This window comes from Mus caroli, unplaced genomic scaffold, assembly GCF_978045245.1.
Source record: "Mus caroli unplaced genomic scaffold, Mus_caroli_1 scaffold_6, whole genome shotgun sequence".
NCBI classification, from domain to species: Eukaryota; Metazoa; Chordata; class Mammalia; order Rodentia; family Muridae; genus Mus; species Mus caroli.
In genome coordinates this window covers 53,893,926-54,036,264 of record NW_028227261.1, presented here as the reverse complement: position 1 = coordinate 54,036,264, position 142,339 = coordinate 53,893,926, and the positions used below count along the sequence as shown (strand labels likewise).

The 142,339-nt window shown below is 40.6% G+C and overlaps 2 protein-coding genes across 2 annotated transcripts; one reads left to right on the top strand and one right to left on the bottom strand.

Moving 5' to 3' along the window:
• Nucleotides 1-23,260: 23,260 nt before the first annotated feature.
• Lepr (leptin receptor) lies at nucleotides 23,261-105,065 on the top strand. Its single transcript, XM_021159648.3, has 19 exons — nucleotides 23,261-23,762; nucleotides 33,839-33,898; nucleotides 38,162-38,491; nucleotides 40,447-40,570; nucleotides 50,207-50,412; nucleotides 54,895-55,037; nucleotides 56,730-56,874; nucleotides 63,390-63,680; nucleotides 63,830-63,947; nucleotides 66,485-66,684; nucleotides 68,703-68,851; nucleotides 70,230-70,389; nucleotides 70,504-70,586; nucleotides 76,243-76,459; nucleotides 78,913-79,095; nucleotides 85,568-85,663; nucleotides 87,120-87,225; nucleotides 88,318-88,393; nucleotides 104,208-105,065. Exons 2-19 carry the CDS (start codon nucleotides 33,859-33,861, stop codon nucleotides 105,027-105,029), a joined length of 3,489 nt encoding a protein of 1,162 aa, XP_021015307.1. The 5' UTR covers nucleotides 23,261-23,762; nucleotides 33,839-33,858; the 3' UTR covers nucleotides 105,030-105,065.
• Nucleotides 105,066-132,869: 27,804 nt separating this feature from the next.
• Nucleotides 132,870-135,603, bottom strand: LOC110293699 (PRAME family member 12-like). The gene is made up of 3 exons (XM_021161564.2): nucleotides 135,317-135,603; nucleotides 134,320-134,889; nucleotides 132,870-133,440 (listed from the first exon to the last, which is right to left on the bottom strand). Exons 1-3 carry the CDS (start codon nucleotides 135,601-135,603, stop codon nucleotides 132,870-132,872), a joined length of 1,428 nt encoding a protein of 475 aa, XP_021017223.2.
• Between the last annotated feature and the right edge of the window lie 6,736 nt (nucleotides 135,604-142,339).

Below are 142,339 nucleotides of genomic sequence, written 5' to 3'. Positions count from 1 at the left end.
GGAGGCAGGAACTGAAGCAGAGAGCATGGGGGAATGCTGTTTACAGACTTGCTTCTCAGGCTCATGTTCACCTATCTTGCTTATGCCTCCCAGGACCACCTGCCCAGAGATGGCATGACCCACGGGAGATTGGGCATCTTACATCAACCACTAATCAAGAAAATGCCCCATAGACTTGCCTACTTTCCAGATAACCCTAGAAAAACTAATCCACACATCATGCTAAACTCTTTCAAGTATATTGTAATTGAGCTGATCTCTAGAACGCTTACCATGTTGTATCCTTTCCTTATAGTTGTACATATCCACTTATTTACCGATTTTACAGTCCTGAGGACTGATGCTAGTGCCTTCTGTATTCTAGGCAGGCACGCTTCCACTGAGCTATAATGCCAAACTTGCCTTTTTCACTGTTTACTTTGAAACAGGATCTTACTAGGTTGTCCAGGCTAGCCTTGAGTATACAGTCCTCCTGCCTCAGCTTCCCAGGTCGCCAGAATTACAGGCCCACACACCAGGCTTGGCTGAAATTTTGTGTATCGTAAAAACATTCCCACTTATGTAATCGGAGAGAAACGTCAACAGAGTTAGAAGTTGGCGCAAGGGGTTGGTTGTGTCTGCTTTGGAGTTCTGCTTTTTGGCTTGACTGTTCATGGTGCTGTTGTTTTGTTCTGGGAGATGGGCAGTGCTGTCTTGTTTACTTTAAGATGGCAGCAAGCCAGGAACACACAATCAAACAAGGGAAGTTTCTGTGCTGGCATAGTGTTTTTCCAGTTAAATGGCAACACGTAAATTGTAACTTCCTTTCACTTGATGTAGCCACTCTGTGCTGGAGTTTAACATTTCTCATTGATTAAACCCAGTGCAGCAAATGTTTGCAGGATTCCAGTTGTAAAATAGGCCCATGCACACCACCAGCACCGTGCACTTTCACACACTAGCTTCACAGACTGTATTTTGCCTGTCACCCATCTTTCAGACTTAGAGGAAATCCATTATCTTCCTTCAACCTTCATATATCTATACCTATACCTATACCTATACCTATACCTATACCTATACCTATACCTATACCTATACCTATACCTATATCTATAGATATATCTATATCTACATATGTGTGTGTATATAAACATATATGTGTATATGTTTGCTTGTTTGTTTTTGTTGTTGTTTCTGTTTGTTTGCTTGTATTTGAGACAAAGTCTCTCTGTGTAGCCCTGGCTGTCCTGAAACCCACTTTGTAGATTGGGCTGGCCTCGAACTCAGAGCTCTGCCCAATCTGTCTCTGCCTTCCCAGTGCTGGGATTAAAGGATGCGCCACCACCACCTCTCTCAGCTTCCCACTTTTAGAGGTCTTCAGATGGCTTCTGTTTCTCATTTGAGTTTCTACTTTCTTGAAATTTTCTTTTTCTTCCACCTGCACGTTGCTTTCTGTGGGTTCCCACACCCCCTAAAGTATTATATTTGCCTTCTCAAAAGAAAACCAAACAAACAAACAAAAAACCTTTTAACCAATTGGTTTACACAAGTAGCATTTACCCAATAATATAACAGTGCCAAAAAGCTTTACCTGGTTATTAGGCACCCTGGGCGTCACTGTGCACCTGCCTCAGCTTTGGCAGTGACACCGAGCACCGACTTCTCTTTGTTCCATGACAGTGACACGGAGCACTGACTTCTCTCTGTTCTCAGGTCTTTACCACATCACCAGTTTCTTCCCATTTCCTTTATTGTGAATATCTAGGATCTTAACTTTCTTCCGTTTCATGATTCTTTGATTATGGATGCATAGTACTCTGTTTATCTTGTTCTAGCTTCTGTCTAGAGAGCAGCAGGATGGTTTTTTTTGTACATATACTGGCAACTTTTTGTCTTTTAAAATGAAAGGACAGGTATACACTTAAGAGGAGTTTAGTTCTCTTTAGTAATTATTTTAGCAGTTTTATATCTAAATAAAAGCAACAAAGATAGAGAATTCCTCAGTACCCTATTTGTGTTCCCCTTATTAACATCTTTTTAAAAATGTGTAGGTGTTTCTGTGGATGTATGTCATATGTGTATGGATGTTTGTGGAGGCCGGAGTTGTAGGCAGTGATGGGCTACCCAGCATAGGAGATGGTAGCCTAACTTGGATCCTCTGGAAGAGCAGCAAGTGGTCTTAACCACTGAGCCATCTTTCCAGTCCACTCATTAGTATCTTATATCCCAGTCTGATTCATTATAACTACTCATTCACGTACTGATAGAGGTTCATATCAATTATCATTATCAATGAGCCAATATCAGTAAGTGATGATTAAGTCCATATTTCTTTAAAAACCTCCCTCCCCAATTTTCCTTTACTCCTGAGGGTTCCCCACGATGTGCTACATTGCTTTGCTGTCACATTTCGAGGGAGCCCTTGGGGATGTGACAGTCTACAACTTCATTTTTGATGGCCTCACTAACTTTTAGGTTTGATGATCCAGTACTTGTGAACTTTTTCTTTTTGAAATCTGAATTTTTTCATGATTAAACTGGCTTTATATATTGTTTGGGGGAAGACCAGGAGGTCCTGTGCATTTTTCTTCATGTATCATGGAGGGTCTCCCATCACATATCCTTATGGCTGTGTTGACATTCTCCCCTTGGCTTATGAGGTGTTTATTAGGTTTCTTTGATTGCAAAGTTACACCCACAATCTTGCTACCCACAATTCATTATACTTCTTGGAATGAAGCCCACACTTCAAGATGTGGCAAAGGAGGGGCCACACAAATGTTTTGAGTTTCTCAGCATGGCAGATCTGTTCCTTCAGTGGTGGTTGTTGTTATGGATGTTCAACCATTCGTTTACGTCAGTGTACAACTCACCCATATTTATATTTACATTGGGGTTATAATCCAACACTACTCAATTTAATTTGTTTCTAAAGTTGGCCCACCTTTGAATTCTGTATGTCGGCTCCTTGTTCCTTCTGATATGCCGCTGTCAGGATGACTTTTCATTTGTGTTTCTCTTTCGTTAGCTTCTGGCACTGTGGGATGCTTTGTAGCTAATTGGTAATTCTTTTCTATAGTCATAGATCCAGCCCTTTCTCTAAGAATTTCTGGTTTGTTGTTTTATTGGAGAATGTTTTAGAATCCAGGATCTAAATATCTGAGATGTGCTGCTTCTGAGTGGTCATGGCTTCTGGACTCCTGCACCTGACAGAGAAAGGAATGTGTGTTTTTATGCCAGTCTCTGTACAGTCACACGTCTATAGGTGCTTCTGTTTCTATCCACCTATTTTCACATCCAGCTAGGCACAAGTTCACTTGCACTCATCTATGTATGTATTAAGCTCAATATGAATTTAAGCTGCAGCCAGATGAGTCACCCCAGCCTTTCCCTCTCCTTGTCTGTAGCTTCCTCCTCAGACAGTGAGATATGGAGTTCCCATCTGCCACACACTGGTTAGTGGTTCAGGGTCAGCCTTGTGGATTGTGTTTCAGAATAATTTTCCTATTCTCAGCAGGATACAACTCTATCAACCAGAGAACTGAGACTGTGAGACAAATTAGAAGTTTCTGCCAAGTACAGAAACATTAGCAGTAGTCCAAATCTTCAATTTGACCCATTGACTTCAGTTACAGTTGTTCAAAACAACAGCTCTAGCTTGCAACCAAAAATTATAAGACAGGAAAAATGGCAAGAAGAAAAAGCTAAGTGGGGTATCTTTTGACCCTGTCCTGCCTGAGTTGGTAAATGTGCAAGTACAGAAGCATGGCCTGGATAGAAAACAATGGTAGGGGTCTCAGCCATCTGAGGAATCAGTTAGAGTTATCTGCCATTAGCCCACCTGGACTACCAGAGACAGGAGTCAAGGGCAAGGAGAAGCAGGACTAGGAAGTAAAGGAGGAGGCTAAGAGTCAGCGGTTAGGCTGAAGGCTCACTCACTATAGTGCGCGATGCTGCAGTTTGCTCCATCAACCTTGATCTCATGGCCTTTGCCAAGACAAAAGACAAGCTAGCTTCCTGGATTAGCTCCTTCCAGATGAAGTCAATTTAGCATCTACAGCAAATGAATCCAAGATAATCCCTATCTCTCACAAGGTCGAGATAGGAATAGATGCTGTGCCTGCTACTCTGATGGCACCTGGAGAATTAACACTCCAGGTTTCCCTGGATGTGGGCAGTAGGCTGACACCTCACAGATGAGTCCAACTGTGGAACTTGCTCTTAGAGGAAGAGACATGATTTGCCCAGATGATGCTTAAAGTTCAGGAGACAGTCCTATGAGCCGCCATTTTGGAGGGCAGAAAGGCAGCGTCTGTTTCCTGCAATCTGAGTGCCTCATGTAACAGGCTTAGACATCTGTAGCACCTATTTTGCCTTTTTCCCCACGAGCTGTCCACTCCCTTACAGCGATGTTTCATAGATCATTCTCCAACTAACCACCTGCACTCAAAGCTCTAGCTCAGATTCTTTTTTTCTGGGTGAAATCAATATTTGATACACAATGAGGGGACCTGAGATCATACAAAGCATATCAGCTTATTTCAATCTTTTCTCTAATGTATGAGCTTAAATATTAAGAGGAATGATGTTACAAAGTAATGATAGCTAAGAAAACAATGAAAGGGTTTGAACCTTGTGTTGAGTTTTTAGGAGACAGAGGAAATTGATTCATAAAGGGTTATCAGAGTTCCTGTGTGTGTACGTGCATATGTGCATGCAAGACTGAGTGTGTGTGTGTGTGTGTGTGTGTGTGTGTGTGTGTACGTGTCTGTGTCTGTGTTTGGTTGAGCACCTGTGCATGTATAAAAGGGAGATGAACATGAGGTGTCTCCCTCTAATTTTCTCTATTTTGTTTCTTTGTTGTTGTTGTTGTTGTTGTGAGCTTTGTTTTTGTTTTGTTTTGTTGAGACAAAGTTTCTCTGTGTATAACCATGACTGTCTTGGAACTTAATCTGTAGACCAGGCTGGCCTTGAACTCACTGAAATCTGCCCTGCTTCTACCTTCTGAGTGCTGGGATTAAAGGCATGTACCATTGGCCACCAAGACCTTGTTTTTTGTTGCTGTTGTTTTTTGTTTCCTTTTCCCTGTCTGGGGTGCCTTGTCAGCAAGCTCCAGTAATCACGTGTCTTCTTCACCACCCCCAGGGCTGGTACAACCATGCTCAGCTTTCTCTGTGGGTGCTGAGAGTCTGAACTCAGGTCCCCATGCTTAAAGATCTAGCTCTCTTGCCATCTCTCTCACTGTAATTCATTCCAATCATTGGAAAGGTAGATAAAATGTGATAGAGCTCACCTCGGATGTTGTTTGTAGGGGTGGAGGGTAAGCAGGGAGGGAGGGAGGCAGAGAGGGAAGCTGTCTGAGCCAGATTATTGAAGAAAGAAATCTGTGAGTTTATACAAGTTCAACTTGTGAGGTCTTGGATCCTGTTAGCTTTCTCTGGGGTCCCATGTGTCTTCTGTAGTATGAGAGAGGACCATAGCCTCACTACCTGTTCTGTTCTTTCTTCCAAAGTGAGAGGCAGAGGGATTGATCTGTGGGGAAGTGAGTAGATGGAATTTCAGAGTTTCTATTCTGTTTATAGAAGTTGTGATGATTTCATTCTTGCCACTATTCCTTGAAGCGGGGTGAAAAGTTGGCTTGTCAAAGGGCCAGGGTCATACTGTGCATCCAAATGGAGCCAGAGCTGCTTGGAAAGTCCAGCAACACTAGTCTGTGGTGTTTACTGTGCCTCTACACATTGAGTGATGGATGGTCTCAGGCTCACTATTCCAGTTGTATTTTTCTTTTCTTTTCTTTCTTTTTCTTTTTCCTTTTCACAATGTATTTTTTGAATCCTAGCCTGCTTGAAACCTCAGTGTGCTACTAATAGACGAAATGCATCCTATAGGTGTGAACTTGGTCTTTGGAGAGCAGGAACCATCTCTGTTTAGCTCATTGTTAAATGTTCATCCTGCTTCAGATATTAGCTAAGAGTAGGCAGGTCCTCAGAATTTTTTCTGGATGGTGGAGTAAATTTTCAACTAGTCACTTTATACAAGTAAGATCTTTTTTTTTTTTTTTTTTTTTTTTTTTTTTTTTTTTTTTTTTGGCATTTACTGAAGTGGAGTAGAAAGGCTTGTCTACTTTTAAAAGATATTTATGTGAAAGCATTTCAAGATATAAAAGAAATATCTTCATGGAAATTTCTGTTATAAAACTACTGAATCTACTCCTCTGACTTGAAAGGAACCATTTTCTTGCATGCCCTGTAGAAACACTTTCTGCTATAATGCTGGCAGGCAGTTATACATGGGGCTTAAATGCTAACATTTATTGGCAACCCAGTACATCCAAAGGAACCCTGCTATTGGATGATTTGTGTTCATTGTGACCTGAGAGGCCGTTCTAGAGCAGACAACATCCAACAACTTAAGATCTTGTTAGGAATGCAGAACCTCTGACCCTAATCAGGACCCCAAACAAAATTCATGTTTAATAGGACATTCACATTACAATGTGAAAAGTATTGCTTCAGAGAAATTTTTAAAATGCACATTGATTGAAAAGCTTATCCTTGATAATATTTGGCCAGTTGTCTCAAATTTGACTCTTGTAGCTTTAAGCCTAAGTTACTCTTTATTGCGTGTAACAGCTATTCAAATACTTACATTTAGGATCCAAATGTTTCCTTGACTGGGTTCCTCTGAGATTCGAGACCCGAGCTTGCCAGTGGTACCTTTGCTTGTAGGGTGATTTTAACATGAATGCCGGGGATGTGTCTCCCTTTGCCCTCAGGATGAGCAGAATAGGAGTGAGCAAGAACATACTGCACTAAGAGTGTGCATCCAAGCCCCAAAGCAAACAAACAGGATGAGGCTGCTTGTTTCAGCTTTCTACAGATGGCGGCTTTCCCCTAATTTTCCATCCTCCCAGGCACAGCTTTTCAAACTCAGTCTTTTAGTTTCTAAATGAAAATACCCTGTTTATTCAGCTCCTCTCTCATATGACAGGACTAGAATGTAGACTTTTGGAGAGACTTTTATTTATTTGCATTTCAACCTTAGTAGCACATAATATTCTCTTTATAAACAGTGCCTACACCAGTGAGTTGATGAATGAGGTGATGCGATTATAAAACTTTTTGCTGTCATGTTTTAAAAACATAGCAGTGTACTTCTGTCCCTCACCCAGTGTGGCATGATGAGGTAGGCAGGACATGTCACAGCTGCTCAACCACTGTGGAGTTATTATCAATTCTAATTCAGACATTCGATTTGATGAGCTCAGCCTACTTATAACAGGTAAGAATATGGTCCTCACTGTTATAGCTGTATTCAGAAGGCAAGAATAACCAGTACTAAGTCAATTTAGATAACCAACACAGTGGCAGTTGCTTCAAATGACATTTTTAGAGTTTTTCCATTGGGGTATGGAGGCTTACCAAGGTGAGGAAGCCCTTCCCGACTCAATACATTTTGACTTCCTTCCTTCCCATCATTCTACTAATGCAGTAGAAACCATGTCCATTGTGGCAACTGCCCTTTCTCTATAACCATGACCAAGGCTGCAGAGGGGAGATGAAATCAGAGTACATGGATAACGCAGTGATCCCGGACGGCGGTGGGAAACATGGCCTTTTCTGGTATTGGATATAATAATAGGTAAAGGCAGAGGAAGGAGAAAACAGACTGGTCCTTTTGCCATGGCAACAATAAGAGCATTTATTACATAAACAGAAGAAGGAAATGCATTTATTTGGTCCCTGTGCTTTTCTTTCCTAATACCCAGGCCCTCTCTCCCCATTTTAGTTTAGTTTAGACTCTTCAAAGGGCAGCCAGCTACCTCACAATGACATCAATGGCTTCTCTAAATGCCCATGCTATGCAGGTATATGCTGACTTCATGTTTTATTATCTAAAAGTATAAATACATAAAATTTTCTTTAAAAGCTTAAGAAGAATGCCCTGGATCTTCTTTTATCAGGCACAAAGAGTTGTTCCCTTTCAAAGTCTGTCTTCATCTGGAAGCAATCTGCTCACAAGCAAGAATCAAGGCTCAGATTTTTTTCTAGTTGTGTCATTAGCAAACTGTCTGGTTCATTCATGTCTGTCTCAAGAGTAATTGGTCACGGGAGCATCTCTGACGAAGGTGCCCTGTGTGGTCCTAGTTGAAAAAGAAAACCAGTGCTCCCTTAAGCAGCAGCCTTCATCTCCAGGTACCTCAGAGGGCACTTGTCTTTTCTGTGTTGCTGTGTTCCTGATGTCCACTGGTCTACTGTAAAGGGGAGAGGCTAATAAACATTTATGACTCAAGCATTGCACCTTCAGAGCTAAGGAAGATGAGGGACTAAGATTGCAAGCTTGCCAGAGCATAGCTGTGTTTTCATAAACTTTTGGGGAGTTAAGAAGCCGAAGAAAAAAATCTCTTAAGCCCCATTCAGTGAGTTTTTCAAATAGCCTACACCTGCAGCAGAAGCTGGGAAATGGTTTGGCAGAAGCTGATAAGGTTCCTAACCATATGAACCTAAAATAGACCCGATCAATGGGGACAAATATCAGCTGTCTCCTTCATTGTGGTGCTAGGGATGGACTCCAGGGCCCTGTGCATGTAAAACAGGAGCTCTGACCTGGAAGTCCACACTACCCACTTACTGCTAAGAAAGATACTTAACATCTCTGGAGACTAAGTTTCCACAACAGCCATTTACAATCAGAATCAATTCTACCACGAGGAAGGATTGTTACGGTTAGCACCAAACATAGAGGAAGCTTGGCATACTGGGAGGTGGGTTTCCAAGATAGTAACCCCAGCGTGTTTCCATTCCCACTGTGGTTTGGATCTGAAGACTCTGTTGGTTGAATATTCTACTGTCTTCATCTTCTTTGGCTATAATCCACCAATCTTTGCTTCTCTCTTAGTATTTCTGTGCATTTCATATACAACCTCCCTAGTGTATGTTCCTTGAATTGTATCTCAATTTTCAAGAGACAGGTTTAAAATCCTTATTGCATAACATTTAAGGACAAAGTCTGATATCCAGTATCTTGTCCATCTGTGCCCCACATTCTATTGGTTCAGAGACTGAGAACCACTATGTCTCTTCCCCCTCCCCCCTTTTTTTGTTTTTTTGTTTTTGTTTTATTTTTTTTGTTGCTGTTTTATTTTTTTTGTTGCTGTTGTTTGTTTTTTGAGACAGGGTTTCTCTGAATAGCCCTGGCTGTCCTGGAACTCATTTTGTAGACCAGGCTGGCCTTGAACTCAGAAATCTGCCTGCCTCTGCCTCCCGAGTGCTGGGATTAAAGGCGTGTGCCACCACACCCAGCATCTCTTCCCTTTCCATTAGAAAACAAGAAGTAACTGCTCCCTGGAGGAGTAGTTATTGTATGCAGTGCTGCACCTCTCTGAAATGTGTATGTGGAGGCCCCATGCATAATTACCTCCGAACATGAGTGTATTCGGAGGTAGGACCATCAGGGCGGACCTTGGTTCTATCTGTCCAATAGCCTTAGAAGAGTGAATTCAGAAACACAGGGAGCTACCAGAGAGAGAGGCTTGCAAAAAAGAGCCCTGCCAAGACAGCAATAGCATGCATCCTCACACCAAAGACAGGCTGTGGGAGAGACATAACCTACAAGTACCCTGATCTTGACTTTCAGCCTTCAAAACTTGAAGAAAATAAAAGTTTTATCATTTGAGATACCCAGCCCTCATAGATGAATAGAGTGATTTTTAGTGATTTAACTAGCTGGCCATTAGCATGGTTCCTAGACTGTGCTGTGCTTAGGATAAAGCCTCACTAGGGAACTGATGTTCTAGTGGCTGGAGAAAGGCAGTAGCTATAAATCAGTAAAATATGTCACACAGGACCAAGATCTACAAACAGAAAATGAAGGAATTTGTCACACAAGGGTTGCAATTTTGTACTCATAAAGGGTTCATTGTGGATGTGGCATTTCAGCAAACATCTGAATTAGATGAAGGAGATGGCTAGGAACATGTGGAGCAAGAGAGGATCTTATTATGTGCAGGGGCTGACAGTGGGAAACTCCCATCTGGGGACTGTGTCGTGTGACTGTCGAAGAACACCAGTGAGAGGCCAGTGGAGCTGACTTGTGAAGGGCAGGAAAGGGCAACACTGCAGAAAAGGATTAACATGCAGAGGAAGTAAGCCAGCCTCCAGAGTGGATACAGAGAAGAATGGAGGACTGGTAGATGAGGGCCGTGGAGGGAGAGAAAGAGAGAGTGGAAAGGAGGGAAGGAGGGACAGAGACAGATAGACATATATACACAGACAAAGGAGCGATATAGTCAGACAGAGAGACAAAGATACACACACACACACACACACACACACACACACACACACAGATACAGAGAGACTGAAAGATAGAAGCTAGTTTTGAAAGGGTCATAAGCCATATGAGCTTATCTGTAGGTCATTTCAGAAGTGCATAACTACAAAAACAACAAATCTCAGTTGCTACTTACTTGGACCAAGGGAAGGAGAAAGACAGACAAGGTGAAGAAAAGACAGTATTTTATGTAAGTGGCTTTTTTTGCCTGGTATAATGGTTGATCCACTCAACACTATGCATAGATTTTTCCAAGTCATAGAATTTTATTTTACAGTACACAGTGGCCCTTAATATATAAAATTAACAAAAAACAGTCAGGAGGATCCTAGAGTAGAATATGGAACAAGACAAAAGCAATTTGTTCATAGTTTCTACTCTTCAGAGGGAATGGGGAGAGAAGTTGCTGGCCTAAGTACCTTTAGAAATGAATATAGGGATTAGCCATAAGCCCCATAGTTTAGTTGATAGACTCATAATAGTTACATAGGTTAACATATGAATCTCTTTTTGTGAGGGAGGCAATGAATAACTTTAAGCTGTTCTTTCTTGGAATCAAACACCTAGGTGAATGGACAGTTAGGTGAACAGTTTCTAGCCATTGATAAAACAGTTTCTGGCCACTTATAAGCTAGTGAGGTGAAATGGCAGAGCTGACCGTCATGGTCATGGGTGAGAGTAGAAACCAGCATGAATTTATGCTTACATAATAGTTACATAGGTTAACATATGAAAACACACACACACACAAACTGACATGCCAGATGGAAGGATGTAGAAACAAGGATCTATTCAGTCTTATCCATATCTTTCTTTCTAATACCATTCCAATAAAAGGAACCAGACATCTTTAGAGAAATGACTCATTCAATAGCAAGAGATATACAATATGAGTGCAGAGCAGGTTACTGTAGCACAAAGCAAAGAAATACTTTAAAAATATACCTACAATGATGGGCTTTGTTAAAGGGAAACAAAAGCCATAGTTTGGGGCCTTTAATGATCTAGTTGACCATCATTGTAAAGAATCACTGACTTATAACCTAGAACAGAAAGTAATATTTATGTCCAATAATTCAACACACCAGTAAGCGGGTGAAAACAGATCTCCGGTGCAGGCGAGCTTCAAGGACACAGAGCTGACTCTGCAGTCCCTAAGTGTGGGCAGCACAAGTGATTTCTTCCCAGAGAATAGAGTGTGGAGAGGAGGAAGGGTCCCTTTAAGAGGTAAAACCTGAGGCTGCTACCTCAGCCTCGTGACTAAGGCCAATACTGGCAGGAAGGGGTTATGTTGATCGCAGGTGCTCTTGGTGTGACGCAATGAGAAGGAGTGGGGAGCACATTACTGGCCACAGGCTAATCATGAGAAGAGCACATGCAGGGGCTGAAGTTGATCTCATAAGATCAAGACTCCTCCGGGCTGTCAATGCTATCTAGACCCAGAGAAGCCTGCAGGGGTGGGGTCCTGTGGCAGGAAAGGATGCGTGGGGAAAAAAGAGAAAATGTGAATAACCTGTGGAGTTAGTATTTGTTTATTGATTTGACCAGTGCACCAGATGAATGTAGGTTGTAGGTCAGAAGGGAGACTTAGTTTAAGGGCATGGCAATTGGACTATTTTTTAATGATCAAGTTTTCTGTAAATTAAAAGCTTCTAAAATAATAATAATATGATAATAATGATATTTAAAAAAAAAACAATGTTCTTGAAAAAAAATCCCTTCCTAAGTTTTACCCCATGCCAACCAATCCAATATGTATGGTGATGGGAGCCAGGCACCAGAGTTTTTTAAATTCCTGGCAGTTTGGAACGCTCTGGTAAAAGTGGCACTCTGTAACCCATGGCAGATGCTCTGAATCGAGTGAAGTGTTTGTTTCTATTTTATACCTTTTTGCGGCCGTATTTTTAATCAGAGAGATAAATATAAAGCCCTGGAACAAGTTGCCCGTTTCAGCACCACTTGATGCCATGCCATTAGGTGCTGAGCCATTAACTGAGGAAGTATGAAGTGTAATTACAGGCATCATTACATCTTAAAATTTCTCCTATTACTTTCTTTCCTCTACGAAAATGAAAAAGGGGAGGATGGAGAGATGGCTCAGTGGGTAAAATGTTTGCTGCACACACATGAAGGTACCGTTCCAAGCCCAAGAATCCATGTAGGAACTGACCATCATGGCACATATCTGTAAGTGCAGTACTGGCAGGTGTGTGTGTGTGTGTGTGTGTGTGTGTGTGTGTAGGTGGATTCCAGTGGCTCTTTGGCCAGCCAGTCTAGCTTACACAGCAAGTTGTAGGTTCGTGGGAAATCCTGTCTCTAAAGAAAATGGGAAGTACAATAAAGTAAGTTACCCAGCATCCACCTCTAGCCTCTCCATACACATGCACCAGCTATACCTGTGGTTCTCAACCTGTGGGTCTCGACCCTCTTATGGGTCACACATCAGACAAATTGCATTTACATCACAATTCCTAACAGTAGCAAAATGACCATTATGAAGTAGCAGAAACAATATTATGATTGGGGGTTACCACAACATGAGGAACTGTGTTAAAGAATTGCAACATTAGGAAGGTTGAGAACATCGCTTTACACAAACAAATTTTTTAAAAATAGTCATTTATATGTATACATACCCTGTGCTCTATCTAATTCTCATTCTGCCCTCCATTGCCAGAGCCCATCAGTACACTATAGTGCATGGCTGCCTAAATCGCTTCTATGTCTGACTCCTTTGTGTCTGATACTTGTGTTATCCTGTTAGTGTGCGGCAGGATTAAAACTCCAGCTTTACAGATGATAAGACATAAGGAAGTTTATCTTAACATAATTCTTGGGTGTATGTGCCATTTTACCTCTTCTCCACGATGAAAACGAAGTTGATCGCTAAGGAGATGGAGAGTGTAACTTAGGCTAGTGCTGCTTGGAAAACCTTGCATTTATTTAACATATTATTTATGCTAAATATATTCATTTAAAACAATTATTAAGGTTGAATTGATTTTTAGTTGTTATGCATTTTCCCCCACAATCTCCTAATTCTTTTCTAAAACACCACATGGAGTCTCGATCCACAGTGTATGAAGCTGGGAGGTGCTGAGCCCTCTCTGTGCTTCCTGCTTTTCACCTTATCTAGCCTGTTCTCTGCTCCAGAGGCTGACAGGTCAACTGCAGCCTTCGGGCCTTATTGCTTTGACTTTTGGCTGATTCAGGCAGGATGGTGGCTAGTCAGCATCGCTTTGCTCCACTCTTCTTTCTCTCTGTTAATCAACTCCAGCTCTCATTTTGCCCTGGAACACAATTCCCTTCTCTCTTCAGCCTGTGTAGGACTAACAGCTTCCAGCTGTTGCCAGAACAGCTAGGTAACTCTCTCTCCATATGTGTGAGTATTTTAGTATCTTCTATAAGATATATATTTATATTTTTCCTATCCGTTTATAAGCTCTTTTTAATAAAATATTTTGAATCTGACCCTTTGAAAGTATTACTTAGTTTCTGTCTGAATATTGATAGGTATGATTAGCATATATTCTTGTGATTCATGAGTTCCCTCTCGCCTTTTAAGCTAAGACAGTGTCCTATGTTGGACTTAAAAAGAGACCTTGGTTTTGTTTCTCTGTTTTGTTTTTTGTTTTTGTATGAAATGGTGCTGTGGTTGGTAGAGAACATTATTCTCTCTGAATGCTTATTTGGCAAAGGCAAGAACAGGCATAAGTGCAGGGTGGACCTCCACACACTTTTGAAATTTCACTTTTGAAGTATGGAGCCTGGGAACCATTCATCTAAATGAGAACCAACTTGGAATACAAAGGGAATTCAGCCACAATTCATTTTTAACTACAAGACTCTTACACAACTGTTGACAGTGGCCAATGATGGTCACTGTGGACACTCAAGTTCCTGGGGTCCCACTGTTTGCATAACTTATTGTTTGCTTCTGGTAAAGGAGAAATAGTATTAGGGGAGTGAAAAAAAAAAGTCAAGTGGTTCTTTATGTTAGGACAGGTAGTGTTTGAGCTTTGAAAACAGTATTGTGTTTCATTGGAAACTTAAAATGGGGGGGTTTAAGGAGGGTGCTGGGGAGTTTTAACAAGCAGTTCATAGATGGCTCAGTGAGTACGGATATTTGGTGACAGTGGTTAGAAATTCTAGGTTTGTGGGTTCATGGGGAATAGACACAGTTGATGGTGGAGGGATATGAGTAAAAAGAAAGACATTTTAAATTCATATGTCAGAAATGTTATGTCTTCACCATAACCAAGCTTTGGATTATAAACAATTACTGCAGTTTACTTAATAATGAATCCATCACTAAGCAGCACACACACAATGGACATTTGTATTTCTTAGTGTTTTAAATGAATGTGTTGCATAATGTCAAGTACATCTAACCTATAATTAAAACTAGAATGTTGAAGAAACCTACGATTGGGTCATGTATAAGAACTGAAGGTGTGTATTTACGTCAGGCTTCTCAAATTTAATTCATTCCAAGTTGAGAATGTAATGTCCTGTTTGTTGTATTAAATCATCATTAACTTCTATTCTGTAGAACGATTAACAGTTTAATTTTTAATTTAGAAACAATTCTGTGGGTTTTTATTCTCATTACTTTTCTTCTCTGTGATCCAAAAAACACAAGGCGATCTTTTAAAATTCATTTTTCTTCATTCATATCTGAAATGGAACTATAAAAGCTTCGTCATAGGGACTGGAGAGTCGACTCAGTGGTTAAGAACACTTATTGCTCCAGAGTTCAGTTCTCAGCACCCACGGACATGTCCTAACTTGTACTCTAGTATTCACAACCATGTATCTGTAATTCCAGTTCCAGAGAACATGACACCCTCTGGGTCCCTGAGGGTCCTGCATGCATGTGGCATGCTTAGACCATGCAGACAAAACACTCATACACATAAAAATTTAAATTATAAATCTTAACTATAGAGAATTTTTCCTATAGTTATAACCCAAATGCCAACTGTTATTTGTTTGACATGAGAGAATAAATAAACTCAAGAATTTCCTTCTTTTTACCATTTTTACTATGGAAACCAAACGATAGGAGCTTTTGCTTTGTTTGTTTGTTTGTTTGTGTGTGTGTTTGTTTTACCTTCTCCTTTTACTTTTTGTTGGGAAGTAGTTTGTGTAAAACCCAAGTGTGACTTTGGTAGGTTTTCTACAATGTGGAGGGAGTTGGTCATAGAGTGTATGATACTCATATCAAGAAGGTGGGAAAAGCTTGTCAAGGCAGTTCACACCAGTCATTGCACCCTTTGTTGTGGGGCAGAGGCAGGAAGACCATGCGTTCTAGGCTGAATAACAATAACAATAACAACAACAACAAGTCTGAAATTTTTAAAAATGCTAAGATAATGGAGGTTCCCAGTGATTTGGGGGCTTTTGGGGAGCACCCACATCTCTGATTTTCCTGCTACTTGCGTATTGAAACACCCCTGTTTTAAGGAGATAATAACAACCCACTGTCTTTCAGCCTGCCTGTTATGTTGGGTGGGGTTCTACAGGGTGGGAGTGGTAGAGATGTAGCTGGATTATTGTACGTGGGGAAAAAAAAGGAGGCAGAGAGTGAGAAAACGTAAGAAGATAAACAAAATAACCATCCACTGAGGGTGGGTATAATGCCCAGAACAGAACCATGTTAAGAAAATGTGGGTCTGCTCCTTGGTTCTGTGTGTCATCCCAAGTGCTTGGCTTTGCCTTTGAGAACCCACCCAACCAACCAACTCCTTCTTTGCTTCTTGAGTTATTCCCTGGCGTTCTTTTTAATGTATCCCCATAACCCATTGTATTTTTGGTGCACTACCAAAAAAGGCGATGTCATAGCACATTGTGTTTTGAGGCTTGAAAAAAAAATGAGCACTGAAAACCAGGAGATGCAACATTTACGTTGCAAGGATTATAAAGAGTCCTGAACCCTTGGGAGAATTCTACCAAGAGTGACACACAGTAGGCATTTGTGCTTAGTGGTATTTAAAATCAAATGTGCTCTAGAAGGTCAAGAACAGGCAGTGTAAAGCCAGAACACAGAGTCTCAAGGTCCCAGTGAACTCAGAGTGAGCCTGCTGGGAAGAATCTGTAGATGCTTACAGTGAGTGTGAAGAGAAATGTGCCAAAAGCCTCTGCAGCAGAAAGAGCTACCATCCCTTTTCATTCAACCCAGCAAAGCTTAGAAGAAGAAAAAGAATTCCCGAGCAAGAATAGCCATCCTGACTGACTTGGACACCTCAGTATGGTGCCTGTAACCCAGGGTGTGTTGGGCACATTGCGTCTGAGCACTTCGGGGAGGCATCGAGCAAACGAGGCCAGTCATCGGTCTCAAGTAACCTTTGGCATGGATCCATGTAGATCAACAGCTGACAACAGATACAAGAGGCAGAGGCCAAATTCAACAGATGTCCAGGGGTCAGAGTCTTTGCTCATACTGAGCCCGCGTTCTTCTCCCTCCCATGGTCCCCTGCTTGGAAGTTAGATGTGAAAACAAATTAAACAAAACAAAATAAAACAGAAATTAAGAACAGGAATGCTTTAACAGTTTCTATCGTTTGGTAAACTGATATCACTGAAAAAAAAATGGAGCCACAATATATGACTTGTATTTATATGGCTTGAAATTCTAATTCTTTGTCTCATTGCTGCTCACACGGCAGAGGGCTTGGCCGCCCTTTAGCTATAGCTCACAACCATACCTGCAGCTGGCCCTTGGGTCAACCATAGATTGGCTTCAGGACCTCCACATACGCCAAGATCTGTGGCTATTCAAGTTTCTTACAGAAAATAGCCAAACGTTTGCATTGTAACCTAGGTACTTTCTCCCATATATTATAAGTCCTTGTCGATAAGTGATAATTCCTAGTATAATATAAAGAGTTGTGTCATGAAGGGATAATGACAAGAAAATACCAACACATATTCAGTATACACACAATTGAAACACATTGTTAATCCGTTGCTGGTAGGACCTGGGGATGGGTGTAGGCAAACAGCACTCAGCAGCCGACAGGGAAACTCTTCCTGCCTTGGCTGGCACACCTTGGTATCTCATCCCAGACCCTGTTTGAGAAACCTCAGAGAACAATCTGGACTGGCCTGTCTCCAATCACTTTCCCATGCTCTGTTCCAGCTAGACTCAGAGGCAGAGGTTCCTATGACAAGTCCAGCTTGGGCCACATGCTCTGTGTGGCCTTTCTTTGCAGCCAAGACACTGTACCTGACAGCCTGACGAGACTCAAGTGCTTGGAGTCAAGGGAAAACAGGGGGTGCTTTCTTTGAGCAGAGGAGAGAGAAGGGAGCTGGCCGAGAAAGTTCCTCAGAGCCACAACAAGGGCCAAGGCAAGCGATAACTTAACTCTTGTGATCCATTAATCCCAAACCAGGGCTCCAGGGAAATAACTCTTAGGCTTTTCACCATGAATTTGTAACCTCTGCAGTAGGTACCTAGGAGACCTGGATTCTCGCTCAGTGAACAGGCCTGGTGGGCTTTTCGAATCCCATTATATTCCTGCAGAGAACAAGGCATTTGGTGCTATATGAAAATTGGTTTGCAGTGTGTGTGTACAGATAAATCATCAGGAAAACCATGAGTATTGGCCATTTTGAGTTCTGTAGGGACATAAATTGAAATGCATTTCTGTGAAAACTGCATTTGATTGCAAAATTCTGATTTCAGTCCAATCATGTGTTTGTAACCCCCTTTCAGGAGTGAGTTCCAAATATTTGTTATCATAACTTTATTTCTCATTATATTTTAGGGGCAAGGAAATAACAGATTTGGCTCCCGTGTAAAATTTGGTGAATTTGTGAAATTTTCTTACACCCTGGTGTGCAGTTCTGATAAATTGGCAGAGGGACAGCATTTGCTGAACCAGTGTTAGTGAAAAGTCCCGGGGGGGTGGGGGGGTGAAATCATGTTTTTGTACTGATATTTAATCTTTGATAAAATAATTTTCATTGTTAATACAAAATTACCAACAATGCTACCTGCGTGTGTGCATGTGGTATGTGTATGGTGTATGAGCATGCCTGTGTATGCATAGAGGTCAGCGGACGGTTTCAGGTGTCCTTTCTGTCCCTCACTACCTGAATCCTTTGAGGCAGGTGTCTCTCCCTGAACCTGTACCTTTACTGAGACTGGAACCCAGGGCCTCCTCATGTTAACTCCACTGTTGAGCAAAACCTCCAACCCCACGAACCCAATATTTTCAGCTGGGCAGATGGCCAGCAAACTTTAGCAGTTCCCCTGCCTCTAGCCCCATCAGTGCTGGGGTGACAGAAGTGTGTTAGACTGTGCCTGGTTTGTCACATGGGTGGTGGTCTCTGAGATCTGTTTTTCCTGTTTGTGCAGCAAATATTCTTAACCATTGAGCCATCTGTCCAGCCTGTTGCTCCTTGGTTTTTGTTTTTTTGTTTTTTATCACAGTGTAAGAAGGGGCTATGAACTTCCCTGGCAGTCAAGGTAATATGATTCTTCTGTATCCTTGCCAACAGCATTCCCTAGGGGGAGTAATTTAGATTAAATGTGTTATGGATTGTGGCACTAGGTGAGAAAACAGACTGAACCATGACTGGGCTGCCTCAGTCTCTCAGGACCATATGAATGGTTCTACTTCTTAGGGATCATTTAATAAGGGCACATACTCCCATATAGCTCTTTTCAAATCCCTCTTGCCTGACTGTAAAATTCACACAGAAACACTGCTGGTAAGCAGGAACTCATAGAGTTGCCTCTGCCTTTGCCTCCTGTCCCCTGCCCCCTGCCTCCAGCCTCCTGACCCCTGCCTCCAGCCCTCTGCCCCCTGACCCCTGCCTCCAGCCCCCTGTCTCCAGGCTCCTGGCTCCAGGTCCCTGCTTCCTGTCCCCTGCCCCCTGCTTCCTACCTCCAGCTTCCTGCCTCCTGCCTCCTGTCCCCTGTCCCCTGCCCCCTGCCTCTTGTCCCCTGTCCCCTGTCCTCTGCCTCCTGCCTCCAGCCTCCAGCCTCCAGCCCCCTGCATCCAGCCTCCAGCCTCCAGCCTCCTCCCTCCAGCCTCCTGCCTCCTCCCTCCAGCCTCCAGCCTCCAGCCTCCAGCCTCCAGCCTCCAGCTTCCAGCTTCCAGCCTCCGGCCTCCTGCCTCTTCCTGTTGCCTCTTCCCTCCTGTCTCTTGACTCTTGCCTTTTGCCTCTTCCTGTTGCCTCTTGCTTCTTGTTTCTTCCTGTTGCCTCTTGCCTCTTGTTCTCACCTCTGCAAAATGGCTGGGATTAAGGTCATATGCCACCACATCCGGCTAGTATTTGCATTGTAAAAAGATTTATTTTATTTTATTTTATTTTTATTTTATTTTAGTGTGCTTATTAGTATTTGAATGTGCCTGTGAGTGCCTGAGGACGAGTATCAAGAGTCCCTGAGGCTGGAGTTAAAGGCATTTGTGAGCTACCATGTAAGTTCTGGGAACTAAAGTCCAGTTCTCTATAAGAACAACAAATGCTCTTAAGCACTGATTCATCTCTTTAGTCTCTTGTATTTGTGTTTGACAGCTTAGGGCTTGGCCATAAGATAGTCATTTGTCCTGAATATATTTGTTCCCTGGTGTTTCTTTTCATGACATGTATTTACTCAAAAAATATTCGTAGAGTAACAACACAAGTATTATATAGTATATATCACATATAGTGTACGACATATACTATAATATATAATGATCAGTAGAGGAACTGGTTAATTCTGAGCCCTGAGATAGCACTTATTAGAAGAGCCTTTGAATACCATTGATTTAAAGAAAGAATTGCTAGCTTGTGAATCAGCTCAGCTTACTTTGGTCATAGAATCCTGTTTACCAAATGGTAGAGCTCAGATTTGCTTATTCTTCCTAACATTTTATTTTCTTTTGATTGATTATTAACTATTTTTGTTTAATTTGCTTACCCTGCTAAAGTCTTTGAAAAGTGAGTGCATTTTAGGGACACTATTGTGTTACTATGGGAAATTGAAGCTAGGCTTTCGTTGTTAAATCATCTTGTCATTATCTGCTTTGAACTTTTCCCTTCTATGATTATTTCTGGTACAGACAGAGGGGCTAGCTACTACTCATTTAAGTAAATGGGTCTGCCAATCATCAGCTAATGGCATGTCATGTGACCCCAACTTAAAACACCATTGTGCAAAGCTTTTCTTTGCTACCATTTTCTTGGGCCTCAAAATCCATTATTTAAGTAGTTAATTTTTTTTTTTTATTTACCCAGCGAATGCAGCCTAGTACAATTAACTATACAAAGGTCCAAGACTTTGCTTGAATATTTGTTATTGATTGTTGTACTGGCTGGTTTTGTGTGTCAACTTGACACAGCTGGAGTTATCACAGAGAAAGGAGCTTCAGTTGGGGAAATGTCTCCATGAGATCCAACTGTAAGGCATTTTCTCAATTAGTGATTAACTGGGGAGGGCCCGTAGTGGGTGGTGCCATCCCTGGGCTGGTAGTCTTGGGTCCTATAACAGAGCAAGCTGAGCAAACCAGGGGAAGCAAACCAGTAAGAAACATCCCTCCATGGCCTCTGCATCAGCTCCCGCTTCCTGACCTGCTTGAGTTCCAGTCCTGACTTCCTTTGGTGATGAACAGCAATGTGGAAGTGTAAGCTGAATAAACCCTTTTCTCTCCCCAACTTGCTTCTTGGTCATGATGTTTGTGCAGGAATAGAAACTAAGACAATTGTATTAGTGAATTTCTTAAAAAACAAACAAACAAACAAACTTATAACATCTTTCTACTTTTCAAGTATAGCCGTTTTTTATTGTTAGATGTAGGCGTTCATGCACCTATTTCACAAAGTCCAGTCATGTGTGTATCTGTGTATGTGTGTAGATACACAACAGGCAACTCATTCCTGGAATGTGGTCACAGTCCAATTCACCAACCACAAGGCTGGTTCCTGGATGAGTCTGTGATGCCCGTAAGTCACCCAGTGTGATTCAGTGTGGTGGTTACATCCCTGTTAGTTGAGTGTTTACAGGTAGGAGTGGAAGAGTAAAAGCTGAAGAGGCAAGAGGCAATCCTGGAGAGAGCCAATCATGGAGGTCACTGGCAGGCATTCAAGAAGGGCAGCATCCAGATCACCAACATAGCGATCAGGAAATGCTTATGTTCTGAACCTGACAACCAAAATACTTGGATCAAATATTTCCCCCAGTTCATGTGGTGGTAAGCTCAGCCGTGATTGATTGTGCTCAGTGGGGTTTGCATCTGTGTAAATGGGCAGTCTATTGATTTATTTTCAAAAGAGAAAATAGGTGAACACATTAATTTATTTTTTACACTACATTTCCTTTTAGGGATTTTTTTCCCCCTTTCCCTCCAAAAATATGGAGTGAGTCAAGGTGTTAATCTGTTTTGCTCTGGTAAATTCTGTCTCATTATAGAGTTGGTTTTCAGTGTGGTGACAGTTCTTAACAGATTGGTTGTGCTTTCTTCTTAACCATTTACTCCTTCGTAATCCTTTACCACGGCTGAGCTAAGTATCGAAGCACAACGCCAGCAGGATTGAGCCTCAAAGGTGTCTGGTTAATTGGCATGCACACGCTATGTAGAGCGACTGACTCAGACCCTGGGGCGAAGTGGACACTCTGTGCTGTGTCATGGTGCAGAAATGTGTCTAGGTGGGATATGTAGGTGGGGTACACTTTGGCAAAAGTGATGGCTTGCAGTGTGCTGTGGTTAGCCTCCAAGCAATGCTTGGGACTCAAACAGAAATGGAGAATTTGAGGTCTGCACTTTTCCTTGAGGCAGTCATTTTCTATAATGCACAGGTTTTCTTTTCTTTTTTGCTCTTTTCCTTTCTTTTCTTTCCTTTTCTTTTTCTTAGTAAGTATATAAAGTCATGATTCCCTCGTGGCACTTGCATACACATGTCCTCTTGCTTTGTTTCCCTTTACTCCCTTCACCAAAGCTTAGCATTTCTAGGTTAATGTTTCCTACCCCAGATGCCCATGAAATCTTCTAATCGGTAGTAGTGGCATTTCTGAATGAAGTGGCTTTAACATATGATCTGCAGGGCCACCACTTGTCAGAACAGTGTCACTGAAAGACCATGTCTGCGGGGTGGGGTCCTATGACAGATTCCACGGGTGGGTGGCAGTTTCTGTAATGGCTCATCTCATGGAACAGGAGCTATGCTCTCAGTCCTGTGGTGGCTGGGTTAATTCAGGCAATTCACTTGCGGAGCCCGTTTTTGATGGCCTTCCTAGGAGAACGCTGGTCAAATTAACCTTGAGAGACCTTTGCTTGTAACTGAGGATTTACCCAGTCTAAATATCTCTACTCACTTTCATCTTTAGTGTTTCTCTTTCAGATCTACTGTACAGCTAGGAATTTTATAAATACTTATGTCCTCAAGTTCAAAGATAATAATGTAATACATCAAGTCCTCAATAAACATTCATAGGAAGTAAACAGATGAGTGAATCACATTTTGAGCAGAGAGCAACAAATGTACTTTGAGTTTAGATTCTGACTCTCTAAGGACAGATTTTTTCCATCTATCTATCTATCTATCTATCTATCTATCTATCTATCTATCTATCTATCTCTATCTATTTTGTAACCTGCTACGTCAAATGTCATTGAGTTCCAGGATGGAAAACGAAATGGTCATTAATCAACTAGATGCAGGAATGCCCTCTTTCCCTTTGGGACAAGTAAGGCTGAGGTGATGGCTGATGCACATCAGGGGATAGGGAGCTCACGATTTTCCTATTGGGATGGGAGTTCTTTCCTGGTTCTCTTTCCCACTTGGCACTTTCCTTGCGATTATTACTGCAGCATACCCCACACCTGCTGCTCTAAAGGCCAGAGAGGACAGAATCAGCCCTCATAGCTTTGCCCAAGCTCCCGCCTCGGCCACGCGCGCAGCGTCCCCGCCGCGCAGTCACCTGAGTGGCCAGTGCCCCGCAGCGTCGCGCCCGCGCACGAGTGGTCGGCACCTTCTGAGCCAGCGGCACAGAGCCCAGGCATCCCTGCCTTACACCACTCCGGGACACAGGTGGGACACTCTTCTAGTCCTCAATCCCTGGCGCGAGGCCACCCAAGCAACGCAGGACGCAGGACGTTTGGGGACCAGGCAGCAGACTGGGGCGGTACCTGCGGAGAGCCACGCAACTTCTCCAGGCCTCTGACTACTTTGGAAACTGCCCGCGGCTGCGACATCAACCCCTTAAGTCCCGGAGGCGGAAAGAGGGTGGGTTAGTTTGAAAGACACAAGGAAGAAAAATGTGTTGTGGGGCGGGTTAAGTTTCCCACCCTCTTCCCCCTTCCCGAGCAAATTAGAAACAAAACAAATAGAAAAGCCAGCCCTCCGGCCAACCAAAGCCCCAAGCGGAGCCCCAGGCTCCGGGGCACTCCTTTAAAAGGATTTGCTGCGGTGAGGAAAAAACCAGACCCGACCGAGGAATCGTTCTGCAAATCCAGGTATGTTGAGGCCATCTAAGGCACTGGGTGTCGGGGCGCGACGCTACTCGTGGACTCCTGCCTGCAGAGGAGTTCTTCCGAGGGGCCTGAAGGGTCTGTGTGTATCCAGACAGTGACGCAAGCGCAGCGACAGCGCTCCGGACCCAGAGATGTAGCACCTGGGTTCAGCTGTGGTTTCCGATTTATCTTCAGGGGTGTGTGCTTAGCCTAACCTCCATGGGTTTCTTGTCTATCACATTTAGAGGGTTGGATTCATTTCTGAGGGCGTTTTAAAAATACCTCAGGTGTGCCTCATATTAAAAATGTAGACTTCTGTAATTGCTAATCTTGCTAATTTCATGAAACTAAAAGACTCGATTGGTCTTGGGTTGGGGTTTTTATGTGCATTAACAATCAATGTTTTCAGGATTTTTCAGTTAATAGTGGTAGAGAAAACATGGCATTTGTAAAGAATTTGGAAACATATAATTAATACAAGAATAGATCACCTGGCACTAAAAGAGTCCTGTTACCTTTAAGCCAATGTCTGCAACACTGAAAAACTGAAAAGAAATAGGAAGAAAGAAGTACTGCAACTGCATAAATAACTTGTGGCTTTCACACAGTACTTTTTTTTTTGTGTTGTATATTTGGAAGAAAAAAAATTGTAGAAAGCCAAAATTTGTAGCTTTCTCATCAATGACACTGTGTGGCACTCATGGCTTCTTAGCATAAAGTTGTGCGCAGAATGTTTAAGAAGTGGTTTTCCAGACCACTTCAGAGTGTCTCTGAAATGAATCTCAATAACAGAGGCAGCAATTTCAGTGATATGTCTAATAATCTTGGAATGAATCCCAGAAAATAGTAAAGGTTAACTAAACAGATCAATCAGAAATTAGTACTACACACACACACACACACACACACATACACACACACAGAGTAGTACTATAACGTGGCAGTGTACTTTTTGCTTAATTTTTGAAAAACAGAACACCTTGACATATGTGGGTACAGAACGAGACAGTAGCTTTTTTTTTTCACCACATAAAATATTTTACTGTTGGTATTTTAAAAATTATTTGGGATTTAGACACTGCCAGTTAGGCTAGGCATAGAAGCATTTTTAGCTAATTTTGTTGACTATGGTCTAAAATGAAATAATGTCTTACCACCCACAAATGCTTTGTGTGCAATCTAAGAAGCAAAAGGACTTTGAAGTACTCCTTTATGAACACAGTTTAACTTATTTTCAGTTCTTTCACAGTTTAACTTATTTTCAGTTCTTTCTCTGTCTTTTGGCTGGGAAGGTCGTCAACCAGTTCCTTTGTGGTCCTCATAGTACCTCCTGAAGCAGAGGCTCAGTTCCTTTGAAACTGAGCAGAGTGAAGTGGATTCTGTGCTAATTAGCTAGGGAGTCTTAGAGCTCAGATACCCTGCTGGTGCTTGCTTGAAAAACAAGGGGAACACTGCAGACATCTGCCTCTTAGATCCAGGCCAGCTCATTCACAGCTCGGGGAGCTGTGGAGCTTGGCAGAGACCCTTTTCTCTTTTGCAATGTGGGGCTCTACTCTCCTATGACTTTATCGAGGAAAAACAGTCATTGCTTCGCACTTAGATCACTAATATAGGGCCAAATGGTTTGTGTTTGTGAAGTGGGAGGTCTTGGAAATAAGGGGGGAAAAAGCCAAAATAAATGAATTCTTTTGGCAGATACTGTATTGCATTTTTTTTTTTATCCTTAGAGGCAAACACTCATACTAAAAAAATATGTCCTGTGGAGTTAAAAATGAAGAAAAGGCTTATGCTCGTTTCAAATTCTTAAGATTTTATGTGACTTACAAATTCCAATTTTAATTAAATTAGAAAAGTGGGAATGTTCACCTACTGGCCAGACTTTGCACATACATGCTTTTGAGGGTTTCTATTTGGATTTGATCTTTTACAATTCAGACTATTCCTTCTGAAGCACACACCCACCACCATCAAGCAAACAGTGTGTATGTAGCTCAGGCTGACCTCAGACTCACTTCGTTGTGGAGGATGACCTTGGGTTTCTGGAGCCTCTGCTGCCTGGGTGCTGGGATTGCAGGTCTGGCCCACCTGGTGTATGTGGTGCTGGGAATCAAACCCAGGGCTTCCTAGGCAAGCACTCTGCCGAGTGAGTGGCACCTGCAGCTCTTTTAAGTAATATCTGCAAAAGATCTGTTGTCTTTTCACACCCACGATCTTAGTCTTTAGCTGTTTTTAACATTTGAACCCTGACAACTATAGGGAGAAATGCATAAGATGATTGTATTGGCTGGTAAGCCAAATAGCAAATCATTGCAATGGGCAATTATAAGCCCAAAGCTTTTCTACTCATTATTTAAGAAAGATGACATGATGATATCCAGTCTCAGTGCTTGCTTCTACCTGCCACCAGCCTGGTTTTGCCTATTTTAAAAGAAAAAAAAAATCATGAATGTTGAATGTATCTTTTTGTAGATTATTTAGGCTATATATTGTGTCTGTAATATTATTTTCTTCTCTTCCATTCAAAGCAAAATATTATTAATGAGCTGTTTATATTCTCTGTGTTTTTATTCCCCCCCCCCCAATTCATTCCTATCCAGTTTTGAATGCTCTGCCCAAGTTCTTCAAGGCCTAGGGAACTGTCAGGTAGGTCTCTGATGACATCAGCTTTGCCATTTGGTCTCAGTGTTCATTCCATTCCACCCACTGGCAGCCTTGTCCCAGCCGGGCTGTCACATCTTCTCCCTGATATCCAGGGTGGCATGGTTTGTGCTTCCCAAATGTCTTTTTCCCAGGCTCCACCCTTCTGTCTGCTTTGGTGGTCCCCTCTTCGGAGTCTTTGCTCTGCATTCTCTACTCTGGAAAATCCCATGTGATCTCTGTGTACTGAGTACTTAGACCATGGCAGTTCATGTCTTGGCTTCCTGCTCTGAGCCTTGGACCTCTTTCCCCAGCTTCCTGCTTAGCATTTCCTCTTGGCTGTCTAGTAGGCATTTCTATACATTCTATTTCAATATGTTCCAGATAGAATCTTCATGGTACGCTGTCTGTCATCCCTCTCATCTTATTTAGGCCCTAAACCAGGGAGTCATCATTGATCCTTTACATTCTATCATAGCTCACATATATCTTCATATACGTGTAAATAAATAATCTTTGCATTATTTTAGAAATAAACCCAAAATACAATCATTTCTTTTACTGCAGTGGCCATTACAGACTGCCCTTATCTTTGTATTATTCCAAGGGCCCGTTTATTAGTCTGTTTGTATCCTTTTTTCTCTTTAATCTATTCTTTAAAAAGTTTTCCTTTTAAAATACATGGTAGGGGCAGGGCAGATGGCTCAGCAGCTAAGATTGCTTGTTGCTCTTCCAGAAGACTGTGGTTCCGTTCCTGTCACCCATATTGGGCAGCTCACAATCCACTAACTCTTAATTCTAGGGGACTCTAATATCCACTTTTGGTCTCTGTGGGTATGCACATGCATGTGCACACACATATACAAAATAAAAATAAAGTTTTATGTATATGGGTACTTTGTCTATATGTATGTAAGTGTCTCTGGTGCCCATGGAGGCCTGAAGAGGGTGTCAGATTGATGACAACTGCAGTTATAGATGGTTGTGAGCTATTATGTGGGTGCTGGGAATCAAATCAAACATGGGGTGGGGGGGTCTGTGGAAGAGTTAACCACTGTTCTCTACAACCCCGAAAATAAAAATCCTAGTAAAACATACACATAGATCCTGACTCTTTTCTGCTCCAGAGACTCTGGTGGCTTTCCAGTTCTCATGTTGTCAAAGCCCAAATCTTTGTAATAATTACAAGACCCCTATGGAGTCTTGTATTTATCTCCTCTTCCTCCTCTTGGGCTTCTGGCTTTCCCTGAGTATATCAGCAACCATCTTTGTACTTTAGCTTCCTCTGCTTGGAGCTCTCACCTCTGGGATGTCTACGTGGTTTGCTCTGTTACACACATTTCCCTGACGTCTTTGTTCAAATGTCTCCAGGCAATAGTTGAACTTGCCCGGCTTCTTATTTTGCAATGTATATATTTCCTGTTTCCTTTGCTTTTCTCTCCACAGCGTTTAATTATGTTGTGAAATGCTGTGTGCGTGCTTCTCAGTTTCATTACCATTAGAATAAGAACATCATGAGGACAGAAGTTTTCATTTTGTGTGTGTGTTCCATTCAGTCTCAACTCTAGGACTTAGAAGTAGTGTGTCTGAATTGTTCAGGATTTTTGTTTGTTTGTTTATTTGCTTGTTTGTTTGCTTAATTTTGTTTTTTTCCTATGGATTGACTGTTCTGACTAGCTATTTTCATTGACAGAAATTCAGTGGTTCTTAACTTTCCTAACCCTGCAACTCTTTAATACAGTAATTCCTGTTGTGGTGACACTCCCCCCACACCGTAAAGTTATGTTGTTGCTACTTCATAAGTGTAATGTTGCTACTGTTATGAATCATAAGCTAAATATCTGATGCACAGGATATCTAATATGTCACACCCCTCAGGGTCATGACCCACAGGCTGAGAACTACTTCTATAGATGAAGTTATTAGTTACTTTTGAGATTACATCATCAAATAAATATGTAACAGCTATAACTTAAGGTAGGGAAATCCTAATTTAGGTCAAGATTTCAGAGGATTCCGGCCTTAGTTGCTTGTTTCAGTGCACTGCAGCAGACTGGCATGGAGGTAGGAGGGTGTGGAGGAAGACAACTGTTCACATCATAACAGACTGGAAGCAGCTAAAATAATACACCCTGTAGGAACCCACCTCCTTGAGTTAGATGACCCCACTCCCCAAACCTTCAGAATTTCCTGTTCTGTGGAGGTGTGGAGCAAGGGTTCAACTCAGTCTCTTGAGAGTCAAACTGTAAGAAGGAATAGAATACATTTACAAAGTTGAAATTCAATATGGATTCTTAGGGATTTTTTTTTTTTTTTCTTTTCACCCCACCTCCCACCCCTACTTGTTCCCTTCCATACTGTTGCTATAACAGAATGCCACAGACTGAGGAATTTATAACAAAGAGAATGCAAATTTAGTTCAGGATTATGGAGGTGGAAAATCCAACAACAAATGGCCACATGTACGGGGCATTTCTTGATGTATTACAACCTGGCAGAGTTGCAAGCAAGCATGAGACAAAGGCCAAGAAGGCCAAACCCAACCCAACCCAAAACACTCCAGCAATAGCCTTAACTTGTATGTGACCTTAGCAATTCTTGTTAAATCTTAACCTGCCAATAATGCTACAGTGTAGGCTGAGCTTCCAACATGTATGCTTTGCGAAACATTTTTTGAACAATGGAAGCTGATAATTCAGAATGCAACATGAATTTGGGTACATGGCACAAAATAAATTTTATAGGATAAAAGTAACCTTTACTCGCAGCACTTGTAGGAGGAGCTCCGTGACCGCAGCCAGTCTGGTCTACACTGGGAGTTCCAGGCCAGCCAGAGCTGCATAGTGAGACCCTCTTAAGTATAGTAATTATTTATACTAAATAACAGCCAAAGGTTACAACCAAGCAGAGATTCTCAGGAGCTTCTATAATGACGTTCTAATCGGCTTTTAAAAATGTGAAGTCATGTTTAAGAACAGCTGTTACCAAATGTCTGCCTCTTGAAGGCTAGGACAACTTAGTTTTTCCCAGAATTATATTTCCTCATTTTGCTTCGACTGACAGCTGTGATTTTGGGTGCCTAAACTATGAAAATTAAGAAACTATAAACAGGAGATAATCAAACAATTGTATGCTGTATCCACCAACAGAATTTCTAAGCCAAGTTGGTTGGTGTCTAGGAGATGAAAAAAGATAAATCGCGCACATACATCACATACATAGTTATGGGGTGTGTGTGTGTGTGTGCACAGAGCACATGCTTGTGCATGTAAAAGAAAGATGGCGAGAAAGAGACAGAACAAGAGAGAATGTGACCACTGACTCATTTTAAACAGAGAGAAAACCCACTGGCACATACATAAATATTCATTAATTGTAATTGTTATTATGTTTATAAGGTACAGCCTTTAAAACCATACATATTAATTATATTAGACCTTTGTGGGATAAGAACTTGGGTTTTAGAACAATGTCCATTGGTCACCCATGTGACTAAGGGAAGGAATTTCACCCAGAACTGATAGAAGGTTCAGACTAGTCCTTATCAAGCAGCGCTTAGGGCTCATGGCTTCCTAGTCTTTTGCTAACACATTCCTAACTTATGAATCAGTTCTTCCCTAGGATTTCCTATTGTCTTTTACTGCTTCCTTCACATGGCCGATCGATTGCCGCCATCTCCCTGTACTGACTGACAATGGGCTTTACCTTCCTCCCTGTTCTTCAGGGAAAGGGAAAGCACATCTTCAATTCACTTTTGGGGAACCAATGAACTTAAGTAAATAAAATAGGATTCACTTTCTAAATAGTTGAGTTCTTTAAATATTAGACTTTTAAGATATATGACCATAATTCAGTTAGACCTATTTTTTTATTTTAAATTATTTTATTTCTTTATTTGTTACTTTATTGATTTATGTGAACACATGAATATGAGTATGTCACAGCACGTGTGAGGAGGTGAGAGGACATCCAGTAGGAGTCAGTTCTCTCCTTCCACCCGTGGATCTGTCCTGGGGACTGAACGCATGCTGTCAGGCTTGGCAGCGGGTGATTTTGCTAACAGAGCCACTGTGCCAACCCCTGGTTTAAACATTCAAATTTTATTCTTATAAGAAAAGTACAAAAAAAATAAATATTTTAGTTAAGGAATTCTCTTTTAAGAGATTTTAAAAAAAAGATTTATTTTGTTTTATAGTTATGTGTGCAGGTCCCACCGAGGTCAGAAGAGGGCGTCAGATCCCTGGAATTGGAGTTCTGTGTGAGTCACCTGATGTGGTTGCTAGGAACCAAACTTGGGCCCTCAGCCAGAGCAGTACCCGTCCTTACCTGCTGAGCCATCTCCCCAGAACCCCTGTTTTCTTTTCCTTGCATTTTATCGGTGTCTCATGTGTGATACGATTTTTCTTACCCAAATATGGGCCATATTAGATCAGATTAAAAGTTGATAAAGGCAGGTTAATTAAGAGTCAGCTCTCCGGTAGGTTCACTGATGTCTCAGGAGCAGGTCAATGAAGTAACACATCCAGGCTAAAGCAAGGGGGTTTTATGAATCTTGGACAAGGGGTGATGATGCTAGGAGCTAGGATTGTGTTCATCCGTGGTCAAAAACTGAGCCCCCGGGAAGCGCTCTCAAATGAGTTACTGGAAACATGGAGACAAGGACATGTTAGCCCGCAGTTTTCTCTGAGGGGTGGGGGAGTTTTTCTGTGTGGGAGGGATTGGGGAAAGGAGGGCAGACCATCCTACCAAGATGATGGGAAATTTTTGTTTTGTTTTATTTTGTTTTGTTCTGAGATATGATGTAACCCTGGCTGGCCTAAAACTCACTATACCATCCAGGCTGGCTTCCATTTTTATGGCCATCTTACGTCTCTGCCCTTCTAAATGCTACCATTATAGAAATGTATCATCCAACTTGGGAAGAAGTCCTTTTTACTTTACAACAGATTTGAGAGGCCAGAGAGGTGGCTCAATGGTTAGGAGCACTGGCTGTCTTTACAGAGGTCCTGGGTATGGTTCCCAGCACCCACATCGTGACTCACTGCTGCCTGGAGCTTCAGGGGCACCAACATTCTCTTTTGGCTTCTTTAGGCATCAAGCATATTGATGAGAATGTGGGGCAAATTCCTATTCTTAGTGAGTGAATAAAAGTAGGCATATATAAAATTACAAGGGCACTAGAGATAGATGAAGCTGTAAATATATTTTGTTAAAATTTTGGCTCTTGAAGAAGCAGTGGTTCATGAAATCCAAATGAAATGCTTAAATGTCTTTTATTTAAGTATGGAATACAGGCTTCTTTAGCAGACAACGCAGAAACATTAGTAGCAGATGGAGCCACTTGCGATATTTGTCAAAGCAAGTAGAAGGCCAGAATTGGTTTTCTAATTTACAAATGTTTCCATAGGCTCGGAGATTGGAGATCACTGGAGCCAGTTGTAAATGACTTTTGCTCCGTCTAATCCCTCATTCAGACACTAACTGAGACTGTTTTGTTTTATATTTGTGGATTTGGTAGATCAAAATGACAACGTAATCATTAGTTATAAAAATGAACCGTCTGATCTTCCTCTGAAAACCCATAACGTGATCACTCAGTAGAACAGAGAGTCTGATTTTCTTTTGTTTCGAGTTTATAGTAACAACAGATGAGCAATCGATGTATTTACTAGGCCCTCAGTGTCGGGTGCACTCTGCAGGGTGGGTGACTGACTGAATAGCTAAAAGTCCTCATGCATTCCTTTCAGATCAGGTTATGAGTGAGCTTCCGGATTCTCTTTAAAGATTTCTTCAAATTTTGTACATTTTAACCAGTCATTTTTCTCTGCCTAAATTCCTAAATAGCTTTAAAGAGCATTGTTTGTAAGCTACAGGGCTGTATATCACCTAGGTTAATGTATTCAACAAATATTTACAAGTACCTACTATGTTTCTAAGAAAACATAAATACATCTTATTTTTTAAAACTCAAATATAGGTATGGGGGAGATGGATCCGCTGGCAAAATGCCTGCCACATAAGCAGAGAGACCTGAGTATTCACTCCTAGAACCAGTGAAAAGCTGGAGACAGTGTCATCCTCTTGTAGGTCCAGTGCTGGAGGGCTAGACACTGGAGGGTCCTTGGTGTCCATTGGCCAACCAGCCTGGCTGAATTCATGAGTTTCAGGTTTATTGAGAGACCTGTACCAAAAAAGATACAAGTGGAGAGTAGTTGAGGAAAGACACCAACCAAGTCAAGGTCATGCCACCACATGCAAGCACACCCAAATGGATGCCTCTCATGTGCCCATGTGTACACATCCACTAGCAGGTACGCATAGCACACCCTCATACATACACATGTGCATGTACTACACACACTACACACATGCACGTAACATAATGCACATATGTAAACACAAATGCACATATGTAGAGTACATTACATATATATCACATACCCTTTGTGTTGGCTAGTTTTTTGTCAATGTGACATAAGCTGGAGTCATTTTGGAAGAAGAACTCTCAATGCAGAAAATGCCCTTAACAGATTGGCCTGTGGAAAAGCCTGCTATGCAACGTTTTTGATTGATGATTGATGTGAGAGGGCCAGCTCACTGTGGGCATTGTCACCCTGGGTTGGTAGTTCTGGGTGCTGTAAGAGAGCTGGTGGATGAAGCTGGTAAGGTTCCTGCCTCCAGGTTCCTGCCTCCAGGTTCCTGCAGTTTGTACCTTAACTTCCTTGATGATGATGGATCAATCGTGTGGAAATACAAACGAGATAAACCCTTTGGTCCCAAGATGCCCACAGTAATGGAGCCCCTCCACTATACAAATACTCTGCTTAATATTCTACACTACACTACACACACACACACACATTCTTGTACACACATACATATAGACCACACATATACACCACATACTGCATACATGTATACACACTATATACACATATAAACATATTACAAAATACACACAACCACACATATACATCATACATACATACACATATATACATATCACATATACACACATATAATAGGCCACACATATGCAACACACATGTACACCCCAAACACATATACATAGCATACACCCCATAAACACACCATATACATATACAACACATACATCATATCCTATCTACACCACACACACATATGAACCATACATTCACATATCACACACATACACACACACACCCCACATAATATTCAACATATACACCATAATACTACCTCACACTACAAACACATACACATATGACACACATACACACAAACCAATATATTTAATATGAAATGGTTCTCTGAGGTTGACCCAATATATTTGAACATGCAAGTTTGAAGACTTATTTGTAATCTTTTTTCTTTTGTTTTTTTTTTTTCCTCCTATGGACTGCCAGTACATATGAATTTTTCTATGTGTACTGATTTGTGTTTGATTTATTGTTTTCCAGGTGTACACCTCTGAAGAAAGATGATGTGTCAGAAATTCTATGTGGTTTTGTTACACTGGGGTAAGTGGCACACACCTTTGTGGTTTGGGGATGATATTACTATAGATTGGTTTCTAAAGAGGAACTTTATGTTGACTGATACCTGGTACTTTGTGGTCCCAACCCATGCCTATGAATAGCTGTTCTGTAGTTCCAGGAGAACATTTTGTTTCATTTTATCTATTTGATTTTTTGTGAGATTGGGCAGTTAATTGACTATATTTCTAATGAGATTTTTAGTTCATACATTTCAGTTACCTTGTTGGATTTTATTGGTCTTAGACAACTTTTAGAATTTCAAAAAAAAAGTAATAGACTTTTAGCTGCACATTAAAGCTCCATAGAGAAACAGAACTGATGCTGGTAATAATGTGTGTGTACATGTGTGTACACATATGCGTGCACACACACATTAAGATGTTTATAAGCAGCTGGATCATGTAATTACGAAGACTGAGTTGCTCTGAGATTTGCAGTTGGAAAACTGCAGACCCAGGAGACCCAGGAGACCCAGGAGATCCGATGGTGTCTAAATGCAAAGGTTTGAAACACACACACAGACGCACATGCATATAACTGTATTCACATGTGTAAAGACAGGTTTACTTCTGCAGTAATGACAGTATGTGCTCTGAGGGATATTATCAAAGAATGGTGCACACCTTGGCTAATGCTTGTCAATTTTGTCTTTTTGAGAACTTCCTTTCTAACAGGAGTAGGGTGATGTAGCATTGTGATTTTTGTCTTGGTTTATCTGGTGATTAGTGAAGCTGAACGTTTTCATACACACACACACACACACACACACACACACTACCACTTATTTGTGTATATGTATATATATATATTTGTTTTATTGTCTTGGTGCTTTGCCAGCATGTATGTCTATGTATCACATAGTGTCCATGGAGGCCAGAAGAGGGTGCATGAATCTCTGGAACGAGAGTTACAGAACTTTGTAAAGCTCCACGGGTGTGCTGGGTTCTCTGGGAGAGCAGCAATTGCTGCTAACTGCTAAACCATCTCTCCAGTTCCTTGTGCATCTTCTCTTGGCAGATGTTTGCTTGTGTCTTTTGAATATCTTAAAGTACAGTTATTTTTTGAGTGCTTTTCTTTTTTTCTTTTTTCTTTTGTTTCTATAACAGCTTTATTTTCAAACTGGAAATAACCTAAATGACCTTAGACAGATAAAAGAATAACCAAATCATGGTAAATCTGTAGAAGGAAATATTAGTATACAAAAGTAAATATGTACAATATGGATGAGTGTCAAATATTTTAAGTTAAAGAAGACAGGAAAATTGCACATTGTATAATTCTTTAAAATTCTATGTACTAGAGCTTTAAGGGATGCAGTTTAGCCAGGCCTGTAGTCTAAGCCCTCAGAAGTCTGAGACAGGAAGAGCAAGAATTCAATGCAAGTCTGATCCACATAATGAGTCCCTACCCCTAAAAAGATGCAACCTAACTTATAGTGCCAGATAAAGCACGCCCAGATTTAGTAGGGGAGGGGCTTTCATGTGGAAGATGGAGGGGAGGGGACAAGGACTGTTTCTGAACACAGTGTGTTCCCATCTTGGTGAATGGAAAGACAAACAAGCTCAGCTGAGAGATGCAAGAGTGGAGACAGTTGTCCTGTAAGAATGGAAGCAGCTGCCCTGCATGCAGCATGCAAGGAGAGAGAGCAGGATTTTATTGGGGGAGGGGGGATGCCCATACATACCCACTGTTGAGCATGCTCAGTTGCAAGGTTAAGGAATACATTTTAGAATACTTTTAATACTCTAAATTCATACATGTATAAAATGTATCTTTGTCATATTCAAGTCTCCATATTCCCAGGAACTATATCTCCCTCCCAACTTCATGTCCTTTTTTCCCAATTAGTGCCACAGATATGTGGTCCTTTGTTTATTTTGGATGTGAGCCCCATATTAGACATACAGTTTATAGACATTTCACCCCATTCTGAGGTTTGACATATGAACAGTCGCTCTGTTGCATATGTCCTTTGCAGTGACGAATCTAGAGTTTGACATAGTCTTTGTCTATTTTTGCTGTAATGGCCAGTGACGTAGGAGTCTGTCCCAAAATATCATGTAGCTCCGTGTTGGTGTTTCCTGGATTTACTGTAGCTTTGTCATAGTTGTAGGTCTGCTGTTTAGGCTACTGACCCATCTTAAATTAATTTTGTGAATGATGAAAGATGAGGATATTTCCTCCCTCCCTCCCTCCCTCCCTCCCTCCCTCCCTCCCTCCCTCCCTCCCTTCCTTCCTTCCTTCCTTTCTTTCTTTCTTGGCTTATGAATATCCATTTTGCCCAGTGCCATTTACTAAACAGACCATTAATTCTGCAGTGCATTTCTGGCAGGCCGTTTTGTTGAAGCATAGTTGGTTCTGGAAACACAGTTATTCCTGAGTGCGAGGTTGTGAACCATTGACTCAGACGCCTATTATGTCAGCGCTGAGCTGCTTAAGCTATATGACTTGGTCCTGTGTTTGGAATCAGACTTCTTCTGTTTCCTTCCGTCAAAACAGGGTTTCTCTGTGTCACACTGGCCGTCCTAGAACTTGCTCTGAGGACCTCTGGCATCAAACTCAGAGATCTGCCTGCTTCTGCCTCCTGAATGCTAACTACAATTAACACGCATGCTCTGCCATGCGGTTTTGGTAGTCCTTTATGGTTCCATATGAATTTTTGTATCGTTCATTTCTATTAAGTATGTTTTTGGCATTTTGATATGAATTGCATTGAATTTCTGCACTGATCTGGGTAGTAGTTTTTTTTAATAGATATTCTTTCAGGTTTATGAAAATAGAATATTTTCCTATTTGTGTTGTCTTTTTTATATCCATGTTTTATAGGTAGTGTAGAAATCTTTCGCTTCCTTGATGCTTTTAAAAATGTAGTTATTATAAATGGGACCTCCCCTCCTTTTTAATTCCAGTCCCTTTTCTTTTGAGATAGGGCTCTCATGATGTTGTCCAGGCTGGTCTTGAAACTGATGGCCCGAGTGAACCTTCTGCCTCAGCCTCCTGCGTAGCTGGAACTACAAATGTTCTATAAATATCTCCTGTGTTTTGATGATCATTGTCATCTAAAGTCTACAGCTCATACCAGGATTCATTTTGTTCATCCTGTCCCTTAGACAAATGCAAGATGATCTTTCCCCACTGCTATAGAAATCAGCGTCCCTGCCTGCTTATTCAGCCTTCTGCTCCACTGAAGTCCTGGCAAGCAGTGGCCTTGGTGGCATCATGCAGATGTGCCATTGTGATGGCTTCCTGGAGATATACTTGTAAATGTCCTATGTCCCCCATGGCTTGGTTTTATACTTCTCTTTTGAACTGAATATTATGCCTTTGTCTGAATTATGCGGCTTATTTATCTATTTAGACATCAAAGAACATTTATTTATCTATTTAGACATCAAAGGACATCTTTCTTTATACTTTCTTCAAAACTCTCATTATATACAAATCCATATACAATTCTCAGAACTCTCTGTGTTGGTGAATATACACAGTGAGAAAGTCATCAGATTATTTGGGTTCATATGTAAAATGAAGATGTATAGCCAGTCAATTGTTTATTTTCAAAAAGCCCTTGTTTAAAGGTAAGTGTAAAACGTGAGGTTTTTTGGGTACAGTTCCATGAGTGTTCTTAGTTTTATGTTTAAAAGGTCATGGATCATCCACAGTATGAATTTCCTGGAGGGAATGTTGTTTTGGGTCATTTCCTGGTCAGTGCATGGGGCGTTTCCTGTGACATCATACATCTGGAGGCTCCTGGGAAGCTTTAGGAGACCTTCAACTGTCTCTAAGTCAAAGACAAACTCTCTCCGAAAGCGTTCAGTGACAATTGTTAACACACTGTTGTGAGTCTTTTAATGAATTTTGAGAGTGCTTTAGTGCTTATTGATAAATTAAGCACTCTGATATTCCTTATTTATTCTGAAAAGTTAGATAATTTTCATATAAAAGGGAAGAAAATTGATGTAAATTTTTTCATACTAAAATGTAAACTTGTTAGATTAATGAGGAAAATTGATGCAAGAATTTCCAGAGGAGAGGTGGAATTAGTTCAGTAAATGTATCACATTCTCAAGTCTACTTCTCTGGAAGGTAGAAGAAGCTCAGGGTTGTTTATTAGACTCTGATCCAGCACTCTGAAGGTTAAATATTTCTACTTGAAAATGCTCTACCATTTAATCTCAAGTACTTCCCAGTTAATCTTCATGACAATGATGGCTTGCTTTCTCTGTCTTTTTGCTGTCCTAGCAGAATTTCTTTATGTGATAGCTGCACTTAATCTGGCATATCCAATCTCTCCCTGGAAATTTAAGTTGTTTTGTGGACTACCGAACACAACCGATAACTCCTTTCTCTCACCTGCTGGAGCCCCAAACAATGCCTCGGCTTTGAAGGGGGCTTCTGAAGCAGTTGTTGAAGCTAAAATTAATTCAAGTGGTATCTACGTTTCTGAGTTATCCAAAACAGTCTTCCACTGTTGCTTTGGGAATGAGCAAGGTCAAAACTGCTCTGCACTCACAGACAACACTGAAGGGAAGACACTGGCTTCAGTAGTGAAGGCTTCAGTTTTTCGCCAGCTAGGTAAGTACTTTTATGCCCCAAATATATATAGTGTTGTGTTCTGCCTGCATTCAGTAATATGTTTCAATTCTGTGAAACTGCTATGGATTAGATGTCTTTTTATGTAATTAACATATATTATAATTTTTATGTCAGTATTAAAATTAGGGCTCATTGTGTAACTAGTAAATATGCTCTGATAGTTTTATATTCTATAAAACTGTCATTAAGGGAACTCTTTTTACCTGTAAATATACTGTTTGGGGTCTAAACTTTCTTGGAAGTAGAAAATGCACACTTTAAATTGATAAAATATCAAATTATTAACAACACTGTTGAAGTAACTAAATTTAAAAATATTTCTGAATTATAATGAATTATGCAGGCTAAGAATCTCTCTGAAATAATACATGTTATGCTGAGTGAGTTTAATTGTTGTCATAAGGATTTTACACCCCGATAACTTAGTTAATTTTGTATATGAAAATTAGAACAACAAAATTATTTCTAAGTTTTTTGAAAGGACAGAGAAGACTTAATTGAGTCAATTAGATGAAATGACTCAAAATATGGGAAAATAGATGTACGTAAGTAAGGAGTCTTGTATAGTGTTAGTTGGGATTTCACAGTTGATGCTAATGACCCCTCAGTCCAGATAATCCTTCAGATTGACCTCTGTAATGGAGAATGCTTAATGATATCCCTGGTCTCTACCCAGTAATAAAGGAAATATCTCCAGCCACCATAGTGGCATGTGAGAGACAAAGACATGCAGGAGGATTGTCAGCTCCAGTCCAGCCTGGACTACAGAGTGAGACCCTGTCTCAGCAAACAAAACAAGCTAAAGAAATCTTCAGATGTTGCCAGATGTTCCCCCATCTACCCAGTTGCTCATTTTTGATTATGTGGAAAAAAAGCACCCCATGTTTAAGCCAGTTTAAGAGTAAGAAAGGTTTAGAGAGATGGCTCAGTGGGTAAGAGCACTTGCTGCTCCTGAAGAAGGCACAGGTTCAGGTTCTGCCATTCAAGTCAGCAGCCTCCGGACCACCTCTGACTCCAGTACTAGATGATCTGATGCCTAAGTTAGTAAGAATAATTTCAATTCAGTTCATAAATAGAAGGAATGCCTTAGTCAATCTATTGATTTTTAAATATGATAAGAATGAGCAGAGCCTTAGTAATGAGTCTTGAAGGATAAAAACGTTATCACATTCTTTACTTCTGGAGGGGAAATTTCATAATTTTGTATGAAAGTGGCTAATAAGCAGGTCATTTCTAAGGGAACTGTTTTTGTGACTAAAATGAGTAGGGTAAATAATAGCTATCATTCATAGATTCACAGTAAGATTTCAATTTGTTACTCTGCCACATAGGTCTCTCCTTCATACAAGGTGCTCAGCAACTGGGAATACGTCTCATTTGGAGAAATATGTTAATGTTGTCTCAAGTTAGTTTTGTCTTGTTAGTCATAGATTTTTTTTTTAAAGATTTACTTTCATTTTTTGTTTACATCCATGTATGTTTTTCTGTATAAACAATGGCACATGTGTTCAGTTGCCCGTGGAGGCCAGAAAATGTTCTCCCATCTCTAGGAGCTGGCCTTACAAGGGGCGACAGGTAGTTGTCTTATTTGATGTAGTGATTTCCCTTGAAAAGGAAACATGAACTGAGGGGAATAAAAGGGCGTCCCATCCTGTTTAGGTGGCTTGAGATTAAAATGAAGTTGAGGAATAATAATTGAATTTCATTCTCTGATTTACAACAGGCTGGGGTGGGATGGGGGCCTAAGGGACTAAAATGAGGGTCGAAGACACTGAGTGGCTCACCTAAGTACATCCCTACCCAGGCCTGCTTTCCCCTCTCAGAATGGGTAGCAGAAGTTGTATCAGAACACTGCTAAATTCAATTTAGTGCTTCTCTTTCACTGGGTTGTTGAGAGTGTTTTTCAGGTTTAATGCAGTTTATTTTTAATGCAGGTGTAAACTGGGACATAGAGTGCTGGATGAAAGGGGACTTGACATTATTCATCTGTCATATGGAACCATTAGCTAAGAACCCCTTCAAGAATTATGACTCTAAGGTCCATCTTTTATATGATCTGTGAGTACCGATGAAATTAATTTGGCTGGCTGTATGACCTGATTTGTTTAAAGCACAGAAGTGGATTATGACCCTCTCCCATCCCTGCACCTCTTTTTGCAGCCGTGTACATTGTAAAGAGTGGTTTGGATGTCTTTTATACAACATCTTCACCATTAGATTTCCCCTCTCTTTTCCTGTTTGTTTAGGCACAGAGATACTGCAGATATGGATGGACAAAAAGAAATGTGGATGTTGTCAGATATGCCTCTGTGTGAATTGCCAAATGTGTTTATTATATAAATTACCCCATGTTCTTTCTGATGCATCCCCATCCACTTGCTAGATGTGAGAGGTTTTTCACTGTGTACAAACCACATGAAAAACATTGCCAACCAGAATGGCTTTAAAAACTTGATATTGGTGAAAAGAAGTTAAATGGATGGGAGTTGGAGGTGTGTTAAAAGGACTGTAGTCTTGTTGAGGGACTGATGTGATGGAGAGAATGAAGAGCTTTCTAATGAGCTGGTGAATTCACGAAGCCAGTAGAACTCAGAGCCGCCATGGCAGGAGGACTTGGGTTTCTAGGCAGTCCCCCTTACAGGGGCAGCCTTTTGGGGAGGGCAGCTAGATTAGAGATGTGTCCAGGAGAACACCCACATTGAAAGAGCTGATAATGCTTCGTTAATGACATGGAATGAGGAGGAAAGTGAAGACCCTAGTTTCCACTGTGTGCTAGTTAATTGAACTGTCATAAGAAAAAACAATAGAGTTTTCATAGAGCTCTCTATTTTAAAGATTCTGGGAGAGGGCAATGTGCTTAAAATGAAACAAACCTTTCACTTCTATCTTTAAAAACACCTACATAGTAAGACGTAAAAGATAGAGAGAAGGGCTTTAAAAAGTCATCTTCTGGACAGGGCACGGATATTGAAATCACAAACTCACAGTGGTTGTGGTTGCTTACACTGAACCTGTTCAAGGCTGGCTCTGTCAATAGTCAGTCATGGGTGTGTGAGGGTTTCATGGGGGGCGCTCTACTCTATGTATTAGTTAATTTTTGTAATAAAACATCATGACCAGACCAATTTATAAAAGAAAGAGTTAAATTGAGCTTATGGTATCAGAGGATTAGGGTCCATGATGGCAGAGCAAAGGTATGGCAGCAGGGATAACTCACATCTCAAAATGCAAAGTAGGAGGCAGAGAGTGCCTTGGGAATGGTACTAGTCTTTTAAAACCCCCTTTGAAAGCAAACCCGTAGTGACACACTTCCTCCTGCTAGGCCATATCTCCTAATCCTTCCAATAGTTCCACCAATTGGGAACCAAGTATTCAAATATATGAGTCTGTGGGGGCCATTCTTATTCAAATAGCCATACCCTCCATGCTGAACTAATAGCTACAGATAAATTCTGGGAGAGGAGGAGTCATTGTTTTTACTTGTGAACCCCCTGTTAAGTCCACCAGGCTCTAGGATCACTCTGGTGGCCCTGGTTAATGTCAGTGGGTCACAACAAAAAAGACATGAATTATTTATGTTTAGTCCAGGTATTTTGAAAGACATGTGCTCATGGGTAAGCACACATGTCCCTTCTATCTTTGGTCTGAAAAGCAGGTAGTGAAAGTGCACCTCCTCTTATAGCACAGCTGAAGCTCTAAAGCTGTATCTAAACACAGTGACACTGTACTCACATATATAAAATAAACAAAAATAAAAGAATCCAAATTCCAACAGGAAGTGCTGGTGATAAAAGGACGAATGAATGTTTGTGAGGCCTTTAGCCTGTGCCATAGTTACTTGTTGGCTTTTTAAACAATGTGTATTTTGTCAAGTGGAATTCAGGTTGTGCTACCCAGATGGCCATGTGAGCTATTACGTACATTGAGCCCCTCTGTGGTCTCAGTTGGTGGCTAAAGTGATTTTAAGGTAATTCCTTTGATGTGTGCCATTCTATTTGTATGAAAGAAGGAAAATTATTTTTTAAAGTGATTGAATAAAGAGACCCAGGGCTTGAGAAATTTACAGCTAAAATTTAAGTAAAGTTTAGTTGATTTCTCTGAGTCACTCTGGTCAAAGGGGACCACTGATTAGATAATCAACTCTAAATCCGAATAAGGACACTTAGTCTATTGCATTTCTCCTTAGCACTTCCTTTCCCACCTTATACCAGGAAAGCTTTATACTGACTTCTTATACATCAAACCCTTGGTGATTCATTGTAAGCCATAGGCAATGGGCCTTGATTCCTATTACTTCAGTATGCATAAATCATTATATAATCCATCATATACTTAAGGAGAGATCTCACATGATCACCTCAATTGATACAGGAAAGATCTTTGACAGAGTTCAACATCCCTTTGTGGATGAAAGCTTTGAAGAAATCAGGAATAGAAGGAAACCTCAACATAAAGACCACATATGACAGACCTATAGCAGTGTGTGCATCTCCGTGTGTATCTATATTATTTATATGTGTGTTTGTAGATCTGAGTCTATAGAGGGGATCATGAGATGAGAGGAAAATATCTTAAGGAAAGTGGGAAGTACAATAATGAAATACACATAATTGGAAAGCAAAAGTGGAGAACTAACCCAGGTTAGTTCCCTAACCCAGGTTAGGGAAGCAGCTGCAGAGGAGAAGAGGCCATATAGGAGCACTGGAGAAGGAAATGGCTGAGACCAAAGTGGACAGGCACATAGCTATGAAGAAGTTGCAGTTAAACCTAGTACTTCGTATTATTACCTAAGCTATAATTAAAAATAAAAGAAAGCCTCAAAAAGGTATAAAAAATGAAAAAAAAAAGAAAAACCAGCCAAGAGGAAGTGTCAAAGTGTCAAATATGAAGAGTTACTGTCTTCATCTCTGTGGTAGACTATTGGTTCATGAGACCTTGGACCCCACACCCATCTGTAAAAGGAGAAAGATGCTGAGTTACAGATGTCCCCCAACAGCTGTGCTCCCAGTGATGCTGCTTTCCCTCTGTGCTCAATGACCGTGCCTGTAAATAAGAAAGGAGAGTCAGGGCAGTGCGGGTGGTGCTTGGTCCTGTACAGCTAAGTTAGCCATATTAATTTATCTTTAAGATATACATAAGAGAGCTGAAAATATAAAAGTAACTACACTTGTAGAAATACTATATCTGTACCTCCATGGCTGCCTTTGTTTGTGACTAGTAATTGCTGAGACAGGACTGAAAGGTCAAGTTTGACAGTCCTTGCACCTGGGATACATTGGCTTACCAGCCAGATACATGGGGGGAAAATCATAATTAGATTCTAGTTAATTTCCTTTTTTGGCCAGGTTAGAGAGGGAACCAGCTAACCAAATTATGATCTAGCAGATTTCACAACCAACTGGTTGCACTGGTTAAATTTTGTCAATTTGACTCAAGTCTAGACATACTTGGGACGTACTCTCAGTGAGGGGCTGCCTCCACCTCACTGGCCTATGTATGTGTCTGTGCAGCGTTTTCCTGACTGCTGGTTGATGTGGAGGGCCCAGCTCTCCTGGACAGTGCCATTCTGGGCAGGTGGGCCTGAGTTAGATAGAAATCAAGTGAAAAAGCAGCAGTCCTCTGTGCTTTCTGCTTCAAGTTCCTGCTTTGAGGATTTTGTGGACACATTCCCCCATAATGGGCTTGACCTGTCCACCAAATAACCTCTTCCTCTCTCAAGCTGTCTTTGGTCCTTTTTTTTATTATTATTTAATAGAAAAGAAAGCTAAAACAATCTAATTTTTAAATGAGAACAGTCATGATCATCAGTGGAATATACTTCCATAGGGTGGATGGATAAATCCCTGACCTGTATCTAGTTGTTAGGGCATTCAGTCTCCCACTTGCGGCTCAGTCCACACAGGCAGTTACTCTTTGTGGCATAATCTGCCAGGAGTTCCAGACCTAGTCATAGTCCTTGTATGCTATATATCCAGGGTCATCCTTTGCCTGGGGTCGGATGTGGGGAGTTGTAAAATAGCCTGCTCAGAATAGAAGCTTAGTGAGTTATCTTATCCATGTTTAGATTTTAAAAATCAGTTCTGGTGTCCAGTCATCAGTGCTGGCTCCATTTCTGGGTGGGAAGCTCTTTGCTTTTTTTTTTTTTTTTCATCAGTGAGGAATCTCTGCTTCTAGGGTGCTTATGCCCAGAAAGGCAATTTCTTCTGAAAGGCTGAGGGCTTGGAAGCCAGAGAGAACATACGTTGTCCTCTGTCCAGATCCTGATTCCAGGCTGTTGCTTACTGTTGAGTGTCATGCTGGGATCTTTAGCTTCTAGATCTAACCCCATTTTGAAAACCACGTTAACATCTCTGAATGCTTTTATACTGCTAATGATCTTATGCATAGTGCGTTGTATGGCAAAGTTTTATAATTAAGCTTACTTACTTAAAAATGTTGAGATTTACTTTAAAATAGTAATTAAAGGCATTTTATTTTATTTTAAGGAAATCGCCCCCTTGTTCCATTAAAATTCACAAAAGACATCTTTCAAAGTGTGAGAAAAAAAGTATATTTTTCCAGGAGCTAAAATCTGATATTTAAAAAGGATTTAAAAAAAACCTATAAATATGTCCTCAAAGGAAAAGCATTGTTTGAGCTCAGATATTAATGTTTGTCTGAGCACTTGAAGAAGGGAAGCTCTGAGAAATGTGATATTCTGGGACTGCTTTAGACGTTTATTTTAGACCAGGAAGTTCTTTCTTTCCTTTTGTAAGGTCCCTACTGTGTCCAACCAAATTCTGAGCTGAGTGTGGGTAATAGTGTTTACCACACACTTTTTTTCCTAGAGAGATGACATACACAACTATTCACTCCAGAGAGGGCACCCATGGCAGACCAAAGTGAGGACACCATCAAGGGCCAATTTGGTCAACCACTGAGTTTTTTGGGGATTAAGTATAGGAATATGGGTGAAGGGTTACTTATATGAGAAGAGATGACTCAAATACAGCTGCATCACTAAAGCCCACCCCAGCATAGATGGCTGCTCACCAAAGCTGGGGACCTGGGACCCACTGCACACATGGAGGCAGCTCAACAGGTTGAGTTTACAAGTGACTCAGTTGGTCTAAACCTCTTCCAGTTGGGCTGGCTGATTTCTGCTTCTTATTGTTTCCTTAGTGGTGGGGTGAGGAGTGGGGGTGGGAGGCGCTGGTGAATCTGGTCAGTTTCAAGGACTCCCTGAAGCTATTTGAGTCATTTACCGTCTGACTTAAAGAACTTTCCTAGATGATGGAATGTTTCAGCCTGTTAGGAAATATCTACACAATATGCTTCGTTGTGGAGCTGAAGTATGTTTTAAAAATATAAAATGCTAAAGCCAAGTTTGAAAGTGTGGCTATGTAATAAAGAGAAGGACAGGACACATGAACTAAGGAGTGCCCAGCAGAAATTAAGAGTAGGCAGGAGAGAGTACAGAACATTTGTAAGTATACAAGACACAGACAAACAGTTGGACGAGGATCTGGGAAGTCATAGAACACAGGGGACCATGGACCAGGTCAGATGAGAAAGCGCTGCCTGTCATGTCACATGGATGTTTGGACCTTCCTGGCTTACGAAAGGCTGGTTCCCTTTTTTTTGTTCCCCAGCTTTTGTTTTGTTTTGGTTTGGTTTTTGGTTTTTGTTTTCTTTAAATCAGCACATGGTGGTTACAAAACCCAGCTTCGGGGCCTTGGTTTCACTGTTCTCATTGACCCTACCTAATTTACGCATTGTCAAGCACATTCTTTGACGTCACTGGTAAATCTGCTTTTCCTAGAAACTCGGTGAGTAGAATTCCACACTCTGACTAGCTTTCCTCTCAACCATGCTATTCCCACTCTTCCTCCCCGCCCCCATAACTTCAGGAATGGTTTCCCATGAGTCTTAGCTTCTCTCTTGGGGTCTCATTTCATGACCTCCTGTTTTTCACCCTTTCTTAATGGGAGACACCCAACTCCTTTCCTGAGTGTCCCTCTGGCAAGCAGCTTCACTGGACAGAGTCAGCTCTTGCTGTGCTTGTGTCTGTCCAGTATTAATGGACACAATGTTAAGACAGTCTTGTTTATCTCCCTCTCTACCAGGAAATGCCTGACCCCGGATTACCCATGGAGATGACGTGAAGGTTCTGCATGTTGCCTAACCAGGGAGAAGCAGAAAAGTTTTTTTTGAGTGACCCAGGGTCACTAGGCTTTCTTTTCCTACCTCACTGACTTACCGCAGTTTTAGGATTCATTCTAGAAGCTTAGTTTCTCCTGTGGATAAGCCCTTCTCTCTTCTGTCTTGCCCAGAGCCATTTCTTGATTTAACTTACTTCTGGAGGGGCTAGATACCACATTATTCCCATGTCCTTGTGTGAGAGCTAGACATATTTTGCTCAGCTGGTAGGCCAATGAGGATGGAACTTTCCCTCCTGACCATGGACCCTGTCTTCTGTTCCTTTGATAACATTAAAAAGGAAAGTTCCTTCTTAGAATTTAAATTGCTTTATGAAAAAGTAGTTGGATCCAGGCCCTGTGGAGGTCCACTAAGGCAAAGCTTCTTCCCCGTGTTCTAAGTTCTACTTCTGGCCCTGGGGAGACTTGACCTTCCTTCTAAACAACCTCTGTTTATGAGTTAACTAGCTGCCCTGTCAACAACTGGGCCAGAAGTAGGTTGATATTCATACCTCTCACCTCAATCTATCAGACTGCTCATGAGATCTCTTTCTGCTTATGCCTTTCTTCTTCTTTCTTCCCCTTGTCCTCTTTGATTCTCCATTTGTTTGGCGAGAGAACTTAGAATAGTACAGTTCACCTCCTCTGTAAGACTTATCTAGGTCAGAGCCTCCCACCTTGGCTGATCCAGTGGGTCTCATGTAGAGGTAGAATGTTTGTGTTTTTTTAAAAGACACAGAATCTGTGAATTTTTCAAATGAGGTCTAAGAATCATTATTCTTTGTATTATTTGATATTAGTAGGGTAAAGTTTTGTGGAACTATTTTTACAGCTCACTGGTATGAAACATCAAATAGGCAATTTGTAAGGCTAAGATTAGGTAAAGTTCTTCAAGAACTGAGGACTGGGGTTCACTGTCAACTTTCCTAAGTCAGGACCTTAGATAGTACACATTTACACTAGTTTAGCTTAGGCCTGTTTTTTTTTTTTTTTTTTTTTTTTTCTCAGAATGCTAATGATTTTATAGAGAAATTTTTTTCTGGGAAGAAAAAAAATGTACCAAAAGTCAGAGGACCAAATGTACCTTCTACAAACCCTGTGTGGCTGTTAACGGTGAATTTTAAGTTCTAAATATTTATGTCACTAACTAGAAAATTTTGCCCAAGGTAAAGTTCATAAAGAAGCCAAATTTAAAATCAAATTGACAAAAGTTCTTGCATCGTTATGTACTTTCAAGTACATTTTGTTCACATATAAGAATTAAATACTAGCAATGTGTGTGTGTGGGGGGGGCGGTGTCAGAGTACAACCTTGAGTGTCAGTCATCAGATCCCATTTTATTTTGAAGCAGGGTGTCTGTCTTGTTTGTTACTAACATATCAGGCTAGCTGGCCTGAGAGCTGCTCGGGAGTCTCCTGTTTCTACTTCCATTTTATAGTGAAAGTACTGGGATCATAGACGCTTGCAATTACATCCAGCTTTTATGTGGCTTCATTGAATTCAAAGTAAGGTCCTCATGATTGTATAGCAAGCACTTTACCCACTGAGCCATCTCCCTCAGCCTCTACGATTCCTTCTCTTCTTCTTCGCATGTGTCTTAGGGTTCCATCACTATGAAGAGACACCATGACCACAGCAACTCCTATAAAGGAAAACATTTAATTGAGGCTGTCTTATAGTTTTAGAGGTTTAGTCTATTATCGTCATGGCAGGAAGCATAGCAACATGCAGGCAGATATGGTGCTGGAGGATCCAAGAGTTCTATTCTATATCTTGATGCACAGACAAGAAGGAGACGGTGGGCCATACTGGGTGTAGCTTGAGCATATATGACCTCAAAGCCCACACTTCCTTCAATAAGGCTATGCCTCCTAATAGTGCCATTCCCTACGGCCAAGCATTCAAACCCATGAATCTGCGGGGGCCATACCTTTTCAAACCACCACAAACACTATATCTCATTCTCATATCTATGAACAAGCTTATTCACTTTTGAAGGTAAGTAATAATTAAATAGATAGTAGCAAGTTCCATATTTGGGTCTACTTTCCCCTTGGCCTGTCAGAAAGTCTGCTGCTCTTGGCAAACACTGTTCTTCTAGGGGAGGGATGGCTTGTTTTGTACAGTTTGGCAATGCTAAAATGATGGCTTGCTGCAAGGTGAACTTACTATGGCTAGGATGTGGAGAACTAATCTCACTACATGGGTCAAGTTGTTTAACAGTGTTGTTCGGCTCTTAATTCTGATTCCTTTTGTCTACTTATTATATTAATTATTAGAGAAGAGTTGAACTTTTCATGAGTAGTTATGAAATAGCCTATTTCTTCCTGCTATTAGGTACACACATATGGTATGTACTTTTGGTGACCCTCCTCCACAGTTCTTTTTTATATGAATGACTTCTTTAGCTTGGAAAATAATTATTGTATTCCATTCAACTTTATTGACATTAAGGTAGCTCTTCAACTCTATTTTGATTTATCTTGAAATAGCATATCTTTTTCTAACCACCTTCTTTAGTGAATTTGAGTTTTAGTGTTAAAATTGATTTCTTATGAGAGGCTTATAATTAGGTCTTATTTTTTTGCCCAATTCGCTACTGAGTGCCTTCTAAGCAAGACATTTAGGCTATTCGCATTTAATGCCACCAACTCTAGTCTCAAGCCTTCTATTTTTTCTTCTTTTCTCCATTTTTTGTTTGTTTGTTGTTTGTTTTGGGGTTTTGGATTTTGGAGTTTGGAGTCAGAGTTTCTCTGTGAAGCTCTAGTTGACCTGGGGCTTGCTTTGTAGACTAGTCTGACTTCAAACTTGAGATCTGCCTGCCTCTGCCTCCCAAGTGCTGGGATTAAAGGCATGCGCTACCACAACCTGTTAGTTTTAGCATATTTCTACTGTTCCATTTAATCTGCTTTGTTCCTTATTAGCTTTATCTACATGACTTATATTTTAGTAGCTTTTGAATTATGACACGTCTTCGAATCTAAGCAACTCTATACCACTTTGTATGTCATGTGTCATTTCAGGTGTACAGCACCAGCTCCCTCAAGCTTGGTTTTAATACTGCATACTTTAGTTTGGTCTATGCAATACCCTATAAATACATGGCTGCCAATCTTGACTTAATCAGACAATAAATAATTATCCTTGTAGTCAAACTTTATTCCTTTGAGTGACCTCAGATTTCAAGCTTTTATTTTCCTGTGCTCAGAGCCTTCCTACAGCATTTTTATAATGCAGATCCGAAGATGATTCTTAAGTTCAGGCATGTCTGAAAAAGCTTTTATTTCATATTTGTTTTTAAGGCTATTTCTACTGTGGGTGGTATGTTAGGGCAGTGGCTTCTCTTTCTTGTTAGTTCCTTTGCCCTCTTGCTTATGCTACCTTGACCGTCAGTCTGCTCTACCTCTCTATTTTTTTTCTGATATAGCCCACCTTTAAGCTGGATCTGATATCCTGCTTTCCAAATCTGCTCAGTTTCCATACCCATCTTACATTTTGTTCTTATATTTGAATATAGGCCTGAAGTCATAGATGATTCGCCTCTGCCCCCACTGAAAGACAGCTTTCAGACTGTCCAGTGCAACTGCAGTCTTCGGGGATGTGAATGTCATGTGCTGGTACCCAGAGCCAAACTCAACTATGCTCTTCTGATGTATTTGGAAATCACATCTGCCGGTGTGAGTTTTCAGTCACCTCTGATGTCACTGCAGCCCATGCTTGTTGGTAAGTTGCACTTCAGAGTGACAGTGACGCTAAAAAAAAAAAAAAAAAAAAAAGAAAAGAAAAAGAAAATCAATCATGCAAAGCTGTTGAAAGGTTACTTGTGGGTTAAAGATTTCCACCGGCTTACATCACTGTGATGACTACTGAAAAACACGGCTAGTCCTAGGGTGTTATTGGCAGCTTCTCCACGTGTTCACAGTAGTAAACATCTCTACCATTAGCACTGAAATGGTCTCTTGAAGCAGCTTGGGCTCCTTTAAGTCTTGGATTTAGTGAATGGATGTGTATTGTTTGATTACCATCTGTTTATATCATAGGTAACTATTTTTGAGAATTATTAAAAACCTATTTCTCCAATAAATATAACTTAGAATTCATATATGCAGGGTTTAGCATAGAGGCTGGAGACCCTGTGAGGAATGGGGCAGGGTTCCTACTCACACAGCAGAGCTGTAGCACTGAGCAGAGTCAAGTCAGAGCAGTAAACAGTCAAGCCATCCACTACACAGTCCAAGTACAAGACAACCTCACATGGGTGGGACACCTCTCTTTATTTTTATTGCAAAGATCCTCAAGCCTCCTTTAATAAACTTACATATTTAGTTCACAGATGTCAATCACATAGGCAGGTATTAGTGTACTTCCTTAGTTTTATATATACAGGGAGGGGCATTATGTGCTACTTAGCAGTGTTCCTATCTTTTGCTTCCCTTTTCTGAAATGATAACATGCAACTCTTCATATGTGTGCAGGTGCATGAGGAGGCCAAAGGTCAATGTTACATTTCCTCCTTTATTGCTCTTCCCTTTTTATTTTATTTTATTTTATTTTATTTTACTTTATTGGGAGATGATTTCTCACTGAGGCTGGAGCCCACCAGTTTGGCAAGACTAGCTAGGTCCTGGGCTGCAGGGACCCTCGTATCTTTGGCCCCTTGGCACTAGGAGTGTAGGCACACACCACCGTGCATACGTTCCTGTGTTTTATGGGGATGCTAGGGATCCAAACTCACGTGATAGGCACTTTACCAGGTGCGCAGTCTCATCCCCCCCAAACAACTCTCCACATTTGCCTTTGATTCGTGGGTCTTGATGCCACTGAACACACTTGTCCATTTCTCTCTCACAATTTTATGCACAGCTCCAAACATTGCTTCTTTTTACATGACCTAAGATGGTTCTTTTGGACCCTTGTTTAACAATCTTTAGCAATCGAATTTGTTCTCAAGAGACATAAGCATGGTTCTCTTGTAACATAATGATAATAATACCTAAGCAATTCAATTGTGGAATTACGTCACAGGAAAAAGTGATAAAATATTTATTTAGTGTCATATTCTTATCTTTTCAAAACTAGGTAATTCAAAAAGCACTTAGATCAGCACTGCATCTAACTTGATTTCCAAGAAGAGTAGTGAAGGTAGCATGTGACCACTGAATTTATATGTATTCAGAAATTCCTCTTAATTCTGCCCTAATACTGGGATGTTAGAAAAAAATCAATTTCTTATATTTGAACTTAAAATTTGTAAGTGCTGTGAAAGAACGAAGATGTATTATGTAGTAATGTTTATTTGGGGATTGTCATTTCCGCTGTGATGGTCAATGATCTATTTAGTATTAACTAAACGAAGAAGAGGTATACATGTAAAACTCCAGAGTAAGAAATGCTTCAAGTCAGAACACATTCCCTGTGTCAAGGGAAAAAAAAAAAAGTCCCTGTGATGAGTGAGGAGCACTCAGAAGTCCCCATGTGTGGAGTTAGTGGAGTGTGCCTCATAGGAGATTGGATCAGAGTTATAAGGGACAGAGAACACCAGAGGCCAGGGTTAGAGAGTTTGGATTTGATACCATTCATATGGAAACTTTTGATTAGGGGTTGATAGGATCAGACGTGTGATATGATCACATGTATCTGTATGTTCAGATTCTATTCTACCTTGTGAAGAATGTAATTATTAAAGGGAAAAGATCAGGTGTGTGGGTAGGAGAAGCCTAGATGGGAGGCTGTAGAGATTGGCCAGTCGGTTTAGGGCTGTTGCAATAAAGGTGTATGCAGCTGATAAGATTCCTTTGTAGGAGCTGGAGGACAGAGAGGAATTAAGGTTTATCCTTCAGTTGGTCCCTAAAAATCTCCATCAATGAAAACACCAGTTCTTTAGAGAGGAATGCTGGGGGTTGGGTGCATATGCATAAATCAAGGTCACTTTGTGTTTGAGATGAGTCTTAGAGTCCTACAAGATATTGACTAAGCAGTTGGATATAAGACTCCAAAGTTCAGGGGGACTATCTATCTATCTATCTATCTACCATTGAGAGTTGTTAGCATATGGATTCTGTCAGATCATCCAGTTAGAATTTAGGAAGGAAAATGCTAACTGACTTTAGTAAGACTTAAGGAGACTGTGTTGTCTTAGAAACTGTGGATAAAAAAACATTTCACTGAAGGTGTTTGCAGGTATGTGGCACAGTGTGCCAAGAAACAGAATAAACTTAGATGAAGAGTGACACCAGACTTGGTAAAGGGTAGTTATCTCGATCACAGCTGAGTTTGTGATTGGTGAGAAGGAGCTGACCCAGGTAGGCTGCTTAGGTGGAAGGTAAGTCTCCCCAACTCTTGATGAGTGGGTGAGCGGCAGCAGTGCTGGGCTGGGTATAGGAGAGCCAGGGAAGCATCTTTAATTAATACATAAAGATACGTATATATCTTTACCTATGTTTTCATATGACTGCAAAGATAGGAAATGTGAAATAGCCTGCAATTGCATGTAATTTCACTATTCTTTACTGTATCTATTTTTTATTTTTATTTTTTTATGGTTTAAGAGCTTTATTATAGAAAGGCAGGGGGAAAGAGAGAAGGTAGAAAGAGAGAGGAAGAAAGAGAGGGGGAAAGGCTAGAGAGAAAGAGAGAGTAAAGGAGAGGAGAGAGGAGAGGAGAAGACAAAGAGAAAGGAGAGAGGAGAGAAGACAAAGGGAGAGGAGGAGGGGAGAGAGTGAGGGGTAAGAGGGAGACAAGTATTTATTTTTTTAAGTTTCCGTGTTGTTTTTGCTCCTGGGAATATGGTAAAATTGGCATGTTAGTGTTTAGCTCCCCCTTTTTATAATAACTTAAACTTGCAACAAGTCACAAAAAATAAGTGTCTTCAGATTTGAATAAAGGAAAAGACAAAACAACATCTCTAAATTCCTGAACAGATAGGATGTGTGAGAACTATACCAGTTTGGGTTGAAAATATCATTGAAACCACTAAATGTGTGTTATTGTGATGGCAATGGTCACGAACTCATCAATTTCTATTCATTATATACACCTTGCAAATTTAGAGACATGCTGAGGTGAAAATGGATGTACAGTTTGCCATTCACACACACTTCTTCTTTATTGAAAAGAAACACTCTATTTGTTAATTTCACAAGTATGGAGCCTGGAGACATGGCTCACCATTTGAAGCACTTGCTGAAGACCCAGGTTCGGTTCCTTGCACCCACATGGCAGCTCACAACTGCTTGTAGCTGTTGGAGGCTCGGACGTTGCTTTCTGGTTTCCTAGGGCAACTGATGAACATACCATGCACAGGCGCATACACACATACATAGAAATCCAAACAATACGCTTTACAAAACCAAGTATGAATTTGCAGTAAGTCCCTTGAACTTCAGAAGTTAAAGATTTTCAATATTCCACTGCAGTGTGAGTTTTAATGGCTGCTTGAGTTCATACCTTTATGGTATGAACCATAATTTATTAAAGTAATCTTTGCTTGTAAGATGGTTTCTTCACATATTTAAAATGTTTTCTTATTGGTTGAAATAATCAAGTACTTATATATGCATATACATATACAAGTGTTAATATGTACATTTGAATTCAGAAATCATTTAGTTAGTTAAAAATCCCCATTACGTTCAAACATCCCACTTCTATGTCTATATAGAGAGTCACGTCCTTCTAATGGTGCATTCTTTGCACAGTCATGTTTGTTCTGAGTTAAGTAGGTGTGCTTTGGATTGCTAGTTTACATGGATAGACATGCTGACTTTGCCCAGGTCTGTCTGTGCATTTTCTGAATACTGTTCTGCACACTGTGCTTGTCCTCATGACCAGGAAAAGCAGGCACAGTGACCGGGACTAGGCAGCGACTCCAAGTAAGACTGAAAATTACTAGCAACATGAAGTTAGGTAGACTTTTTATAGACGGCAATCACATTTATCAAAACCGTCTCATTTGCTGATTTCCAGCCTTTCCCACGCAGGTGAAAGAATGAAGACAGAGTTTGCTGGGATGAACGCTGGGATGGAGCAAGGAAAAGGCCCATTCTGCCCCTCTGCTTTAGCTCTGTAGTTAACCCTCAAATGTTAACATTTAACATTTTAAGTAGTTGAAAGATAAGCTATTCATCTCAACTTCATTTTATTCATAGACGATTGCCCTGAAAATTGACCAGCTTAAAAGTCTTTTTATCTTTTTTTTTTCTTAAGTGAAACCCGATCCACCCCTAGGTTTGCATATGGAAGTCACAGATGATGGTAATTTAAAGATTTCTTGGGACAGCCAAACAATGGCACCATTTCCACTTCAATATCAGGTGAAATATTTAGAGAATTCTACAATTGTAAGAGAGGTAAGTATATTTGGGTAAAGGAAGTAAAATTTTAAGAAACAATTAAAGATTGCTAAGTCTCTTAGAAATCACCTTGCTGCTAAATATGCCTGGGCTCTCTAGAGTAGAATGGACTATTTTTACTATTACATATTGAGATAGTTTATGCTTGATAGAAAGCCAGGTATAATTTTTTTTTTTTTTTTTGACACAGGGGTTCTCTACATAGTTCTGGCTGTCCTGGAACTTGCTCTGTAGACCAGACTGGCCTCAGATTCAGAGATCTGCCTGTCTCTGCCTCCCGAGTACTGGGATTCATGGTGTTTGTCACCTCCATCCGGCCAGTTATACCATTTTAACTTATAACTCTTTTTATCTGTAGAGTTCTGACTTACATTGCATCTTTACTTTTTCATTGCTTAGTGTGTTGACAAACCATGTATGCATTTCTGCCATGAAGTCGGTCAGCATCCTCTTTCCCTTATACACCGAAGTGTTTTTTGAATGGCTGTTTGTTGAGTTGATCTAGATGCAGCAAGATACCTAGAGGTCATAGAGCTGGATAAGAGGATGATGAAAGACTGTCATAGCGAGTGGAGGTTGGGGCAGGCCTCATTGGGAGGATGACATTTGAGCAAAGATTTGAAGGAGATGGCTGTGTAGGTGTCTGGGGAACTGGACACCAAGCAGATGAACCAGGACTGCAGAGGCCCGTGTGAACTGAGGCTGAGTGGAGAAAACTGTGCCGTGGATGACATCAGAGGTGGGGTGGGTGGGGAAGAGAAGGTCACAAATGGCCCATGGGGTCATGTGAAGACTTTCATGGCACATAGTGAACCTAAGCATTACATCATTCCAAGGTTAAACAACAACAACCACAACAATAACAACAATAACAACAACAACAACAAATGATCTTTTTAGAACATTGTTACTTTTCTAAGGCCTTATGTTTGCAGAGAGCAGTTTGGGAACCCTCCGTGTTGGGTGTATAAACAAATGCAGAGTGAAAGCTATGATAATGAGTAAGATACTTTCTCATTAGGAAGTTGGAGATCACAGGATTGTAATGAAGGTCCTAATACTGTTCCATGCATACCTTACACTTTTCATAATTTTTAACCTATGACCCCTTTCTTCCTCTCACAGTCTTGAAGAGACCAGGGAGTTTGATTGGAACACATTTTTAGAAAACTGAATGAGCTGCTAGCTAGAGATCCTAGCTAGAGTTTGGTTTCTGCAGGGTTTTGGCCTTAGGTGTTTCCTCCTTTACTTTGTCAGCGATGCATTGACTCATGCCCTGCAGAGGTCAGGATCTTAATATCATTGGTATTGCTCTTCTGTGCAGCTTTCCTTCAGGACCCTTACAGATCTCTCTACACCTCTCCACGTTGTTTTTTTTACCAGTGTGACAGATAGCAAAATGGCTACAAGATTCTCAATAACTTTGGGATCATGGACGTTATAGTGTTCAGTTACTATTTGTCAATAGTCACATTTGTTGCTCAATCTGCAGGCTCTTGAACGTTTCATTGACAGGTGCATAGTATTTCTTTTTCACTTGGCCATTGGTTCCTGTTTTAATTCTGTTTTCAGACAGTTCATCTGTAAAATGATAGCTCTTTGAAATTTGCCTAGGCTTATGTATAATCAGTTTTGGCAAACATTCCACACCAACTTGAAGTTCTGAAATTTCAACATTACATTTAACAGGCTGCTGAAATTGTCTCAGCTACATCTCTGCTGGTAGACAGTGTGCTTCCTGGATCTTCATATGAGGTCCAGGTGAGGAGCAAGAGACTGGATGGTTCAGGAGTCTGGAGTGACTGGAGTTTACCTCAAGTCTTTACCACACAAGGTAGGCCTTGTAAAGTTGCTCTGTGAATATTCTTCCAGACCTTGCCTTTCTTGCCATTGGAAATAGTATTAAATTGTATTTAAAATTCTTTTTAGAGACAAGGTCTGGGTATATAGATTAGGCTGACTTTGGGCTGACATTCTTCCTGTCTCAGAGTCTCTTGAGTACAGGGTTTGTAGATGGGAGTGCCTGTGTACAGTTCCAGGGTGAGTGCCTGTGTACAGTGACAGGGTGAGTGCCTGTGAACAGTTATAGGGTGAGTGCCTGTGTACAGTTACAGGGTGAGTGCCTGTGTATAGTTACAGGGTGAGTGCCTGTGTACAGCTACAGTTTTCTTAACTCTCAAGCAGGCTAATCATTGATGAAAATTGAATCTGAGTTCTTATGTATGTGTTTCTAAGACACTTTCTGACTGAGTTATTTTTTTTTATTATGAAAAGAGAAATATTTAAGCTGAGCATGATAACGCATGCCGGTGCATTCAGTATTCTAGAGCATGAGGCAGGAGGATGAGGTTTGAGACCAACCTTGGCTATGTAGTGAAAAAACTTTCAAAAATGATCCAAAGTTATTTTGAAATTTCCACTTTAAGAACCCAGAGCATACCTTTTACATTGTTAGTTTTTAAATTTACATTTAGAATCTGAGTGTATTCATTTGACATAAACATAAGATGTTAAAAATGCTTACTTAACTTTAGAGGCAGGTGTGTGTGTGTGTGTGTGTGTGTGTGTGTGTGTGTTGAATTTGGTTGTCTTCTGCTGTAATTCTTTACCTTATTTTTTGAATAGGGTCTCTTCCTGGTCCTGGAACTTGCTGATTTAGTTGGACTAGCTGGCTGGCCAGCCCCTGGGATCCTTCCAGGGTCAAGGTCACAGGGTCAAGGTCACAAGGTCCAATCACTGGGCTTTTATGTGGTGCTGGGCTCCTGAGCTCAGATTTTCACTTACTGGTCATCTCACCAGCTGCTTTTGGAGTTTTCAGAATAAAGTCTTCACACTTTCAGAGTTCTTGTTTCTTTTAACTGTTCTGTGTATTTATTTTTATTAGCTATATTTAATACAGAAAGATGGGACAAAGAGCTCACAGGCTATATAATTTCCCATGATGTGTTTTGGGGAGAAGAAAGACTCCTCTTCATTAGCAATATCCTAGGGTCTTGGTGCATGCATTCCGGGGGAGGGTGGAACTCTAATTTCTGGTAGAGGGTGTTCATTCATGAAGCAAGACATGCACATCAGTGCTCCTAGAGCAGGGCACAGGCCAGTGGGTAGGCCCAAGAGTGGTCTCAAGCCAGGAGGAGGAGCTCCATTTCCTGGAGTTGAGGCTACAGGTGGGGATGGAGAGCCCTGCCCTGGTAGGTACTGGGGTCCCAGCAATACTGGCAGTGGCAGCAACAACAGTAGCTGCTATGCTGGGGGTTCCTTTCTTATGCCGTCATTGCCTGCTGGGATGAACTCAGGACCTGGGGCCAGGTCATCCGAGAAGGATCTGGGGATTATGGTTACCAGTTGCTTTCCTAACCGCAGGATCTTTTGTAGTGCCACCAGCTAGCGCCAGAACAACGCTAGTTTCTTCAGAGGGTGTCTCCTCCACAATGGTGGATACCATGTTTTCCCAATGCAGTGACAGCAGACCCTAAAACTGTTTTCTCTTTTCTTTTCCTTTCTTACCATTCTCTGGCTATTTTTCTTTCTTTGGTTTGATCTCTAGATTCATAATAACTACAGAGGATCAAAGTTGTATTCATGCCAACAGGCCTTGAGGGTATCAGTGGTGATTCAGCCATCTCTCAGGCTGCGTCTCATTCTGGAGTCAGTGTGCTGCCATATCATGTGATGGTTTCCTGCAGGCATGTCTTCTGTTCCACAGTTTTTGATGTCAGCAGTAAAATGTTGATTTTATCTCTACAGCAGGGTTTCCTACCAATAAGGCAAGCTTGGCAGAAGCATAGAAGCTTTCCCCTCGGTGGGTGGGTCCTGTTCTTTTCTTGGGATCAACTATACTGCTGTTTATAACTGCTTTAATAACCTGTTGGTGGTATCCACTAAGAACTGGCCCAGCTCTGCCTGGAAATCCATCCCAGAGCTTATTACTGCCGAGAACACTGTAGATACAGCAGACACACTTGGATGCTCACTAAGGCTATCCTATATCTGACCTAGACTTCCACCTCTGGCACATGTGATTCAGCAGCCTTTCAGGTGTGAGCGATCTCCTGGGCTCTTGGTCTCACTGCAGTGACTCATAGACCTGTGTATCTGGCCTCCAACCACCTCTCTTCTCTGCCCACTTTCCAAGTTATTTTTAACATCAGAGAAACTGCAATGTATTTACAGTTTTCTCAGAGAGGTGAGATGCGGTGTTTCTCAGAGTCCTGAGAATCTTGTGTGGTTTCCACAGTTGAGTTGTGAATTCAGGAAGACACTTAATTGTGTCTTTGTTAGTCTGCTCGTTCATTTTTCACTCAGGTTCATTGTGGTCACACAGAAATCGCGTGTAAAATACTGAGCACAATCCATCCATTTCGTTCAACACATTTCCTTATTGATTACCTACTATTTAAGAAGTGTTAATTAGTCTAAAAGCAAGTTGCATCAGTGTCTTAGAAGCATTGATTTTGGAGTCTACAAGTTTATGCAAGGACCAACATGGTGATTTCTTTGGAGAGGTTCTTAACCTTTCTGTGCCTCAGTTTTCCTGTCTGTAAAATCAGACTGTTTTTCCACGAGTAGCATGAAAATCATACAACCAAGTGCTTATTACAGCACTAGACTCTTAACAAACATTTAGTGAATATCTGATACAATTTTAGTTTACAGAATTCACAGCCTTGGTATTCAGAATCTCAAAACCTAGAGAGGGGAAGGGAGACACTAATTGCTTGGTGCAAAGTGAGATTGTGAGAGGGAGCAAAACTGAGTGTTGAACAATGGCTCAGGGTAGGAGACTCCGGGGCCCACGATGTGAGGAGACTCAGGTGATGGTTTTGTATCTTTATTCCTCAAATAAGTTTCTACTGTCACTATGTGTGTAATAGGATGCTGATAATTTGGGTTTTGAGCTTTTTGATTGTTTCCTAAGGAAAGCTGAATCTTCTATGATCTGGTCTTCCTGACCAGCTCTGCCCTATGAGTCACATGGAAGGAGGGTGAAAATGACAGTATCTCAGGTGGAGGCTTCTGTGTGGAGTATGAGGCCAGGTAGGGAGGCAAGGGGGAAGCTATACAAAGGAAATAGAATGCTACCACGCCCCCTACTCTGATAGTTTGTCTCTATTAACCACTTGGCAATGTGGAAATGTAGAAAGCTTGTTGTGTTTGTTATTGTTTTTTTTCATAATTAAAATGTAAAACTTTTTCATAAAAAGAGGCAGGGTTAAGAGAATCAGTGTTGTTTTGCAAAGTTTGCTAGGATTCAAAGTTGAGTATGAATGCTTTTCTAGAAACTTCATTTAATATACTGGTTGGTTTGCTGCATTTTTGATCAATATTTGATCTCATTTAGTTTAGGCCTTTAGGTGGATATGTTTCTAGTTCTGTTCTTCTTTACAATGTATGTCAATATCTGCAAGTTTAAATTTGCTTGTTTTTTTTTTTCAAATGCCAGCTCATATTTTACATTCTCATATAATATAGTCAGATTATCTTACAAAGCATACACATGCATACCACTTTGTTGGTCTGTTCGCTTGTGCTATAGCCAGACATGTGACTTTGAACAGCTAGAGTTCTATTTGTCATTCTGGTGTATCTCTAACCTTCAAACATGCCAACAGAAACATTATGCGAACAACAACAACAACAACAACAAGAGCAAAACCAAAAACCAAAACATGAATAAATAGCCACTGTCTAGTCAAAATTACCACCCCCCCAAATCAATGTTAAAAGATGAAAATGTTCTTTTAGCTCACATTTTAGGTTTAAATCGTGACCTTGTTGCTTTGAGCCTATGACAACATAGCCCATCAGTAGTGGGAGACTGAAGGAGAGAAAATCTGTTCAAAGCAAAGAGAGATGAAGGCACCTAGGTCCCAGTCCCTGTCATGGGCACACTCCCAGTGACCTGACTCCTTGCAGGACACTGTCCCTCATCGATGCCAACAGCCACATAGCCTGGTGCCCCAGCCTTCAGCTTAGGAGCCTCTGGAGACATTTAAGGTCTCAACCATGATTCCGCCTGCTAATCTCAGATGGCTCAGCTGCCAGTAGGTGAGGATTAAGAGAAACGAATTCACCACATAAGAAACAAACTAAGACACTAGTGCTTGCAGTGGGAACAGCAACTTGTCTACTCACATAGCTCCCCCGAATATTTCTCTTGATGCCATCATTCACTGTGTGGATGTAATGGTTGGTGATGTGCACTGAGTCACAGTCTATGTAAGCAGGCTCTGTGTTTTCTCTTTAAAGGGAAATCAGCATGTCTGCCCCTAGAATTAAAAAGTCTGTTTTCAGCCGGGCGTGGTGGCACACGCCTTTAATCCCAGCACTTGGGAGGCAGAGGCAAGCAGATTTCTGAGTTCGAGGCCAGCCTGGTCTACAGAGTGAGTTCCAGGACAGCCAGAGCTATACAGAGAAACCCTGTCTTGAAAACAAAACAAAACAAAACAAAAAAGTCTGTTTTCTGGAGCCGTGATAAACACAAGCTAAAAAGAGTTTTACCGGAAAATGCTGTGAATTATGATCTGTAATTTTGAGTAATTGATAACAGTAATACTGATCAGTAGAATATCCTGTTATTCATTAATGTAGTTATTGTGAAGTTATCAGAGGGTTTTTTGTTTTTGTTTTTTTGCTATATAAAGAAAGTTATAGCTGTCCCATTCCTCAAACTAAATGTTGCATAATATTTACTAGGATAACTTAATTTACCAATGAAGTATTTAGCACTTTTTTCAAATGTTTCATCAAGTTTACAATTAATTTACAGATCGTCACTCTTCTGAAGTCTGTCTGTCTGTCTGTATATGACTGCTGTATTTGCATGTATGCCTGCATGACAGAAGAGGGCATCAAATCCCGTTTTCAATAGTTGTGATGGCTCTTAACCATTGAGCCATCACACCCCAGTCCCCAGATTGTCACTTTCTATTTTTGTCTTAAAGTTTAGATTTAAGTGTTTAATCAGTCGCAGATGGTATGGTATATATTTTAACTTTATTCCTCAATTAAGTCTCACCAGATGCATTTGATGTTGACCTAAAACACCTTGAGATGTTAAGAATAATCTGCAAATGAAGAGCCTAAATTTGTGAAAGTTAATCTGTACCTTTCTAGAAAGTAAGCCTAATTCTGAGGCTTTGAGACCGTTCAGAGCTGAGACTGTGGATCCTGAGTGGGGTTAGCCATCTCTCAGGTGTTTGGCAGACAGGAGTCAGCAGTGAGTTCCATTCCCTTGAAAGCTGCATGTCCTTAAGACTGGAGTATACTCAGTCATGCCCATAATCCAGTGGCCCAGCTTCTGCCCAGCAATATAGTGTTCAGGGCTGTCCTGTTTCTGTTTACCATAGATACACTCAGCACATGTGTGCAGTGTGCACAGTATGTAGAAAACCATTGCTGTAAAATTAGCATATTACGGAGCAAACCATTTACCTATTTTACTGCTTATTAGAAGCCTTCATAACTATAAAGAAAACAATAGCAACACACTGCTTCTCTTCAGGATTTTGTGTCATAGTGGTCTGTGCTAAGAACACATGCTACATGTGGGCTGGAGAGGTGGCTCAGTGGTTAAGAGCACTGACCACTCTTCCAGAGGTTCCTGAGTTCAATTCCCATCAACCACATGGTGGCTCTTAGTCATCTATAATGAGATCTGACGCCCTCTTCTGGTGTGTCTGAAGACAGCGACAGTGTACTCATATATATAAAATAAATAAATCCTAAAAAAAAAAACAACCCACATGCTATGCTTTACTGATTCTCTTGAAATTTTAAAATTATATTTGCTTTGCATGCATACGTGTACCATGGTCGGCATGTTGAGGTCATACAGCAACTCTCAGGGATCAGTTATCTACTTGTATTATGTCAGTTCTATGGATAGAATTCAGCTCGTCGGGCTTGGTGGCAAATACCTTCTAAGCCATCTCACTGGTCCTCCTTTTCTCCCTATCATTTATTTACTTGCTTATTTTTCTCTGTGTGCCTGCACATGCACAGTCAGCTTAATAGTCTGGTGGAAGATGGATTACTGTGCTGGCATATGAAACTTCATTTAGTTAATTTTGCGTGTCGCTTGGAAGATGACAGTTGCTAAGACATAGTTGCAAAGAATGAGCTTCATGGCTGGAAGCCTGTCGTACTCTTCACGGAGGCTCTGTTCATTTGGGAGCAGGGGTTTCTGCCATTCTAAAGGGCTGTCCACAGCAGCAGCAAGGTTCTCAGTGCACACATTTGATTTTGGCAGGGTAACCAGGACGTGGCAATCTCTTTCTTGTGGTTAAGACTGCTCAGATGACAGTTTCTCTTTCCTTCTAAACTCTCACCTTCCTTTCTCTGTTACAGATGTTGTGTATTTTCCACCCAAAATTCTGACTAGTGTTGGATCGAATGCTTCCTTTCATTGCATCTACAAAAACGAAAACCAGATTATCTCCTCAAAACAGATAGTTTGGTGGAGGAATCTAGCTGAGAAAATCCCTGAGATGCAGTACAGCATTGTGAGTGACCGAGTTAGCAAAGTTACCTTCTCCAACCTGAAAGCCACCAGACCTCGAGGGAAGTTTACCTATGATGCAGTGTACTGCTGCAATGAGCAGGCGTGCCATCACCGCTACGCTGAATTATACGTGATCGGTAAGAATCCCAAGGCCGCGTCCACTCCGTCCTAGATCACGTCATGGACTGCATTAGAGTCCTACTAAAGATGCCAGGAAAATCGTTGTATTTTTTCATGATTTTTGGTGTTTTTACTTTATATTAATATTTTAATGTGTTTTAAATAGATGTCAATATCAATATATCATGTGAAACTGACGGGTACTTAACTAAAATGACTTGCAGATGGTCACCCAGCACAATCCAATCACTAGTGGGAAGCACTGTGCAGCTGAGGTATCACAGGTGTGTATGGTACTTTCTTCTTTGTGTTTCCCTGGGGATGGCACAGTTAAAGGTTCTGTTAATTTATTACTATAGCAGAAATCTGGTACGTTTTTCTCACTGAGCAGAAGTTTGAATATAATTCATTAGAAAAATGGTGAGCAATTACATAAATTGTAATCTTTGAAAAATTTACACCCAAGGCTAAAAAAAATTGTATTTTGTTTTAACTTCATATTATCATGTTTACTAACCAAATTCCCAGAATTGCGTTTTTGGCTTTTGAGTGGCATGCAAGAGAGTTATTTCTATGCAATGCATTTTGACTCAGGGAATGGGCCAAAGTCGGCTGTGCACTGTTTTAAAAACCTTACCATCATTCAGCTAAAGGCCAGTATTAGAAGAGAAGAGACAGAGGGACAAGAGGCTACAGGATGTGATGGTCTGTTTGGTCTTTTTTTTTTTTTTTTTTTTTTTCAGAATGAAGTGAATTAAGTAAGAAAGCAATCAGTTAATAGGGGTAATGGGGTCTATTAAAGAGAAATTTGTGCTCATTTACTTTTTACCTTTCATTGTTTAAAAATAATTTAAGACATCTCTGAATAGTATCTCCCCCCTTAACAAAGTGTGCGTCCTATGCGATGCCTCCCTGGTGGAAAGAAGCTGCATCCATCCATGTCTGTCAAGCCTCTCATGGTAGTTGTCCAGCACTTATACTCTGTGCTCTGATATTTAAATTTGCATTGGAGAATTTCAGTTTGTATAAGGCACCCACTTATTCTTGAAATCTAAAATTTCAACCTGGAAAATATATCCCTTTTCTTCAATCCTGTGACCCTCAGCTCACTCTGTGCCTCAAGCTCTCAGTTGATTCCTCTGTGGTACTGGAAGAAAAATGTCAATTTTTGCATTTCTTAGATGGGAAAAATTGGTGCCTTTATCCTAAATGCTATGAATTGTTTAACACCAATTGGAAGTTCGTGATAGGCCATTGTAATTATATGTTTTTCCATGCATTATCACATGCAAACATGTGTCTGCAGAAAACCACTTATAAGCTCCATAGTTCATTTACCATCCTAACATTCACAGGATCACAGGATCACCACGTAACCAATCCTCAATGAGCTCTTGAACCTCCCAAGTGCTAATTTCCATGTCTGTAAAATAGGGAGAATGATGGGATTTACTTACTTTGGGGGGAAATTAATGACATTTCACTTTGTTGTGATGAAGTAATATGACTCCGCCTAGAAAACGTTCCATTTGAGCAGTCAATAAATGATTACTACTGTCATGATGGTGAAGCTAACCAGTCCAAGCTAGACCTTCGCCATTGTGTTTCCACGCCACTATTCTGCTACGCACTGATGATTGCACATCTGTCTGTCATTGCATTCTCCACCCATCATTAATTATCGGAACACACATGTCCATGTACATGTACACATACACACACACACACACACACACACACACACACACACCGATAACCTTGAGGAGAAAATATTACAAAGATGGTAAATGAGAAATGATTTTAGTGTTTTACCTTCCCTGTTTTCCTTCTCCTTCTCTCCTTCTCCTTTTCCTTCTCTCCCTGTAGAGTTCTCAGAGATTTAGTCCTCTGAATACCATTTTCAGAGCAAATAGTAACAGGAGGGCTGTTTCTAAGAGAAGAAAGGCTTTGCGTGCTGTGAGGAAGTAGGTCGGGTTTGGTTATGACTCCTTATGTTTAAAGAATTTTCATTTCTGAGAAAATGAGTTTAAAAATGAAAAAGAAAATAAGTAAAAAAAAGAAAAAAGAAAATGAGTGATTTTTTTTTTTTTTGAGATAGAGATTTGTAAAAGGGGTTGTGACCCACAGGGTGAGGACCAACACACCAGAAGTTTGTATCAGTGACACAATTGTTGAAGTAAAGATTAAAAGTAGGACCAGGGGTCACGGGGGACGACAACTCCTGACATGGAAGGAAAGCAGGTTTTTGTTTGTTTGTTTCTTTTGTTTTTGCTTTAAACCGTGTCTTAAATTCCAACAGAAATGGAGAATGTAACAGGCAGTAATATTTGGCTTGACTGGCAGAGCTTGAATACTTTCTAGTCCAACTGATGTAATGAAAACAATACCAAATCCGATCCTTACATGAATGCAGTTATGAAGTAGAACTGAAAGTCATCTTATGGGGGTGGGGGTGGGGGTCTTAGCACAGCATGAGAAACTGTGTTAGGGTCGCAGCAATAGGAAGGCTGAGAACCTTGCTCTAGGGTAACCACCACAGTCCTGCTGCTCTGTGCCTAACTTACCTTCTTGCCAGCTCCTCACACCCATCCTTCACCAGTCACCCTCCACACAGTGTTTTTATAGTCACTGTTTGTGGAAAGACTAAAATCCAGCTAGAGCTCGGAGCTCAAGAAGGCCTTTCTAAAACAGCATCAGTTTTTAGACGGAGAAAACGATCTCTATCAAACAACAAATCTGAATTCTAGATGTCTTTTTTTTTTTTTAAATCAATACTACATATTAACTGGTTACTTTCTTTTAAAAAAAAATACCTTTTAAGGCGCAACCTGTATTGTCCTGATAGTCCAACTATTCATCCTACGTCTGAGCCCAAAAACTGCGCCTTACAGAGAGACGGCTTTTATGAATGTGTTTTCCAGCCAATCTTTCTATTATCTGGCTATACAATGTGGATCAGGATCAACCATTCTTTAGGTTCACTTGACTCTCCACCAACGTGTGTCCTTCCTGACTCTGTAGGTACGTCAGACTCTATTATGTATTTTCCTTAGAGTGGGCTGTCATTTTCTAATTGCACTATATTTTGAAGGAAAAAAATTGTTTCTGTTTATAGGGTAATTGAGAAGATGATTGGCTGTAGAAGCTTTCTATTTTATTACCATTTTGAATTAGTTTTGATATGATTGGTAGCATGTTTGTTTATAAATATAGGTAATAGATTCATAGCAGCTGGGTATTTCCGTGGAGCACTTGATTGCATGTGTTACTGTGAGGGTATTCTAGTGTGGTTCTGAAAGAATTTGCTATTTTAATCTGAAAGTTTTATTTGATATTTGAAAGGCATCAAGACTTAATTTGAGAAGCTGGGTAAGAAACATTCAAAATAGCTAAAGGAAGTGAAGAAAATTGATGCAGATGGTGAGATCTGTAATCTTACGAGTTTCCACAGGTATCTTGAGATCAAAGGATTCAAAGAGTCGTTGAGACGTTTGGGACATTCTTCCAAAATTATTACAGAATATTTGAGAAATGACCAACCTATGATAATTTCTTTTGTTGCTGTATATTATTTTGTTAGGGAATTATGCCAAAAGTCAGTATTTTTTTCATAATCTTTTAAATCGATCAGCACACATTTGAAATAGAACCTATATTTTGTTAACTATAGAATGAATTTATTTTAACTATTAAATCTGTTTTTTTTTTGATAAAGCTGCCTACTTAATTGATTATCTTTTCCTTTGCATGATTCCAGGTTAAGTGTTTTTACTACACTTGGTACATTCCTGTTACTCAATGTTCCAGGTTAATGAAGGGCCACGGCCATTCACATACAACATGAAATCAAGAACATTCTATCTGAATAACACTGGGTGCTTTGCTTTCCAAAAGAGTTTAAATCAGGCTCATCTTGCCTTAGGAGGAGAGCAATGGGGAAATAAAACTTTGGATGTAAACCCCCGTGCCACCTCTTCCTAGACTTTAAAACTTGGATCAGGCAGGAAAACATTCTGTATCACCCATCCTACTCCCTGGATGTGTGCATCGCTCTGGTCAGTGTAGATACTAGAGCTTGGTAGTCACTGGATCTCTTCATGTGATCCAGTGAAGCACAATCAAAGAATTAACTCTTCCATTGTCTCAAATGGTTGACATGTCGTTTCTTGGAAAGAAATGGCCTTTTCTAGGGATAAACATTTTATCATCTGCCTGGCTTGGACATGAATGTTTTCATGAGCTGTGAGGACTTTAATGATCATAAGAAACTACCTACTAATGACAAGTTTGAGGTGTTTTGTCCTGAATGATCTAAAGTACTGGTGTTGGTTTCTTAAGTGATCAAAAACTACTGCTCAAACAAGAGAATGCACTTTTTGCACAATTGTTTTTTCCAGAAGTGAGACTTGGAGGGAAAGAATGATGGCCAACACTCGTGTGCAATCTAGGTCTTCTTTGTTCCCTGTGAATCAATGCTGTCCTGACTTACAGAGTTTGAGGGAGCCAATGCGTTGAGGGGGTAGATCAGGAATGTCCACAGAGGCCTTTCCTAACTGGATCATTTCTACACATGGCCCTGATTGGGGTTTTTCAATTTATGGGTTCCTTTTCCTTTTAACTGCTAGAGTTGTATACTTCATATTTGAGTCATTGGCTATCTCTCTTTGGATGCTTTAGTGGCAGAGGTGACCATCAAAATAAAGAAGAGGACTGTCCTGGCCATCATTGTAGAGATCTCAGGTTCTACCTCATGTCAACCTGTTAGATTCTGACTCTTGGTAGCTGTGGAGGGGAACTGAAGAGATCTGAGATAGGAGGGCATGCCCTCTGGAGAAAAGTTCCTTACCAGCTAGTGTGAAAGTATAGTAGTTAAGCAATTTAACATGTTGCTATGGCAGCAGAAGCCATTGCTTCATCCATGGCATTCACCCCACAGTAAAATCAAGACTTTAAAAAGGATATTGTTTATAAGGTATAATGATGGTTAATATTGCTATTTAAGTTACTATTACATAATATTATTTTTTAAAATTTTTTAGTAAAACCACTACCTCCATCTAACGTAAAAGCAGAGATTACTGTAAACACTGGATTATTGAAAGTATCTTGGGAAAAGCCAGTCTTTCCAGAGAATAACCTTCAATTCCAGATTCGATATGGCTTAAGTGGAAAAGAAATACAATGGAAGGTACCTTTTATTTCAAATCGATTTCTCTCTCTGTGTGTAAATGGGAGTCTCTATAGTCCAGGCTAACCTCAAAGTTATTCTGTAGCTCAGGCTGGCCTAGAATTTATGAACCCCTGCTGCTTAGCCTTTTCAAGTCCCGGGACTACTTTCATTACGTAAGTTGTCAAAGTTTAAGTGTTTTATGAACATATATTAATCATACTTAATAATGGGTTTTATTATATTTCTGTCCATGTACTGTATGTTGATCATACTTACCCCCTCTTACCACCTCTTCTCCCCCTACCCCTAGTCCCCTTCCTCTTGCTAGCTAGTTGTCATTCTACATTTTTGGTAAGGAGTTTTTTTCCCACAGGAGCATGGGTAGCTTGCTGTATCACCAAAGAAAATGTCTCTTCCCCCAGCAAAAGGGAAATCCTCTGAGAGAAGTGGGGGCCTTGTGAGCTCCTACCCTTCCATGACCAACCTCATGTATATCTCATGCAGCTGCAGAGAGTTAAGCATGCAACAGCATCTAAGCATTATTCCTGACATACAAAGAGTCTGCTCTCCTCTACTGTGTAGTTACTTTCATTACATAGATTGTCAAAGTTTAATCCCTGGAAGGAACACAATGTCATGATCCAGCATTGCCCAAGGGGTTCTTGACAGAACATTTTCCCAATGAAATGTTCTATGAAAAAGAGGCTGCATGGTTAAACAGGCTGAGGAAAGCCTGCCTCCCCTGTACCTCTCTAGTGAGAGATGGACTTTATGACATCAAATGTTTGGAGAAGGCTGTTTTAAAGAAACGTTTGCCATACTGCATCCTTTTTACCTACACTCTTTTTTTTTTTTCCCTTCAGGAACCAACTTTTTAAAAAAGGCCTTCTGATAGTTTTCATTATAGATATGCATGGACATTTTTGGTAGAGGCTACTTTTATTGAAAAATCAGTGCTGAGTGTGCACATGGGAAACTCTGTTAGTTTTGTAGCAGCTTGCTAAATCTGGAAATACAAGAAACCCTCATTACATCATTAGAACACTGACCTGGTTTTGATCTATGTGAGTCCTGCCTGCTTGATTCTCTAGAGAGTCTTGTCTGACTACCATGTTAGAATTCTTGCCTTTGTGGTGGAGAGGGGACCAGAGGACAAGGATTAGTAGCAGGGGTGAGAGAGTGTTTGGAACTGACCTTGCAAGGGCAGTGAGTTCACAAGGGAATGAGCCAAGGTGGGAGGCAGCATTCCGATGATTAGCTAAACTTTGTGATTTCTTAAGTGGGAAAAGACAACATCTCTCAGTCTTAAGTTTGGAATGGTGTTATGGTTTAAAATGAAAGCACACTTCAGGACTCACAGGAGGAAAGTATGTTAACAATGTGACTTCCTTTACAGACACATGAGGTATTCGATGCAAAATCAAAGTCTGCCAGCCTGCTGGTGTCAGACCTCTGTGCAGTCTATGTGGTCCAGGTTCGCTGCCGGCGGTTGGATGGACTAGGGTATTGGAGTAATTGGAGCAGTCCAGCCTACACACTTGTCATGGATGTAAAAGGTCTCTGAGCATTTTTAAACTTTCTTGAGCATGCAGAAGCGAGTGCTTCAAGCGTGACTGAGGACATTTCTCTTGAGAACATGTGTCTGACTCAGGCTTCTTATTGTTTTGCAGTTCCTCTGAGAGGGCCTGAATTTTGGAGAAAAATGGATGGGGACGTTACTAAAAAGGAGAGAAATGTCACCTTGCTTTGGAAGGTATTTCTAATTTCTACCTTTTATTTTATGCTGAACTTATGTTTGTTTCTACTTTGTTCATAGCCCTGTCATTACCTCACAAATGACCCTCAGATCTTACGTTTTAATGTGTTTTGGGGATGTGGTTGTCAGAGCTGACTATCTGGAGTATTGACATTGTCAGGAGCCTTTATTATTTTCTCAGTTCAATTATAATTTGCAGTTTTGGCAAAGTCTTGAACTCTTTGGGCTTCACAATTTGTCATCTGTATCAGGGTTAAGATTACTAAGTGATAATTAGTGTTGCTTTAAGTCCACAACTGGATTTCAGTTGAATGCTGAACAATGTAAACATGGCTCTTTCCTCACACTTCAAGTATGCAGATGTAAGAGAGTATTTGACCTGTGTGGTGACATAGGCTGAGTGGTTTCCATAATGATGGGCGATCAACTTGGAAATGCCGAGGGAGTCATTCTCCTAGAGACCTGATTTCTAGCCCAAGTAGATAATTTCATCAGTAGACATAAAGCTGAAGACTGATTTAGGAATGATATACATGAGGTAGGCAGTGTTGTGTTTATTATATAAATGTGAAATGAATTTCTCTCCCCAAGAGGAAGTTAGTACATGTTTTAAAATGATTTCCTGATCTAAGACCAATCCCCATTTAAAAATTGGGCTATATAAGAGCTTGTGTATACTTAGTTTGTAATTCCAGTTACTATATGATTTTGTTCACATGGTAATACAATTTCTAAATGGTCTTCATTTTGACCTTTTTACTTGAAAGTGATATTAGGAATTGGCAGTGGTATTTGTTAGATATTGAGTGTTCCTGTACAGAAAGATAGACAGTGACATTGCTCAACTACTGCTTGGGTCAGCCATGAACAGAATCTAATTAACTTTTCTTTATCTGTCTTTGTCCTCATAGCTATAACAACTTCCCCATGCCCCAGGCTACAGTCAACCTCCTTCCTCATACTCCCATCATGCCCTTGAACAGAACAATGACTTTTCTTTCCAGGTAGCTCCCATTCTTTCTTATGCCTGGCTCCCATGTTTCCTCAGTGATATTGCCTGATGGAACTTTCTATAACAGCAAGAACAGTTTGTATGTGCTTTTTTCAAAAGCCATTTGTGGCTTTATGGCTTGAGTTGTGTCCAGTGTGATGCAAAAATGAATTTAATTAGCTGAAATTTAAATGGCCACAAGTAGCGGGGGACTATCATATTGGGGAGTAGAATGATATAGGTTCCTCGGGTTGATCTGAAGACAGGGATAGCACCTTAACTAACCTGCTGACTCTCAACACTTGAATGCCTTTCCTTGGATGGACCATCTATCCTTCAGTCATTCACTTTCTGTTTTGTGTTCCTTTGGTTTCCTTACCTGAGTAGTGTTTTGGTGATTATGGTCCCTGTGTTAGTCATGTGTTGCATCATTAACCAAGTACCGGTGATAAACAGCTTGTAAGGAAAAAAGGTTTACCTGGCTTAGGGTTTCAAAGCTCCCTGTTATGTTTTACCATACTTTGGGACCATTATGATGGGAGCAGATGAAAGTCCCATCCAATGGCAGCAGGGACTTGAAAGAGAAAAAGAAAACAGAGAAGGGCCCTAACTCCCTTCAAGGGATTCCTCTAATGTCCTTATTCCTTTCCACTATGGCCTAATGACAAGGCCTTCTATCCTAAAGTTCATATCTCCTACCAACAGTGATAAACATGTTAAACATATGGCTGTGGGGGAGATATTTGAGACCCAAACCATGCGGGTTCCTTAATCTAGGTTCTAAAACTGGAGTAAGATTTTTCTAAGGGTATGTAGTCTATGGACTCAACATCTCACACAGCTATAGGGTAAGTGTATGTGATACACACACACACACACACACAAAGTTCTGAGCTTCTCTCAAGATGGATCAGGCGGTAAAGACACTTACCACCACACATGATGACCTGAATTTGATCTCCAGGACCTAAGTGGTGATAAGGAAGAACTGACTCCCACAAGTGGTCCTCTGACCTCCATATGAGTGCCATGTCAAGCGCACTCAATACGCACACACATACACGCTTACACCATAAATAAATAAGTAAATAAATAATTTAAAAATAAATAAAAACAATTTCTCTGATGTTTTTACATATAAAACTTTTAGGATAGTTTTAGACTTATAGGAAAATAGCCAAGAATATAAAGAATTTTGTCAAATCTCTATATTCTGTTTTTCTCTATGAATAATACCTTACATTAATATGCCATATTTGTTAGTTAATTAAAAAATCCTGATGTCATTATAATTAAAGTTCATAACTGACTTCAGGCAAGCTGGAATTTTGTATAATTTCTCCCAAATATTGTGATGTTAGCTCATGATTAGATTCCCATCTAACCATGAGGCTTTGGGTACAAAGTACAAACTGTTAAAGCAAGATTTCGTCATGGTAGAATAAAGCTATACACCATCTCAGGACAGCTGAGCGGATGTGACTGTAGCTGAGGTGGCTTTGGGAATGGTGTTGCCTCTCCCTGTCCAGTGACTCTCTCCCTGTCCTTCTATGTTGTGTTCCTCCCCCTGTCCAGTGGCTCTCTCCCTTTCTGTGCTGTACTCTTTGGAATGAAGTCACTGGGATCTATAAAAATAATTTAGAATTCTTTTTCAAGACTGACTCTATGGTGCATCATATTTATTTACCCAGTCATTTATGTCAGTGAAGATATTTAGTTATGCATTTGGTTCTAATGTAGACGGAGGTGGTTTTTTTTGTTTTTGTTTTTTCCAGAAATACTTCAGATTTTTGATTTTGGAATACTTGTGCATTCTTTACCAGTAAAACATTTTTTTTAAAGTTAAGCATTAGAATTTTGTAGTTCAAAATGCTCTGAGATCTGAAACTTCTTGGGAGTCATGTTAACACTTTAAATTTGGGGTTGCAGCACACAGTCTAGGATAGCAGATCTAGAGATACTCAGCCTGAACTATTTTGTTACATTTTCACAGTTTTCCTACTCCAGTCATTAGAAACTCTTTGAATTGAGCCTTTGTCTCTGACACATCCCCATCATGGGAGGTATTATTAAATTATTAAATTATTAAAACAAAACAAAACAAAACAGGCCAGGTGTGGTGGCGCACGCCCTTAATCTCAACACTTGGGAGGCAGAGGCAGGCAGACCAGCCTGGTCTACAGAGTGAGTTCCAGGACAGCCAGGGCTATACAGAGAAACCCTGTCTCGAAAAACCAAACCAAACCAAACCAAAAAAACTGGACAACAATTTTTACATCCATTTATTTGTTATCAATTTATTGTGTTCTATGTGGATACTCAAGTACCTCTGACACATGTGTGGGGTCAGAGAGAGGACAATTTACAAAAACTGGTTCTCTCTCTCTCTCTCTCTCTCTCTTCATCATGTGGCTTCTGGCGGGCGATCAAACTCAAGTTATCAAGTTTATTGGCAAAATGATTTATTCTATCAATCTCTCCAACACTATGGTCACTCTTTTAATGTTAGCAAGTTGAAGTTTATTAAACAAATTCTGACCTTGGAAAGATGGTCAAGAGAATAAAAAGTTCATTTCAAGAAGGATGCTTCAGCTTCAACAATAAGGAAACAAATAGCCCAGCAAAAATGTGAGCCAAATATCTAAATAGGATCCTAACCAAAGCAGACCCACAGGTGAGAAATAAGAAGACAAGAAGGTTCCTAACACTGCTTGTCATTGTTGGGGGTTTATAAGGTAAAACAGCCATGGGGTACAATTCTATGTCTATGAGGATGACTAATTATTTTTAAAGATATTTCCAATTGCTGATTGAGAATACAGAACAGCAAGAAACTTGGTTTGTGACTAGTAGAAATGCAAACTTGTAAAGTCACCTTGCAAGTTTAATGTAGTCTTGCTACATGCTCATAGATACTTCCCTGGGTGAGTTGAAAACTCTCTACTTGAAAATTTGCATGTGAGTTATTCAGACCACTACACCAGTAATTATTATTTCAAAGTGAAACTCTTCTATGGAAAACTGAAATGGTAGGCACACAACACTACACATTTGCCTAAACTAAAAATTTCATAGATCAAAGATTAAACCTTAAAATATGTAAATTAAAAAAATTCATAGATTGGATTATTTAAGAGTGTGTAATACAGATTGTGAATAGGTTATCACTATCACAAGTATGTGAAATTACCTCATTGAGAGTGGCAACAGAAAAGGCTTAATTAACTTTGGAAATGAGTCTGAAGAGTCTGAAGTGTGTAAGATGGAAGAGACTATACAGATACTTCAGAGCTGTACATTTCTTCCAGGGATGTAGGCTAGCAGTTATTTCATTAGTATATGTCTATTTTAGAATGGAAGAATTAGGAAGATGAATGGAGGTGAGCCTGTGTCTTTCACTACTCTCCCAGGAGGTTCCAGAATAGCAAAAGTGTCAGCCAGAATTCTTGAAATCATAGACTGGAGTTAGAGATGAACATAAACTCATGTTAAGCCTGGGTGACTTCTTGCAGAAATATTTAGAGGTATGTGTTTGTAGAGAGGCCAGTATACATGCATATCATCCTTAATTTTGAAAGCTAAGAGGGCCTAACCATCAAGAAAGTCCTGGAGGAAAGAATGTTTCTAACGCCATTATTTAGTCAAAGAAATTAAGACGAGAGAAATGCTCATTTCTTCTCTCATGATGGCTCCTTGCTTCTACCCTCCGATCCACGAGGTCCTACCCACGCAAGAGACATGCATCTATATGAGAGTGTCTGCTCCTTCTAACTCGGAGACACTTGTTCTAATCTGTGTTATAAAATCCAGCTTGTGGAAGCTTTCTGAGGGGTTGGCAGCATTCAATGTTACCTGCAATAGGTAGAGGTAATCGTCTGGGATGTGAAGAGTGTTATTAGACATTTCAGAAAGAACAAACAGGATTGGGACTGCTATGTCTTCTACACAGGAATCTTCCATAACACAGAATAATTTATGTAGAGACAAGATGGAAATGCCCAGGGACCCAAAATAGCCGCTGTTATTTGTTAACCTTCAAGGCTTTCTGTTTGTTTATCTGTTTTGTAAAAACCCTTCTTGCTCAGGATCATCTTCCAACCACATCCTGGGGGAACAGTGGCAGAGACACTTGAGTTCATGAAACGGTGGTGACATCTGAGCTTCCTTGGTTCTTCACAGAACATAAGCAGTTCCTTTACTTGCTTGTTAGATGAGGAAACTTCCTGTCAGTCTGTCTCTATGACTAGAATGGAAAGCCTTAGTACTTCCTATGTATTCTTAATATTTCAATGTCCTATGTACTTCCTATGTATTCTTAATATTTCAATGTCCTATGTACTTCCTATGTATTCTTAATATTTCAAATGTCCTAATCATGTTTTGCTTCCCTGTCTTTAAGGGATTTAGTCTCTGGATTTGAAGAAAAAAAAATAAAAAAAGGAAAACTAATTTTCCTGTGCCAGATGACTGCTAGCTGAGCTCAGGCCTACTGCATTCTACATTTCGACTCTCTCCCTCTTCCCCAGTGCCTTAGCACTGGACTGGGCAGTTCCTGGCCTGGTCTAACTCCTGTTTCCTGGTGGAAATGTATAATAAGAACTCCATGAGTTCTGGTATAAACACTGTGGTCTGTGTGCTAATGAAATCTTGTGTTTCCTACAGCCCCTGACGAAAAATGACTCACTGTGTAGTGTGAGGAGGTACGTGGTGAAACATCGTACTGCCCACAATGGGACATGGTCAGAAGATGTGGGAAATCAGACCAATCTCACTTTCCTGTGGACAGAACCAGCACACACTGTTACAGTTCTGGCCGTCAATTCCATCGGCACTTCCCTTGTGAATTTTAACCTTACCTTCTCATGGCCCATGAGTAAAGGTAAGAGATGCCAAGGAGAAGTTGACCCTCCCAGTCAATCTATTTATTTTATGGTGGTCTGTGCAGAAGCCTTCTGTTTATTATTATTGTTTCAGCAACACTATTAAATTGTGATGTGACTCGCTGGCATGACTCTTCTTCTACAGCACTGTATCTGTATCATTCTTGCCCCCTTCCTCCAGTTCCTCTCATGAACCCCCTCCAAAATTCATGATCTCTTCTGTTATTGGATATTATACACACATAACATAACTTACTGAGTTAATTTAGCTTTGCTCATATGTACACGTAGGTGATCAAGGCTGGACGCTTGGGATCAGTCAATCTGTGAGGGAACTCATTCATGGAGGAGATCGAGTCTTCCTCTCTCAGCAGACACTCGTCACCTGTAGCTCTCCATCTAGGGGTGGGGCCATATGGAATTTTCCCTGTCATGTTGGCATGTCAACTGGTGTTGCCATTGATGCTGGTCTCCTTCAGGCATCCATATTGTTTAGAGTTCAGGTCTAGGGCACACTATCAACAGTAGACATCCTGGACCTCTGGGTCCTACAGTCTTTCCTTCTCATTTTCCCTGGGCCTTAGGTGCCCAGATTGCACTGCAGACATATTAGTTGGGTTTGGAAACCCCCTGTTAGTATGTAATCTCAGCATAGGCCTCTCATCTAACTTATCTTCTGAGTGGTCTAAGATCCAGTTCTACACTTACTCTCCTCTCTGTGTGAGAAATATATTGTAAACAACCAACTATGCTCATCTTGCCAAGATTTCTGAAATGACATTATTAGCAATAGAATATTCTAGTGAATATAATACTTAAACTCTTTGAAGTAACAAAGGTGGGCTATACTCTCTCTAAAAATTAGAATATTGAGCATTATATATAAAACATATGGTTTTCTATAAGTACATGCTATTTATACTATGATATATATTTACATGTAGTATATTTAAAGTTTTTAATTATATATAAAATACTGTGTATTTTAGTAATAGTATATAGGCTATATGGACTCAAATTAATTCCTGAGACTTGGAAACTATTATGGACTTTGATGCGAGTAGGTGAACACCTCACCTTTAGCATTTGATTATTCTGAACATTGATGCTTTCTTTAAAAAATATATTTTAAAACTAATTAGTTTCAGAGGGATGCACATGCCAGAGTATGTTTGTGGAGGTCAGAGGACAACTTGTGGGAGTTAGTGCTCTCCTTCCAACGTGTGGCTCCTAGGAAATCTAACTGAGGTTGTTAGCATAGATGATAGTGTCTTGATATTCTGGGCCTCCTCTTGGCCTAATAGCCACTCTCAGCAGGACCTTCTAATCTGGATTATGTGTCAAAAATATCATTTTAAGTAGAAAATACTCATTTCTGGTATCTCTACCAAGCTTCTAGGCTTCTAAAAGGTCACTCCTTTCATGAAGTCTTTAATTATTGTTTGAATATGTTGTATCTTCTCTTTAAAGTTTAGGGATAATCTTAATTTATAAGGATAAATTATTATTTTTAATTAAAATTATTGCCACGTATCTTTGTGAGTGTGTGCATCATGGTGTGTAGTTTTGAGCACATATACCACAGCGTGTGTGTGGAGGTCAGAGGACAACTTAGTGGAATTGATTTCATCTTCTACCATTATGTAGGTCCTGTAGACTGAGATAGGACCTCATTACATAGCTCTGGATAGCCTGGAACTCACTATGAAGACCAGCCTAGCCTTAAACTCATAAATATCTGCTTGTCTCTCTATCCTGTCAATGCTGAGATAGAAGGCATGTGCCACCATGCCTGGACAGGAATAAGATTTTTTTTTTTTTTGAAAGAAAATAAGCAGGAACTTGATCTGGGAATGAGGACAGAGAAAGCATCTTGAGGGAATGCTGTTGATTGGGAACTAAGATTCCTCCCATGGATTTGGGGTGGAGAAGTCTTAGCTTCCAGTAGATGCACACTTGGTCAGGTTTTCACAGCTCAGGGGAAGAGATGAAGCAAAACAAGGGTGACATCTGCATAGAGAAACACACTCAGCAGAGAGCGGGTTGAGATAGAGCCTCTGGGGTCCTGTAGGCATGATAGGAATGGCTTTCTCAGATGTGGAAATCCACCAAGGCTTTCTGAAGGACTCTGCTAAGGACATTTTTTTGAAAGTGTCACTCACCAGTGGGAGAGAAGAGCATGTGAGAATCAGAGTGTGGTTAACAGACTTGTGTGGGATTCCAGCTGAGAACAATTTTGACCTTATCAAAACTCCATTTTTTAGATTTGTGGTAGAATAGCTTTTCTTCCCTGTGTCATAGAACTCCTGCATTCTGCTGGTGTGATCTCCATGACATTTGTATACATTGTCTGCCTCCTCTACCCTCTCCATTCCTCCAGGTTGTTTCTCAAGGCAGGTAGTACACTTTCATTCATCTTGAATCTAAAATACATTTCTTCTCCTCCTCTTAGTGAGTGCTGTGGAGTCACTCAGTGCTTATCCGCTGAGCAGCAGCTGTGTCATCCTTTCCTGGACACTGTCACCTGATGATTATAGTCTGTTATATCTGGTTATTGAATGGAAGGTCCTTAATGAAGATGATGGAATGAAGTGGCTTAGAATTCCTTCGAATGTTAAAAAGTTTTATATCCACGGTATGTGTACTATACTTCTCATGGATTAGTATGGCACTGTAGACTGGCAATTCTGATAATAAATCATTTAATGACAACCTCAAAATAAGGATGCCAAGCTACCAAATGAATTATAATCTTCTGGCCTGGTCATAATGTTTGCTGTATTTCTATGAACATTTTTCCTTTTATGTTTTACACAGATGCAATTAGATGTCCTAAACCTTCTCCCCAACTCACTCTGTCAGAATGTGACACCCATATAACCTTTTATAAGTGTACATAAGGTATTTCTTGAGTTGAGCTCATGTTGCTTCTGTCTTATGTTTTAATGTCTTATAAAGTCTAATGCCAAATTTCCTTCAAACTCAGTACCCAATTATAATGTCACTAAGCAGTGACTGGGAGGGCTAGGCTGGAAGTCTGAGGACTTTGAACCTCCTGACCTAGGTCAGATTTATCCCTCCAAGAGTGGCTAGTTACCTTGAGAGGTAAAGTGTCTGCAACAGCAACAGTTCCAGACAGAACCAAAAGGAAGGGGGAGGCATAAGTAGGGAGGCTCTGGGGGTTGCTTACCTACACAATCTAGATAACCCACACTTTCCTTTTACTCTCAACACCTACATTTAGCTTCAGGCTAAATTTATTTATAAATTGTAGGCAGGGAACCACGTTTACTGCCACTGCTGTTGGTAGTTACTCTATAGTATGAATCAGAGGAGTGATGAGTGCAGACCTCTCAAAGCTCTGCTGCTCATGGGCTGCTGGTCTCATATCACTAGTATCCATGAGAATCATTGCCAGATCTGTCTTGAACATTGCTGTGGGAATTGTCATTTTCCATGTATTGAGATCCTGAGACAGCACAAGAGAACTCTTTGCCTTTGTTCCCTTCTTTGTGTGACTTTTCCAGGCTACTTTCAATGGGAAAGGTAAGTAAGCTAAATTCACATAGAAAGAAAGTCTTCCCTACTCTGAAGATGAAAAGGGAGAACATGCTATCCTGGAGTAGAAAATTCAGGAACAAAAGAAAACATGCCTTGAACTTGAACAAATTAGCTCTCCTGGAGCATGTCCTTGGAAAACTAGTCATTTGTGTCTTAGGAGTTTTGAAAACTTATTTAAAAATCAATATCATTACAGGCAAACTTTGGAGTGTTTAGGTTATTTCTGGAATTTCTTTAGCCATTGTGGTTGTTTGAGTGTGCTTGGTCCATAGGGAGTGGTAGTTAAATTAGGAAGTGTGGCCTTGTTGGAGGAAGAGTGTCACTGTAGGGGTGGGCCTTGAAGGTCTCCTCTTAAACTCAGATTCCACCCATTGTGTAAGAGAGCTTCCTCCTAGCTGCCTGAGGATGTCAGTCTCTCCTGGTTGCCTTCAAATCAAGATGCAGAACTCTCAGCTCCTTCTCCAGCACAATGTCTGCCTGCATGCTGCTATGCTTCCTGCTAAGATGTTAATGGATTAAACCTCTGAAACTGTAAGCCAGCCCCAATAAAATGTTTGCTTTTACAAGAGTTGACTTGGTCATGGTATCTCTTCATAGAAACCTTAACTAAAACAGAAGTTGGTACAGGGATTGGGGTATTGCTGTGATAGGTCTGACCATGCTTTTATTTGGAGGAATGTGGATTTTGGGATTTTGGAAAGCAGTGGAATGCTCTAAGTGGGGCATATTGGGCCATTTTAGTAAGAGTATTGGAAGGCAGTGGTGCAGAGGATGACTTGAACTGTGGAAGTCTGGCTCTAGAGATTTCAGAGAAGAGTTTTAGTATGTAGCCTAGAGACCAGTCTTGTAATATTTTGGTGAAGAAAATGGCTGCTTTTTGCCCTTGTCTGAAGAGTCTGCCTGAGGCTAAGATGAAGAGATTCAGGTTAATTGCATTGATAAAGGAAGTCTCAGAAAAGCCTAGCATAGACTTTGTCCTCTGGTTTAATTTCATGAAGAACATTTCAATCAAGCATAGCAAGCTTAGAAAGGAAAAATACAATATCATTACAGGCAAGCTTTGGAGTGTTTAGGTTGTTTCTAGAACCAATGATATTGGTTCATGTAATAAAAGGACACCAGGAAGTTCAATGGAGGGCACACCTATGATCTAGATTTTGAGGTTGGAAAACAGAGGCTTTCTATCTAGATCTGGAGGAATAGAAGCCATGAAAAGCTTATACCCAGGTATGATGGTACATGCCTTTAATCCCAGGAAACAGAGGCAAGCAGATCTCTGAGTTCAAGGCCAGCCTGGTACAGAGCAAGTTTCAAGTAGAGAAAAGCTTAGATCCAGTAGTGGTGGTACACATTTTTAATCCCAGAAGTCATGAGACAGAGGCATGCAGATCTTTGAGTTCCAAGTCCATCTATATAGCAAGTTCCAATATAGCCAAGCTTAGGCAGTGAGGGAGTTGGAAAACAGACAACTGGTGATGATGAAATAGAACAAAGGGGACATGTTCCAGTTCCAGGAAGACCTCTGCAGCCTTGGCCATGAGGCTCTAGCTTTAGAGTCAAGACTAGAAGGGGTTAATGGAACAGTTAATGCTGGTTATCTGGAGCTAGGAAATTAGTGGTGATTAAGAAGAGACCAGCGTCACAGAGGTGAAATCTGGGAAGGTGTTTTCTGAGATCACAAAGAAGCTGTGTTTCAGAGATAGCCAAGGTTGTACCTCATGCTGCAGCTGGACTTGATAATGTACAAGAGTCACCTAGGTGGTACTGGTTTTGGAGGCATGAGGGGGTCATGGAAAGCAGCTGAGACTTGGCACTGTGAGAGACCAAGGAAGGCCGTTGGTGAAGGTGCAGCCTCAGTTGCAGTTGATGGCTCAGGACTGAAGTGGTCAAACAAAGATTTTCAGGCTTGGCACCATGAAGGGAGCCTATGAGAGACTATTGGTGAAGCTTAGTTGTAGTGAAAGACCCCAGTGTACTCAAGATACCAGTACCATGGGATGATCACCAAGAGCAGCAGCAGTGGAGTACAGTCAACCTGAGGCCTACAGTTCTACTAATGGCAGAGGTGGAGATGTGACCCTTTGCAAGAGGAGAGAAGATCATGTGTAAATCCTAAACATTGGAACAAGAAGCTATAAAGTTGAAGTTGTCTTGGAGACCCCAAAATGTTAGATTTGTCAGAGCTATGGGATACCTGCCAAGAAAACAGGGAGTGGAACCAGCCTACAAGATGAAAGTTTGTTGCTGCTGAATGCCAGATCTGCAAACAGAGACTGAAAGGAGGTGGAGATCTGAAGGGTTCTTTGACATCGGACATGGAGATGTGGAGTTTGGAGTTTGACAAGCTGGTTTTTGGTCCAGTATTTCTTCACTATGACATTTTGGAATGATAGTGTATATCCTGTGCTATGATATGTTGGATATATCTGATGTGATCTTTAATTTTTATTTTAAAGGGGAATATAACTAAGAGATTGCATGAACTTTGGACTTTGAACTTTTAAACACTGATAAGGCTGACAAAATGTATTTTGCATTATGCTATGCTTAAGTGTGGCCCTCATAATAGACTCACATGTTTGGACAAGCCTATGGGACCAGGGAGTGGAATGTGGTGGTTTGAATATGCTTGGCTCATAGAGAATTGCACTGTTAGGAGGTATGGCTTTGTGGAGGAAGTGTGCCCACTGCTGGGGTGGGCTTTGGAGGTCTCCTGTTCTGCTCAGGCTCCACCCATTGTGTAAGAGAGCTTCCTCCTAGCTGCCTGAGGATGTCAGTCTCTCCTGGTTGCCTTCAAATCAAGATGCAGAACTCTCAGCTCTTTCTCCAGCACAATGTCTGCCTGCATGCTGCCATGCTTCCTGCTAAGATGATGTGATGGTTTGTATATCCTTGGACCGGGGAGTGGCACCATCTGAAGGTATGGCCTTGTTGGAATAGGTGTGACCTGGTTGGAATGGGTGTGTCAATGTGGGTGTGGGTATAAGATCCTCACCCTAGTTGCCTGGAAGTCAGTCTTCCACTAGAAGCCTTTGGATGAAGACAAAGAACTCTCAGCTCATGCACTGCCCGGATACTGCCATTCTCCCACCTTGATGATAATGGTCTAAACCTCTGAACCTATAAGCCAGCCCCAATTAAATGTTGTTTTTTATAAGACTTGCCTTGGTCATGGTGTCTGTTCACAGCAGTAAAACCCTAACTAAGACAGAAGTTGGTACCAGGAGTGTGGTATTGCTGTGACAGGTCTGACCATGCTTTTATTTGAAAGAATGTGGATTTTTGGACTTTGGATTTGGAACTCAGTGGAATGCTTTAAATGGGGCCTAATGGGTCATCCTAGTAGGAATATGGAAGACTTTGTTGCTGGGAGTAATTTGAACTGTGTTGACCTGGTCCAAGAGATTTCAAAGGAGGAGACTTTCAGTATGTGGCATAAAGACTGTTTTTGTGGTATTTTGGTGAAGAATGTGGCTACTTTTTGCCCCTGTCTGAAAAGTCTGCCTGAGGCTAAGGTGAAGAGACTTGGATTAATTGCATTGACAAAGGAAGTTTCAAAAAAGCCCAGCAGAGACTTTGTTCTCTGGTTAAGTCTCACAAAGAGAAGTTTGAACAAGCATAGCAAGCTTAGAAAGGCAAAATATAAAATATATAGTTCGAGTATTAAAGGCATACCAGGAAGTGAAATGGAGCAAAATCCTGTGTTCTAGGAAATAACAGATTAAGGGAGTGGGACCTTGGGGCAAGATCCTACCCAGCTGAATTTAGATCTAGGCATGGTGGTACACATCTTTAATCCCATGAGACAGGTATGCTGATCTCTGCATTCAAGATTCAATCTACAGAGCATGAACCAGGATAGCCAAGCTTAGGCAGTAAAGAATTTAGAAAACATAAAGCTAGTGATAATGTAATAGTACAAGGGGATCATGTTCTAGTTCCTGTAAGCAGCAGAACTCGGCAGCGTCAGCCATGTGGCTCTGGCTCTAGAGTTAAGAATGGAAGGAACTACTGGGAAAATTGATGCTGGTTAGCTGGAGCTAAGGAATTAGCAGTGACTAAGAAGAGACCAGCATCGTTGAGGTGAAATCTTCTGGAAATTGTTTTCTGGAAGCACAAAGAAGCTGTGTTCCAGAGATACTCAAGGTTGTACCTCAGGCTGCAGCTGGACTTGGTAATGTGTAAGAGTCACTCAGGTGGTACTGCTTGTGAAGGAATGAAGGGATCATGGAGAGAAGCTGAGGATTAGCACTGTGAGAGGCCAGGGAAGGCCATTGGAGAAGGTATAGCCTCAGCTGTAGTTGATGACCCAGGACTGAAGGGGTCATGCAAAGGATTTGAGGCTTGGCACCCTGAAGAGAGCCTATGAGAGGCTATTGGTGAAGCCTAGTTGGAGTGGAACACCCCAGTATATGGAAGATGTCAGTACCATGGGATGATCACCAAGAACAGCAGCCGTAGTGGAGTGGATCAACCTGAGCTTAGAGTGCTACAGAGGGCAGAGCTGGAAAAGTGATGCCAGCCCTTAGGAGGAGTCCAAAAGATCAAGTGGAATCCCAGACACTGAAACAAGAAGCTGTAACATTGAAATTGCCTTGGAGACTCAAAGATATTAAAAATGCCAGAGCCATGGGATACATGCTGAAGAAAGCTGCTAACAGGGAGTGGAACCAGCCCAGGAGAAAGCAGTTTGTTGCAGTCAACAAAGATGAAAAAGGAGTGGAGATCTGAAGACCGCTTTGACATCAGCCATGGAGATGCAGAGTTTGGAGTTTGCCCAGCTGGTTTTCTGCCTTGCTTTGGGGATTTCAGTTAATTAAGTTGAATGACTCTCAGAAGAGACCTTGAACTTTGGACTTTTAACATTGTTGCCACTGCTATAGACTATGAGGACTTTGAAAGTTGGACTAAATGCATTTTGCATTATGCTATGTTTAAGTATGGCCCCCATAGACTCATGTTTTTGAACAAGTCTATGGGGACCAGAGAGTAGATGTGATGGCTTGTATATCCTTGGACCAAGGCCATCTGAAGGTATGGCCTTGTTGGAATAGGTGTGACTTGGTTGGAATGGGTGTGTCACTGTGGGTGTGGGTATAAGATCCTCACCCTAGTTGCCTGGAAGTCAGTCTTCCACTAGCAGCCTTTGGATGAAGACAAAGAACTCTCAGCTCCTCCTGCACCATGCCTGCCTGGATACTGCCATGCTCCCACCTTGATGATAATGGACTAAACCTCTGAACCTGTAAGCCAGCCCCAATGAAATGTTTTTTATAAGACTTGCCTTGGTCATGGTGTCTGTTCACAGCAGTAAAACCCTAACTAAGACAGATGATAATGGATTAAACCTCTGAAATTGTAAGCCAGCCCCAATTTGAATGTACAAGAGTTGCCTTGGTCATGGTGTCTCTTCATAACAATGGAAACCCTAACTAAGATAGCCATCAAGCCAATCCTTAAATAATGACTAATGTTCAGAAAGAATAGCCTGCAGTTTTCTCTATAGGTCTCATTCTTAATTAACAGGAACTTTTTTCTCTTTTCAGATAATTTTATTCCCATCGAGAAATATCAGTTTAGTCTTTACCCAGTATTTATGGAAGGAGTTGGAAAACCAAAGATAATTAATGGTTTCACCAAAGGTAAAAAAAAAAAAATCATCTATATTCTTTTTTAAAAAATATTTGTGTGTGATACAGATGCTAGGATTGATGCTCTGCACATGTGCCTCACACCCTAGTAGAGGCCAGTACCCCTCTCCTTCTACTCCAGGTCCTGGGGGGGGGGGTTGAACTCAGGTCTTTTGGATTCTATGCAAATGCTTTCACTTCTGAGGTGATTCCCTGGCCCTACTCTACTTTTCACTGTATACTCCAAGGCTTGTCAGTAGTTAGGCTATCACTGGATAATTCCTTCCTCAAAGGATCATGGAAGAGTTACATGTGTCATTGGGTTGTTCAAGGAAATTTATTATTTTATTTAGTTATGTATTTGTGATCTGGAATTGGATAGTTATATTCACTGGGCACCTTCTGTTTGGATTACTGCACTTAGCCATGGTTTAATTTTTATTACTTCTTAAAATATTAAACCCAAGTAACATAATAATAGAGTTTCAAAGCAAAGCATTTTAATGGCTTCTAGAATAATCATAATTTATTATTGAATAAGTATATGTTGACCATGTTCCATAGACTGGAGACCAAGTGTGGAACTTAGGTCTCATTGCTGCCCAGGCAGTGATAGTCAGCAAATGCATTATTTAAGATATAGCACCAGGTGACAGTTAGTGATTTGAAGGTAAATACAGTGAATATAAGACAATGAGTTAAAATGTGGCACGGAAAGTATGATCTTTCTGTGGGTTCCAGTGCTTGGGCAATGCTCTGAGTACAGAAGGGAAGAACACTGTAAGCTGGTGTGCCAGGTGCCACACCCTGAGGCATGATTGTGGTAGCTGAAGCAGCATTAAGAACATCAGGACAGAATAGCTCATGCAAAGAACCAGAGTCCTTAAGCAGCAAAGCTACAGGTGTGTCTACAGCTAAAAAGATGAAGATTGGCAGGTGCTGCCAACAGGGTCTGCAGTATCAGATGGTGAGTTCATCATAGCAGCTTTTACTGCTGCTGTGACTCAGTGTTTTAAAATGACTAGATGGATAGGCTGGGCAAGTGCATACTAAAACAATGTTTTACTGAACTTCACGTATAATACTAAACAAAACAAGTAGTAATGTGGCCACAATGTATTTGTATTTCTCCTTTAAAAATACTTATTTTAATTTTTACACGTATGACTGTTTTTTGAACATGTGTGCATGTGTAACAAACACATTCCTGATAATCTCAGAGGCCAGAGGGAATCAGATATCAGATATCATGACACTGGAGTAATAGATGATTTTATACTGCCCTGTGGTTACTGGGAACTGAACCTCAGCCCTCTCTCTGTATGAGCACTAAGAGCCTGTGCTCTTAGCCTCTGAACCATCTCTGCAGCCCCTCTTTTCTTCTTTACCTTTGAAATACTATAGATAAATATGGAGTTAGAATGTGCCCTGCATATGATTTTACAGAATAGTTTTGTGTCTCTTTCAGATGCTATCGACAAGCAGCAGAATGATGCAGGGCTGTATGTCATTGTACCCATAATTATTTCCTCTTGTGTCCTACTGCTTGGAACACTGTTAATTTCACACCAGAGGTATTGCATTTAGATAAAGGCTTTTGCCATAAAGAGTGTAACTTAAGTATATTTAAAGACTGACATAAACCCTAATTCATAATATGAACAAATATAAATGCATTAGAAAAGTTTTTGCATTCATTCCATGTGCAATCAAGATGACAGAAAACGAAGGTTGTTTTCAGGAAATCACTTTTCATCTTGCTATGAAAGCATACACTTAAAGGCAGAATTCAGCTTTAAAAAATTTTTCTTTTGTAAACTGAATGGTGGTGGCAACTTTTCTTAGCACCTCAGAGGCAGACACATGTGGATCTCTGAGTTTGAGGCCAGCCTGATCTACAGTATGAGTTCCAGGACAACCAGAGCTTCACAGAGAAACCCCCATCTCAAAAACAACAACTAAAGTGCTGTATATGCATTCAGGAATTAGCTGACAGATAACAGGACATCCTGGACAGTATGCTCTTAGGCTTTGTAAAAATGGCTTTTAAGCTCTGCAGTCTGGACCGAAGGTGTTAGTGAGATCATGAGACCCTAAAAGTAGATGTTTCATGGGGGAACAGATGCATTCCATCATGGCAATGGACCAATGATCCTCAGAGGGCTTCAGGGATGCCAATTCAGAAAGCTCCAAGGTGTCTGGTTTGATAGATGGTCTTGAGTTCCCTCATGATTCTGGGGGGTATCATACCACACTGTTGAGACACCCAGATCACTGGGTGATCTCACACATACCAGATCTATAGACACACAGTTCTATATCAAAAAAGTGAGGAGGGAAGACGTTATAATCTTGACATCGTGTTTTAGTTGAAATAGTGGGATGGGACCCATATCCCGTGGACTTATGTCTTATATCCCATGTGATGCCCATTTAAAATATTTTCTAAGGAAAACCTAGGCAAGGAAGTTAGTACAGAGCCTGGCACACAGCATAAGAGAGGTCTTCATAACAGTTTAGGGAACACTTTGTGGAATCAAGTGTAAATGTGGGTTTGGCCCTACTGACCTGATCCAGCAGACCAATGCTTATTTTGTATGTTAACTGCTAATGGTTTTACAGTCTCCACATTTCTGTAACCAGAGTGCTTTATTTCTTCTTTGCAGAATGAAAAAGTTGTTTTGGGATGATGTTCCAAACCCCAAGAATTGTTCCTGGGCACAAGGACTGAATTTCCAAAAGGTCACTGTTTAAGTATTTTAACCCAGATATCTAAGGTTGCAGTTTAGATACCATATTACTTACAGATCTTTAAACAGCTTTAAAAGGCTTTATTTTGTTGTGTTCATTTTATCAAGTCTGTTCATCCTTTCTCTTTCTCAAGAGCTGGGTTTGGGATTTAATCAAAGAAAACAAAACTCTTATCTCATGAGAGTTGACAACACATCTCTGTCTCTTTCTGCTTACTGTACATAAAAAAATAAATACTACAAGAGGAAGGAATGTTATAGATGGAGAATAGATAATTGACTAAATGGGCCCTTTTTTTTAAGTCCAAAGGCTTAGAATCAATATTATAACTTTCTACTATTTAACATTCACAACATCTTGCAAGTACAATATTGTTTTTAGATACTACGGTCTGACTTCAGGATGCAGTATAATAAAACTTGGAGTGATGGAGATTTGTAGATGAGAGAAGGTGCCACTTGCAGCATTTAAAGGTCTTAATAAGTGTCAGCCATGAATTCAAGTTACTGCTCCACATTTGTACATTGTAGACTATTGCTGCCTTTGTGTTGACCCTGGGCCAACATTGTGTTTTAGTTGAAATAGTGGGGTGGGACCCATATCCCGTGGACTTATGTCTCATATCCCATGTGATACCCATTTAAAATATTTTCTAAGGAAAACTGAGGCAAGGGAGTTAGTACAGGATACTGTCATCAAAGTAGAAAAGAAAAAAACAAAAACAAAAACAAAAACAAAAGCATATACTGGTTAGGAAGCTTATTTCAGAACCAGGAACACTTTTTCCATTTGGAGAAGTATATTTTATCTTCCAGCCTAGAACAAATACCCCCTCCCTCCCCCCGTACACACACACACAGAGGAATGAAATGAAATTTGTGGAAAACATCATGCTGGGAAGTGAGGAGAGAAAATCGAATGCTTTTTAAAACTTTCTTCCATTGGTTTAAAGTGCTGTTTGCAACCCACTAAACCAGTCTCCCAACATTCAAATGGCGTATGACTTGCAGTCCACAGAGCACAGCTTTGTAGCTTGTCAATGAAAGAGCAAGCACATGCCCTTGTACACACCATGAACCACATACACACCACCACCAGCTCCGGGTGAAGCAGTCTTCAAGCACATGAAACAACACCCTGTTTTCAAAGAGGCTACTGCTGTGCAATTTTGCCTCTAATCATTCCAATTGCATTGCATTTAATCTTTGCTCTTCCTAATGCTAGCCATGTGCCTCTGGCTCTTCAGCTGTGCTCTCCCACTCTCTCACCCTAGACTCCTTTTATTTCCAGAGTGTTACTGATTTTTCTTTTCAGATAACATCACTCTTCTTTCTCTTCCACAATTAATTCATATAATATTTCTCAAAATCAAGGTGATATCTCAAATGCACGGATGTGTCATTCATGTGTCTGTTAGTAGGCACAAAGCATGTTTTTATAGATAAGGAGAGATCGATGCTAAACTCTAGGTGAACAGATTTTTAAGAAATCCTCTTTGCCCTTGCAGAAATAAGATTGGGGCTGAGCAGAGTGACCAGGTGAGGGAATAAGAACTTGTATTTTTTCCCAATGGGAACCCTTTTCTTAAAAAAAAAATAATTCAGTATTTTTAAGTATACTTTTAATATTTAATTTTTAATGAGTATGTAATCTTTTGTTAAAATATTTATCTATCTGTCTATTTATTTATTTATATGAATGCCAGGTTGAAGGAATAAGAATTTGTCTTTTTTGTTTTCTATAATTCTTGCTCATTTTCCACACATACATTCACTCAGGTACTAATTTTTATTAGTTTATAATATTACTGTAAAGCTGTTCTTTGCAAGTCACTTTGCTATACCTTAGGGCTATATTGATAAGAAAAAACTGTATATGCTTCTGTGTTGTATGTATCATTTGGTGGGGAAGATAGACACTAGTTGATCATTAGAATTAATGCCACAGCCATAAGCTACAGCGTGCTGTTGCTTGGACCATGGGTGGGTATGAGTGGTGCAGGGCAGAGAGTGACATTGGGCCTGGCGGTGGTGGCGTACACCTGGAATGCATGTCAGGATTTGGAAGGCTGAGGAAGGAGGGTCCTTGTGAGTTCCAGGCCAGCCAGGGCTGCAGAAGGATTTTGAAGCTGCATTGGTTACATAGGAACACTGTCTCAACAAACAAACAAAAGGGCAAAAAGGATAAAGGTAGAAAGGAAGAGGGGCAGGTGGAGAAAAAGAAATTGATATTTGAGTCAGATGTGGCTGATAAATAGTCAGCATCTGATTCTGTGATGCAATGGTGAATATCTGGAAGGCCAACTGCTAATGCGTTCTCAAATGGGAAACACGGTGAACAGATTAGCCACATTTTCCTCTTAAATATGAGTCTTTCTTTTTTTTTTTTTTTAAATCACAAATGACTAAATGCCGATCTAAATAAAAACTGGAAAGCTCCACAATGTGGGTACGGATGAATTCAGGTCAGTCATCAGACTGCCTCTTAAAAGGAAGTTGAAACTCCCCCTCCCTCCAGCAAAGTGTATTTGGCAATTTTTCTTCATACTACTGAGGAAAAGGAATTTAAGTTTTCCTTGAGACAGAGAAATGCCAGACTGACCTGAGCAAATGCAGTCTGAACCTGTACCAGACAGACGTTTCTTCCTTTCCAGATAATGCCTGGCAGAAATTAGAGGACCTAGGGTGGATGAACCAGCAAATGTCTCTAGACTCTGGCTCACCGAGCTGTCTCACATCTTCTCTATTGGAGCTAAGTGTGGTGCTGTAATTAACAGGGTATCTGGCAGATATTTTAAGTAAATTGAAATATCACCCTAAGTTTCCAGATTCTGGTAAAGTGAAGTGAATATTGAAAGTTATTTTATTTATGTGTGTGTGTGCACATATGTGTGCAGGTACCCACCGATGTCTGAAGAGGGCACCAGATGCCCCAGAGCTGGAACTGACAGTTGTGAGCTGCCTGACATGAGTTCTGGGAAATGAACTCAGGTCCTCTGGAAGAGCTGCAAGCACTGTTAACTGCTGAGCCATCTCTCCAGTCCCTAATGTATAGATTAAAAAAAAAAATAGTGGGTTATGAATATCCTCATTTGTGAGAAATTGCTTTTTACTTTTGCAAATACTTTACCTTTTCATTTTCAGTATATGTAGTCATAGTTTTTATGTATTTCTAAGGCATAACAAAAATGCACTATTAAGAATAAATCAACAAGCCAGGGGGTGGTGGCACACGCCTTTAATTCCAGCACTCAGGACACACAGACAGGTGGATCTCTATGAGTTTGAGGCATGCCTGTTCTATAAAGTGAGTTCTAGGACAGCTAGGGCTATACACAAAGACACCCTGTATCAAAACCAACACAAACAAACCAATAAGAATCAGTCAATGGCAAGACAGTCTGAAGATGGGTTGGTGGCTTACCCTGGCCACATACTCAACCAGGATTCATAAAAACTTGGATTCAAACCCAGGTCCTTCTGACAAAGTCATATCCTTGCCATCAATTTTATATTAACATTTTAACCCTAATGTGGTTAATAGTCATGAAATCAAACATTCCAAGATAGATGAAATGGTCAATTGTGTTGCATATATTTTGATATAATTAAAAACTATAGGTACAAGATTTGACTGTGCATTTTTCTAAAGACAATATGTACAAAACACAAAATTACCTTTGTATTTACAAGCGAACAAATGATCAACATCCTTAAACATCAGGGAAATGCAAGTCAAAACCAGAAGGTGCCCTCCACAGCTTGTGGGGTGTCCATCACAGAAAGGACAGCAACACCACACAACAGAGACACTGAGGCTTTCAGACTGCTTGTAGGGTTGTAAAAACAGTGCAGGCCTTTTAAAGGGTCTGGCAGTTCTTTCCAGCTTAACTCGGGACTCAGCAATCTACTCTAACATTTCTACCAAAAAAAAAAAAATGATGAAACTTACACAGGAATGTTTATTCGTGAATATTCATAGAATTATTAATAGTAGCCAGAACCTGAAAAAATCCAAATGGCCTTCAAATGATAAATGAATGAACACCTATGATCTATTCAATTAAAAAAATAAAGTGAGAAAAAGAATAGATGGGCATATATACACCCTAGACATTGCAAACCAAACAGCCAATGGAAAACTATTAAAAAAAAAACTCAGTGGTTTCTATAAAAGTATTTTTAATATTTAAATTTTTAAGTAAATATATGTCTTTAATATAAAACTTTCTTTCATTTTGCTCTTTGAATCCTGACTTTCATGAACATTACCCTTTACGATGTGCCCTATACCTCTAAGTCCTAGGCATTTGATCTCATCTCTAAGATTTATCTGAAATTAACTCTCTCTACTTTTTTTCCTGTCCTTTGGTTTATAATATATCAAAAACTATACTGTCTTAGTCACTATTTTATTGCTGTGAAGAGATACTATGATAAAGATACTTTTATAAAAGAAAACACTCACTTAGGGGCTTACGGTTCCAGAAAGTTAGCCTATTATACTAATGGTGAGAAATGTGGCTACACGGAGATAGACCTGGCACTAGAGACACAGCTGAGAGCTTTACATTCTGAACCATACACAACAGGCAGAGAGACAGAGAGACAGAGACAGACATTGGGGCCTGGTGCGGGATTTTGATACCTCAGAGCTCACTCAATGACATAACTCCTCTAACAAGGCCACACTTATTTCAACAAGGGCATACTTCTTGTTCCTTCTAACCCTTTCCAAACCATTCTTCAAGTGAGAACTAAGCATGCCAATATACGGACCCATGGAGGCAGTTTTCATTCAAACCATGACATTCCAGTCCCTGGTCCCCATTAGCATATAGGTATATCATAATGCAGAAATATATTCAGTCCAAGTCCAAAAGTCTTCATAGTCTTTCATAGTGTCCATACTGCTTCAAAGTATGAAGTCCATGTCTTTTCTGAGACTCAAGGAAATCTCTTAACTGTAATACCCTGGACAATCAAAATAAAGAAGAACAGATCACACATTTCCAACATACAATGGCACAGAATATATGTTGCCATTACAAAAGGGAGAAAAGGGTGCACAGTAAGGAACTATTGGACCAAAGCAAAACTAAAAGTCATCAGGGCAAACTTCATATCCAAACTCCCTATCTTCCATGTCTGATGTCAAAGGCCTCTTGATATCTCCAATTCCTTTTAGTTCATTGACTACAACACATTTCTCTCTCAGGCTGGTTCCACTTCATATTTGCTGCTCTCCTTGGCAGGTATCCAATGACTCTGCATCTCCAACATCTGGGGATCTGCAACACAATCCAGGCTTCATCTCCATAGCTTCACACAATGGACTCTCTGGGCCTCCATGCAGGAGGCTGCCCTGTCAAATGCATGGTCTCATCAGCTTTTCTTAAGCTTGGGGGAAGAGTCTATAATTCTTTTCCTATCCCTGACTCTATAACTGAAGGTGCCAAGGTCTTCTGCTTGCTGGGGGCTGCAACTTGGGCCCTCTCTTGTATTATACTTGCACAAGCTTTCAATTGTTGGTGGATTTCTTTGTAACTTAAGCTTTCCTTTTCATAAGTTAGTAACTTAGCTGGGTAGGATCTTGCCCTGAGGTTACCGCTCCCTCTTTTCTATTTAGAATCAAACTCAATAGAATGGTGTCTTTTCCTTGAGCACAGGGCTTAGCTCTAACGTTACCTTTACTGGTTGGTCTTTTTCTCCTCAAACTGCCTATTTTGTATTTCTCTTTGCCTCATATGCTTCGTTTTTATTGTAGATCAATAATAACCACATGACACAGTCAATACTAGCCTGTTGTGAAATCTCCTCTGCCCATGCCATTAATCTAAAACTCTTCCATTTAGCCTCCATCATCTTCTTAGGACAAGGACAAGACAGTGACAGACCTTCTCCAACAAGTTTATACTTGATTGAACAAGGCAATATCTCTGAATCCTTCTATTCCCTCAGGCAGCTCATCAACTAGGAAATAAGCATGCTCATATATGAGCCTATGAGACCCTCTTTAATTCAAACTACTATATATACTAAACTAAACATGCAAATTGAAAGTGCAAAAGCCAGTAGTTTAAAATCTTTTTAAAGCAAGAGAAGAACTTGGGAAATGTCTCAGGGTGTAAAATACTTACCACAGAAGGAAGTGGAGTTTGAATCACTGGAACCAATATAAAGCAGGGTGCAGCTGGCTGTGGGTTGGCAGGGTTTTGTCTGCTCACCAGACATCTGTTGGTGCCTTGATCCTGTGAACACAGCCTATTTGTGCCCATGCTCCTCACGCCCACAGGAGAGCCCATCAGTCACCAGATTTCTCTTTTCTGAGCAGTATACCACAACTGCTAGTTGGAAACATGGCTCCCGGTGTTTGTTCTGGTGTGTGCCCTGGCATCTCTGTTTGCTCTTGTCTGGGTCTGAAAGAATACAAGTGTGTAGCTTTGTATAGAAGACTATTAATGGTATAGTCTTGGGTTTCATCCTTCCCACAAATGACAATGCTTTCAATTGTTTTGCTTTTAATCTTCTTGACGGGTCACTTATGTGTCCCTAAATGCTGCATGCCCTTAGAATAGCAGGTGGATGCTGCCACAGACTCAGCCATCGGGGCATTTACCCATGTGCACACTGTTCTGTAAGCTTTTCAGAGTCATCTGAAACTTTCAATAAACTCAGTTTTTTTTTTTTTCGTCAAAGAGAAACATTTGAACTACTTTTTTTTTAGAAAAAAAGCATACATATATTATACATTTTCTTCATTTCTTCCTCGATTTCTTTAGCCTTTATCAATTGTCACTACACTGTACCTGATTTTGTATATGGGTCTATTATTTAAAATGAGAGAACCAATAAACATCCTTCATGTCATTTTCGGTGTAACTTTTGTTCCACAAAGAGCCAAGTAATGTGCTTGATACAGATCTTGCTCGTTCCAATATTAAAAGAAGAATTTTAAAAACCAGAAGGCTTCCATTTGAACCATCTAATTAAATCATTTTTAATAACGGTTTTATTTTGTGTGCATTGATATTTTGCTTACATGTGTGTCTGTGTGAGGGTGTTGGGTCCTCTGGAATGGGGTTACAGACAGTTGTGACCAGCCATTTGGATTCTGGGAATTGAACCCACATCCTCTGGGAGAGTATTCAGTACTCTGAACAACTGAGTCATCTCTTCAGTCCCTTAATTCAAACTTTAACTGGCTTCATTTTCCCGCTGTAGGGCTTCTCCTTTTGTTTCTGTTCCTAAAATTTCTCATATACTTACCTACCTGCCTACTAACTAGTCTCTCTGCCATCATAACCTTGGTGTTTTTAGTATAGACATTGTCTTATCCAGGTCCAATATTCATTGGGAACTTTGCTGCAATGACCTATGCCAAGTAATCCCTTTGTCATCCCATCCCTGTCACCATTAGACTTCAGTAAAATGAGTGTAGGTCATCTGAAATGTTCAGCACTGGCTTCTAGTCAGATTGCTTCCCAGATTTCTTTTCCTTGTCTTCCTTGGTTAGATAACCACCTATGTGGCAAAGCATTCCCCCTGTGTGTCTGTCTCAGAGTTTTTATTGCTATCAAAAAAAAAAAAAAGAGAGAGAGAGAGACACAGCATAGTCACAGCAACTCTTTATTTTAAATTAATTAATTAATTTTCTTACACTCCGTATTTTTTTTGTTTGTTTGTTTGTTTGTTTTTCGAGACTGGGTTTCTCTGTGTAGCCCTGGCTGTCCTGGCACTCACTTTGTAGACCAGGCTGGCCTCGAACTCAGAAATCCGCCTGCCTCTGCCTCCCGAGTGCTGGGATTAAAGGCGTGCGCCACCACGCCCGGCTACACTCCGTATTTTATCCACCCCCCTCCACCGTCCACCCTCTGACTGTTCCACATCCCATACCTCCTCCCGACCCCGCTGTCTCCACATGGGTGTCCCCACCTCCCACCCTACCTGACCTCTAAATTCCCTGGAGCCTCCAATCTCTTGAGAGTTAGGTGCATCATCTCTGAATGAACACAGACCCATCAGTCCTCTACTGTATATGTGTTGGGGGCCTCATATCAGCTGGTGTATGCTGTCTGTTGGTGGTCCAGTGTTTGAGAGATCTCAGGGGTCCTGATTAATTGAGACTGCTGGCCCTCCTATAGGATCATCCTTCTTTTCAGCTTCTTTCAACATTCCCTAATTCAACAACAGGAGTCAGCTGCCTCTGTCCATTGGTTGGGTGCAAATACCTGCATCTGACTCTTTCAGCTGCTTGTTGAGTCTTTCAGAGGACAGTCATCCTAGGTCCCTTTTTCTGAGTGCTCCATAGCCTCAGTAATAGTGTCAGGCCTTAGGACCTCCCCTTGACCTGGATTCTACTTTGAGCCTGTAGCTGGGCCTTCTTTTCCTCAGGGTCCTCTCCATTTCCATCCCTGTAATTCTTTCAGACAGGAACAATTATGGGTCAGAGTTGTCACTGTGGGATGCCCCCCTCCTCACTTGATGCCCTGTCTTCCTGCTGGAGATGGGCTCTATATGTTCCCGCTCCCTACTGTCAGGCATTTCATCTAAGGTCCCTCCCTTTGAGTCCTGAGAGTCTCTCACCTCCCAGATCTCTGGTGCATTCTGGAAGGTCCCCCTTGTCGCTCCAGGTTGCCTGTTTCTATTCTGTCTGCTAGCCCTCGGGACTTCAGTCTCCCCCCCCCCCTGCACCCCGGCACCCAATACCAGATTAGGTTTTCCTCTCTACCCCACTCCCTTCCCCCACCTTCTCCCCCATCCACTTTCCCTCCCAGGTCCCACCCTCCCTTCCCACTTGTGACTGCTTTCTTCTCCCTCCCAAGTGGGACTGAGGTGTCCTCACTTGGGCATTTCAGCTTGTTGACCTTTTTGAGCTCTATGGACTGTATCATGGGTATTTTGTACTTTTTTGGCTAACATTCACTTGACAGTGAGTACATAGCATGCATGTCCTTTGGGTCTGAGTTACCTCATTCAGGATGATATTTTTCTAGTCCCATCCATTTGCTTGCTCCATCTGTAATGAGATCCGATGACCTCTTCTGGTGTGTCTGAAGACAGCTATAGTGTACTCACATACAGAAAATAATAAAAAAAAAAAAAAAGGGAGGAAGGCTGGAGAGATGGCTCAGAGGTTAAGAGCACTGACTACTCTTCCAGAGGTCCTGAGTTCAGTTCCCAGCAACTACAGCAACTCTTATAAAGGGAACCATTTAATTGAGGCTAGCTTACAGTTTAGACATTTAGGCTATTATTGTCATAGTGGGAGGCATGTTCGCATCCAGGTAGACATGGTGCTGGAGAAGTAGCTTAGAGTTCTACATCCAGATCCTCAGGCAGCAGGAAGAGACAGTGACACTGGATCTAGCATGAGCGTTTGAAACCTCCATCCCACCCCCAGTGATAGATGTCCTTCAACAAGGCCACATCTCTAATAGTGTCACTCCCTGTGGGCCTGTGGGGGGGGGGAGGGGGGCATTTTTCTTTAAACCACCATCTTCTCCCTTCTTTCTATCTGTGCTGCCAGGTAGTTGGTAGAAAATGGATTTCTTTCCAATAGAACTGTGCAGCCTATACTATCTGGTAGCCGATGTTGCTCCTACAAAGTCAGGTGAGCACTCAAACATCTCCCCTTGCTGCTCACTTGTAGTTTCCTCTTTTGAAAAGCATTCTAGTTTCAGTGTTCTTAAATTTTGATTAATGTTATTTTTTTCATTTGACTTGAGTAAAGAGTTTCACATCTGTCTTCTGTCAGCATTAAGAAATGCCACTGTTTCTATGTGCATTTCTCCCCTGTGTCTTTCACTTTGTCATCGCCATGGTTGTTGGTACTTGGGCACTCTTGAATAGCTTGGTTTGTTGTTTTATGTTCTGATGCATTGTTACTTTCTGTTATCCAATATGTCTGTGGAACTTTTACATCCAAGGAATTTATCTTCACATTAAAGCGCAGGGCCAGAACATTCTGTTCTGCTTTCAGGTCTCAGTCTTGCTAGAGTTGTGAATTACAGGACATCTGTTTTAAAATTCTCTCCTATACCATGAAATTTCTGTGTCTGTTAAGTCATGGTCTCTTGTGTACCTTTGCTTTTTTAATATCAGAATCCCTCCCCACTCTAATGTCTTACAGTCCTTTGCTTTCCATTCATGTGGGATGAAGCACAAGGGCAGTGACACTGGATCTAGCATGATCCACAAGGGTGGGACAAGGGGTGCGTGATTGCTACCCCACCTGAGTATTGCTCCAGTTCCCAACACCTCCACCCTTAGATGGCTGTTTTCCATAGCTCTGCTCTTCCTCCCAAGCTATGTGTCAGTGGTGTTGAGAACTAACCCTTGCTTTGGATACATAGACTAGTTCTTAGGCAAAGGCCTTTTAGCTGCGGTTTCTACACTTACTCTCCCTTCTATGTTTGGCAGCGTAGACTGGCTTTCTCTGTAGTTGCTGCCCATGTCTGGTCTTTGACTCTCTTTGGTCATTTTCTCTGATGTGCCTCTAAGTGTTCTCCCTGGTTTACAATTGAATTGGAATCATTCATTGTATATTTTCTTTCTCAGATCATGTGGATTTGATTTATTCTCATTCTGGCATCGTAACAATCTCCAGGGATGAGAAGAGCAATATGTCAGCTCTGCACTCTGAAATCAGAATCTTCTGTGGCCTTCCTCTGTGTGCTCCAGCAATCAGAATCTTGGATTAGGGATCTTGATTAGGAAAATATGTTTCAGTATAAATTCAAAGTACTTTCTTTTCTTGTAATTCCAATTTCATAGCATAAAAGATCTCAACTTTCCTCAATTTCTTTTGTATATTTCTTGTTTTTTTCCTGTAAAATGTAAAAGTAGTTTACGCCTGTTTTATTTCAAGTTTAATTTGCTTCATGACATCCCATTTTTATAATTTTATAAACTGTCTCATTAAAAAAATAATATATAAAAACACCACACACCAAAGTTATTCAGACCTCTATCCTATACAATTAAATGAGTTAGTTGGAACAGTTAGAATTGGCAGTTGGAATAGAAGCTGTGGAGATTTGCATTAAAATATTTATTTTACAGTATTTTAAGTGTTGCTTTCTCTCCTTTTCCCTTCTTTCCTCCGTCCTATCTCTCTTGCCTTTTCTCCCTTTCTTTCCTTCCCCGAGGCCCCATGCTTTTTGTGTACCACTGTCATCCCAACCCTGTTCTTACATGTTCTCCATTTCAATATTGCAACAGTGAGCTTAACAATTCACTTTATGATTAAATAGAAATCTAAAACCAAGATCCCAGGGAACTTGCCCTTGGGACTAAAGACTTCCTTGACTTTAGACATGCCATAGCAATCCAGACAACCTAGCAATTGTGGCTCTGGGTAGAATGTATCTGGAAACAGCTAGATTCTCCTTGGGAATATGTGGAAGAGCAGGCTAGTTTTTGGAGTCAGAGTTTTAGTCAGAGAGAGCCAGTCTCTGTCAGCCATAACACTGGCCTAGCAGCCTGTGTCTCATGGCCTTTATTTTCTTCTCCTTTCATAATCTGGAGTAATAAGGAGCCAGGAGAGATCATGAACTAGTCAGGTTAAGTTTACCTCTGCGGTCCGGCAAAGGAAGATGGAGGGTCCCTCTTCTCCCTGTCAGTGTTTAGGAAATGTTTTTATCTTTACTGTACTGTAAAAAGAACTAGGTCATGGTGTTTGCTTTGCTCTAGTTATCTGCATGATCTTAACCTAATATTCTTGCAGTCTTCAATCCATGGTCGAAGAAAAGGAAGAGATTTGTAGCAGAAGATTTATAGAGAAATGGATTTTTAAAAGTTCATGATGATGTCTCTGGAATTCCACTTTTGACTATCATGTCACTTTAAGTTCTTAAAAATCTGCTTTCTAGCCAGGTGGTGTTGGTGCACAACTTTCATCCTGGCACTTGGGAGGCACGGGCAGTAGATTTCAATTGGACTTCAGAGTGAATTCCAGGACAACCAGGCCTATACAGAGAAACCCTGTCTCAAAAAAAAAAAAACAAAAAAAAAAAAAACAAAAACAAAAACAAAAACAAAAAAAAAACCAATAGGAATAAATAGCCAGGTATTGGTGTTACATGCCTTTCATCCCAGCACTTAGGAGGCAGAGGCAGGCAGATTTCTGAGTTCGAGGCCAGTCTGATCTACAGAGTAAGTTCCAGGTCAGCCAGAGCTACATAGAGAAACTCTGCCTCGAAACAAACAAACAAACAAACAAAACAAAAAACAAACAAACAACAACAAAACAAAACAAAAAACAGAAAACAACAACAAAACAAAACAAAACAAAAAGAATAATTATAAATCAGTGTCTAAGGTCAGTATGGTGTTTTTGAACAAAGTCTAGTTTCTTTCATTTTTTTCTTCTTATCTCTGAATCCTTACTCTTTGTTATTCTCTTAAATTATTCGGTGGGCCTGTCGATTTTACCTAACCTCTTATTCCTTGAGCCCTTGTTCTTATACCTATTCTGATAGTGCTACTATAGTCCTCCCTGCTGGAGTGCTCGAGCTGTCTTTAGAGTATCTATGAGCTCCAGGAAGTGAGGGCGAGCAGTCCCTCCCATTTCCTAAGTGTGTCACTAGGATACAATACAGGACCAAAAAGCCTGCAACCATGAAAAGACAAGGGGTTAGAGATCTTTCATCTTTAGTTTTCTAAACAAGGTTTTTATTTTGCTTGCTTATTTTGTTCTGTTTTATTTTATTAAACAGAGAACGGACACTCTTTGAAGTCTCTCATGACCACTACAGATGAACCCAATCTACCAACTTCCCAACAGTCCATACAATATTAGAAGATGTTTACATTTTGAAGGAGGGAAGCAAACCTAAACTATGGTTTGAATGACTAAGAAATAACATTTGATGAGCTTATTAGAGAAGTGTATATTTGTGGCCACAATGTAGGTTTGATGTAGTTCAGTTTGGGCATATGCTTGATTTTCAGGGCATCAAAAATTTAAAGTTGATATTCATGGACTCTGCATTTTATTTTTTAAGTCATAAAATGATAATGGTGTGACTGTTGCTGTCAGAACCTATTTTGTTACAGATCACCAAATCTGGTAGGTAATGCCTTAACTAAGTGAACTCTCAGGCAATTTTTGACACACAGCTATGCAAAAATCCACATACAAACTGCAGGGAAGGGATTCCCTTTTCATTTCAGTGTGTGAAAGCTTCCATATTAGATTTCATTAGGGGGCTGGTGAGATGGCTCAGTGGTTAAGAGGGCCGACTGCTCTTCCAAAGATCCTGAGTTCAAATCCCAGCAACCACATGGTGGCTCACAACTATCCGTAACGAAATCTGATCCCATCTTCTGGAGTGTCTGAAGACAGCTACAGTGTACTTACATTAAATAAATAAATAAATAAATAAATAAATAAATAAGATTTCATTATAGTCACACAAATTGAATTTCAGCATTCTCTTGGATAACGTGGCTTTTATATACCAAATTTGGAACACTTTAGGAATTTCAGTTGTCAATAGTCTTGAAAGTGGCTTAAATGCTAACTTTCCTTTTAGTTCAAAGAAAGGCAGAAGTTGTGGTTTGGGCTGATCACAGTGCAGTGGAAGCTATTAGGATAACCCTACAAACTCAGGTCAGACATCAGTGGGAGCTATTAGTCTAACCTACACACTCAGGTCAGATTGCCCAGAGCAGAAAAGAATACCAACCTCCATCAATCTAATTCATTTCTACTGAATCAGCCAAGACTTCTGGCAGACAGGGAAGTATGCAGGGGAGGGAGACTTTCTGGTTATACAAATACTTCACAGTGAGGATAGGGTTGTTCTCCCTGAAACACAGATCAATTGCCATGTCTGTATGATGTTAATATAGCATAGGCTTTATTGCTTATATTCAAACTAAACCAAACTGATAGGCAAATAACATTCAAATTTAAGATATGTGAGTCACATAGAGGTGATTGACAATTTTATTTGGATGACTAATTTTAAAAATTAAGACACTAGGAAGACTGTATCCTTTTTTCTTCTTCATTAGCTATTAACAGATATCATTATAATATAAAATCCAACTGTGAACTTATAAAGGTTATTGTTTTCACTTTTTCCACCAATAGAAGGAAACAAAATTTGAACAAATGAACTTTTTAGAAGTTTTCTGACAACTGATAAGATCTAGTTCAGACACATGTGGTTATAAAAAAACAAAACAAAACAAAACAAAACAAAACATTGCTTAGTGAAACCTTCCCGATGAATCTGTTTAAGAGAGCAATGGCTTATTCCATAATTAATGACTCATTAAGAACCTTGAGGGATCATGGAGTACAGGAAACAGATCATTTGAGGAAGATGCATGAGCTCAACTGCACACTCTGTGTGGTTTTCATTTTTCCACATTGGTGGAATGAAGATAACGAGTGGATCAGATGCTGAGCTCCGTTAGAGTTTTGAACCAATTTGAAGATATATAAATAGTAGAAACATTAAAGGACAACTAAAATGTTTGAAGGAAATCACAAAGATTCTGTCGGACACAAAATGGGACACAATTTTCTCATTGTATATCATTTAGTAACACTATTTGCCCTTCAGTATTTTGACACTTACATAGGTCTATGCCATTATCACTATATTTAGTGTTTGATATATTTGTTCTTGTATGGTTTTAATCACTACTATACTTCAGTTAAGAGTTTGCAACAGCTGTGTTTTTACATGGGATATACTTGCCATTGTGAAGAACATTTGAGTGCACCACTATCTCAGGCAATAGTTCAAGAATCCTTTCAAGCTTAAAACAAGTAACATTCAAAGGCTAAGTTACATATACGATCTGTAAATTGAACACATTTTCTATTTAGTTGTGCTAACTATTCAATGTGATGTATCCGCAGTGGTTTTCATTTTGCATTTTGATGTGTTTACATTGTTTGTACTGAGCTTTTTGCACGCAGATTTTTTGATTTGTAGCTGCTTGGCAGGAATTCATTGTTATGTAACCCTTGTTCTTATAAAAAAAATATATATATATAGTACATTTGTCTTTTGTGCTTGTCTTCATTCCATGTGTTTCATAGGATATATCTTTACATGAAGGAATGTATAGAGAATAACAGTTTCAACTCTGTCAATGTCTCTTTCACCATCATTATCTTCAGCAAATGTACCATCAGTTTTTATTTTCAGATAGCCTCTGGCAGATTCTCACTGTGACCTGAGGCAGGTATGTTAAGTCAGTCACAGTTGCTTTGCCTTTGCAACTTACTTGGTATAAAGTAGATACTACCATTTTCAGAAGACTTGTTTTGCTCACTCTCCTGTATTCCAACCTGTTCTTGTTTTCATTTGAATTTCTGTTTGTTGGGTTAGTTTTTGCATTTGTTTGTTTATGCATGAAGATCAAATTCTCATTATGTGGAAATATAATGTACAATAAAATAGAATGACTTTTCAAAAGAGAGTATTTTCCAGTCACAATAACTAGTCTCTCCCAAGAGCCAAGCGTTTGCAGTCACTGCTCACTTTTGTAGCCCATGACCATGGTCAAGTGTCAAAATAATCCTTACCCATGAAGAGGCCCATGTGTTTGTGTTCATAGCATTTGAAGAACTCAAGCCTGAGAGTTTTTCTTGTCTAACTTTGAAAAACTGAGACTGCCTCTCCCTTCTGAGTTTTGATATTCCAAGTTTCCAGTTACCAACTGTGTCATTTGGGGTTGACTGTTGTACCTTGCTTTGAACCTTACACACCTACCTTTCTGCAAATATGACTGAATGAAGATGTAATATACTGAGCATTAAAATGTGTCTTTTCTTTTAGCCTGAAACATTTGAGCATCTTTTTACCAAGCATGCAGAATCAGTGATATTTGGTCCTCTTCTTCTGGAGCCTGAACCCATTTCAGAAGAAATCAGTGTCGATACAGCTTGGAAAAATAAAGATGAGATGGTCCCAGCAGCTATGGTCTCCCTTCTTTTGACCACACCAGACCCTGAAAGCAGTTCTATTTGTATTAGTGACCAGTGTAACAGTGCTAACTTCTCAGGGGCTCAGAGCACCCAGGTAACCTGTGAGGATGAGTGTCAGAGACAACCCTCAGTTAAATATGCGACTCTGGTCAGCAACGATAAACTAGTGGAAACTGATGAAGAACAAGGGTTTATCCATAGTCCTATCAGCAAGTGCATCTCCAGTAATCTTTCCCCACGGAGGCAGTCTTTCTCTAGCAGCTCCTGGGAGACAGAGGCCCAGGCATTTTTCCTTTTATCAGACCAGCAACCCACCATGATTTCGCCACAACTTTCATTCTCGGGGTTGGATGAGCTTTTGGAACTGGAGGGAAGCTTTCCTGAAGAAAATCACAGGGAGAAGTCTGTCTGTTATCTTGGAGTCACCTCCGTCAACAGAAGAGAGAGTGGTGTGCTTTTGACTGGTGAGGCAGGAATCCTGTGCACATTCCCAGCCCAGTGTCTGTTCAGTGACATCAGGATCCTCCAGGAGAGATGCTCACACTTTGTAGAAAATAATTTGAGTTTAGGGACCTCTGGTGAGAACTTTGTACCTTACATGCCCCAATTTCAAACCTGTTCCACGCACAGTCACAAGATAATGGAGAATAAGATGTGTGACTTAACTGTGTAATCTCATCCAAGAAGCCTCAAGGTTCCATTCCAGTAGAGCGTGTCATGTATAATGTGTTCTTTTATTGTTGTGGATGTGGGAGACAAGTGTCAGAGTCTAGTGTGAAAACGATTGTTTCCAAACTTAAGTGTGTCTATTTTCTCTCATTAATACAGATGAAACATATGAGGAAGCCTTCATTAATCTAGTAATGTCGATGGACTCTTACTGAATATACTCCCAAGATACTTGGGGAAGGTCTCCTAATTCTAGCTAAAAATAAATCCAGGAAGTAGAATCTATCTAAACATCTGAACTCTGTGGAAAGAAGAAATTTCAACACTATATTGACAGCTGAACAAAAAGATTTCAAGCTAAATCCCTGAGACATAGTTGTCCCAAGGGTGTATTTTTCTTACCTTGAATTGTCTTGTGTTGTGCAGATTCACATGTGCACGTAAAAGCTAAACTGAATAGGTATCCTTGTGTGTTTTTGAAGTATGTGACAAGTTTGTACTTTGTGCCTCCTGACCGTGTTATTTGAAGTATCATTCCATTAAATGTTGAACTTAGGTTGAGAATTGACCCCTAGTCTAAGAAGTTACTCTTTTGAAGAGGAATAGGTTAACTACTTTTTTTGCAACAAAGCCAGAATCCATGATATCAGATGAAAACAAAATTGAATGATAGTTTTATCACCAGTACTTTGATTGCAGCATGAGCAGCTCTGAGATTTGGCCAGCTTTAACTCTGTAGTACACTGAAGTGATGACTTCCAGAAAGATTGACACATGCCACTCCTTATCATTCAAGAATCATTATCCCTCCCAATCTGCACTGGGATGCTGTATAAACCAACTACTGTACTTTACAGATTGCATATTTTAACTTGATTGCAGCAATAATTGCACAAGATACATGCTGTACATTCCCACTGTATTAATGCTCCCCTGTTAAGGATGAGGCAATTAAGTCATTTGCCCAAAGTCCCAGATTTAATGGTTGATGAAACCAGAATTCAGATTTAACTTACATCTTTTTAATGGTACTGATTAAATTTTAATCTAAGTCTTACAGTGCCATCCTTAAAACCAAAACAACTGATGTTATCAAAGAAGATTATCAAAGAAGATCTAATAGGAGGAAACACAGTTATAGGTGAATAATTGATTCCTGGTCTTGGATTCGAAGACTACTGTGGGGATGTATTGTCCATTTCAGTGTTTGATATGGCAAGATGATTCAATGAGAGCCTAACAAATGAGAAAGTCAAAACTCGCTCATACTAAGAAGTTCAATGGCAAGAATAATTCCAAGAATCTCAGAATCATCAGTGCGAGTCCATCAGTGCTTAAGAGTAAACTACTGTGTTGCCAAGCATCATCAGCATCTTATACTAACCTGACACTGCCTTGCTGATTTTACATTAACCTAAGTAAATCCTGCCATACCCTCTCTAGTCCAATTACAGCTCTATGGATGATGAGTCCTAGCGATAAGAGAGAACCCTGATCCTAGTTAGATCTGTTTTCAGGCTTTGTGTTTGTTTGATGTTCAGAAGTCAGCAAAGTTCTATATGTCCTGAGTTAGTAAGATGTCTCAGGGTTTCCCCCATCAGCTAACAACCACTTTGACATGAGAAGGCAGAGAGTTAAAAAAAAAAAAAAAAAAAAAAAAACACTACTTGGTGTTTTACTTAAAGATATGAGATATCTTTTGTTTCTACTGCTTTTCAGTACCAAATGATTACATGTTGAAATTGACCTATCACAGTTAATATTTGCCTGTTGGGTAGAGTATTAATTGAAGCCTGTTGATCTCTCTGTATAGGAGAAATGGAAAATTAAAAGTTGCTCTACTCAGTGTGTAATTGGGGATTAAGTACTGAGCATGTCCACTGTGACCGCATTGGCTTGCACTTTTGGATCAGAACAATAAGCAAGAGCAAGCAATGGCTATTTTAGTCAGGTCAAGGGTACATCTGGTATGTAATCTACAATGAATTCACAGGTCAAGGGTCCTTTAATGCTGCAGCTTTCAGTTAATCTAGAGACAGCCTATTGGTCTGAGCTCAATTATATTGCACCAGTTTGGTCTAAAAAAATGAAATTACATCAGAAAAACTGTCATCTTTAGCCAAGTTCAGAACAGGGGCTGAATTATAGAATCTGGCCTGTGAGCACCCACAGAATAAGATTGTATTTCTTATCAGTGAGCTTTGTTTCTGACCTTCACTTTGGAAACTTTATTTCACTATTACTATACTTTAGTTACTATGTCCTTGTGAAAATTGTTACTAAATCAAGTTTTGCAAAATGTAAGGGGAGTATATGGTGTTTGATAGCCCAGAATAATGTTACATTTCTTCCCAAGAATTCTATAAATTTTTAAGAGATCAAGGAGTTCAACATAAATTTTAGAGTTTTGTTTTATTGTAGCTTTTGAGTTTATTTATGTATTGTCAGTGTTTGGATGTGAATCCAAGACTCACACATGTCTGGGAAGTGTTCTAACACACTAAGATACAACTTCCAACTTTGACATCTAAGTGACTTTCAATGAATATGAAATTTTGAATATGTCTTTTAAAGGCCCTAAATTGAAAAGCAGCAATTCTCTTTAAATTCAAACTTAACAGAAAGAGAACCAATAATTTGAGCTATGGCTTTAATTTAAAGCAAGAAAATAAATTGTGTGTTAGGGCTGGCAAGATTTTGTTTCTAGATTAAATGCACGCTCCCAAGGGCAAAGATGAACAAACAAAAGTCACTCTGCATCTCCTATAGTCCTACAGTCATGTTCCTGTTGCAGTCTTATGTTCCGGGTACAGATGCTCTTCAGTTGACCAGACATGTCCCTTTCTCTCCAAATCAAGTGTCAGACACCAGAAGGATTTGGGTCAAGTTCCCAAGCCAGTGGTAGAGCTGGGCTTGGAGTCAGGACCTCCACCCTTAGTTTTGACAGTCTTCCAATTCCTTTTATCCTTTTCCAGTAAAACTAATCCCTTTCTTGCAAATGTTAAAAATATGTTCACATTCCTTCAGTAGTGAGGATGTTAGCTCCCAAGAGCCGAAGGAAAACAAATTTCTAGCTGGGAGAATTGTGAGGTGTGCACCCAGGAAGCACTGGCAGCATACTGGTGAATCAAGACCTACTACAGCACCAACTCTATGTCACCTACCGGTGGGTGTCAACAAACCTCTTATTTCCGGTGATCTTCAGAAGAATTTTAATCTTTCTTCATCTTCCAAGGTTGATCTTGATAATTATTTTAGTGATCGCCCTGAAGTAATTTCTGAGAAAATCTATTCTCAAATTTGAAAGTACAAAATTAAAATGGGTGTGAGATAGCCCTCAAGTGTAGCTACTAAGCACGTGAAGAACCATCAGTACGTTTACTCTCTTGAGCCTCTAGTTTGGAAGAGTAAAATGCTTCTGTTCTCGTCAATGTTGTGGCAGCAACTTAACATACAACTGTTTTACAACTGAGACACTGTGACATGCCTCTGGATGAGCAGTCAGAAGTGGATTCCATGGATGGGGTTTTATATGGAATGAATTATTTTTATACAAAATTTATCAATATTTATTTTGGAAAGCTGCTTTTGAAAATGTCTATTTTTCAAAATATGCCGAGCTTAAGATGCATGATATTAAATTTAATGTTATAAAGATCTGTTTGTTGTAAATAAAACACTTTAATCAAAAAATATGACCTGAAGTTAAACTTGGAAGATGTTTAATTTTGTAGTGAGATTTCTATGTTGTACATCTTCTACACCTGAAACATGTGTCTCAGTACTGGGTAAGGAAATCTTTCTGTTTAATGACAATTTGTATCATAATAAATGTTATAAATGTAAGCAGTGAGGTATGTATTTCTAATTGTGTTATACAATAATTCTGCTTCTTTTATAAGTTCTCAAAGTTCTGAAAGTGAGAGTCATAAAGTCACAGGGTCAGATATTTTCATTTTTCTATTGTACAGAATCCGTGTTGGGATTCTGAGAGGTTAAAGTCAGAGCAGAATTAGTGCACAATGAAATTACTCTACGTAGTTAATAGAAAGTTTCTATCTGATGTCAGACTCTGACTGTGCTTCACAATTTCTGTACACATGCACCTCTATCTGGTAGGAGTCTGAAAACTCCAAGGTGCAAGAACCTTCTTAAGGCTCTGGAGTTCCAGTTAAACAGATGCATAGCAGCATTGCCACCACCTGTGATGAAAGATTACAGGCCTTAATCATTAAAATATTGCCCAGGTTAACCCCTTGGAAGTCTTAATTTGAGTCTCTAGTCTTCTATTGTAATGATTCATGAACATGTTATGTTACTTAGGCTACTATTAATTTGAATTTTTGCTACTGTTTTAAACTGTGTTCTGAGGTTTTCTTTTTAGTTTTGAAATATAACTATAGGAAAACCTCTCAAATAGAGAAATATAATGAAGAGTAGTAATGGCTTGATTTGACTCTCAGGCAGCAGTTATCACTCACCTGTTACTTCAACACCACGGTTGGGATGGGATAAGACTTAGGGACTTGCCCATAGTACCCAAAGTGCTTGACCACTGAGCTATTCTCAGCTCCACTGTGACTTAAAAGTTGTATATAGTTAGGATTACTCTGTAACTGTAGTAATATACCCAGAGGTTGCTTAATACTTATAATGTATCTTTTTTTTTTTTTTTTTTAAATCAGAGGCTTAGGATACTAGGTCCTCTTGCACAAGATTAGACTTTGGTTTCTAGTACATACTTCAGGTGGCTCACAGCTGCCTGTAACTTCCGCTTCTAGGGATCAGACACCCTCTTCTGAACTCAACAGCGAGCCTTGCTCAAGTACCCATTCCTGATGGGGAGTTGGAGTCACCACACGAACTATTCGAACACCGATCTCAGTCAGACAGGATAGTTTCTTGAACATGTGCCCCAAGACTGATCAATCAGGGTCACAATCCATATTTGGGAACCAAACTGTGACCTTGAATTACAATTCTACAGGGACTTTAAACTTTAAGAATCCACAAATATCTGTGCCAAGTTATTGCACCAATCAGGATTTAGGAATAGACATCTTCCTTGGGAACATGTCTTTGTTGTACACTTACCGTGCTCCCATTGGTTGAGGAATTCAACTGTGGCAGGGGACTTACCTTGTCTAACATTCATATCTCAACTTTTCAACCAGGATGGCACTTGCCTAACATTCATGTCTTAACTTGCCAACTAGTGTATCATTTAATAATGTATATGTCTCTTTCTGCCAATTAGGATGTTAATTCCCATGGAGCTTTTGGGAACTTAAACTTTACTCAACTTCTACTCAAAATGGAAGTCTTATTCGAAATGGTTTCTAATATAGGTCTCTTTTATGTTGGGGTCCATCCCAGGGGCAGCTTATAACAGCAAATACCATAAAACTTATACATAGGCGCAGGAAGTGCTGCTAGGTGGTTGGTTTGGGTCCAATCTTACTATGGGTAACTTTGCAAAGCAGTTCTACTGACTACTATTATAATTGCTTTTCATGGGAACAGAGAATAAGAGTGTAGGCAATCGGGCTGGAGAGATGACTCAGCGGTTAAAAGCACTGACTGCTCTTCTGAAGGTCCTGAGTTCAATTCCCAGCAACCACATGGTGGCTCACAACCGTCTGTAATAAGATCTGATGTCCTCATCTGGGGTTCTGAAGACAGCTACAATGTACTTACAAATAATAAATAAATCTTAAAATCTTAAAAAAAAAAAGAGTGTAGGCAATCAAGTTGAGCACGAGAAAGATTACTAGTAAAAGCAGATGCAACATATGAGAATGTTCCCCTATAATATTAGTATTAGCACAAAATGGCAGGCTAGCCATAAGCCTAGCCTTAACATTTTACCAAAGCCTTAACGATATCAATACCCCTTCACACATTTAACTAAAAATAAATCTTTAGAAACAAATCTCTTAAAAACTATAATGATTACTTAACAGGGCAAACCTCAGGATATTTCAATAATTTGTAATCTTCTATGAACAATTCTGAAGTGAGAAGTCTCATAGACAATTACATCTTGACACATATTTTTTCAAAATTACCTCAGAGAACTTGGTTGTGAGTGTTAGAAACCAACCAAGTTGATTTATGTATATTTTTGTTATTTAAATTTTAACTTGAAGTTGACCACAGTTTGTCATTTATAACTTCATATTCCTTGTTTAATTCATAAAGAGTCATTTATAGTTGTTGTAATTAATTTTTACATTCGTGGCCATAGTTTTCCATGGACATAGCATGCTGAATTCAGAAGTCTTCAGCACATAACTTTGTTACACCTGAGTACGGGCTAAAGTAGAATTTATAAGTCTAAAGCCTGCAAGCATATGGGCCAAGTTACTATTATAATCTTTATTAATCAGAACTGAGGGAATAGGGACTTTCCCAAGTGTGCCATCATAGTCAACTGATATTGAATGTAAATGTTTTTGCCCAACCAATCAACTTCATTTGTTCTTCTGTTATTAGGACCTGGCGTTGTATTTGAGTGAGCTACTGTTGCTTAGAGAGGGAGTTGGTCAGCTTAGGTAAAATGGAGTCTGAAGACAAAATGGCAGTACTTAAGTCAAGTTTCTTTTTTCTGATACCAACAGATAAACACATTTGTATGCATCTATTCTTGTGGGAATATCTAGAATTAAAATTTTGTTGTTATTTATCTTTACCATCTCCTGCCAAATAACTATGGATTGTGTCTTAGTTTGGGTTTCATTGCTCTGAAGAGACACCATGACCAAGACAACTTTTATAGAGGACAACATTTAATTGGGGCTGTCTTGCTGGTTCTGAAGTTCAGTCCATTATCATCATGGCAGGAAAATGGCAGCATCCAAGCAGGCATGGCAATGGAGGAACTAAGAGAGGCTAACAGAAGTCTGGCTTACATGCAGCTAGGAGGAGGGTCTTAAAGCCACACCTACTCTGACAAGGCCACATCTCCTAATAGTGCTGCTCCCTAGGCCATGCATATTCAACCCACTACATTCCACCCTAGGCACCCATAGGCTTGTTCAAGTACAAGTACATGAGGCTGTGGGGGCCATACGTAGCATAACATTAAAAAAATCAATTTAGTCCAACATCAGAAGTCCCCATAGTCTATAACAGTCTTAACAATGCTAAAAGTCCAAAGTTTCAAGTTTCTTCTGAGATTCATTCAGTCACTTAACTGTTATCCAAAAGCCAGCTGGGGAATCTCCAAACTCTGTCTCTCCATGATTGATATCAAAGTACTCTTTAGATCTCCAACTCCTTTCATCTTTGTTGACTACAATGAATTTTGTTTTCTTGGGCTGCTCCCAGTCTGTGTTAGCAGCTTTCCTCAGCAGTTATCCCTTGGCTCTGGCATCTCTAACATCTTGGAATCTTTAAGAAAAATTCAACATCACTGTTTAGGAGACAGCTTTATCCCTGTCTCAACTGAAGAGTTCTACATCTTGGTTTGAAGACCAACAGGAGAGGATTACTGTCCTTCAGGCAGCTAAGAGGAGGGTCTCAAAGCCCACTCCCACAGTGACACACTTTCTCCAGCAAGGCCACACCTACTCCAACAAGGCCACACCTCCAAATAATGTCACTCCCTGTGCCAAGCATATTCAACCCACCATAGATTGCATCAGCACCACTATTAGCAACTTGAGGACAGTTCCAGATGCTCCATATACTACATCCCATCTCTGTTGGGATCCAGGATTCTCTCCACACACCACACAAACACCTATCTTAGTCAGATTCAGGGATTATTATTGAATTCACACCTTAAAACTGACCAATCAGTGCCATAGCTCAGAATTCAGGGGATGAGGCAACAACCTCGAAAATTTTTCTATGTCAGCTTATAAAGGCTACAATTGCAAAAACTATAAGGATCTAATATGCAAGTACTGCCCAGTGGTGGATGCTGACTCAAGCCATTTTAGACTTAACAGGTTATATTAACCTTTAATATGATGGATCTTATGAGAAGCATATAGTTGTGTACCTTCTTTTTTTAAAATTAGATATTTTATTTACATTTCAAATGTTATCCCCTTTCCTGGTTCCTCCTGCCCTGACATCCCCTATCCCATCCCCCATCCCCCTGCTTCTGTGAGAGTGTTCCTCCACCCACCCACTGACTCCTACCTCCCTGCCTCGAATTCTGGTACACTGGGGCATCAATTGAGCCTTCACAGGACCAAGGGCCTCTCCTCCCATTGATGCCTGACAAAGTCATTCTCTAGTACATATACAACTGGACTCATGGGTCCCTCCATGTGTACTCCTTGCTTGGTAGCTTAGGCCCTGGGAGCTCTAGGGGATCTGGTTGATTGATATTGTTGCTTCCTATGGAGTTGCAAACCCCTTCAACTCCTTCAGTCCTTTTTCTAACTCTTCCATTGGGGACCTAGCGCTCAGTCCAATGGTTGGCTGCAAGCATCTGCCTCTCCCTCTGTATTTGTCAGGCTCTGGCAGAGCCTCTCAGGAGACAGCTATATAAGGCTCTTTTCAGGAAGCACTTCTTGGCATCCACAATAATGTCTTGGTTTGGTGACTGCATATGGGATGGATCCCCAGGTGGGGCAGTCTCTGGATGGCCTTTCCTTCAGTCTCTGCTCCATACTTTGTCTCTGTATTTGCTCCTGAGAGTATTTTGTTACCTTTTCTTTTTTCTTTTTCTTTTTTTTTTAGTCCCCTGCCACTCACCCCAACCCCTTGTCACCCTTTCTAAGAAGGATCGAAGTATCCACACTTTGGTTTTCCTTCTTCTTGAGTTTCATGTCATTTGTGAATTGTATCTTGGGTATTCCAAGTTTTTGGGCTAATATCCACTTATTAGTGAGTGCATACCATATGTGTTCTTTTGTGATTGGGTTACCTCACTCAGGGTGATATTTTCCATATCCATCCATTTGCCTAAGAATTTCATGAATTCATCGTTTTTAATAGCTGAGTAGTACTCCATTGTATAAATGTACCACATTTTCTGCATCCATTTCTCTTTTGAAGGACACCTGGGGTCTTTCCAGCTTCTGGCTACTATAAATAAAGCTGCTATGAACATAGTAGAGCATGTATCCTCATTACATGTTGGAGAATCTTTTGGGAATATGCCCAGGAGTGGTATCAGATGTAGGATTGGTAAAGATTTTTTCCCAATCTGTTGGTTGCTGTTTTTTTGTTTTTGTTTTTTGTTTTTTGGTTTTTGGTTTTTGGTTTTTGGAGACAGAGTTTCTCTGTGTAGCCCTGGCTGTCCTGGAACTCACTCTGTAGACCAGGCTGGCCTCGAACTCAGAGATCCACCTGCCTCTGCCTCCCAAGTGCTGGGATTAAAGGCATGCACCACCATGCCCAGCTCTGTTGTTTGCAGGAAGTGGGTGTGGCTGTATGGGCCAAGATGGCGCCCTGGCCTATTGCCAGGCCCCGTGAACCCCACATGTTTACTGCCTTGCCCGAACATGTGCAGTGAGCCTGCATGCGTGGACTGCCTGCCAGGCTGGACTGTTCCTCATGATCCAGACCTGTCAGCCTATCGGTGACTGACCTGAGCTCGTGCCTGGAGCATGTGTGAATTCTGATTGGATGAGGTGGGGTGGAGCTAGATGAGGTCAGTCAGCATGAGTATAGGAGGGTTGTTGCTGTTATAGCCCTTGCCCTAAGTAGAAGTTGTTGTAAGTAAAGCTGCAAGAAGGAGGGGAAGAAGAAGCTGCAGGGAAGAGAGCTGGAAGAGAAAAGAAAAAGTCACAAGTAAAGAAGCTGCTGCGTGAACCCGCCTTGGTGTCTGTGTCATTCTTTTTTTTTTTTTTTTTTGATTTTTAATATTTTTATTACATATTTTCCTCAATTACATTTCCAATGCTATCCCAAAAGTCCCCCATAGCGCCCCCCACTTCCCTACCCACCCATTCCCATTCTTTTGGCCCTGGCATTCCCCTATATTGGGGCATATAAAGTTTGCAAGTCCAATGGGCCTCTCTTTCCAATGATGGCCGACTAGGCCATCTTTCGATACATATGCAGCTAGAGACAAGAGCTCCGGGGTTCTGGTTAGTACATCATGTTGTTCCAACAATAGGGTTGCAGATCCCTTTAGCTCCTTGGGTACTTTCTCTAGCTTCTGCATTGGGAGCCCTGTGATACATCCAATAGCTGACTGTGAACATCCACTCCTGTGTTTGCTAGGCCCCGGCATCGTCTCACAAGAGACAGCTATATTTGGGTCCTTTCAGCAAAATCTTGCTAGTGTATGCAATGGTGTCAGCGTTTAGAAGCTGATTATGGGACGGATCCCTGGATACAGCAGTCTCTAAATGGTCTGTGTCATTCTTGTCTCTATGGGTCGGAGACTGCGGCAAGTAGTGGCTCGTATGCGTTGGTCGGCAACAGTAAGTAAAAAAAGTACAGGCCTAAGGAAATTTTGGTAAGCAGTGGTAAGAAAATTTTAGTAAGCAGCGGTAAGAAAATTTTAGTAAGCAGTGGTAAGGAAAGTTTAGTAAGCAGCAGTAAGGAAAGTTTAGTAAGCAGCCGGCCGTGGTGGCGCACGCCTTTAGTCCCAGCACTCGGGAGGCAGAGGCAGGCGGATTTCTGAGTTCGAGGCTAGCCTGGTCTACAAAGTGAGCTCCAGGACAGCCAGAGCTATAAAGAGAAACCCTGTCTCGAAAAACCAAAAAAAAAAAAAAAAGTTTAGTAAGCAGCGGTAAGGAAATTTAGGTAAGTGGCAAGTTTAGAACCTCTTCAGTTAGACTGTAAGAGTCTGTGGCTACCTCTAAATTCTGTGTTTTTATCTAAACAATACTGAGAACATACCACTGCTGATTATTTGGAATTTTAACTTACAAAAATTATTCTACTCTGTCAGAGACACATGTCAACATTTATTGTAGTTATCTTAAATGTTCCCTGTTAATTCATTTTCTCTTAAGTTTTTTGTTGTGTTTAGTACTGTTTGATACAGAGTTTCACCACATAGGCAAATATTTATTGACCATTTAGTCGGTGAGAAGTCTGTAAAGATGTATAAAATTCTTCCTGTTCTCAAAGAAAATGTAAAGATGTAATGAAAGTTTCATTTTTGAGAACCCAGATCCCCCCAAAAAGTCTCTGTATTGATCCCTTTCTGTCTTATCTTCTGAGCTTTGTGCTCTGCATTTACATAAGTATTGAGTATTCCACTTCGCTGCCGTGTATCCCACTTCTTAAGTATTTTATAAAGACTTTTTGTTAGAGCTTCTCTTAAAATCAGTGAATGATGGTCCCTGTGTGTTGCGGCCTGCCCGCAGTCCACAACACGAACGGTTCAACTGAGAATGGCAGTTCGCTGAAAAGAGAGGAATCTAGACGGGGCGGAAGAAACAATGGAGCTAAGACAACATCCTGATCAAAGCTCAATTTTACTATTTCCAGACACTCAGTTATAAAGGAAGGGGGAGGGAACCCAATATCCTGCCAAGTAACTCAGGGTCCAGTAGCAGGACGAACACGTGTGTGCCTCCAGGCAGCAAAGGCAGGTTCCAACAGTAGGCGTGGCAGGACGAATGAGCCGGTAGCTCCACCCTTGAGCAAGCAGGTTCCAGGCTGGGGGAAGGGAGGCCACACCTGTGTGGTGGTCCCTGTGCTCACATAGGTGCATACACACAGAAGAGAGAGGATCTGGTTCTTTGTTACAACATACAGGTGCTTCTAGTTGTCTTTATTAATAATCATTTTAAATGATTGTCTCTCTTCATGAAGGAGAAAATCAGAAATGTTCCTGGGAAAAAAAGGGACGAAGCATTAAGGTTCTCAGGTATAGAGACAAAGGTGAGGTTCCTGGGGAAAAAAGGGATGAAGCATTAAGGTTCTCAGGAATAAAGACGAAGGTAATTTCAGCAACATGGGTTCAACTGTGACTAAAATGAAAGTAAAGATGTTAGCCATCTGGAACTTGGTCAGGGTGTGCTTGAGGGATGCCAGTGGAAAGTACAATGCTGAAATAGAGGAAGGAGTGGCAGTGCTTGAGGAGGCTAAGGAGATTGCTTCTCAGGCTAGCCACAGAAAACCTAAACAACTTAGACAACAAACCAAAGATAAGAAAGAGGAGAAGGAATCTAGCTCTGAAGGGTCTACTAGTGACAGCAACAGGACTGATAGTGACAGTGACGTCTGTAGTCAAAGGTCCCAGTGGAGTTTGAGGAATGGTAGGCCGTCTGAACCATCAGCCCCTCTGCTGCCTTTTCCTCCCCCCTATAAAGATGAGGGAGACAAAAGGGGAAAGCATAGTCTTCATGCAAAAGTCTGGAAAAATGTGCCTGCCGTTGCAGGGGCCTTCCCAGTATTTGAGGACCAACAGGGGCAATGGTATCATAAACCCTTAGAGTGGAAGGTTGTACAAAGATTGAAGGAGTCAGTTTTGACTTATGGGGTCCAGGCTGCCTTTATAAAATCTTGAACACGCATTTAAACTCTGATAAAGGCAGTAAGAGTTAAGGTTAGGTACTTTTTGAACAATTTCCTCAAAGACAAAACATTGCAACCTGCAGGAAAGCTCCTGAAGACTCAGTAGTAAAAACTTGAGCCATTAAAGGAGAATGCTTTAAATGAAAGAAAAAGAGGAAAGATGGTCTTATATAGTGGATGGGAGGGCTAGCCAATAGTATTAGAAGGAAAACAACACTATGAAAGGGACCATTGTTTTGTGTAAGATAAAAACACTTAAAGTTCTTAGGTATGCATATGTATGCTCTATGCAAATATGTTACAAATTTATGTCTATAAAATCTGTATTTCAGGGGCTGGTGAGATGGCTCAGTGGTTAAGAGCACCCGACTGCTCTTCTGAAGGTCCAGAGTTCAAATCCCAGCAACCACATGGTGGCTCACAACCATCCGCAATGAGATCTGGCGCCCTCTTCTGGAGTGTCTGAAGACAGCTACAGTGTACTTACATATAATAAATAAATAAATCTAAAAAAAAAAGCTGTATTTCAGTAAGCATTGAAAATATATGGAAAAGACATTTAGTGAACAGGCAGAGAACAGAAGGCAGTGTGGTATGGGGGTATAGAACAGAATATAGCCAAGTTTGAATAAAAGGTTTTTCTTTATGTACTTCTGTGTTTTGAAAGTAATAAGGTGTTCACAAAATTAAGATCATGGTTTCCGCCCCCAGAGGGGTGTCTGCCATTTCCCCTGGAGATAGAATGCTCAAATTTTGCTTTGCCTAGTTACCATGCTAGCTTCACTTCAAGGGGACTGAAAAGAAGAAATTGGGGCTTTGGCTCCACTGGAATGCAAATTTGAAAGCTGGTATCCTTATGGTTAACCAAAGAGTGGATTGGTTGTGGGAACAGATGCATATTTTGGAGCAGTTAGTATTTGCTTCCTGCATTACTCATATGTCAGGCATGTGTGTAACTTCTGTTCAGTATCAGAATTTTTCCAGAGCTGCAAATCTGTTGCGTGCAATTGGTGCGATGCTGCTAGGAAATTGGAGCCATGATCTCAACAAAAAGATGAAGGAATTGCGAACATCGATTGTTGCCATGAACAAAACCCATGTGGAGATTGCAACTGCAAAGCAATGGATGGAGATCATCCAGGGAACTGTGGGATTCTTTAAAAATTGGGGAGGGATGGCTTTTTGAACACTCCTGCTGACTGTTGTGTGTGAAGGAATGCTTTGGTGGATGGCACATATGCGAAGGTGGCACAGGGCTGATAAACGAGCCTTAGTGCAGGCTATGGCAGCCTTGGAAGCAGGAACATCCCCCCAATGTTGGGTCAACATGCTGGATTAGTAATCAATGACGGGTAACCAAAAAAAAAAAAAAAAAAAAAAAAAAAAGACGGGTAAGACCCTCATGTGCGCATACCAACCTAAGACAGGATGGTGAAAGTGAGTTCGTCACTCCCATGATGGGTAAGGATGTGGCACAGATGGGGTCAACCTAAGACAGATGTTGATCCAAGAGTTACCAATAAAACAAAGAGGGGGAGACTATTGACAGTGCCCTTTGCCTTACAGAAGACTTCGAATTTTATGAGGTCCTATTTGTCGATTCTTGATCTGAGAGCATAAGCTATTGGTGTTCTGCTCAGGAAAATTTCCTCTGTGCCCACATGTTCATGGCTTTCCCCCAGTTTCTCCCCTATAAATTTCAGTGTATCAGGTTTTATGTCGAAGTCCTTGATCCACTTGGACTTGAGCTTTGTACAAGGAGATAAGAATGTGTCTATTTGCATTCTTCTATATGCTGACTTCCAGTTGATCCTTCACCATTTATTTAAAAAAAAAAAAAAAGGCTGTCTTTTTTCCACTGGAAATTGAGTTAAGTTGGAATTTTGATGGGGATTGCATTGAATCTGTACATTGCTTTCAGCAAGATGGCCATTTTTATTATACTAATCATGCCAATCCATGAGCATGGGAGATCTTTTCATTTCCTGAGGTCTTCTTTGATTTCTTTCTCCAGAGACTTGAAGTTCTGGGCATACAGATCTTTTACTTGATTGGTTAGAGTCACACCAGGATATGTAATATTGTTTGTGACTATTGTGAAGGGTGTCCTTTCCCTAATATCATTCTCAGCCTGTTTATCCTTTGAGTAGGAAAGGATACTAATTTGTTTGAGTTAATTTTATATCCAGCCACTTTGCTGAAGTTGTTTATCAGATTTAGGAGTTCTCTGGTGAAATTTTGGGGGTCACTTAAGTATACTATCATATCATCTGCAAATAGTGATATTTTGATTTCTTCCTTTCCAAGTTGTATGCCTTTGTCGTCCTTTTGTTGTCTAATTGCTCTGGCTATGACTTTGAGTACCATATTGAATAGGTAGGGCAAGAGTGGGTAGCCTTGTCTAGTTCCTGATTTTAGTGGGATTGCTTCAAGTTTCTCTCCATTTAGTTTGATGTTGACTACTGGTTTGTTGTATATTGCTTTTACTATGTTTAAGTATGGGCCTTGAATTCCTGAACTTTCCAAGGCTTTTAACATGAAGGGATGTTCAATTTTGTCAAATGCTTTTTCAGCATCTAATTAAATGATCATGTGTTTTTTTTGTTTTTTTTTTTTTTAGTTTGTTTATGTAGTGGGGTATGTTGATGTATTTCTGTATATTGAACCATTCCTGCATCCCTGGGATCAAGCCTACCAGATCTACCAGATCATGGTGAATGATCATTGTGATGTGTTCTTCGATTCAGTTTCTGAGAATTTTATTGGGTATATTTGTATCTATGTTCATAAGGGAAATTGGTCTGAAGTTCTCTTTCTTTGTTTGGTCTTTGTGTGGTTTAGGTCTAAGTGTAATTGTGGCTTCGTAGAACAAATTGGGTAGTGTTCCTTCTGTTTCTATTTTGTGGCATAGTTTGAAAAGTATTGATATAATGTCTTCTTTGAAGGTCTGATAGAATTCTCCACTATATCCATCTGGACCTGGGCTTTTTTGGTTGGGAGACTTTTAATGACTGCTTCCATCTTTTGGGGTTATGGAACTGTTTAGATGGTTTATCTGATCCTGACTTAACTTTGGCACCTGGTATCTGTCTAGAAAATTGTCCATTTCATACAGATTTTCCAGTTTTGTCGAGTATAGGCTTTTGTAGAAGGATCTGATTTAAAAATTTTTTTTTAAATTTCTTCAGTTTCTCTCATTATGTCTCCCTTTTCATTTCTGATTTTATTAATTTGGATACTGTCTCTGTGCCCTCTGGGTAGCCTGGCTAAGGGTTTATCTATCTTGTTGATTTTCTCAAAGAAGCATCTCCTGATTTTGTTGATTCTTTGTATAGTTCTTTTTCTTTCTATTTGGTTGATTTCAGCCCTGAGTTTGATCATTTCCTGCCATCTATTCATCTTGGTTGTATTTACTTCTTTTTGTTCTAGAGCTTTCAGGTGTGCAATCATGCTGGTAGCATATGTTCTCTCCAGTTTCTTTTTGGAAGCACTTAGAACTATGAGCACTACTGTCATTGTGTCCCATAAGTTTTGGTATGATGTGCCTTCATTTTCACTAAATTCTAAAACTTCTTTAATATCTTTTTTTTTATTTCATCTTTAACCTAGTGGAGTGTTGCTCAGTTTCCATGTGCAAGTGGGCTTTCCATTATTTTTGTTATTATTAAAGACAAGCCTTAGTCTGTGGTGATCTGATAGGATGCATGGGATTATTTCAATCTTCTTGTATCTGTTGAGGCCTGTTTTGTGACCAAGTATATATGGTTAGTGTTGGAGAAGATACCATGAGGTGCTGAGAAGAAGGTATGTATATTCTTTTGTTTTAGCATGAAATGTTCAAAAGAGATATGTTAAATCCATTTTGTTCATAACTTCTGTTAGGTTCACCGACTCTCTGTTTAATTTCTGTTTCCATGATCTGTCCATTGATGAGAGTGGGGGATGTTGAAGTCTCCCACCATTATTATGTGAGGTGCAATGTGTGCTTTGACTTTTAAGAAAGTTTCTTTTATGAATGTAGATGCCCTTGCATTTGGAACACAGGTGTTCAGAATTGAAAGTTCATCTTGGTAGATTTTTTTCTTTGATGAGTATGAAGTGTCCTTCCTTATCTTTTGAAATAATTTTAGTTGAAAGTCCATTTCATTTGATATTAGAATGGATACTCCAGCTTGTTTCTTGGGATCGTTTGCTTGGAAAAATTTTTTTCCAGACTTTTACTCAGAGGTGGTGTCTGTCTTTGTCATTGAGGTGCTTTTCCTATATGTAGGAAAATGCTGGGACCTGTTGATGTGTTCAGTCTGTTAGTCTATGTCTTTTTATTGGAGAATTGAGTCCATTGAGGTTAAGAGATATTAAGGAAAAGTGAATGTTGCTTCCTGTTATTTTTGTTGTTAAAGGTGGAATTATTTCTGTGTGGCTATCTCCTTTGGGTTTGTTGAAAGAAGATTACTTTCTTGCTTTTTCTAGGGTGTAGTTTCCCTCCTTGTTTTGGAGTTTTCCATCTATTATCTTTTATAGAACTGGATTTGTGGAAAGATAATGTGTAAGTAGTTTGGTTTTGTCATGGAATATCTTGCTGTGACCAAGCTCCTAAGATCCTGTGATTTTGTGATCCTTGGTGTGGGCCTGGGAGTTGAGCTTCCTCTGTGTGTTGTGGGACTGGGTGCAGAGCTAGTGCCCAAGGTCTGCTCAGGGTACTGGCTCAGATGAGAGGGAATCTGTGCCACTGGCCGGGCAAGGTTCCTTCGTCCCTGGATCCTGCTGGTCCCAGTTACTTCCAGGTGTTGGGGCAGATGTTGTAACCTTCTCATGATCCTGGGCATGTTAGAGTGCCTGGGCATTGAGCTTTTTCTTGGTGTTGTGGGACTGGGTGTGGAGGTAGTGCCGAGGTTACCGGCCCAGACCAGAAGGAATCCTTGGCATTCAGTTGTGTACCTTCTTAAGATTAACAAAACTTATAACATATAGAACACAACAGGGTTTGTGGTCAGCTTGACCCTGTTCTGAGTAAAGTTTTTTTCTGTGTCAATGACTATCAGGTATATTACAGTAGCAATAAGAAACAGCTGGCAGGCTTGAATCAAAATGGCTCCAGCTATGCTGGGGAGGCAGACCAATCAATCAGTATGGAGATTAACAGCCATTGTAATTTTCCTATTTGTAACTGTATAATTGTGGCTTGTGCTTTTATTATATGTTTCTCAAATGCATAACATTTTGTCTTTTCATGTTGTCCTAAACTACCATGTTGGTTACTTTTATTATATTTTGTTTTAGTGCAATTTTTCCTTCGTTCTTTCGTTCCTTCGTTCCTTCGTTCCTTCGTTCCTTCGTTCCTTCCTTCCTTCCTTTTCTCCTTCCTTTTTAACTTCCATTCTTCCCTCCTTTCTTTTTGAGACAGGGTTCTACTATATATACATCTGGCTGGCTTGGAACTCACTATATAAGATGAGGCTGGAATGGCTGGGAGCCAACTGAAAGATATTCACCTATCTCTGCCTCCAAAGTGCTGGGATTAAAGGCATGTACCACCATATATGGCTGCTTTGTGCATTTTTCAAACATTAAACCCATGGTTTTATTTTGTCCTAAGTCTTTCTGGTTGGATTTTTGAAGTGCATCATCTTCTTCTTTCTTCTCCCTGGGATATTTCTTTTCCATAAGAAAGCTATTAATATTTTTTACAGTGTGGATCAATAATAATTAATTCTTTCAGATTTTTTCTAATAAAATACTTATTTGATCTTTCATTTATAATATCTTTAACAGTGTAATGGGCACCTATTTGTTTTTTACATGTATAGGGTACAGTGAGACAGTCCAATATACGTGTCTAAAAAATATTGGTCAGATCTCAATGACTCGGGACTCTGTGATGCTAGACAAGCACTGTAGCAACTAAGGTGCATTCCACAACTTCTGTAGGAGAAAGAAGAGCTTAGGATGCTTCTATAGAACAACGCATGGCCTCAAACTGAGTATATGACCTCCCCACTTGTGAAAAAGATAATTCTGTCCTCTTGCATCTGACTCTGAAGCCCTTACCATCCTTAAATGTTGAAATATGATTAGGTAGGTCCAGTAACTTCCTTTCTTTTCTTTTTGAGGTTACAATTTAACTACACTTCTTCTTTCTTTACCTCCTTACAAACCCTCCCTCAAACCCTGCAATCCTCTCCAAGTTCGTGTCTCCTTTTAAACAGATTGTTATTGCATGCACATGTGTTTACATGTATATGATATTCCTAAATATAGTCTGTTCAGTCTGTATGAAGCTACTCATATCATGGATGTCTGAATGAAAATGGTCTCTAAAGACTTTAAGGGGGTGGCATTATTGGAGACATGGTCTTTTGGGTGTAGGTGTGGCCCTTTTTCATGAAGTGTGTGACTTCAGAGTGGGCTTTGAGGTTTAAGAAACTCAAGCCAGGACAGGTGGGTCATTCTCTCTTCAGACTGCTTGTAGATCCAGATGTAGAATTCTCTGCTCCAAATATAGAGAGAAAGTGTAGAGCAGAGACTGAAGGAAAGGCCATCCAGAGGCTGTCCCACCTGAGGATTCATCCCATATACAGTTACCAAACCCAAACACTATTGTGGATGCCAAGAAGTGCATGCTGAAGGGAGCCTGATATCGCTGTCTCCTGAGATGCCCTGCCAGAGGCCTTCCAAACACAGAGGCAAGTTTTCACAGCAAACCATTGGACTGAGTACCAGGTCCCCAGTGGAGGAGTTAGAGAAAGGACCAAAGGAGTTGAAGGGGTTTGCAACCCCATAGAAAGAGCCACAGTGTGGTCTCCCTTCCCCCATCTGCTTGAACCTGCTTGCTCAAGGGTGGAGCTTCCTGCTCATTCGTCCTGCCACGCCTACTGCTGGACCCTGCCTTTGCTGCTTGGAGGCACACACGTGTTCGTCCTGCTACTGGACCCCGAGATTGTTTGGCGGGAAATCGGGTTCCCTCCCCCTTCCTTTATAACTGAGTGTCTGGAAATAGTAAAATTGAGCTTTGATCAGAATGTTGTCTTAGCTTCATTCCCTTCTCTCGCCGCCTAGCCCCTCTTCTCTTCCAGGTTTCCAAAATGCCTTTCCAGGCTAGAACCCAGGCTGTGATCTGCTGGCCGGACACAACATTTGGCGAACCAACGCGGGACTGAGAAACGGCAAAGGATTTTTGGAAGAGACACTGCTGGTTTGGAGCTCCATGGAATAATTAAAGGATAAAGGAAATTCATACCGGAGAAGGTATGGGCTAAGCTGAGACAGCGTTAAGCCCGAGGTTCAGCAGTGAAGCTTAAGAGGAGCTAGGCACAGGCGGTAGGCCGTGGCTCAAAAAAGCTACATTGTTAGGTGTGAGAAAGGAAAGGGTTTATTAAAAGGAAATTAATAATCAGGCGGATTGCCGCAGTTATAAAAACTGCATCATGAGGGCGGAAATTGTCCCAAATAGCAGGAGTACTCTGCCCCCATTTTGTGTCTTGTTCAATGTCTGGTGCACCAATCTGTTCTCGTATTCATGTATGTTCGTGTCCAGTCTGTATGAATGAATGTTCTATGTTTTATGTTGGATAATAAAGATGGTATAAAAAAAAAACTTTATCTGCAAAGCCAAGAGCTGCCACGTGTTTCAGCCAAAAACCAGACACGTGGCAGGAGGGCCCCTGATGGAAAAAAAATGTCGTTTTAAGAAAAAGCAGCGAGTGCACAGCCTCTTAGTTTCGAATCTGATAAATGGTTCATGATTAATGTGTTTGACAATGGTAAAGTGCTTTTTTATTCTATGATTGTAGCTACAAAAATTAATATTCTGATTGGTCTAAAATTAACTGCTTCATTTGGTTCTTTTTTATTGAAAATGTATTCTGCATGTTTTCACATTCAGCTCATAAGTTGTTGGTTAAGATTAATAATTGTTACATTGTTACAGATGGTTAATGTTAAATTTGATAACTCAAGTTTAGAGTCCTTCCGACACGTGGCCTAAGGCAGCCCTAGAGGCTGGGTCTCTAAAGATATTTCTAGTTTAGATAATGATTAACGTGGTTCCTATCCTAAATAGTAAAATTTAAGATAAGATTTAAAGCAATGCCTCTTTATTAAAGCGTTAAAGCTTGCTTTAATAGGTATTCATAGGTATTAATTGACATCCAAACTTCGTAATATGATAGTAATGCTTCTAATATTGATTTTAAAGGTGATAAATTGTTTTAAACTTAGGTTTTGCTTTCCCAAAGTTATAGGTATTATCCTAACCTTGCACAAAAAACTTAAAAATTATGGTTAAAACTGCCATTGTTTCATTGACTGCAGCTTGCAGTTTGATTGCAAATTTAAGATTGATGCTCAGATTAAAAAGTATTTTACCTTTGAGTCAATTCAGGGCTCTGGGCAGCCCCAGAGGGGCTTGTGGACTTTCTTTTGTTTTGCAAACAATGCCTAAAAAGGTTTTTCCCTGTGTTCAAGAAAATTTCTTTTTAACAGTGTTCCAGATCTATTCAGATATTTAATATAATGCTTAAATTCAAAGATTTTTGCTTCTAGTAAACTGGTAATCACTAGAAATTTTTGCCTCTACGTATGGCTAATATAGCTTTACATTATGTAAGAAAAAATTTTATTGTTTCTGCTTCTTTACAAGAAGCCAAAAGTTTTAATCTTTCAGTATATATTGTTTCCTAAGTGGAAAATATTTTATTAACTAATGCTTCTCAAGGGAAGTTTACCTTAAATCCTTGCTCTCACCCAAAAGATTCAGAGACAGTATCCTTTTATTATTTAGTGTTTTAGTTTACTACAAAAGGTTTTACAAAAAATAAAGAAAGCTTTTATAATTGTTGTTAATTGGTAATTAAAAATTAGTTGTACCCAAGACAATTCTTTGGCCAGAAAAAACATTATTGTAAAGTCATTTTTCTCATCCTCCCAGCCAATCGTTGGCCCACGTGGGCCCAACTAGCTGCTGTGGGCAAAGTCTTAAGACACACAGTTGCCCCTGTTCCCAGCACAAATAATCTAGTTGTGTGCTGTAGATGGTGTTTTAAAATGCTGAACAATCATAGTCAATGCTATATCTCTGAGCTCATAATTACTTAAAATTGTTCATCCCTCAGATACTATTAATTCTCAAATTTACAATTGCTTATACATATTTCTAGTTAATAAATAAATAAATTATGCACGTGTGACTCTTATTAACTTTTCAAGCTTTCTAGTTACAACCGTTCCTTAAGAAAAATGATTGAAAGTGCAATTAGTCACTGCCCCTTTACAGCCAAATATTTAAAATGTTTTGTCCAAAAAGTTATTAATTCAAAAGGTTAGATATTGTAAAAATTTAAACTTTAACCTCTTAAAACATAAAAGAGAGAAATTGTATCCCCATATATACTATTTAGTGCATTTCCATGCACACTATTTAAAACATACCTTTATTTTCAAAATTTGAGATTAAAATGTCAAATTTAATAAATGCTTTTTAGTATCTTAAAAGGATCTACTTATTGGCTTATAGATTGATCCTAAAACAGCTACCTTATTAGGAAAGGGAAAAACAGGTTCTCTCCACAGAACGCTGCAGAAGCATATTAGTAATTCGTGTGCCGAGCCAACAGGTAAGTTAACTCAGTGTCCTGATTAAAAGGACTAAAAGATTAAATTCATGTTTTAGATCCATCCTTGCTTGTCATTTTTCCAGTTTAGACTAGCTTCTAGCCTTTTAACTTTATGGCAATAGTACATCAGAGACTGTATATTCAGACTTAGTAAAATTAGTCATTTAATAGAGTCATAATGATTTTTCACTTTTCTTCAGTGTGACCAGCCATTCTAACTCAATCTTAGACTGGTCTAATATTCAGTCCAATTATTAGAGATTCCTATATTCTAAATTACCTAGCAAAATTAATTCAGAGCATTTCCCCCAAGGTCACCAAAGGCTCATCTTGCCTTATTTGTCCTAAACTTTTTGCAAACTGATATTAAAGGTCAGTCTGCAGTGGATCGCCACTGGCATACAGTTACTTCTAATTATTTTTTTTTTGTTTTTGGTTTTTCGAGACAGGGCTTCTCTGTATAGCCCTGGCTGTCCTGGAACTCACTTTGTAGACCAGGCTGGCCTCGAACTCAGAAATCCGCCTGCCTCTGCCTCCCGAGTGCTGGGATTAAAGGCGTGCGCCACCACGCCCGGCTCTACTTCTAATTCTTATTGATTAATAAATTGGAAAAACCCCCTAACTATGAATAAAAGGATCCGGTTCTAATCTGGGGAAAGGGCTCGGTTTGTGTTTTTTCGAGAGATTAATTAGTCAGATGAACACACATTCCAAATCTTCTTATACGTATCACCTTGAGGACTAAAATTCCTCTTTTGCTTAAAATTCAGCTGGAAACTGAAGCTCCTAAAAAAGCTGTTTTCCTGCTACTCTCTGAGCCAGCTCCCCCACCAGAGTCCAGAGAATAGCTTTAGCCTTACAATTTGCAACCGAATAAAGTACCTTGACTTCTCCAAAAAGAAAATTTGCATTGCTACTCTCTAATTGTCTGGATCTCTTTTTTTCAAGTAGGTCAATCTACGTTCTCCAGCCGGACCTGCAGGCCTGCCTACCCCTCCCCCAAGAGCACACAGGTGGACTATTATCTTCCTTCCAAGGACATTCCAGCACGTGGCTTTCAGTCTGAGATAGAATTTAGATTTACCAAGAGAGCTAGGGAAGTAGAAATTTCAAATATTTACAGAGATTAGTTCCTATTTTGATAGATGGGCTTAGTCCCATAGCTGGCCTCTGGCTTTTCACCCTTGCTGTTACTGCAAGGTGTCCTTAGTTCCTCAGGCTAAGGGAATAACAGGGATGAGGAGGAAAGACTTCCAGCTCCTATTTTAACCACAATTAGTGGTGTTAATAATGACATAATTCTTGTCTAGGCCTTGCTAAATCTGAGGTTGATAAGTCTCCACTAGAGACCACGCAGGACTCAGACCTGCGCTACTGATTCGTGATCAGACGAATACAGTATGGGTACCGCTTGGCGCAGGAGATTACTGCGGGGGAAGGTCCAGCTTGACCGTTTCTGAGTTCCCTGTGCGACACACCTGATTTAAAAGAGGTTGGTATCTGACTCCAGCTAAAAACCAAAAATACCTAAGGCTCTGCCTCCCCTCCCCAAAAGATACCAAGAGCCACAGATGTGGGTTGTTATAACACCCACGGGAGGAATCGGGTCAATGTCCACTCAAGCCAAGGTTAAAGGCCCACTCATCTACAGATGAGAAAATCATTTGATCACCTCAATTAAGCATTGCCTATTTAAACTTAATTAATAGGGGGGAGAGAGGTTGGAGACCTTACTGTCGAAAGGGCAAGCCCTTCACTGCCTCCCACCCAAATAATAAAGCCAATTGGCCTTGTACTAGGTCTTACCCCTTCTCCCTGTTTCCCTGCCTGTCATCCAAAATTGCGGAGGAATATCAACTCAGTGTATTTCAAATTTGTTTAGTCAAACTTAGCCAGGGTTCCAACGCCCTACTTAAAATGCAACCAGGAAGTTACCTATTCAGCACTAATTAGCATTATAAAGTCAGAGCCTATTCTGTTAGTGGTTTACTAGGATAATAAGGACAGTCTTAGCCAGATACAGTTTACCATTAGAAAAGTTAGGGAATCCCACGGAAACAGGTTTTTTCTTTAGCCCTAAGAACTCAGGCAGAACTATTGTGCATAGATAATTTTTCTGCCTCAGGCCAGCCTTTTCTTTTTTTATTTTATTTTTTTTGTTAACTAATGGGAGGATATGTGGTCTCCCTTCCCCCATCTGCTTGAACCTGCTTGCTCAAGGGTGGAGCTTCCTGCTCATTCGTCCTGCCACGCCTACTGCTGGACCCTGCCTTTGCTGCTTGGAGGCACACACGTGTTCGTCCTGCTACTGGACCCCGAGATTGTTTGGCGGGAAATCGGGTTCCCTCCCCCTTCCTTTATAACTGAGTGTCTGGAAATAGTAAAATTGAGCTTTGATCAGAATGTTGTCTTAGCTTCATTCCCTTCTCTCGCCGCCTAGCCCCTCTTCTCTTCCAGGTTTCCAAAATGCCTTTCCAGGCTAGAACCCAGGCTGTGATCTGCTGGCCGGACACAACACCACAGTATCAACCAACCAGACCGCCCCCCCCCCAGAGCTCCTAGGGTTAACCATCAACCAAGGAGTACAATGGCTCCAGCTGCATATGTAGCAAAGAATGGCCTTGTCAGGCATGAATGGAAGGAGAGGTCGTTGGTCCTATGAAGGCTCCATATGCCCCAGTGTAAGGGAATCGGGGGCTGGAGGTGGGAGTGGGTGGTGGGTGGAGGAACACACTCATATAAGCAGGAGAAGGGAGGCTGGGATAGGGTGTTTCTGGGAGTGGGAGAAACTGGGAAAGGGGATAACATTTGAAATGTAAATAAAGAAAATATCCAGTAAAAAAATAAATAAATAAAATAAAAAATAAATCAAAAAAGAAAAAAGAAAGAAGAGAAAAGAAAAAAAAGAAGAGAAAGAAAGAAAGAAAGAAAGAAAGAAAGAAAGAAAGAAAGAAAGAAAGAAAGGAAGGAAGGAAGGAAGGAAGGAAGGAAGGAAGGAAGAAAGAAAGGGAGGAATCTCAGCTCCTTCTCTAGTACCATTTCGGCCTGCATGCCACCATTCTTCCTGCCATGATGACAATGGACTAAACCTCTGATACTGTAAACCAGCCCCAATTAATTGTTTTCTTTTTTAAGAGTTGCCTTGGTCCTGGTGTCTCTTCACATCAATAAAAACCTAAGTAAGAGATACATGTGTCATATCAGGGCTGACAATTTAGGAGAATCTACAAGGACTAGTGTGCTAAACAAGCATAATCCCTAACAACAATGTATAAATATCTGCCCTTATACCCACAGGGGTTTCTAGTCTTTACCCCACATGGAGGAAACTTCTCTTTGAAACAGGCAGAGATCCCTACAAAAAACCACAACCAATAAAGATTCGGAATTGTGGACATTAGTCCCAAAGGGTACATCTGCAAAACACACAGGGAACATTGCTGAAGAGGTGGAAAGAGGACTGTAAGCTCTAAAGAACCAGGGCGTGTGCTGTGAGATTGCATCTCCTAATGGTAGGAAAAGCTATACACACATAGCTTGGCAAACATGATTGCACATATAGGAGCTGAAAAAGGATGACACCAGTGAACATGGCAAACTAGAGAATTCTACAGGATCTCAGTCCTACACAAAGAACTGTCAGTGTTGTGCCCTAAGTTCAAGGGAAACCCAGACGAGCCCAAGAATTGTAAAGTCCACTGCAAATCACAAGGGTCTTTTATTTTCAGATTGGAACTCAGTTCACCTACCTAGCACTCACTGTGTGAACGCTGTCAAGTGACCCTGAGTCCAGAAAACATTGGGTTTATATACATAGGAATAGTGTGAATATTCACAGAAAAGGAGAGTAGAGGGCAGAATATTACTGAAGGGGGAGGGGGGCTAGTGGGAGTCTGTTCAAGGACTAATTGTAATGGCCAGTTGTAACTATCTGTGACCTGACCTGTTTACCTTTTACTTTTTCCATGGTCTCCCTTGAGTTTGTTTTTTCTCTAAGGTGTCAAGGACAGGCACCTGGAAAGTTATCAGGAGGAGTGTTGGTTTTTGGAGACACAGAGGTGGGGAGAACTGTCTCCTCAAAATATCCTCATTAAGGGGGAAGGGGGAGGGGAGGGGGAGGGAGCCCCAGCCTGCTGCAGGAGGACACAGCACAGAAACCAGCTGTCTGCTTGTGGCACAGGTGGGGTGGGAGAGGATGGGAGCCTCTGGTTGGAACGCAGAGGCAAACTGTACAACACTGAAGTCTCTCTAGCATCAGTAATTTGAGGGTTGTGCCCTAACTGAAAAGCAAGGAAGTGAAGAGGTGGTTTTCCTTAGGGAAGACAACCAATTGGTTGTCCAGTGCTAAACAGTATTTTTAAACTGTGAATGTTTATTTTAATGTAAGTGTATGTTTTGCCAGCATGCACTTATATGCATCACATAGGAGTTCAGAAGCGAACATAGGATACAACGGAAGTAGAGTTACAGGGAGTTACATGAATGGGAGTCTTCAGGTTGGTACCAGAAAAGAATCCTCAGTGGTTTAAATGAGTAACAGTCACACTATTCTGCTGAGCCATCTCCCCTGACCCTAAGGTGCTCTATTTGAGGTAGGTACATACCCAAGGGCCAGGTACTGAGTAGGCTGGAAATAGAGGATGAGTTTCTTCTGCTGGCATCATCTGGACAACACAACCTAAAACATAGTGTGTGTGTGTGTGTGTGTGTGTGTGTGTGTGTGTGTGTGTGTGTATGTATATGAGTGCTTTGAAATGCTGAGGCAACAAAGGTTGAGGAAACTAAGTCTCAACTTGAAGATGAAATCAGAGAGAATGAACCAGAAGATGCAGAATGAGTCTCTTCCATGGGGGACTTCGTTGCTGAACTAACTAAAGAACATGGTCTTAAAGAACACTGTCCAGACCTGCAAATTAGGAATCCCAGAGGTGCCTGAGGCATGGCAAGCCTGTTTATCCTTTCTCTACATTTCTGAGTAGGAATTAACCTGTTGAGGGTTCAGGCCCTCAGGGGATGGATACAGTGTGCACTCTACTTGTGTTGAGTAAGTTATGTTTTGGTACCATACTTTCACAGATAAAACTATGCAACATTTTGGAAGCGTGTGATGCCCTATGGTCATAGCAAATCCTATGATAGCCCATCTCTGTGAACACTGATGGAATTGTAAGTTCTAAAATCCCCCCTACACCCCGTTTCTAAACTGTGTTTGCCTTCAGGGTCTTGTGTAGGAATGCCACTGTGCTCACGATCCCATCATCCCAAGAATTGTTCTGCACAGAGGGTGGTTTTCAAGAGTCCTTCACAAATTAGTTTGAAAATTCTGTGCTCTTTACAAAACAAGGAGGCAAACAGTGAGAAGTAAAGAGTAGAAGATAACGTCATAATTGACTTTCATGTGTTTTGCTTCCAACGTAGCTTAGATGATAATTTCCTTGATCATACATCTTGAGGTCATAGGACAGCAGGATCATAAACCTAAAACTGATGTCAGTGACTCAGAAGTACAAAGGAGAATATTCAGTTCATAGATTGGTTATATGTTTACAACATGGGGAAGCCACTGGTGATCCTGTCCTGATGGAGGCCCATTTAGAAATGCTGTACTGTCTTTCTGATTCCACAAGACACGTGATATTATTATCCTATTATTCTTTATGTCAAGTCACCCCTGAGGTCTCTGTACACTGAACATTTTGATTCCAATGCATCCAAAGCCTTGAATTCTGGGACTCTGTGATGAATGTACTTTCTTAGATTTCATTTCCCAGCATCCAGAATCAAACTCCTCTTTACTCCCAACAATGGCAAAGTCTGGTGGTGTTCAAGTCATAGACACAGCGTCTCAAACAATGAGGGCAGCAGACAGTAGCAAAGAAGATTTTCTTGGGCTGCCTTTTAGCCGTGATTAGATCCATGAGCTCCGGACACAGTTGGAAAAATCTCTCCACCATAACTTCACCTATGTCATTATAGCACACTACAGAGACGGGGTACCTCTCTACAGTCAACTTGCTTAGATTGGCCATGCATCGCAGAAGGTCCTTCAGTACAGGACTGGAGAAATGGTTGTCAAAGAAATTGACACAGATGAGCTGGGAGCACTGGCTCAAGGCAGGCAAGAGGACTTTGAGGTGAGAGTCCTTCATCCTGCAGTGCTCTAACCCCAGGGTCTGTAGAGTTGCAGATACATTCTCTAGGAGAACTCGGAGACTCTTGAAATATGACTTGGAAAACACTACACCCTTTAAGTATAGGTGTTTCAGTTGATAGAGCCTCTGACAGTCTGACATGTGTCTCAAGTCTGACATTGAGAGACGGCAGAAAATAAAAAACAAGGTCTCCAAGGGACTCTTCAGGCATCTAGAGAAAGAAGAAAATGTTGGTTCTGACTCATGGTGCTGGAGGACACTAGTAAGATTGACACTGACAGAGAAGCTGCATATGTAGTGTCAGTCTATGCTTATGTCCACCCTGGGGATACAGCATGTTGGTGTCTACTCATAGCATTTTCTACTGAGGTATATTACAATCAGGTAGGATTGGCTCAGACCATAGATCTGCAACTCTCCTTCCTCACTCTGTCAGAGAACTAGAGCTTGCCAACCATCATTCCAGGTGAGCATAACTAAAAAGATCTAACACAGTAAGGTTCTGGCAACATCTTGGCCTGTGTTCGGCAGACTTTATCCATGATCCTACTATCTCCACTATCTCCATCCCTGATTTCAGTGTTCTATCCTTGATTCTGAAAACCCCCACCCCAGTGTCACAGATTTCCCATCTACTTAGTCCCAACTTGTGTTCAAACCATCCTTTCCTTTAGGGGGAATTAAAGGCTGAGTGATTCCAATAGAGGAACAAACTGGTTCCTGTTCTCATCTATCTTTGTAGAGGGCAGGTGTCGAGCCTCTCCAGCTGAGGGCTCTCTGCTCTGTCCTTTTTCCTTCCATTACCTTTGCCTGGATCCCAAAGAGGAATATGCAAAGCATATTTAATGCATCTGACCCACACAACCGGCGTGCTTGCAAGGCAGCTCTCTCAATATCCCCTACCCTAGCTCAGAGTCTGCTAAAGGAGTGGGTATTGAACCATGTGAGCTTGGTTAAGAACCAAACAATACACACTTTGATACTATAATGACTTCATTATTGTAACATCCTGTGTGACTGGCACACCTCAGGTGCCCACTAATGCTCCAAGTAAAGGGAAAAGTTGAAACAGCTCATCACCCTTCCTTACCTGAACAACTTTTTCATGTTGTCATAGGAAATGTAGGCACCATTCACATAGACATGCTGGAGATGGTTGAGTTGGGAGAACTGAGAAAAGAATTTGGCAGCACCAATCTTTCCATCTGTCACTGTGTTCGCAACACTAAAGTAGAAGTCGATTTGATTTAGATAGAATTTGACAAGATTTCTCATCTGGCCAAGGAAATGGGCAAAGAAACCTAGGAAGGACATGACCTCTCGTGTGTGTATTTCCAAATCCACAATATAGGTCGGCTGGAAAGTGTTCAAGACCTCGCTGATAACCACTGGTGGGAGGTTATAAATCGTCATCTTCAGACAGCATAGCTGCAAAGAGTCTTTTTTTTGTTGGGCCCACTGCAGCAAGCATATTTGGTGTTTGTTTAGAGAAGAGACTAGGGCCAAGTTAGTGACTACCTGAAAACACTGCCTCACTGGATAGTTAGGAAGGCCCTCAACTTGCTTCTTGGTCAAAATATCTGCTGGGCAGACTGCATTCTGTTTTCCAGTCCAGAAATCCTGGTGCAAAAATCTCAAGTCCAGCACTTGAAGCTTGCACCTGCAGTGAGGGATAAAGGCAAAGTTTCATAATGTAAAACAGGAACCAACATGGAGTCAGCTTGGATCCCACTTGTGTAATGTCAGCTCCATCATAGCACCTCACACCAGGCAGGCAAGGACACTGCATGAGCTGCATCTGGAGACATGCCCCGCTTCCCTCCATTCAGTTGCTCTTGGCTTGTGTCTCTTCCATATCTAGTATCTGTAGGAAAGCCACATAAAAGCTCATCCTACCATGGCTACTTGTACTCTGAGCCATCCTGATCTATGACTGTCTTCTAGATCAGCTTTCAACTTGAATAGTAATTCTATAGACCTGCGTGTCGATGACATCATTAGCCTCTGTCCTGTTGACCCCATTCTTCCTGCACTCATGTGTGTCTTACCCTATAATTCTCCTTCTAGCCCCCTTGGGCCTTGCTTACCTGAGACTAACATTCTGTGTCAGCAGTATATCTATGCCATCCAGCACAGCTTGCAGCATCTCCACACCAGCGGTTTTAAGTAGTGCCCCCACAGGGAGGCAGGGAAAGGGCCAGGTTGCCACCATTTTCTTTATTATCTCTGTGTGTCCACCACCGAAGGCCTCTGTGAAGAGTGGTGGGAAGAGCGTGATGGGCAGGTCCTCCAGATCAGAGAAGTCTATGGAATCCTTCCTCAGCACCCCCTCTAGTGCCAGCTGCAGGAGTGTGGGAGGGTTGTAGGTGCTCATCGTGACAGATATTCAGTCAGAAGGAACCTGGTGAAGCATTTAGCAGACATAATTTCAGGCTAAGTTTTGGAAATTCCTATGTCTCACCATTGCAGGAACCAGAAGGCCAGAGCCCATGCTCTCTGGCAATAATGGAGAACTCAGTCTGCTCACCTATCCAATCTTGTGTTCTCCAAGCCAAAAGTTCACTGGCAGCGTGTGGATTCTCTTGTAAGCACTTACAGAGAACATAATTAATCATTGCTGCATGGGTTACCAACCCCTGCTTCTCTTAATCTCATGCCTAGTCAGAAGGGTTATTCAGGAGCATACAGTCTGACTGGAGTCTTCTCACAAGAAGAAGACACTGAACAACTTTGCGGGGCCCTTAAGAAAATATAGTTCTAATGTCACGGGCACAACCCAAACTTATTTTCCTTTCAACAGATTGATCTCTCCTGTGAAGGGCTAAGGAGAACCTGTGAGATGCCTGCCTGTATGTACTACTTAACCCTGTAGAGGCCAGTATGAGTAAGCTTAGCTGTATTATATTAATTTAGGAAATGAGATAAAAGGTCTGTTCATTCATAGCCACCTGGCTACACAATCAAACCACATCTGAAATGCCAAACCTATGGAAAATGTGCTACTTTTCCCAGAGCCCTTGGAAAGCCATACTACTGAATGAAAGCATTGCTCTTGGGAGTCTTAGAGGGGTATACATAGGTTGCTGGGAGGAGAGTATCCCATGACAAGGTGGAGTCCAGACAAAGAAGAGATAAGACAATATATCTATCAGTACTTCTAAGTCTAGCCTGGATTCTGATCCTTTGTGCCCAGGACATTAATTCTAGTTTCCAAGAGCGGCTACTGTATACTTTTTCTCTTATATGCATGCATACATACATACACATATACAAATCTTATAAAATGTCTAATCACCTGGACAAGGCTGAAGTAACCACATGCCTACAGCCTTAGTTCCTAGGTCTGATGTGGCTTCAGGGACACAAGCCAATAGCTACAACTTTGAGCTTGTGTGCCTGAATCCTTCCCCAGCACAATTTGTAAGGTATAGGTAAGAAGAAATTCCAGTTCATACAATTACAAAACCATAATCAGTGAAACATAATTAAAAGACTACAGAAGGATTAAATTATAAAGATGACCCTAACTGAAATTCCAGACTTAAGTCTAGATAACTGGCAAGAACTAAAAGGATCAAGAGTTCAAGGCTAACAAAAAAAAACCAAAAAAACAAAAAACCAAAAACTAAAAACAAAAAAACCACCCGGGGCCGGGCAGTGGCACATGCCTTTAATCCCAGAACTTGGGAGGCAGAGGCGGGTGGACTTCTGAGTTCGAGACCAGCCAGGTTTACAGAGTGAGTTCCAGGACAGCTAGGACTACACAGAGAAACCCTGTCTCGAAAAGAAAGAAAGAAAGAAAGAAAGAAAGAAAGAAAGAAAGAAAGAAAGAAAGAAAGAAAGAAAGAAAGAAAGGAAGAAAGGAAGAAAGGAAGAAAGAAAGGAAGAAAGAGTTCAAGGCCTTCCTCATTCCTCGACATGGTATCTTTAAAATGAAGGAATTTCCCATGTAATCCCATTTCTCATTAAAACTGAAGTCTATCAAATATAAACATTATAAACTGGAAATGAAGTTGTAGCTGGATGGTGGTAAGGCCAGCCCAGCAAGCAAGAAACCCCCTTGTGGATGTAAGTTACTTACCTGATAGGGACACTGGCTACAGGGCTCCTACTCCCAGCTGGATCACACAGTGACTCTTACCTTTTTATACACCTTTATTTCTCCTCCCCCATCCCCATGTAGCCCCACCTCTCTTCTTCAAGTTCCTATCTTATTGGTCCATTGATTCTCCATCCACATAATCCTGTTGAAGATTCATTTTCCTACTGTTGGTTAATGGAATTAAACATTTTTCTTCTTCTTCTTCTTCTTCTTCTTCTTCTTCTTCTTCTTCTTCTTCTTCTTCTTCTTCTTCTTCTTCTTCTTCTTCTTCTTCTTCTTCTTCTTCTTCTTTTTTGTTTTTCAAGACAGGGTTTCTCTGTATAGCCCTAGCTGTCCTGGAGCTCACTTTGTAGACCAGGCTGGCCTCGAACTCAGAAATCCGCCTACCTCTGCCTCCCAAGTGCTGGGATTAAAGGCATGTGCCACCACTGCATGGCTTGGAATCAGACCTTTTTGTGTGAAATCAAACACTGAACTAGAAGTCCAGATGCAGTTGTCTACTTGACTGACTCATTTTTTGTGCATATGTATATGCACTTGTTTATGTATGGTTATATTTTAGTGTGTATGTGTTTTAAATGTTTGTGTTTGTGCATTTGTTTCCGTGTGTTCATTACTGTGAGCACGTACTTGAGTGTGTATTGAGTTCTAGGTTAGCCAAAGGTTAAATGGTGAGGTTTTGTCTCAAAACAAGGACAATTAAAAGCCAAATATAAAACAAACAAACAAACTAAAACCTCATGAATATTTTGCAGTTATGAAAGTATTGTAGTGAGTTGCATGACCCTGTAAGCCTTGCTATCCAGAAGTTTGGTTGGGATGATGCTTGATCAAGGACTTAAGGACCATCATGAGCAAGTCACAAGTGTGAAAACCAACAGAAACGCTCTATGAGATAGAAGTAAAAAAAAAAAAAAAAAAAAAAAAAACCAAAAACAACACAATAAGGCTTTAATAACACACTTGTGTAATCTCAGCGTGTGGTCCACACCTTTGAACTCCAGGAGCTCTCTGTGAGTCCCAGGCCATCCTGACACACTCAGTGAGAACATTTTTTTTTTTTTTTTTTTTTTAGCCATGTCTAAAACAGCATTAATCGCAGCACTCAGGAGGCAAAGGCAGGTAGATCTCTTTAAGTTCATAGCCAGGCTGCTCTACCGAGAGAATTCAAGGATAGCCAGAGCTATATAGTGTGATCCTGTTTCAGGGAGGCCAGGGATATTAAATTGAATTAAGGGAGAGGTGACCTAGGGGCAAGATCCTACCTAGCTAATTTGATCCAGGCATTGTAGTACACACATTCAATCCCAGGAGATAAAGTCAAGCAGATATTTGAGGTCAAGACTAGCCTGAGATAGAGTAAATTCTAGGTGAAGACAAGTTAAATCCAGATATGGTGGTACACACCTTCAATCCCTGGATACAGGCATGCAGATCTCTAAGTTAAAGGTCAATCTACAGAGCGAGATCCAAGACAGCCAAGCTTAGGTAGTGAAGGAGTTGGAAATGAGGAAGCTAACGGTAAAGTAATAGAACTAGAGGGCCATTTTCCAGCTCCTGCAAGCAGCAGAACTTGGGAGGCTCAGTTATGTGGCTCTAGCTTTATAGTCAAGAGGAGAGGAACACTACTGGGACAATTGATGCAGTTTATCTAGACCTAAGAAATTAGTGGTGAATAAGAAGAGACCAGCATTACTGAGGTGAAATCTTCGGAGAGTTTTCTGAGAGCACAAAGAAGCTGTGTTCCAGAGGTAGCCATAGTTGTACCTCGTGCTGCAGCTGTACTTGGTAATGTGTAAGAGGCACCCAAATGGTACTGGTTTTGAAGGCCTGAAGGAGTCATAAAGAGCAGCTGAGGCTTGGCACTGTGACAGGCCATGGAAGGCCATTGGTGAAGGTGCAGCCTCAGTTACAGTTGATGGCCCAGGAATGAAGGGGTCATGCAAGGAATGTGAGGCTTGGCGTCAAGAGAGAGCCTATGAGAGGCTAATGGTAAACCCTAGTTGCAGTGGAAGACCCCAGTGTATTGGAGATGCCAGTGCCACGTGATGATCACTAAGAACAGCAGCAGCAGTGGAGTGGATCAACCTGAGTTTAGTGTGATACAGAGGGCAGAGCTGGAGAAGTGAAGACAGGCCTTTCGAGGAGCCAGGAAGATCATGTGTGGATTCCAGACATTGAAACAAGAAGCTGTAGTATTGAAGCTGCTTTGGAGACCCTAAGATGTTTGAGATGCCAGAGCCATGAGCTATTTGCTGAGGAAATCTGCTAACAGGGAGTGGACTCTGCCCAGGAAAAGAAAGTTTGTTTCAGCCAAATATGAAAAGGGAATTGGAGATCTGAAAACTGCTTTTGACATTCAGACATGGAGATGCAAAGTTTGGAGTTTGCCTAGTTGGTTTCCTATCTTGATTTGGGAATTACAGTTAAGTGATTGTATGGATCTCAGAAGAGAATTTAAACTTTGAACTTCTAACATTGTTGAGACTGTTATAAACTTTGGGGACTTAAGAAGTTGTACCAATTGTACTTTTTTATTATGCTATGGCTGGATATGTCTCCCTGAGACTCATGTGTTTGCACAAGCCTATGGGGGCCTGGGAGTAGAATGTCATAATTTGAATATGCTTGGCCCAAGTTGTGAAACTATTTGGATCTACAGCTTGTTGGAGTAGGTGTGTCACTGTGGCCAAGGCCTTTAAGACCCTCATTCTACCTGCCTGGAAGTGAGTATTCTGCTAGCACCCTTCAGATGAAGATGGAAACCTCTTAGCTCTTCCTGTACCATGCCTGCTTGGATGCTGTAATGTTCCCATCTTGATGATAATGGACTGAACCTCTGAACCTGCAAGCCAGCCCCAATTAAATGTTGTTATTATAAGAGTTGCCTTGGTCATGATATCTGTTCACAGCAGTAAAACCCTACCTAAGACATTAAGGTTGGACAAGGCAAACCCAGTAGGAGCACAAGGGTCAAAGAGAAGACAAAAACATCAGAAGACAGCTTCTACTCTGTTAAGAGTCCCACAAAACACCAAGCTACTCGACTATTAACATGTATATAGGGCCTAGGTTAGATGCACATAGGATGCCTGATTGTTGGTTCAATCTTAGTGAGCTACTTTGAGTTCAGGATTGCTGATTCTGTGGGTTTTCTTGTGGCAACCTTAACCCCTCTGGTTCATGAATCTTTCTTTCTAATCTTGAGCTTGATACTCCAAACCTAAGGTTTGTTCTATATCTGTTTCCATCAGTTACCGGATGAAGCCTCTGTGATGAGAACTGGCTTAGGTTTTGTGTATAGCAGAATATCATTAAGTATCATTTCACTGACTTTTTATTTTTATTTTTTTAAGCTAGTTGTATTTTATTCTATCCTAGGTCTCTGGGCCATCTGGCCTCTGGTTTCTGAACCTCCAGGCTGAATCACACACAGGTGGACTTCATTTGTGCCATGGGTCTCAAACATGATTAGCCACTCTGATATTTTCTGGGCCACTTTTACCCAAACACATCATGAAAGTTCAAGTGAATCAAAGATCTCAGCATAAAACCAGATAAGCTGAACCTAATAGAAGAGAAAGGAGGGAATAGCCTTGAACTCATTGGCACAGGAGACAAACTTCCTGAAGAGAGCACCAATAACACAGTCACTAAGGCTGACAATTAGTAAATGGGGCCTCATGAAACTGAAAAGCTTCTGTAAGGCAAAAGACAGCATCAATAGGACAAAACAGCACTCTAAAGCATGGAAAGACATTTCACCAACTCTTTTATTATTATTATTATTTGGTATTTTCTTCATTTACATTTCAAATGCTATCCCAAAAGACCCCATACTCTCCACCCCCTACTCCCCTACCCACCCACTCCCACTTCTTGGCCCTGGTGTTCCCCTGTACTGAAGCATATAAAGTTTGCAAGACCAAGGGGCCTCTCTTCCCAATGATGGCTGATTAGGCCATCTTCTGCTACATATGCAGCTAGAGAGACGAGCTCTAGGGGTACTGGTTAGTTCATATTGTTGTTTCTCCTGTAAGGTTGCAGACTCCTTTAGCTCCTTGGGTACTTTCTCTAGGTCCTCCATTGGGGGCCCTGTGTTCCATCCAATAGCTGACTGTGAGCATCCACTTCTGTGTTTGCCAGGCACCGGCATAGCCTCACCAGAGACAGCTATATCAGGGTCCTTTCAGCAAAATCTTGCTGGCATATGCAATGGTGTCAGCGTTTGGAAGCTGATTATGGGTTGGATCCCCGGGTGTGGCAGTCTCTAGATGGTCCATCCTTTTGTCTCAGCTCCAAACTTTGTCTCTGTAACTCCTTCCATGAGTGTTTTGTTCCCAATTCTAAGAAGGGGCAAAGTGTCCACACTTTGGTCTTCGTTTTTCTTGAGTTTCATGTGTTTTGCAACTTGTATCTTGTATCTTGGGTATTCTAAGTTTCTGGGCTAATATCCACTTATCAGTGAGTACATATCATGTGAGTTCTTTTGTGATTGGGTTACCTCACTCAGGATGATACCCTCCAGGTCCATCCATTTGGCTAGGAATTTCATAAATTCATTCTTTTTAATAGCTGAGTAGTACTCCATTGTGTAAATGTACCACATTTTCTGTATCCATTCCTCTGTTGAGGGGCATCTGGGTTCTTTCCAGCTTCTGGCTATTATAAATAAGGCTGCTATGAACATAGTGGAGCATGTGTCCTTCTTACCAGTTGGAACATCTTCTGGATATATGCCCAGGAGATGTATTGCAGGATCCTCCAGTAGTACTATGTCAAATTTTCTGAGGAACCACCAGACTGATTTCCAGAGTGGTTGTACAAGCTTGCAATTCCACCAACAATGGAGGAGTGTTCCTCTTTCCCCACATCCTCGCCAACATCTGCTGTCACCTGAATTTTCGATCTTAGCCATTCTGACTGGTGTGAGATAGAATCTCAGGGTTGTTTTGATTTGCATTTCCCTGATGATTAGGGATGTTGAACATTTTTTCAGGTGCTTCTC

Coding starts and splice junctions, on each gene's coding strand:
- Lepr (XM_021159648.3), top strand. CDS start 33,859: ATGATGTGTCAGAAATTCTATGTGGTTTTGTTACACTGGG. Junction 63,681..63,829: donor CGCTGAATTATACGTGATCG/GTAAGAATCCCA, acceptor TGTTTTAAATAG/ATGTCAATATCAATATATCA. Junction 70,587..76,242: donor ATGTCACCTTGCTTTGGAAG/GTATTTCTAATT, acceptor TGTTTCCTACAG/CCCCTGACGAAAAATGACTC.
- LOC110293699 (XM_021161564.2), bottom strand. CDS start 135,603: ATGAGCACCTACAACCCTCCCACACTCCTGCAGCTGGCACTAGAGGGG. Junction 134,890..135,316: donor ACACAGAATGTTAGTCTCAG/GTAAGCAAGGCC, acceptor CCCTCACTGCAG/GTGCAAGCTTCAAGTGCTGG. Junction 133,441..134,319: donor AACATGAAAAAGTTGTTCAG/GTAAGGAAGGGT, acceptor TTCTTTCTCTAG/ATGCCTGAAGAGTCCCTTGG.